Source organism: Sciurus vulgaris, assembly GCF_902686455.1.
Source record: "Sciurus vulgaris genome assembly, chromosome: 11".
In the NCBI taxonomy this organism is placed as follows: domain Eukaryota; kingdom Metazoa; phylum Chordata; class Mammalia; order Rodentia; family Sciuridae; genus Sciurus; species Sciurus vulgaris.
The window spans coordinates 103,043,869-103,188,047 of NC_136472.1; the positions used below are offsets into that span (position 1 = coordinate 103,043,869).

Consider the following 144,179-nt stretch of genomic DNA (forward strand, 5'->3'; position numbering starts at 1 on the left):
GCCTGTAGTTTTCTTATACCTATTTATTATCTTTCCTCAGATTTGGGAAGTTTTAGTCATTTTTTAAAAATAATCTTTCCATCCTTTTTCTCCTCTTATTCTTTTCTTTAACCCTTACAATGAAAACGTTAGTTTACCGATGCCATCCCATTAATGCATAGACAATTTTCAGTCCTTTTCATTCCTTTTCCTTTTTCTCATCCAGCTCTATATTTTCAAATAATTCATCTTCACATTCATATATTCTTTCTCCTGGGAAATTCTTCTTATTGTGCTCTTTACTGTATTTTCATTTCATTTGTTAAATTCTCCAGTTCAAAATTCCTTTTTTAATGATTTCAGTCTATTATTTTCATTCTATTCATGTATGTTACTGATTTTGTTGAATTAATTCTGTTCTTTCTTGACGTTCACTAAGCTTCCTTAAAATTATATTTTAAGTTTTTAAAAATGTAATTTGTTGATTTCCATTTCATCGAGTTCAGCTACCAGGAATTATGTTTTTTTAGAGGTGATAGTTTCCTTGGACTGTCAGGTTTCTTTTGGGTTTTGTGTTGATGACTGTGCACTTGATGGTTTACTCATTTTTTTCAAATTTACAGATTGGATCCGGCAGGAAAGAATACCTTCTAGTGGGAAGTTACTGGGGCTCTGGCTGAGTTGGGCAAAATGGTTTTGCACTAGTGGGGGCAGAGCAGCATAGTCTCTGAGTATCTGTCAGTTGTCAGTGTTGACAAAAATTACCGGAATGCTCAGAAGTCAATGTTGTGGATGTTCACAGGGCTGCTGAATTCTTTGGTTATGGCTGCTATGCCCTGTTGCTTCTTCTGTCACTGTAAGTTATGACTGAGGGAATTCTTAGCATTAGGGTCAACTGTGGGCTTGCTCATGGTGGCAGTGGTACAGTTATCCGAAGAGTGGTGCCTATGGAGTGGCTTTAGAGCCAAGCCATGAAACAAGGACACAGGTGGAGGGACTACAACTGAGTCCTGGATGCCAATGGCACCAATGCAGGAACACAGACAGGTATCCCTATTTTTAGTTGGTAATAGTGTGAAAGGCATGGTTGTTGGCAAAACAGCCAGAGAGCTGGGGAGCCTGTGACAGGAGCATAGATATGCCCAGAGCTACAGGTGCTTCTATGTTCAAGGTACAGGCTAGTATTCTATAGCAGCTAAGCAGTTATCCAGAACATGGGTATGAACAGAAAGTCCTTGACTCCAGGATCCTGCAGTGATCTAGCTTGGTGGGGCAATGACCCTGGTGTAGCAAGTGTATGCACACTCTCACAAGAATCAGTCTGCAGTATGAGCATTTGTAGAGCATCCACAAATTGCTCAGGAGCATGTGTAGGTTTAGGACTCCAGTACTGGAGCCATCAGTACAGGAATTACACACAGTAGCTGATTCTTCAGGAGGAGAAGCATGCAGCTGCATAAGGAGGGCTACTGATTTCATGACAGGCAAAAGATAGTGTCTTCAATGGATCAGGACCCTAGGGATCATCATGATTCCCACCATATTGCTGATACCAGTACCCTCTGCAATTTTTCATTATTCTTAGCTGTCTTCTAGCATATCTGTATGCCAGTTTCACCAGGTCTTCTTGTGTGGATATTCTTCCCTTTTTGTTGTTGCTTAACTGCATTTCTGTGAATTCTTAAGTGGATCCTTGAACTTTGCCAGGGATATTTTGGTTTGTGAGTGGATGTATTTGCTTTTTTGCTAAGTGATTAAGGCTATTCATACTCAGTCATCTTGAGACATCACTTACATAAATACCAGTGGAGAGACTCTTAAGGTGGTTTCCATTATGTTCTGATCTTGGTCTTCACTACTTTATGTGATCCCATTCTACTCAGAGTAGGGAGGACCTGTGACTTTCTTCTAACTAATATGTGACAATGGAGACAGGCCACATGAGATTTTGTTCAAGTCATCATATGATTACCTTACATAAGATTTCAGTGGACATCTTGTGAGAATCTCCCTCTATCTTGTTAGTGGGAAAGAAGCAAGTGGCCATGTTGGAAAATACCATGAAGTAAGGAACTTCCAATAATCTATGGGAAATAAGGACAGTCTCTGCCCAACAGCCTGGAAAAACTGAAATTTCAGTTCTGATTACAAGAATCTAAATGTTGGAAACATATCTCATGTGGGGAAGTAGATCTTTCCCCAGTTCAGCCTCTTGCTCTGCCCAAAAGATTACAGCCTTGAGAGACCCTAAGTAGAGGACTCAACTAAACTGTTCCTGAAATCCTGACCCACAGATGCTGTGAGATCATAAATACATGTTATTTTAAAGCTACTAAATTTATAGTGATATGTTATACAGCAATATTAAATTATTATCGGTATGTATAGGTCTTCAGAGTAAGTGGAAAATCACCCGAGTTATCTCCATCAGGACTTAGATGAAACCTGAACCTCAAGAGTAAGATGAAGCCCTACTGAGATGGGACTTTCTTATAAGGATTTGAATATGCTTTTTGTTTGGGAAAATCTATCCTTTTGCTATCTGTTTTGTATTTGTTACATCTGTACTTTATTTCCTCTTTCTCTTATTCTGCCGTTATTTGGACTGAGTTTTTTTTTATCCCATTTTACCTTATTTGTTGGTCTATGAACTATAAATCTTTATATTTTTATCTCAGGGTCTTTTTTAGAGTTTATATCTATACATGCTTAATTTATCAATGTTCGTATTTAAACTATATCATCCTACTTCAAGTATAGCATAACAATCTAAAAAAGTACACTTTGATTTCGCTCCTTCCCACCTTTATGCGATTGTGATTTATTTTACTTTTATATATTATAAACTCCACACTAGTCATTTTTAAACAGTAAAATGTTTTTTAAAATAAATTAAAGAAAAAAAATCTTGTTACCCATAGTAGAAACTATTTCAATGCTTCTTTGCGTGCCTGAAAACTTCTGATTACATGCCAAGACATTTCAACACGTTCTGACTACTGAATATATTTGATATATTTTTATTCCTATAAATATTTTTGAGCTTTGTTTTGGGATGTAATTATGTTACTTAGAAACAGTTTGATTCCTTCTGCCTTTTACTTTAAACATTTGTTTGTCAAGACCAGATCAGTGTTCAGCCTTGGCATAATTATCCTATACTACTGAGGCAATTATTCTATGCTACACACTACCATTTGTGTACTCTACTCAATTCCCAATCAATCATAAACTTTTAAATTCTAGCTGGTCCTCAAATATGACCCTCCACAGAGCTCTGGAGTTCTCTCTCTGTTCAGCAATCCTTCCTATGGTGATCTTGTAATCTAGGTCTCTCTAGACTCAAAGCTGTATTTACTCAACTTGGATAGGTACATTTGGGATTCTCCAGGATTCCTCTATCTTACACTCTACCTTGGGATTCCTCTACCTTGGAAACTCTCTCAAGATAGTAAGATGGGGCCCATCTCATTTATTTCCCACCTCTTACAGATCACTGTACTTTGTCGTGTGTTCTCCATGTCTTTAAATCACTGTGTAATATATGTGGTCTGTTTGTTGGATGTTTCAGGCAGGAGGGTAATGTAGTCACTACCTAGTCTAGAAGTATATAACTCTCAAGCTAATCTCTATAAAAAAGAAAGACTGATGCAGGGCTAAACCAGGAGGATAGAGGGCAGAAGAAAGAGCCACAGAATATTTCTTCTCAAGAAGCAGGCCTGAGGCCCTAAATCAAGAAATTGGCAGCATGTGTTCAACTTAATTTTAGAATTACTAGTGAACAATGACTGCTATTTTCCTCCTACTCTCATTCTTTTTTCAATGACCATGCCTACTGCAGTTAAACATATAGCTTCTCCTGTTATTTTATGTTGGTTTGTGGGGTGAGTAGGGGGTACGTGTAGTTTGTCTCTTAAGTTCACTGGTCTTCAGGCTGAGTAGAAAAACATCTGAGTACATTCACCTCCATATGAACTTGATTTAAGAGAACCTGAACGTCGAGAGACAGCCTAAAGCCCTATTAAGATGAGACTTTCTTGGGAGGATCTGAATACATTTTTGATGTGGGAGGAATGTAAATTTGTGACCAGAGGGTGGACAGAAATGAATTAAAGATGGTCACAAATTATTTCACACTTCTACCATCAAAAAGTAAGATTGTGATCCCTCTTCTTGAATACAGGAGGACTCAGACAACATTGACAAAATATAGCAAAAATAAATTACACCAATATTTGGTCCCTGGCCATTTGAGACTGGTATGTGACACATCTATGTCTGGGAATTGTTCTTTGGAATGGTTGCTCTGGGAAGCCATACCATACAAGTCATAACTACCTTGAAATTGCCATACACAGAGTGAGTGATACTAGCAAGTCCCTTACTGTTCCAGTCATTCCAGTCCAGGTACTACACATGTGAAAGAGTGATTTTGTATACTCCAGGCCCAGCACACACCATATCAAGAATAGAAACCCTCAACATACAGCTTCAGTCATCTCCAGAGGTTTGACCCATGTTAGCAGAGTCCTCAGACAGACATTCTGAAGAAGCACAGACAAATCATCCAGCTTAGCCCTGATCAAATACCTCACCTATTAAGCCATGAGATCAAGGAAAGAGCTGATATTACAACCACTAAGTTTTAGAGAAATTTGTTATGTAAGAATAAATAAATGGAACAGAGAGAAAATCAGAAGTTCAGTTTGGGTATGCCTGTTACAGACACAAATACAATCAAGATGTCAAATTTGTTCCAGAGTGAAAATATAAAGTTGTGGTGATATTTTCCCAGGGTCTGTTCTCCTTTGCCTTTTTTTCCATAGTATTTTATCAACTTTGACATTTTCTGGATAGTTTATCTCTTTCGTCTAATATTTATTGTCTGTCTTTTCCCGAGACAATGTTAACTCCCCAAAGAGAAGGACTTTTGTTTTATTCATTAATACATCTCCTGCTTGAAGACTGGCCTCTTGAAAAATCAAATACTTGTTGAACACACAAAAGAATTTTTAAAAGGTACCCAATACCATTTTAATGAGATTATCTTTAAAGTATAGTAAAAATTTAAAAGTGTAGGGGGTGGGGGTTTTAAATGGGCATTTTAACATTAAGAGGTTGAGCAGATAAAGAAGAACCCAGCAAAAGAGACTGGGAGAATGCAGTTAAGAAAAAGGATAAATAAAAGACTAGAGACACTGTAAAGAAAGTGTTTAAAGAAGGGGAAGTGATCAAGATGCCATCAGTGTGCTGACATGTTTAGTAAGATGAGCACCGAGCATCCATTGCTAGATTTGCTAATGAGGAAGGTCATTGATGACTCCACCTGAAGTTTGGTAGCATAAATGAAGATGAAGTCTGTGATGAAAACAAGAAAAGGATAAAGGAGAGAAAAACAGATTTCTTAGAAATGCATTTGGTTATCAACTATAGAAATAGCTAGAGGGCATATGATGCCAGGGTTTGTTGTTGATATAGAAAAGAAAGTTCTTGTATGCCAATAATTCTATAAAGAGTGGGAGAAAAAAACCCTAAAAATATAAAGAATAGGGGCAGTTGAGAAGGTGAAAAGAGATGAAATTCAGTTCATAAACAAATGGACTGGCTGAAGAACAACAAAATATTTTCCAGTCACCAAGAAGAAAAGTAAGAGTACACAGGTATAAATGCAGGTCTGCTCTTTGCTTCTATTTCTCTCAAAGAGCAAGGTCCTCAGCTGAAAATGAAGAGCAGGAAGATAAAAAGAAGTACTTTAGCACTATATTCAAATATATTTGGCATATATCTCATTTTAGAAATTATCATACTGTGCTATGATTACTTATAAGTCTTTCTCCCCTAAAATGTAAAATAGTTTTAAGGTGGAGAAAGTACTTTTAATTTTTACAAAACGAGACATGAAACAGTGCTCTACAACCAAGTGTTTGGTCACTCACTGACTAAATAACTGAATGTTAATAGATTTCTTTAAGACTTCAGGACAAAGTCAAATTAGAAAACAGCAATAATACGATACTGTTAAGCATATATTTGATACCCACACACATACACTCAAATGCAGTTTACAAATATTGAAGAACTAAAACCATTAAACTTTAACTCATTTGTGAAATAAAAAAAGAACAAAATGTTTTCCTTTTTTAACATATAAACAAAATAATTAGATGCTGATATTAAAAATAAATGTGATTTACTCTGAAGAATGCTTTGCACTGATTCAACATTTCATGACAAAAAATGTCAAGGTTCAGTTTCCAAAAACCAACATGTTTGAAAAAGAGTTACTACACAACAGTATCATCCATATAGATATATAAAAGTAGATACACTCACACCAAAGCCCCACATTTTGTAAGTACAGGTTTTTTTCTTGATACCAAGTGTTTAGAACAATAAAAATTAAGTGAATTCGGTCATGTAAGATACAACAAAATGTGCTCCTGGAATTTTAGAATACTCTCACTATTTAAGATTTTGTAATAATCAGTATAACCCCAAACAATGATTTGGCTAAAAATATTAACTTCTATACAAACACCAAACAACTATAAATTATGTTATTTGAAACCATTACCTTTAAAATCACCAAAATTCAAAAACTATTTAAAAATCCAGAAACATCTGAATTGTGAATATTATTCTTTCATTATCATTTAATCTTTAACACCTGGAGATATTCTTCCTTTAGAGAATAGTAGCAATACTATTTGCTACTGGTAGAAAATTAAGAGTTCTTCTATAAAACTCTATGAAAATAAATTGATTATTACTGAATACATCAAGTCTTATTCTCAAAAATACAAAATAAGCCAACCAACAGATTTAACTGCCTTAACGCACACTCACTTCCCTCTGAAGCAAGGATTTGCTATATTTCCTACCTAGCTTTTCAAAAAAAGCCCTTCTATATATAACTGAATAATTCAGAACACCAAGGAATGGCTACAGAACAGAAATGTGAGCAGATGATCCAATACATCAGTTCTTACTCCATGGTCACTACAATGAATTCCCCAAAAGCAAATATGGAAGAAAACAACACAATCCAACAGCACACAGTTGCCACAGACCCAGAGCAGTCTGCTTCTTCTGCTTTTTCCTTATGACCTGAAACTCAGTTGTTCAGTTAGATGCAATGGAAATAAAAAGTAAATGGAATCTGAAGAAGAAATTTTAAAAGTGAGGTACACTTCAGCATGTTTTACTTTTGGTGAAGTCATATGGTTTCCACCACTGAGCAAACTGCAATGCTTTCTTCCTCTGGTCTTCAAAGTTTTCTCGAATCCCTTTCCTCCAAAGTCTTGGATCTAGATCCAGCATTCCACCAATGATTTCCTTTTAAAGTATGAGAAAAACAAAAAAACACATTTATGTACAAATAATAATGAAATCAGGAATAAAACTGTTTGGTCTGTTATTAAATATAACATTAAGTAGTTATCCATGCCAATGTTCAAATATTGTAAATATTAACTTTGAGTAAAAAATCTGTTCTCAATTAATTCTAATTATACAAACTCTGTGATTCTCAGAGTTCTAGGTATGTCTCCTATCAAGTAATTTGTCCATTTTGTTCCTTGTTAGCACATCTTCCAGATAATAGCAAAGGGGAGGAGGAAATAGTGAAATTTAATACATTTTGGTCAATATTAGTTGCTCTGATAAACAGTATAGAGAAAGTTAAATGAACTTGCATCAATTAACTTTGCTGCTCAATTGCAGTTGAATTGTAGGTTAATGTTTTTGTTACACAGTATATTTACGAGCCACTTTCTCCCACTACTAGCTAGATTTTTTCCAGTAAAATTAATATTTTAATACTAATTTAAGTAAACCTAGAATTAAAAATTATAAATCACTTTCATTTAAGATGTTACATTCACACACTCTGAAAGGAATAGCTTTTGGTTCTGTGCTTATTATTCTACAGTATCTTCTTCATGATCTTCCTTCCTGCGCTACAAAAATTAATCAAATTTATGCATATGGAATTTGTGTACAGAAAGATAAGGGGGAGACTTATAGTGCTTAGAAGGCAAGCAGTACGGTAAATGGTTAATTATGGAATGAAACACTAGATGAAGGGTCAAATTTCGCATATTCAGTCTAGCTCTGCTGGACTGTGCAGTGACATATTAGACAAATAGCATGATCTAAGTCATAGGTTCTTCATCTTAATAAGTATACTATGAGGACCTACTATGCACATGCAACACCATATGTTACATGGGATACAAAAATAACTCATATACAGCTGTCTTCAAAGAGCTTATAAAAGTATGGAACTGTGGAGGGATCCAAAATAAGAAGTTACTGAACTATATACATAGGACTATCTTTTAAAGCAGATTAAAGTAATGGCAAAGCAGACCATTTGGAGACTCAAAAAGAAGAAAAAAATTCTTTGTTGGATAAATCAGGAAAAGCTTCAAGGAAAAGGGAACCTCCAATCATTAGAAGAGGGAAATAAAAAGGCTAAAAGAGATAGTAGTTTATACAAGACATCAAGGGAAATGGGGCAAATTTAGATTTAGTACAAGAGTTTCCTGGCCTCAATTTAACTAAGCACATCAGTTAAGAAATCCTAGCTTATGGGTTTACATAAAAAATGCAAGTATATCTAATGTGTACTACCAGGACTGATTCTTGTTCTATTACTGATGCATATGTTAATGGAAAGAGGTCATCCCAATGATCTCTGAACAACTGCTTGAGTAGCAGACTGAAGTTCTTGGAAGTTCAAGGCTATTTCTTGAAAAAATAATTCGGAGGAAAACTGCTCAAGTGATACCATGCAACTGGGAAACTTTTAATTGTAAAACAGTTCACATCAATAATAATACATAAAAGTGTAATGTCTGAATGGAGGTGGTAATGTCCAAAATAAATTTAAAAAGCAAAAAAATGAAAAATCTACTTCCTTTCAACTAGAATCAAGTTTAAAAGAAAAACCCAGACTTAAGGAACCTTTAGTTATAAAGTTCTATGGAGTAATAAGAGAATTGTTCAAAACAGTGAAAACTATTGTTTTAGTTAACTGAAAAAATTCTTAAAACTTCTCAAACAAGTTTCTGTAATATGTTGCAACAGCTCAAAGATACATGTTATTTTGAACTCCGGTTAACCCATTAAGGACAACAGCATAAGTTCTTAATCCAAACCTCTGTAGTTCAGACTCCTAACACATCCCTATTCATTGTAGAAGATGGACTTATGCAGGAGATGAAAGTGGGGACAAAGGGGAAGAGAGAACCTTAAGAGTTCATCAAAGCCCTTCGGAGTTTGGAGGCCCTGGTACATAGAGATAATGCAAAAAGAAAGGTCTTTACTGCACTAGATTAAAAGGACACTCCTACAGTTGTTGGTGTCTGAGTTATCACCTGGACTTTTCAGTTTCAGCTGCTGCATTAATTTTATTCCAGTTCCTCACACTAACTCATACTTCCTAGAGACTCCTTCATTTAAGGAGTATACATCTAGAAAGCAATCCTTTTCTCAAAGAAAGTACTGGCAACCAAAAGATCTGAATTCTAATATCTTCTCAGAAACTATCTGTGAAATGAGCCATATCTTCTTCTGGGACTATACTGTGCTTAACTATCAATGAAGAGGTGAGATGATTTGTTCTCTAGGTCTACCATGACCATATGTACCCTCGATTCTGTCACTTATCAGTGTATAACCCAGGGAAAGTCACACAATCTCTCTGTAGCTCAATTTCTTCATCTGTAAGATAAGAGTTATAACAGTATCTACACAAAATTCATTGTGAGCATTAAATAAGTGCTTAGAACAGTACTTGGCACATTGTAAGCCTTTAATCATTGTTAGCAATTATCATTATTCTCAGGACAAGACTGGCTGACTCCCAAGGAAAATATTACAGTCACTGTTGACATTGTCAAGAGGTATTTGGTTCCAAAGAAATATTCCTGCCTCTGTTACAAATATTCTGAGACATATGTGTGTATATATATATTTTTTAAATATTTTTAATTGTAGACATATGTAATAAATAAATAAATAAAGATTTATTTATTTTTATGTGGTGCTGAGGATCAGATCCAGTGCCTCATACCACTAAGTCACAACCCCAACCCTCTGGGATATTTTTATTAATAGCTTCTGAGTTCTAAAACTTGAGTGAAGCAGTACTCAACAACTTCATTCTATATCATGCCCAAAAAGTTTTGATTTCCCTAAGAAAGAAAAGCGTTAACCAAATTGCTAACCTCTGGAATAAATCAAGTTTGTTAGTATACCTTTCCAAAGTAATGAGGGAATTTGTGTTGATCTTCAATGACATGGGCAAACCCTCCTTGGAGGCCAAAGTCCACAGAGAAGTAAGGTAAGCCTCTGGGTACCTAAATAACAGACAAATCACACATGAAATACAGGACAAAATCAGAAAGTTACCCTTAATTATTTTTCTTGCTCACTGGTATGAGAGTAATTAAACATCCTTCAAGACAAATGTATACAATAAATTTCCAATTCTATAGATATGTAAGTAATGAATTAACTTTCAAAGAAAAAGACTACATTTTGGTAGCTTTTAGCCAGATTACTCTTCCTCATAGCTGACAATTATAATCAAAAACCAATTATTTTCCTGTTCTTGGGGAAAACAGGAAAAAAATAAGGCACTTAAAATATTTTTTATAACCAGAGAACAGTTTTCCTACACACACAAAAAAAGCACATTTTCTATTTTTCTCGAATTTTACTTCTATGAAGACCAAATAGGACAATTATGTAAAGTGCTAGCCCAGTTCTTTGCACATAGAGAGTTATTACTTTCATTTCTATCTCCTATACAAGGTTGCTCTGTGCAAACTTGTTCAATGAAAAAAGAATGGAAAGCACCGTTAGAATATTCCATTAGAATATTTTTGCCATCTAAAGTAGATCACCACATATGAAATGAATCTGAATAACTAAAAAGATGTTATGGAACTATACTGACCAAAGGACAGTACTTGACAGTGGGAAATAACTTCAGGAAGATATCTGTAATGACAATACCTTTTTCTTCTATTTGTATCATACTATTGTAGGTAGAATAATGCCCCTTCTCCCACGGAATATTACGTCAATCTCATAGTCTCGTCTTTGCCATGAATATGTTACCTTACATGCCAAAAGGGACTTTATATATGTGAATAAGCTAAGGATCTTGAAGTAAGAAATTACCCTGGGTTATCCAGATGGGGTCAATCTTATCATAAAGATTTTTTTTTTCTTTTGTGGTATGTTGGGGATGGAACCAGGGGTATTCTTCCATCGGGCTACAACCTGAGCTCTTTTTATTTTTATTTTTATTTTTACTTTGAGACAGTGTTTTGCCAAATTGCTCAGGCTGCTCTTAAACCTGTGATCCCCCTGTCTGGGACTCCCAAGCAGCTAAGATGACAGGCATGTGCCACTGTGCCCAGCAGGAGGACCAGAATCAGAGAAAGAATGAATAACACTACACTCTTCACTTTGAAGATGAAGGAAGGAGCCACAAGTTGTGAAATGCAAATCGATTCAAGCACCTGGAGAAGGTGAGGTAGAATGCTTCCTGAAGCCTTTAGAACAAATGTGGGCATGCTGACACCTTGATGTTGACCCAGGGAAACCCATTTCATACTTGTGATCTCCCGAGTTATATTTTAGGTGACTAGATTTGTGGAAATTTTTTCCAGTGGCAATAGGAAACTAGAGTGTGTGTATCTCAAGGCTCAATAACCTATGACACAATGAATATGCAACTACTTGTGTACCAACAACGGTTTCTGTCTCAAGCTTCACCTTTATTGTTTCTCCCAAGCAACAAACAGTAGAGTCTGCAGTCTTGCTAGCAGGGATGTTAGCACACACAGCAAAGGCTCTCTAATATCAAAAAGTTGTGCACATTCTAGCACTTTCTTTTCACTGCCTTGACCATCAAAGGAAAGAGTATTTTGGAATACTGGCACTACTCTTTAAAGGTACAGTCAAAAATGTTATTTGTGGTAGGAAAAACAGCAGTATATGAATTTCCCTCTTTTATTCCTGTACGTATCCCTTGACTTATAAGGTCTCTGGTAAACCCAAATTTTCCTTGAGAAATACTTTCCTTAATTTAAAACTTTCAGTATATGTTAGATTTTTTAAATTGCTATAGTCTCCACAAAATTAACCTTAAAACAACATTTTTCTCATGAAATCTCAATAGCCATGAAAAAAATGACCATTTTTCTTGATAGATTATTTATTATCATGCAATTCCTCTGCATTCAACATTCAGATCTGTTTCCCTTACCTGCCACATACCGCAGGCTTCACACCACACCACAAAAAATCGAAAGACCCAGAGAAAGTAAACAAAATTGGCAGAAAATAAAAAGCTTATATTTGCATAGCAAAGAAAAACATAAATTCAAACAAACTCAGAATTAGAAACATACAAGTATCTATTATACAACAAGTTTACTCTGAAAAAAAATCTCCCTACTTCCAATGAAGTAAGCAAAAAAAAAAAAAAACTACAAAATTACTAAGGACATAAAGCTTTTAAAAGAAGGATAATGAGGCTTTTTCAAGACACAAAGTATGTTAAAATAACTCAAGATTGTTCACTTCATGTTCAGAAACACTTATTTTAAAAGACACTGGAAAGCCTGTTAAACTAAAGAAGTGACCTCCTTTGGAATTATTCTCACATGAAGTCTTCACAATTTCATCCAGTAACTATAGAAGCCTACAGCTAAGAAGCACTTCACAAGGTCATCTGGCTACTTGCCTACCTACTGTGACTCCCCAAGAGTCTCATATAGAACTATATGATTCCTTAGTAAAAGCAGTGGTTTCTATCTTTGAAATGCTTTAATGATGTTTCTTTTCTTTGTGACACTGGGGAGTGAACCCAAGGGTTATTTCACTTAGCATGATTTTCTCCAGTTCCAGGGGTACTTCACCACTGAGCTTCATCTCCAGCCCTTCTGGACTTTTATTCTGAGACATAAGTTGTTCAGGTTGGCTTCAAACTTGTGATTACGGTGTGAGTCACCACACCAGGTTCAACTGCCATTCTTATAAGAATCTGTGTTTGTTTCTTATTTTTTATACTGGTTAAATTAATGAGACCTCTTGGCTACGTAATTCAGGCGTTGGTTTTTAAAAATGAACAATAAATACCAGATGGTTTACCAGTAAGAAAACTGTAAATACAGTGTAGCAAGTGGGGAACAATACATTTCTTTTAAAATTTCAGCTTTGAAGTATGGAGATGCCTCAGAAGACTGGGAATGAACCCCAGTATATGATCCAGATAAACTACATTTTGGTATTTAACCAAAAGAACTAAAATCAATATACTGTGGTGATATGTGCATACCAATGTTTATAGCAGTGCAATTCACAACAGCCAACCTCTGGAACCTCCTGAGGTACCCATGAACAGATGAATGGATACAGAAGGTGATATATATATACACACACACACACAATGAAGTTCTACTCAATCATAAAGAATAATGAAATTATGTCATTGCTGGTAAATGGAGAGAACTGGAGAAAACCATGCTAAGTGAAATAACCCAGACTCAGAAAGTCAAGGGTTCAATGTTTTCTGTCATGGGGTGGCAGCAGTGGGGGGGGGGGGGGGGGTTGTGAAAAGGGGATCTCATAAAAACAGAAAGGAGACCAACAGAGTAGAGAAGGGGATTGAGAGGAAGGGGATTGAGAGGGAGGGAGGAGGGAAAGCATGAAGTACTGGGTAATAAAATCTACCAAATTATGCTATGTCCACATATAAATATGCCACAATGTATCCTGCATATATATACACATTTATAAATACACTAATTAAAATAATGATCATAACAATAATAACAGTAAAAGGGAGATTAATAGAGTAGAGCAAGTGGATGAAGGGAGGATAGGGAAAGGAAGGCCCTAGGGAATGAGACTGATCAAATGGTGGTATGTGTATGGACAAATGTGGCACAATGAACCCCCTATTATGTATAATTATAAAGTGCCAATAAAAACAGATAAAAGAACCATGAAAATTTTCTGATTTAAAATGTTTTCAGTTCCCATTAAAACAGTTTTCTAAAAGAATATTTAATGGCATGTGAAATTATAATTTAAGAAGTGAAAAGAGCACAAAAATGTACATAAATTACACTTTTTTTCTGTAGATTAATAAGGAAGAAAAGTAAATAGGACACAGATTTATTTTGTTTTGTTTGCTTTGTTTTGTTTTTTAAATATATTATCTGGCTTAATTCATCAACAAGGGAAGAGAAAAAGATTGTAGAATTATTTTAACTCTGCATTAAAACTATGTATCTTCAATAATGCAATGAAATTTGAAGCTTTGGATCAAGATAAAATAAGTGTAATGAGAAATACTATTGGTCTACATGTCATGTTTCAGGAGTTTGATTTTCAAAAGAAAAAATGGGGAAGAAATATTCCAATGACATCTACTAGAACAGGAGTTCACAAACATTATTATTTTTTTTGAAGGGCCACATAATAAATTATTTTAGGTTTTGTGGATCATACTGTCTCTGTTAGGACTATTTAACTCTGCACTTGTAGCATGAAAGCAGTAATAAATAATACATTTTTTAAAAAATGGGTAAGGTTATATTCCAATAAAACTTCATTTACATAAACAGAAGAAAGTTTAGAACAAAGGCTTGAATTACCAACCCCTGCACCAGAATATAAGCTCCGTAAAGGCAAGGATCTTCTGTTTTTATTCTACTATGTACAAACAAACATGGATTAGTGCTTGATAAATAGCAGGCATTCAATAAATATTTGTGGAGTAAGTTATTCTTTGGATGGAAATCAAAAAGGAATCTATACTTCATTAAATCTGTACTCCATTTTAGTTATAGTTCTAGAAAAAAAGAAAAGTCATTATGTAAGTCAACCTATATGTAACTTGTATCTAAAAGTTGACCTGCAAGTTAAGATCAAACTATAAAACATGATTAGGCAAGTCCCCAAAAGAGTAATAAACCATAACCTAACTCAACTATTATTTTACAGGAACATAACAGGGAACTTTTGTATAAAAATAGAAAAGAAAATATGTTCCAAGTTCAAAATAGAGTCAGCAGGAGATTTTTTTCTCATTACAAATTCAGTAACAATAAAGCCCTTCTCACTTGACTCTCACAGGGCTGATGGCTTCATGGTAGATTCTGATCAGTGCCATAATCAATTATGGGGAATACAACAACAGGAATAACAGTCAGGAAGAAACATTCATTTGAACAAATAACTCCCCCATTAACAAATAAACATTTTGTAGGTGACACAGAATGTAAATAATGTCACAAATAAAATGTGGAATTAATTATTTCACTTTTAGTCACTTAGCCAAATGGTCTATTCAACAAATAGGATTTGGAAATGAATGAAGATCCTAAACACTAATTTCTTACATTAAAAAAAAGAATACTTACAGACTTTCTGATATCTTTTGAAGAAAGATCAATCAACTTCTTGTTCATGGACCACTCTTCATCAGATTCCAATATAGCTTTCTAATAAACAGCCATTTGTTAAATGAGCAATATAATTGCAAATGCAAAGAGACCATTTAAAATAAAACAATGTGTTGTATAGTTTATACTATACAGAGTATAGTATACATGATAGGTCATTTTTCTGAATAGGTTAAGTCTTTAATTAGAATAATTTAAAACCAGAAGTTTAATGTTATACTGGAAGTAAAAAAATCTCTTTCTTAACTAAAACAGAACAAGCATGTGTCTGTAGGATTATCTGGCTTATTCTATACTTTAAGAGCCTGTCTTTAAATCAAATAATCAGTGTTTTTAAAAATTCCTAAAGAGAAAGTCAATTTTAACCAGCTCATTAACAAATTTTGTAATCCTTTTAATTATAATTTAGTTTATATTAAAAAATTTTACTTTTCAAGTTTCTAATCATTTCATGTGCAATCATATTAGTCCAACTCACAGAACATTACCTTCCTTTTCTTTGCACATTTAATATTTCACATATAGTTTGACATTTTTGCATCTGCATTAGTCTAAAAAAACATCAGGTCAGCATCAAGTATACCATTTAGTAAAAGCTGCATGAATGCTGCAGTGACAACTGGTTACAAACTCTAGTTATTTAGTATATGTTCAAATTGTACATCAAGATGAGAATTTTCCTTTTTATAAGCAGCATGATGAGACATTAAGTCCTAATATTTACATCAATAACTTGTCACAGCAATTATAATTTGTACTATTTGTATGTTAGCTTTGTTTCAGTTTTTCAAAGGTAAGTTTTCTAGAGTTATGACAACAAATTTTGGCTTGAAAGTACTTCTTAGTAAAACATGGATTTCACTATAGAAATGAAATTATAAGTTACTAGTGGATAGCATCTTCATAGTTCTAGGTAAATATCCTTTGAAAAAGTAAAAAGTCCAAATTTCTTTCACTAGAAATTTGTTCAGCAGAACATTTTATGCTTTGCCTCTTTTGTTTGTATGTTAGATGTTTTGGTTTGGATCTGCAATGTCCCCCAAAAGCTCATGTGTTGAAGGCCTTTCCCAATGCAGCGGTGTTCAGAGGAAGGGCCTTTGCAAAGGTAATTAAATCATGAGGTCTCTGGTTTCATGAATGGTAAATTCACTGACGAATTCATAATCTGATGGCATTATTGGGAGGTGGTAGAAACCAGATGAAGGAAGTAAGACTCTCTCTCTTTCCCAGTTGCCATGAACTAAGCAGCTTTGCTCTACCATGATGTTCTGACACAGTAATGGAGCTGGCAAACAACAAAATGAAACCTCTGAAAACATGAGCCAAAATAAATCTTTTCTTTAATAAGTTATTTTCTCAGTATTTGTCACAGTGAAAAGCTAATACAATATAAAATCTGATATACATATATGAGAATAAAATGACTAAAGACACTGTATCTATAATAGTACTGTAGCAAAAATAATTATTATGCAAAAATTGCCAACGAATACCTTAAAATAAATGGGAGCCATATCACCCACTTCCTTGGGGAGAGGAATACATTCATAAACCATGTGATACTGTTTCTTCATGTTCACATTTGTTTCTAAAAAGATGCAGTCCAATTCTTTACATTCAAACATCTTTACCAAGGATTTCCTAAACATCTAAAGGAAGGAAGAAAACAAAGACAAACATATATTTAAGTATTTCTTCTCCCCTACATATGGTAAAAACTTAAATAAAAAACGTGTTTAATGGAATAATTTGAGGTGATCAATTTCATTAAAAGCAAGACATTCTCCAAGTTCAACATAAAAATATACTATATGTAGTTCAATAATAATCATTTTAGTTATATAACAATGAAACAGGAAAGTTTTTGTAGTTATCGTAAGATATATCAAAACTAATTTTTTTGTTCTTTTTAGATATACATGACAGTAGAGTGTATTTTGACATATTATACCCAAACCTATTTTATGCTTCAGAAAAATACAGATTCCAAAACAGGGGAACGATATGAAATTCCTACATTCCTGGTAGAATACACTTCATTTTACTGGGAAAACAGGAAATTCTTCTCATTTTCCACATTTTAAACTGTCATTACTCATGTAATTGCCCATTCTTATTAATCAATACACGTGGATTGAAAATCCTTATTATCTACTTAAATAAATATACTGCAGATTGTTGCAGTCACAATTTATATCATCACATTATAAAATCAAGTAAATATGACTAAATAATTTTGAAGTTAAAATTAGTTTTCTTAAAAATAATCTACATAGAGTTAATTATGCAGCATTAATGCTATAATATTTTGAGGGTTTTTTTAAATAGAATGTGTCTAAATACAAAGTTATCAAAAGACAATTTACAAGAGAGAATAGAAGACACATTTATCTCTACTCTCTCCATGGAGTAACCCCTCAAAAATGGCATTAAAAGAAATTTTTTAAAGGCATAAATCTACTTGAACAAAAAGAATGAGAGAAGACACAGTGAAAATCAAATCATCCCATGATATATGACTTAAATGCTAGAAAGCTGGTTCATACCTTGCAGGGGAGAAGAGGAAACTGCAGGGATGGCAGGGAAGATACCCAGGATGCCCTACAGAACCCTCAAAAGCCTCAGGGATGCAGAGGTCAAGATGTGTCTAAAAACAGATGACTTAGATGAAAGTTTTTTAAAAAGCAATTTACATGCCAGATCCTCTCCCTACCAGCAAAATGCTAGATTATTCTCTGGAAAAAGTAAATCAAAATAGCTGAGCTGGGAAAAGCAGACACAATTCAGAGCATACAATTTGAAAACAGGAAAAGTTAATGTTCTTAAATACTCAACATTTTATCATCCTCTGCTTTCTAACACTCTCATCTCCCAGAATACTGACCAAGCAAGCCTAGACAGTACAAACAGAAGATTCAGAGTCTCTTCTGGAGGGTCTGAATAGTCCAAAAGAAAGAATAAAAGGCCAACACTAGCAATTTCCAAGTGAAATGGCCCCATCACATCACTCAGTGAGGCCCACCATCGACATCATGAACAACTCTCCTTCCTCACACCACCAATTTGGGATATTTAACAAATGGCCCATACAGTCTGACTATAGTACATGTTCTAGCAAAATTGACAAAGTGATAAGAATAAATTTAAGTGGGATGAAATAGCACTACACATTTAACAAAACTAACAATGTGGATCTTACTTATTTGAAATCTGTGATTATTCAAGTATGCTCTACTGAAACTTACCTTTGTATTTTCTACTAAATAGAATAAAAGTTAAACTTAAATGTTATCAGAAAATGGTTTTTAAAAACTTGAAAAACTGCCTCCTGAATTTGCAAACAATATTTTGTGTTGTCACTAATTTTAAAATACATTCAATAAAAGAGGTGAATAATTTTAAGTAATATACATTAATAGTTATTTAACTAATTTGAGTGATGCATATATGAAAGTAAAAACAAAAACCAAGCAAACTATACTTCTTCAAACATGCTAAGATTCACATATTAGTTCACTATCCTTCAATACTTTAACTGCTAGTATTTTTTTTTCTTTTACCACACAGAGTAAGCTTTAATGCCATTTGCATAAAATGATTTGGCTTTTCCTCCCTCACTCAATTTTCCATAATAAATCTGGCTTACAAAAATCTGTAAAACTATACTATAACCTGTATCAGAATATATTAAACCTTTCTGCAGAAATAATGAAATGGTTTTAAATCTGTATTTCTCATAGCAACTAAAATACCATGTTCATGTACTCAATTGATATTTGTTTAAATAAATTTCCTCTATATTCATCTCAATGTTTTTCATCAAGTAGTTTAGTTTCTTTCAAAAATATAAAGCATACACACTAGATTCTCATAACTACTTAAATACTTTTGGCACCGTATTTTATTCTGAGTCAAATCAATTTTTAAAATACATTCCAGAAAAGACCTACAATAATTAAAAACCAAATTCCCATTTTTTGTTGTGGTTGTTGTTTTATCTTTAAATTACCTACTGTTACAGGCACCCCCCACTAGGAATAAAATAAAAGCAAAACCAAAAAACTTCCACATCAAAAATACTTGACTACATTCTTACTCTTGTTTGGCCCTGTATGCAACAGAACAACTTCCCCTTTTCACTTTCACAATATCAATTTAAAAAGCACAGGGAGTAAGAGACTAAAACATGAAATGCAACCAAAATATATCCTCATTTGGCATCTTTAACAGCATTCTGAAAAATCTAGTATGTACAATAGTCCCCTCTAACTAATGCTGCCTGTCACCTCTATTCAATTGTCAGGCATTTAAAAATAAGCATTTGCTTTTTCTCGCTTCCTTTCCCTCTTCCTCCCTCCCCTCTCCCCCTCCCTCCCCCGCTTCCTCCCTCCCTTCGGCCCCCCATCATTATGAGGTCTTGAAATAATTTTGCAACAGTTTTACCCATGTTGTGCCTTTTAATCTCTTGAAGAATCAGTCACTAAAACAGATCCCTGAATCCAAAAGCTGAGCTATGTTATGAAAGGAAAGGGGCAAAAAATAAAGCTAGTAACAAAATCACCATAGCAGAGAAAAACATTTCATTACAAAATATGGCAATTGTTGACTATAAGCCTCTCATTCCCAAACTTCTTTATATTATCTGAAAAATTATTTCCTTTCAGGTGGAATTTGTTAGCTTACTATGATAAGAATGATTATCTCATGCTACACAATGTACTTTTTGAAATTTTAGATAAATTTAAGTAGAAGTAATTGTTACTTTGTCACAGTTTATTTAATAAATAAGTTTTCAAAACATTTGAGTATACAGGAAGCAATATTAAAAAGTAGGGTGTGCTAGAAACATTATATCCATAGATACATGCAACTATGAAAATACAAATTTTGAAAGTAACTAAAATCATTGAGCAAAGTATAAAACCTTTTAGAACTTATCACCAAAGTTTGCAAAATTTGCTCATGAGCTATACAATGATCAATGAGCATTATCATGCTGACCTGAATTTCTTCCCAGATGTCCTCATCCAATAAGGTAGCTGCTCGATGATGCTGCAAAGGGACTATCAGGCAGTGTCCCTCAGTAAGAGACTGGAAGTTGGGTAAACATAAATAAACCTATGGGGGAAAATTCCAAAGGAGAAATGTTGTTGTTATTTATTCTTAGCTGTTATAGATGAGTCCCTGATAGGGAAAAAATTGAAATTTATACAAAGTATCCTTGCTTATAAGACATATTTTTATTTTAATATTTTAAAAGATTTTTTTAAAATATTTTAAAAGTCACAAAAATGACTTTTTGCAGGGAGAGGGGTAGGTACACCAAGGGGATTAAACCCAGGACCACTCATATGCTAGGCATAACCACTACCACTGAACTATACTCCCCAGCTCTTTTCATTATTTTATTTTCAGACGATCTCACTGAGTTTCCTCAAATGTGTGATCCTCCTGCCTCAGTCTCTTGAGTAGCTGGAATTACAGGTGTACAATGCCCTTGCCCAGTGAAAACAGCTTTTTAAAAAGGTGGATATTTAGAATACAAATTTCGGTTTTCATTACTATATATCAGACAGTAACTAAGACTTCCCAAGGCAGGGCAAGAACGAATGACTTTATCCTTGATTCAAGGGAGCTATACACTTCCAAAGCCCTTGAAACAACACAATTTTTTCAAGAATAAAAAGATACATGGCATGGCCATGGTAGAATAGTCTAACTGATGCCTGTTAATCAGGCCGTCCATCTCTCATTAGCTAAGAAAACATAATTAACCTAGCTAAGAGGGTGAGGAAATGACCTTAGGATGGCTTCACTGCTCTGGTTAAGCTCTATTTATAGATGTGTATCACCTAATATCTGATACGATTTTCCATCATATACAAATTATCTTTTTTTAAAAAAGATCAATTAAAACAGATATAAAAAGGTCAATTAGTATGATACAGTGAACAAAAGGTTTCATGAGAAACATAATATTCTGCAAAAGGGTTTGATCTTATTTTCTATTATTTTTTGTTACATTTTAATGCCTTCGCTCGTGCTATCCTGTCTCCTATATTCTACCATCAAACTATCACAAAACCTATCACTTCCAGAAGCCTTCCTTGTACTCTAGAGTAACTTAAATCTTAAATATTCACTTTCATTCCCATAACATTCCTGTACACATGCGTTAAAACTGATCTACTTATGTGATATCCTCTCCCCCATAAAATTTAAAGCAACTAGAGGGAATTTAGCCATCTTTATATGTCTAGGACCTAACCAAAGGCCTGACATACACTACATGCTCAATAAATATGCTTGATAAACAAATAAATTATTAAAGTTTTGTTTCTTTTTCCCAATCAAAATAAAAGTACGTGAGTAGAATCATGGAAGAATATTAAAGAATAAGCACAAATATTATTTAGTAATATAATATTTGACTCATTCTAAAAAATAACCACTTGTTTAGGCAAAAAAAAAAAAAGATCCCATAGTTTGCTGAAAATACTAAAAAACATATCATAAAAGTACAAAATTTACATATGACATGATAGTCTATGTAGGAAATCATAAAAAAATCAAAAATTTTCCAGAACTAGTGAATGATTATAATAAAATCACAAGATATGAGGTTAATATGCTAAAGTCAACTGCTTTCCTATGTAACATACCAACAATGAACAATAGGAATTTGAAATTGAAAACAAATAAAATTTAAATTGACAACCTCAAAATGTAATAGTTAGGAGAAGTGATCTTTGGCAAAGAAACTTAGAACATTCAATGCAAAAGGCACTCTTTTCCAACAATTGGTACTAGAACAAATGGAAAGCCACACGAAAAGAAAAAAGGAACCTCCAGCAAAATCTTATACCTTTCACAAAAATTAAATTCAAAATATAAAATGCAAAACCACAAAACTTCTAGAATAAATTATAGGAGAAAATCTAGGTAGCCTTGAGTTTGATCAGTTTGTAGATACAACACCAAAAGCACAATCCATGAAAGAAAAAAATGGTAACTTGAACTTTATTAAATACTTTTGTTCCTGCAAAACACACTGTCTAAAGAATGAGTTAGAGAAAATATTTGCAAAGCAGATAATAAAGGACTTGGGTCCAAAATATATGAAACAAAAACACACAAAACAACAATAACCACAACAAAAAGTCTCTTAAAGTTCAACAAGAAAACAATTTAAAATGGGCAAAGTTGCCAGGCAAAGTGACATACACCTATAGTCCCAGACGCTCAAGAGGTTGAGGCAGGAAGAATACTTGAGCCCAGGAGTTCGAGGTCAACCTTGGGAAAAATAGTGAGACTCTATCTCAAAGGGGGGAAAGAAAACAGGCAAACATTGAACAGTCACCTGTTCAAAGAAGACACAGGGATAGCAAATAAGCATATGAAAAGTTGGTCAACAATCTTGTTATTAAAAATTGCAAATAAAATAACAGTGAAGCTGAGCAGTGGCACACACCTGTAATCCCAACTCAGGGAATCTCAGGCAGGAGGATCACAAGTTCAAGGCCAGCCTGGGCAAGTTAGCAAGACCATGGCTAAAAATAAAACAGAAAAAGGGAGGGGAGGGAGCTCAGTGGTAGATTATTTGCCTAGCATGTGTGAGGCCCTACGTTCAATCCTCAGTACCACAAAAACAAAACAATACAAAAACAACAAAATACTACTATAAAACTGGTGAAACTTTGGGGGATAATGGATATATTCATTATTTTAATAATGGTGATGGTTTCAAAGGTATATACAGACATCAAAAACTGTACACTTTCAATATGTTTGGTTTACACACTTTAATATGTGTGGTTTACTTATATCAATTATACCTCAATAAAGGTGGAAAAAGAAAAAAAAATTTCTCAAATTCAAAAAACTATCAATATCAAATGCTGGCAAAGATGTAGCATAACAGGAACTTTTGTTCACTGCTATATGTAATTCAAAATTGGTAGACACTTTGGAAGATAGTTTGGCAGTTTCTTACAAAGCTGAATAAAGTTGCATACAATACAGCTTATATTTACCCAACTGATCTGAAGACTTCTATGCACACAAAAAACTGCATGCAAATGTTTATTAACAACTATGCATAACTGTCAAAAACTGAAAGCAAATAGAATGCTATAGGTGAAAGGACAAACTAATACACCACAGAATGAAGAAATGTTCAGCAATAAAAAGAAATATTTATGGAATAGCACCATAAATGCATATTATAAAGTGAAATAAGTCAGTCTGAAAAGACTGCATCAACTATGATTTAAATTATGTGGCATTTTAAAATGGGTAGGAGAGACATCAAAAAGATTAATGGATGTCAGAGTTCAGGGGAAACTGATGTCTGAACAAATGTAGCACCAGTGACTTTTGGGGCAATAAAAATATCATTTCGATACTGATGGATATATGACATTATGTATTTGTTAAAACCCACTGAATTTTAAAGCACAAAGAGTGAACATCTATGAGATTAAAAAAAATAATTAAGTAATTCTAGTAAGGAATGTAGACTATTACAAGAGAATCTAATTGTTTTATAAATGTACAAAATAACTTCAATAAAAAGAGTAGAAAGCCAAAGGTCTGTGCCTAAGTAAATCTGGAAATAAGTGGAGTCTTTTGGATATAACTGGTTATAACCCACTACACTCTACTATAAAAAGTTGTTTCCCACAGGACTACAACCTAGCAATTCTAATAGAATTAAAGTGGAATGGAACAATTAAGTAAATTGATGATGGATAGTTGGAGCCAGGACACTCACTGTTGGGGTGGGAATTTGCAGACAAAGCATGGAGCGGAAACTAGAATAATTCATGTGGTACTGTATTAAGAGTTGAAGATATCATCAATATGAATTCATGTTTAGCTTGATATACATACAGATGATACAGATGGTTACAAAGAGCAACCGTAATAGATACATGTATCTAATAGCTTACACACATATGTATTTTTTTACTCTCTCCTCTGAGAGGGACTAAAAGAACACTATCACAGTAGTAATGAGCACATACCTAAGTATACTGATCCTGACCATTCTGAACATTTTATAGTGCCAAAAAGTAAGAAAAGGCTAAAAGATTTTTTTTAATGCAAAAACCCAATTGATGGGGGTATGTCAAAGGGATACTAAAAGAACTTTCAATAGTCAACATGGAACAATAAAATAAAGCAGTACTGGATTATAAGACAAAACACTAAATAAGTATCAATGAGTCCATACATAAATAATTGAATGAACAAATAAATGAGGGAAAAGAGATAAAACGACCATGCAGAAAAATTCCACATAACTAATGTAGAAAGAAGACATCTCTCTACTGCTTGAGTGTGGGCTGTTCATGGTGACTTCCTTCCAAGGGGCACACAGGAAGTGGGGGGGGACATGAGGGGCCACAAATAATAACTTTATCATACGGAAACCTGAAAAACACTAACTTGACCAGCTGATCAATGTCAACACCAACAGTGACATGTCATGTGACAACACGTACCACTGATAAAAATGGCATTTTAGCTTTGTGGAATTCCTTCCAAATACTAAATTCCCAGTCTTACCAGACAAATTCCAATAGAGGAAAGAATGCCTAACCAGTCACAACTACCAAGATTATCAAAAATAAGGAAAGCCTGAGGAACTGTCCATGCCAAGAGAAGCCTAAGAAGACACGACTCCTAAATGTAATTCGAAACCCTGGACGGATCCTGGAAGAGAAAGAGGACATAAGGTAGAAATGTGAAAAAACTATCCAGTAACAATGTAAGTAATGGTTAATCAACTATTTAAAAAAGTACTGTACTAGTATAAAATGTTAAAAATAGAGGAAACTGGCCATGGGGAATATGAAACTCTATGTACCAACTTCTCAATTTTTCTGTAAATATAAACTGTTCTAATAAATAATATACATTTTAAAATGTAAAGCATAGGGTTAAGACAAGAAGGAAAACAGAAAACTTATTAATAATAAAAGAGGATGGAGATGTTCAGAAAGTTATTAACAGATTCTAAGGAGTACTAATATAATTTCATTAATGTATTTGGATTTAAGATATTACTTTAAATATTACAAATTCAAGCTGAGTGGAAACTACTAAATTGCTTTGAAACACTGTTTGCTATTTCAGCTTAGGCTCAAAGCAATTCCTTAAAAACTCACCATCATATGTGATTTACTAAGGGACTACTCTGATTTATTCAGATGAAGACAATGATCTATTACATAATGGGATTATATGGGATTCAGGCATTCAGATACTATAGGAAATAGATGAAATTCTTTGTAATCAATATTTAAAATATTTCTATATTGAAATATTCATAGATATAAGATGATAGTTTTTAGGGCAAAGATAGCAGAATAAAACACAGGTGGGGAAGATTCAAATAATTTCAGACTTCAGAATAAAAAGCCAACTCTGAAAAGGAAGAAACCAATTAGACAATTCTTAGAAAACTGACAGCAAAGGGAATAATTTTGGAAAATGTGGATTATTTCATAGTAGAAGAAGAAAACTGAGAAGAAAGGGAAAGGGGATGTATGAGATAATACAGTAGAAAGAGGTGAAGAAATAGAAATGTCTATTTACTGGCTGACCATTTCCATTGGGCAGTGAAATAACAAATGCCTTCCTTAAACACAGCCTGTGATGGTTTAGATATGGAAAGTTCCCCACCAAAACTCAGGTTGAAATTTAATTTCCAATGTAACTATGTTGACCTTTAGGAGGTAAACAGGGTGCAAACTCAATCACTAGCTCTGTATGATGTGGCAGTAGCTAAGGAAACCAGATTTGCTAAAGTAATTGTGATGACAGGATTGTATTAGCCTCAGAAGCTACTGAGGTAGCCCACTCTGTCCCAATACAGAATAAGAAAAAATTTTTAAAGAGATAACTGGGTCATGGGGGTTCCACCCTTTTAAATTTTATAACACGAAACTGCAATCTTATAAAGTGAATTTGGCTTAGCTTTCTCTTGCTTCCACTCTTGCCAAGTGATCTCTTCTACCCTCCAGGTTCTCTCTACAGTTTTCCAACATGCATGGAGTAGCATAAAGCCATCAGTAGAAGCCAAGCAAGTGTTGACACCATGATCTTAAACTTCCCTCATGTCTCAGTCGGTTTTTTGTTGCAGGGACAAAATACCTGGTAAAAACAACTTGAAGGAGGAAATATTTATTTGGGGTCACAATTTCAAAGGTTTCAGTCCATGATCAACCAGCTCATTGCTCTGGGCCTGAGGTAAGGCAAAATATCACAGTGAAAGAGCATGGCAGAGCAAAGCTGCTCAGCATATGGTAGGCAGGGAGCAGATAGAAGGGTTGTGTGGGTGAGGAACCAGGGACAAGATTTAATCTTAAAAGGCACACCCCACTACTTTCCCCAACTGGGGCCCCCTTCTAAAGTTTCTACCACCTCCCAATAATGCCATCAGCTTTGAACCCATCAATGGATTAATCCATTAATACTATCAGAATCTTCAGGATCCAGTCACTTCCCAAAAGCCCTACCTCTGAACACTGCTGCATTGGGGACCCTTCAATACATGAGCCTTTGAGGGATATTCCAGATTCAAACCCTAACACTTGTTTCCAGAACTGTGAGCTAAATAAACCTCTTTTCTTTACAACTTACTCAGCTTCAGGAATTCCCTTATAGCAACACAAAAGAGACAAAGATACAACCTATAAAACAGGAGGCTTTCAACTCGTTTGCACTCATAATACCTCTGTCTCCCTAGACACAGACTATCTTCAGTACACTAGAGAAAATGAAGTCATTAATTCAGTGTAATTCAAATGATGTTCCTGTTACAGAAGCCTGGGAAATAACAGGTATATCTGGCTGCAGTTGAGAGCCAAATTAATAGTGGATTGAACCAGTTAGGAGTTTAATTCTCGTTTGTTAAGTCCAGAGGCAGTACAGGGCTTGAATATTGGTTTTGTTCCACCTTCCTCAGGAACCCCAGCTCCCTTCTCCCTTAGTATATGGTCCTCATTTCATACAGACCAAGTGCTAGAGCTCCAGTTATCATATCATTTCTTAATGTGTATTTTTATGGGGGAAAAAAAAAACACTGAATAAAGGCAGCCAGAAAACTCACATACAAAAAAAAAAAATCTCCAAACTTCTCCTAAGGCATTGTAGAAACATTTAAGTGTTACTTGATGTTTAATTTATTCCTATATTTTTAAAGGTATGAATGACACTAAAGGGGAATAAATATTTATACATAAGGTGATGAGTATAAAAATTTAATTATGTGAAAACCTGGAAAGGAACTTCAAAAAGATAATAATTACTTAAGGTGGAGGTTTTATTTTTTTCTTAAATTGGTTAAATTTTAAATAGAATTTTTCTGTGTGTCATTTTGATAAAGTATTGAGGAAAAGGGAAAAAAAGTGAGAAAATATAGTAAAAGAAGTTAAAGTTCAAATTGACTATTCAAATGATCTAAAAATATTAAAGACTGGGGATGGGGGACACGCACACATACATACACAAGAGTACATAAAAAACAAATAAATAAATATTTGTATCTATTCCCTAAACTACCAGTTCCTGAAACTAGCATTCATTCTTTCAGCTTCTTAAACTATCACTTTTTCCCACTTATTCCACTTCAGCCTTCTTTCTGTTCCATGAACTCCAAGCTTATTTCCTCACGACTTTTCACTCACTGATGTCCCTTCCTGAAACATGTTCATTCATGTCTTCATATCTCTTGCTCCTTCCCATCTTACACAACTTACTAAAATACCTCAGAGAAGTATTGCAAATCTACTTTTTCAAAAATTATACTCTTCCACCATTTTATCCCATTTCCCATTTATCTGCTCTATAAAAATGAACTTTCTTAAATTAGGACAATTATTACTCCATTTACTCTCTGTTCTATTTCCCTAGATCACAATCTCCAAAAGTCTATCTGATTCTCCACTTTTCTCATAAGTAATTAGAATTCGGCATGTAACAGATAGATTATTTACTTAATGTAAAAATAAATGTTTATTGAAATAAAGCCCTGTTATATACTATGAACAGGACCAGATGATTGATATATGATGGTGAGCAAAAGTTACATCTGTTTTCATGAAGCTTGACAACTAGAGTAGAGGTCTAATAATTATGTAAAACAAAAAAAAAAAAAAAGAAAATGTAAGAAAAATTTTCAAATTGTCAGATGTTTTATGAGGAAACAAACAGGTTTTATGGGAAATTATAGAAAGAAGGTGAAGCTACTTCAGACTGAACCCCTCTAAGGGGACTTCAATGCTAAGAATCATGTGTTACAATGTTACAAGGCTGATAAATGCTTGCAAGGTCCCCAGCCTTAATCACTTCCAAATAGCACCTCTCAATAAAACAGAATCACCCAAGATGTGGCCTTCATGTCATTTAACTATTTGTACTTGCTGTGGAGGAATTGTGGATGGAAAAATACTAAAACACAGAATAAACAAAGACATTCTTCAGGAATCTTATACACATATGAAGGAAGAGGCAAATCTATATATATTATCAAATCTTCTCCTTATATCAATAAATGTTATGTTTCTTACCTTAACACCTATTGCAACAATAAGGTGCTTAGGAAATTGAGAGCTGTCAAAACAATATAGACATTTTTCCATTTGTGCAGCAAGACTCTGATGCTCAGCAATAGCTTTTTTCCTCTGATTCTCTTCCTCTTTACCGAGATCTGGTCTCTCAGCTGCTTTGGAAACAAACATGTCATCCAGAGTATAATAGTCTCCATCAGTTTTTCCCATAAACTGAAAAATCAATAATAGGTGGGAGAAAGAAGGCAATGGTTAATATTTTGTTGTACCATAATATCCCAAAGTCATAGCTATGAGTTTTATGATAAAACTCATGTATTAAGAAAAAAGAAAAGATAATTAAAATTTAAGCTTGTGGGTTGGAGAAGCTGCTCAATGATAGTGCACTTGCCAGGCCCTGGGTTTGACCCAACACTAAAAATAAGTTTGAACTAGATCGTCAAGGGTCAATCATTATCATTATCACCAACAATATCATGACAGCTAAAGTTTATTGAACACTATGTGCAATTCTATGCAATTGTATTATATTTTATACTCCAATGGGGGTATTATTATTTTCTCTTAAGAAATAAGGAAACTGAAGCACAGAGAGGTTAAATAATTACTTTAATTTCAAAAATAAGCCCACACACTATATAGACATGAAACTCTGCCTTAGCTCTAGGCACCTTTGCCACACCTTCCCCAACATAAATTATGGAAAGAGTAATGCTTTTAAAACACAAATTTTATTTATGACCTTGTTTAAAACCCTTTTAAAAAGCTCTACATTACATGGATGGTCAAGTTAACTCCTTAGTGTAGGCTATAAAATCATAGACACAGAAAGACATAATGAGTAAAAAGATTTGGAAATTTCTTCATTCAAAACAATTATGGTAAAATCAATCTCCTATCCATATACCCTTGAGCATAATTTACTCTCTGCACTCTCTCTTTGCTTTGGATCCTCACTTCACAATGATTATAACAATAATATCTACCTCTTGAGGTTATCCTTACAACACATGTCTGGAACACCGTAAGGACTCATAAACCTGAGCCTCCACTTATTACAAATCTCTTCATGAGCTGCATTAATGACCTCTACAGATACATCTGATCACACACATCTTCAAACTATGCTCTAGCCACCCTAGCCCCTAAAAGCACTGTTATCTTCAAACTTAGCACATACTGCTCTCTAACAATTTTTTCCTTCTACTTCTATTAACTATTAAATTCTAGGCTTAGGTTTAGGTGTTATCTCCACGTAAGAAATTTCTTCAGTCTTCTGAGCCCCACTAAGATATAAGTGTACTACCAGAGTACATCCAGAGTACATCCAGCGTCTCAAGATGACGACAACATGTACGTGCTCATTAACTTGTCTTTCTCTTTCAATACACTATGTTCCACTTAGTCTACTAAGTAACCCCCCACCAAACCTACCTTTTTAAAAATTTGTCAAATGTAAAACAATATCAAGATACTTGGATCTTGAGGGACCAAGAGTGATGCTGCTTGCGAGAAGGAAAAAGGGTCTACCCAGAGCCACAAGATTAAATGCCTAAGTAACATCAGTGAGTTCCTGCGCACCTGAGGGGCCTCCCTGCACCTGGTGGGTAGATTTCTTGATAGGACACTGCAGGGTCAAAAGTGGAAACTATTGGGAGGTTGGGGTGGCGGGGATCCAAGATGGTGGACTAGAGGGAGTGTGCATTTCTTGTCACTCTATAACTCGGGATTCAAGCAGAGGAAATACTGTTTCTCTGCAAGGCAGTCATCACTGCCCACATATCCCCTGCTGTTTATCCCACTCATCCTCCTCCATCACCCGCCGTCTGTCAGCGTATCGCCTGCCCTTTGAGTACAGACTGCTCACTGACCTCCACCTACCATCCACCATTTGCCTTCCTCTTGCCTGCCCATCACCCGCCTTTCACCTACCCATTGCTTACTGCCCGACGTCCACCCACCAGTCGTCCACCTGTAGCCAGCAGAACACTCACAGACCACCAGGAAAGGGTCGACTGTCCACTGCTGCCTGGAAGTTCTTTGTCACAGTACCCACAGTTTTGGTTACAAGTGGTGCCACCATCTTAGGACACCAGCCAGGGCCTAAAGGTATGTGGCCACGGCCACTGCCATTTCAGGGTATGGCCACCTTGGTCCGGGAACCCAGGCCAGGGTCTGGAGATATACTGGGGTACCTGCAGGTCTGGTTGCACCTGAGGCCTTTCAGCTTGGTGTGAGGTGACTGTCATCTGGCTGCTCTTTGCAGGGTTACTCCTTCGTGTGAGTACATCCCTGGTGGTCTCTCTGCAAGTTGAAAGGGCACTGAGATCTTGGGACTGCAGCAAGACAGGGCCTGGGAAGCTGATTAGATTGCCATTAGATTGCAGCTGGACTTGTGTGGGCCAGTCTGAGTCTGGAAAGTCTATGGAAAGCAGGAGACTAGGGCAATTCCCTGCAGGGAGCACAGGTTGAAGAAACTGGAGAAAACTGGGATCTCCCCAAGTCGGTGAGTCCTGAAGTGTGCAGGGACAAGAGGACAGCTACAACAGACAACTAGAAGAGGGTGTGAAGGCATATTCTATCAGCTCACCCACTCAATGGGTCTGGCACTGCCCGGACTGGCGCTAACATCAAATTTCAGACAAACCCACTTATCAGCAGAGAAGGGAAGCTAAGAAAATTTGTGAAAGCCAACAGAAGCAATCATTCAATTTTCCATTAAGACTTTCCCCCTTTTCTTTCTTTTTTCGCCCTCTCTCATACCTCCACCATCTTTAAATCCAAATACTATTCATGTATCAATTTATTGAGGAATGGAATGTCTCAATAGTATTTGACAGTCCTGTTGCATATTCTTAATATTTTTACTTTTTAAAAAAATCTGTACATTTTTTTTTCTCTCACCCACCTGTCTCCCTGAATTCTCTTTCTTACTTCTTTCATACTAACAGTCAACCTCTATTAATTCCTCCCTCACTCTTACTATAAATTTTTGCCTCTATTTTCTCTCCCTCTTCCTCATAAACATCACATCTTACACTACTTCTATTCCCTCATTGTCCATAATTTGAAACAGTAAACCCTTTGAGCACACTGTACTGTAGACAATAATTGAACACTTCATTTCTGTCTATTGTGACAAAACTGTAAGCACCTTAATAGGAGCCATTTGGTTTAAGGTTTAATATCATTTGCATTGGGTGCTATTAATATTGGTCTCCCCCTTAAGGGTGAGGTACTGGAAGCCTTCAGGGACATTATAAGACTACAGGGTAGGTAGAATCTGTACCGCCTCAGCTCCATACTGCTAGATGAGAAGACATATGCACGCACGTGCACACACACAAAAATAACAAAAACAAGGGAACAAAGTACCTCAAACAAACCAAGATGTTCCACCAATACAATCCATAGACAACACACAAGAATATCAGAAGAGTTTAGAAAATACATAGATTGATCTTTGAAATAAAGGATGACATTGGACAGAAAATACAGGAAGCGAAAGATCACTTCATAAAGAGAGATCATAAAAGGGAATGGAGCAGAAATCTTCAATATGAAGGAAACAATAAACCAAATTAAAAATTCAATGATCACTTGGAAGACAGAACCTCAGACAATGAAGACAAAATATATACTAAGTTAAAAAACAAAAATAAACCAAAATGACCAGGAATACAAATCATATCTCAATAATAACCCTGAATGTTAATGGCCTAAATAATCGAAATGGCCTCATCCATCAAAAGACATATATTGGCAGATTGGATTTTAAAAAAAGACGCAACAATATGCTGTCTTCAAGAAACTCACCTCCTAGGAAAAGACGTCCACAGACTGAAGGTAAAAGGTTGGGGGGAAAAAAAATGTGTCATTCACACAGACTGCATAAACAAGCAGGGATTTCCATCCTCATATCAGACAAAGTGGACTTCAAACCAAAGTTAGTTGGAAGGTTTTGAAAAAGAAAGATATTTCATACTGCGTAAGAGAATCATACACCAAGACAAAACATTTGTAAATACATATGCCACAAACAATGGAGCATCTACATACACTGAACAAACCCTTCTCAATTTCAAGAATCAAATAGACCACAACAAAATAATACTGGGTGACTTTAACACACCTCTCTCACACTGGACAGATCTTCCAAACAGTAACTAAACAAAGAAACTATAGAATTAAATGATACAATGATTTAGACTTAACGGACATATATAGAGTATTTCATAGATCATCAAGCAAATACACTTTGTTCTCAGCAGCACATGGATCCTCCTCTAAAATAGACCACATTGCTGGTTAAGATTGTAGATTGGTGCAACCATTTTGGAAAGCAGTATGGAGATTCCTCAGAAAACTTGGAATGGAACCACCATTTGATTCAGCTATCCCACTCCTCTGTTTATACACAAAGGACTTAAAGTCACCATACTACAGTGACGCAGCCACATCAATGTTTATAGCAGCTCAATTCACAGTAGCTAAACTATAGAACCAACCTGATGCCCATCAACAGATGAATGGATAAAGAAAATGTGGTACATATACATGATGGAATATTACCCTTAAAGAAGAATAAAATTATGGCATTTGTGGGTAAATGGATGGAACTTGAGAATATCATACTAAGTGAAATAAGTCAATTCCAAAAAACCAAAGGCCATATGTTTCCTCTGATAAGCTGATGCTGATCCAGAGTGGGGGTTGGGTAGGGAAGAATGAAGGAACTTTGGATTATGCAGAGGGGAATAAGGAGAAGGATGGGATGGTGGGGATGGGAAGGATGGTAGAATAAGACAGACATTACTACCTATATACGTGTATGAAAAAGTTTTTTTTTTAATATCACTGTCAAAAAAATATAATGAAAAAAATTTCAATTAAAAAAAGATACTTGGATCTTAGCAGACGTTTAAAAGGAATCATTTCTGTACCTTACAGAAATAGAGCAAGCAATTATGAAATTCATCTGGAAGAATAAGAAACCCAGAATAGCTAAAGCAATTCTCAGTAGAAAGAGCGAAGCAGGGGGTATCGCAATACCAGATCTTCAACTCTATTACAAAGCAATAGTAACAAAAACGGCATGGTATTGGTACCAAAATAGAAAGATAGATCAATGGTACAGAATAGAGGACATGGACACAAACCCAAATAAATACAATTTTCTCATACTAGACAAAGGTTCCAGAAATATGCAATGGAGAACAGATAGCCTCTTCAACAAATGGTGCTGGGAAAACTGGAAATCCATATGCAAAAGAATGAAACTAAACCCCTATCTCTCACCCTGCACAAAAATCAACTCAACATGGATCAAGGACCTGGGAATCAGACCAGAGACCCTGCATCTTATAGAAGAAAAAGTAGGTCCAAACCTTCAACTTGTTGGCTTAGGAGCAGACTTCCTTAACAGGACTCCCATAGCACAAGAAATAAAAACTAGAATCAACCACTGGGATAGATTCAAACTAAAAAGCTTTCTCTCAGCAAAGGAAATTATCAGTAATGTGAAGAGAGAGCCTACAGAGTGGGAGAATATCTTTGCCACACATACTTCAGATAGAGCGCTAATTTCCAGAATCTATAAAGAACTCAAAAAACTCTACACCAAGATACAAATCATCCAATCAACAAATGGGCTAAGGAAATGAACAGACACTTCACAGAAGAAGATGTACAAGCACTCAACAGATATATGAAAAAATGTTCAACATCTCTAGTAATCAGAGAAATGCAAATCAAAACTACCCTAAGATTTCATCTCACCCCAATTAGAATGGCGATTATCAAGAACACAAGCAACAATAGGTGTTGGCGAGGATGTGGGGAAAAAGGTACACTCATACATTGCTGGTGGGGTTGCAAATTAGTGCAGCCACTCTGGAAAGCAGTATGGAGATTCCTCAGAAAGCTTGGAATGGAACCACCATTTGACCCAGCTATCCCACTCCTTGGCCTATACCCAAAGGACTTAAAATCAGCATACTACAGAGACACAGCCACATCAATGTTCATAGCTGCTCAATTCACTATAGCCAGATTGTGGAACCAACCTAGATGCCCTTCAGTTGATGAATGGATAAAGAAACTGTGGCATATATATACAATGGAATATTACTCTGCCATGAAGAATGATAAAATTATGGCACTTGCAGGCAAATGGATGAAATTGGATAATATCATGCTAAGTGAGATAAGCCAATCTCAAAAAACTAAAGGACGAATGATCTCGCTGATAAGCGGATGAGGACATATAAGGGGGGGTAGGAGGGGTTACCATTAGGGTTAGGATTAGGTTTAAGGTTAGGGATAAGGAGGGTGGTAAGAATGGAGGAAGGAAGGACTGTATAGAGGGAAAAGAGGGGTTGGAGGGGTGGGGGGGAAGGGAAAAAATAACAATGAATCAAACAAGATTGCCCTATGTGAATTTATGATTTTTAATTAAAATTAAAAAAAAAGACATAGTAGCTCTACCCAACTCAATTTCAAAGCAAAGAACATTAAGATAAATAAGCTCATTTCATAATGATAAATGAGTCACATCATCAAAAGGATATAATAATCCTAAAGTTTATGCAACCAATAACAGAACTTCAAATTACATGATATGCAAACTAACTGAACTGCAGGAAAAATAGGTAAATTCATAACTCAGAGATTTTAATATCATTTTCTCTACAAAAACCAGCATAAATAGAAAGCCAAGAGTCATATAGAAGATTTGAACATACTATCAACCTAACTGACCTAAATGACACTGGGAGAAGAAATTCTACCCAACAACTAAACACACATTCTTCTTAAGTGCACATAGAATATACACCAATAAAGATGACATTTTGAGTCATAACATAAATGTCACAATACATTTAAAAATATTCTAATAATATAAAGTATATTCTCTGAACACAATATTTAAATTAGAAATAAGTAACAAAGACCTTTGAAAAACCGCCAAGTACTTAAAGAATAAATCCAACAAGTCTAACTTTTTCTTTGTGGTTTGATAAAGTTATAAGAATTAAAAGGAAGAAGAGGGAAGATGTCAATACTCCCAAAGTGCTATACAGATTCAATGTAGATCAAAATCACAATGATAAGCATTTTTTTTTCAGAAATGGAAAAATTCATTCTAAAATTTGTATGGATTATCAAGGGACCCCAAATAACCAAAACACTCTTTAAAGAAAAGAAAAGAAAAAAGAGAACAAAGATGAAAGTTCCAAGCTTCTTGATCTTAAAACTTAAGACTATGAGCTGAGTGTAGTGGCACACACCTGTGATCTAGCAACTCAGCAAAGGGATGAGGATATTCAGTTCAAGGAGCCTCATCAACTTACTGAAGCTCTACACAACTTAGTGATTCCCTGCCTCAAAAAGAAAAATATTTTTAAAAGGGCTGAGATGTAGCTAAGTGGTAAAGTATTCTAAAAAAACTTACTGTGAAACTATAATAAAACAGTACAGTAATAGTACAAATCAATGGAAGAGAACACTGAGCTCAGAAATAACCCCATGAATACATATGGTCAAGTAATTTTGGACAAATGTGCTAATATCATTCAATGGAAAGTCAACACTTTAAAAAAATCGTGGTATCCACGTGAAGTGGATATTCACCTTACTCCATACATAAAATGAAGTTGGATGTTCACCTTACTCCATAAATAAAAATTAACTCAAATGAATTTTTAAAAAGGAGGAGTAGAAGGGGACATAGAAGAAGGGTAACATGAAGAACAGAGGAAAGGGGCCAGGGGAGGGAGGAAAGGAAGAAAAAAGGAAGATACTAGGGAATGATCTTGACTAAACATATTGTCATATTGTGTACATGTATAACTATAAAACAACAAATTTGAATATTATGTATAATTATAAACACCAATAAAAATATGGAAAAAATTAAAAATAATAATGAATCAAAAACCTAAAAGAGAGCTAAAACTTCAAAACTCTTAGAAGAAATCATAGGGAAAAGCTTTATAACATTGAATTTGGCAATAATTTCTCATTACAACATATAAAATGTCAGGCAAAAAAAAATAGGTAAGTCATGCTTCATGAAACTTCAAAACATCTATGCAAAGGACAATGTTAATAGTAAGAAAGCAACCACAGAATGAGAAAAAATATATATAAATAATATATCTGATAAGGCACTTATATCCCGAACATATAAAAACTCCTACAACTCAACAACACCCCCACAAAAAAATTGACTAAAAAATGGGCAAAGGATCTGACCATAGCTGTATCTGTACATCTGTATATCTCCAAAGAACATATACAAATGGTCAATAAGCCAATGAAAAGATACTCAAAATCAGGGGGCTGGGGAGATAGCTCAGCTGGTAGAGTGCTTGCCTCGAAAGCACAAGGCCCTGAGTTCGATCCCCAGTACCACAAGGAAAAAAAAAAAAAAAAAAAGATACTCAAAATCATAATTATTAGGAAAATGCAAATCAAAACCATAATGAGTTAACCTCTTCAGTCAGTAGGATGGCTGGAATCAAACAGATAATTGTTGCGAAGGATGTGGTGAAATCAGAACCCCAGACACTGCTGGTGGTAATGAAAAATGGTCCAGCTGTTTTGCAAAATACACTTGTAGTTCCTCAAACAAACAATAGATAAATTAATAAACAAAGATTTATGTTACCATAAAACCCAGAATTTTCCCTTCTGGTCAAGAGAGATGAAAACATATGTTCAGGTAAAAACTCATACAAAAATCTCTATAAGAGTGTTCTTCAGATAGTCAAAAGGTGAAACAACCCAAATGCTCACTGATTAGTAGATAAACTGGTATATCCACACAATAGCATATTATGCAGACTTAAAAAGGACGGAAGTACTGATGCCTGCCACAACATAGATGACCTGTAAAAACATTATGCTAAGTGAAAGAAACCCAGTCACACATACACATTTAAAAACTATTACATAATTCCATTCATATAAAATGTCCACACGAGGAAATCTACAGAGATAGAAAATAAATTAGTGGTTGCTTGGGGTCAACGACAGAAATGTTGAGATGATTAGGAAGTGATAACCAAAAGGTATCGGATTTCTTTTCGAGGTGATAAAATTGTTCTAAAATTGACTGTGGTGATACTTAAGCACGATATATGAATACACTAAACCACTGAATTGTACATTTATAAATGGGTGAATTGTATGACATATAAATTCTATCTTAACAAAGCTGTTTAAAAAGAGGCACAGTGGCACACACCTGTAATCCTAGTAGTTAGGGAGACTGAGGCAGGAAGATTAAAGCCAACCTCAGCAACCTATTAACACCCTGACTCTAAATAAAATATAAAAAGTGCAGGGGATGGGGCTCAGTGATTAAGCACACCTGGGTTCAATCCCCAGTACCGGGGAAAAAAAAAAAAAAAAAGAATTCACTTTATCCAAAGGGAAAGATATGGCCTTTGTCCTCTACGTCTCAGAAAAAATCTCTAAGCCTTCAATCAGAATGTCCTGCCTGATAAGAGTATCTGTGTTTACCTGGAAACCTTGGGCCACACTAGATAGTAAATACTAACAATGTACTTTATTAAGTGGCTTTATTATGTGGCTTTGGACCAAATACCATCTCTACCTCCAGAACACAAACTAAGGTCATCAACATGGTCAATTATTCATATCTATGTGACAAAAGTCTAAAATTCTGCAAACTAAGGCTTGAGTAAGCTCCCCTAGTTGGCAATATTTTGTGTGGATCATCACAAATCATTCATGGAAGAAGCACTGCATACAACTCCAACTGGGAAAGGACAACAGGAAATTTTACACTGGGAGCTCTCCGAGACTCTGTTCCATTTGTTTTTTCCTTTGAGTGATTGTAATCTAAATTCTTCCAGTTTAAAAAACCATAACCATGAGAACAACAGCTTTAAATAAATTCTGTGAGTTCTTCTAGCAAAATATTTAACCCAAGGGTGGTCATGGGGACTGATAAACTTACAGTTGGTGTCAGAAGTGAGGGTGGGTTTGGGCACACTCTAACATGTTTAGCTAGACGGTTAGGAACTCAAAACACAACTAGAGAATCTGTGACGAGTTCTGGGAAAGAGGTATGTGAACAGATCTCTCCAAATAGATACAGAGTAGGAAGACATTTGTGTTCTATATAAAAATACTTAAGTCACTGGCCACTCCCTCCATTGCCCCACGAGTTTATAAACAAAGTGGCCACGCAGACATAGGAAATGTGTGTAAACACAGCAACACCAACTTACAATCACCAAAGCAAATCTGGCTATATCCACTGCTGAATGCCTAATGTGCCAATGAAAGAGACCAATACTGAGAATCTGATACGGCATGCCCTAGAGGGATCACAGCTACCTGATGGCAAGGTGAACACATGAGTGCTTCCATTATGCAAAGGATGGTGCTTTGTTCTTACTGGAATAGACATCTTTTTTGGATATGGATTTGCCTTCCTTGAATACAATGCTGCTGCCAAAACTGTGGGGGAGCTTACACCATCATGGATTCCACACATCACTACTTCTGACCCAGGGATTAATTTCACAGCCAATGGAGTATGGCAATGGCTCTGCACTCATTGAATTCTCGTGTCTTACCATGTTAACCCATCGGAAGCAGCTGGCAATACAGAACAATGAAATGACTTTTTGAAGACTTCATGCCAGCTAGGTAGTGACAATATGTAAGAGTATGTAATATCCTCTGGGATGACTCTTTGCTTTCTGACCCAGTTTTACTGTGCATTAACACAGGAACCAGACACAAAAAAAGATATATACAATCATGTACAAGCTAATGAATATCTCTCAGTCTCCGTTCTTAATTATTAAATGGGATTAATACCGATATTGTCAGATATTTGTAACATTTATGTATGTAAAGAGCCTGGCATAGAGCAAGTCCTCAAAAAAATGGTAGTTGTTATTATGTTTTCCCAGATACTCCCAGGAGAGTATTCTCAAATGAGGACAGTTTTGTGACCAATCCCCTCCCCCACCTGGGGGGATATCTGGCAATGTTTGGAGACATTATTGGTTGTCACAAGTTTGGGGCAGGAGAGGATGCTACCAGTATTGACTGGCTAGAGTTGCTAAACAGTCTATACAGATAGTTCTTCCATACAGTTAGCCAGCCCAAAATGTCAAAAGTCCCAAGGTTAACACACCTTCTCCCAGAGGGATTCAGAGGACATTATTGTAGCAAGTATTCTGTATTTACTACCAATAATCATCCACATGAACTGGAGACTTACAATGAAATATTACTAATATTCTGTTTAACTGGTTTCTAAATTCAGGCCTAGAGATGGAAGAACTCGGTGAAATAAGATAAATATTAAGCATACAAAAAATATTAAATATTTTCTAACCTTGAAAAGTAATTTGTTTTCCCATTTTGATGTCTGAATTAAAAAAACCTAAAATACAACAAATTTATTTGCATCTTAGAAAAAAAAGCGAATACTAATAAGATCCTTAAAAGAAAATTGAAGACTTTTTTTTAGAATCATTATGTAGAAACAATGGTTTGATACAAACTTTGTAATTAATACAGCAGTGTTACACAGGGATTACTAACTATAGCCTAATTCTTACAAAAGCATTTTAAGCTTATGATACTGTTTTTAAATCAGGTTTTTAATCAAAACTCTGAAATTATCCTGCGAAGTCCAAATCCTTAAATTCACTGGGGGAAAAAAAAGATGAATTTGCTAATGAAATATAAATTTCATAGAATTTTTGACTACTTTTTTTCCTTAAAGAGAAAAATGAATAAATTATTAAATCAGTATACTCAATCACAAAAAAATTTGGATCAAAATCTGAGAGAAATGCCCAACAGTCCTTACAAAACACCATGATCAAGAACTGGGACATCACCACATCGATACTTCACACCCATTAGTAGTGCCATTTTTTCTTTTAATGAAGAAGGAGAAGGAGAAGAAAAGAAATACTGAGGAGAATGTAGAGAAACTGGAACCCTTGTACATTGCTGCTGAGAATGTAAAGTTATACAGCCACTGTGGAAAATTGTGCTGGTTCCTCAAAATAAAACAGAACCATTATTTGATTTAGAATTCCATGTCTAGACAAAATACCCCTCAATGCTGAAAGTAGAGATTCAGATACCTGTATAACAATGTTCACAGCATTATTCACAACACCTAAAAGGTGGAAACAACCCAAATGTATATCAATTAATAAATGAGTGAAAAAATAAAATACTACTCATTCTTAAAAATGAATGAAATTGATACATGCTACAACATGACTGAACTTAAAGATATGCTAAGAGGCAATGGTCAGGTACAAAATGACAAATATTGTATAGGATTGTACTTATATAAATTACCCAGAAGATACAAATTCATAGAAAGAGATTGAGAGGGAAGGAGAGAAGAGAAAGACTGTGAGAGGGGAGTTACTGTTAATGGGTATAGAACATCCGTTTAAGATAATGAAAAAAGTTCTGGAAATGGACAATACTGATGTTTGTACAATATTGTGAATGTATTTATATCATAGGACTGTATACTGAAAATGGTTAAAATCTTAAAGTAATATTTGTTATGATTAAAAAGAAAAAATTGACCCTGAACTGAAGAATGTTAAATAGATTAATTATCTGGCACTCCCACCTCTCTCCCACTTGCTGCACCCATAAATGGGTTTCAGAAAAATGAACTATTTTGTTAAGCAGCTTGGAATGGATTCATGCCAACATCTTTTTCAGCCCCATAAAAAAGCAAAATATCACCTTTCCCATTTTTTGACTTGCAAATTTCAAATTTCCTTTAGGAAATGGATATGATTCACATGCTTGGATTAGCCTCTCCCAAATCTAATTTTACCCTGTATCAACAAAGTCTTTGATACAGGGTAATGGAAATGTCTACCATGAAAACTAAAATGACCAAAGGATGTTACAAGAAGTTGCCAATTTCAATATCCCTTATCTTATTCTAATCAAATTTGTAATAAAGGTATATCACTTAATCTCTCAAGATTTTTATTAATGCTACAGTTTACTGAAAATAAAACAGTAAAAGATTAAGTTCTGTGTATTATTATGGAAACATGCCATTGTGTATTTTTAAGATTACTTCCATCAGAAAATATATTAAACCCTAAAAAGAAGTGTAATGCAGGAGTAATACAACTATCAATAGAAATACAAACTTCTTTTCTAATTCTTTTCTAATTACCTGCAAGGTTATTTTTCTCTCCCTTAACTAGTCTTCTCTTGTACCTTCCATTTTTCCTCCCCTCCAGCCCATTTTTAAGGCTTCGTCATACAAAAAGGATAAAATTACTGCCCACAGTGCAAACAAAATTAATGAGAAAAGATGTATATAGATCTCATGAAGATGTGGCAGAGTTTACGTTACCAAGGAAACACTGACGTCTTAAATTTTAAATGGAAGAGTTTATATTTAAACAATGTTGAAGTCAATACAATGTATTTTAAGAAAGAACAAAGCATACACAACTTATTATTCCCAATACCAATAAATGACACATGCAAATTAGACAAAGACAATTAAATCTAGGCAGTAATCAACAACTATCCATTAACATGAGTCATTTGAAAGGCAGTACTGTTTAATAAAAAAAGCTGGCCTGGGAGTTAAAAACGGAAACTTCTGGTGCTGCGTTTTGCAACTCATTAGCTCTGGGAACTAGGAAAGTCACTTGATATTGCATAAGTTCTTTGGTTCTCCTGGAGAACCAATTGTAAAATGTGGAAGGTTAAGCAAGATTAATAAGGTCCCTTCCCAGAATATTAAATTCTTGGTTCTATGATTTCAAAGGATGATAATATATATATTAATATATGTAGAAAATCATAATATATACTGGCACATATATGGTAAGAAAATAAATGAATATTCCCTTCTTTTTCTGGATATTTCTTTTTGTTCCCTTTTTCCATTGATTATGTAGAACATATTCTTAAAAACCAAGAAATATATAAAGTAATAAAAAAATATAATTCCCTATTCAAACAAGCAAAATCAAATTCACATTTTGCATTAGGTGCCTTTCTTTACCTGGTTATAAGTAAGAGACATTATTAAAGTTGTAAAAATACAACTGGAAAGACAGTGAATAGAACCTGAACTTTACAGTTCCAAGAAAAAGATGGTTAGTAGAAATTAAATGAATCAATATAATAAGATATCAATAAAAAGTTAAATATATGCCAACAGCAAAAGACAACTGGGCATGTCTGAATATTTACCAGAGTATCAAACTTGTTGTCTAACAATGAACCCTTTCCTGTCTCTCTAGTTTTTAAATTAGATCTCTGGTGTGGCTCTCAAAAGACTTTGTCCTTATCTTTCACAGTAATTAAACATTCATAATTACTGAATTAATTTTTAATAATTATCTATTGAATTTTTCTTTTCCCTCACAAGCCTACAAGCTCCATAAGCAAGGGGCATGTTTCCTCATGTGCCAGTGACATCGGCAGAAAGAGAACATCACACACATTGAATGAGATCAATTAATATTTATTAAAGATGACAGAATAGAGCAGGTCGCTTTTCTTGTTCTGTGGCATGAAACAAAGAAAGGAGACAGGCAGGTTCTCAACAAAGCAGGTGAATGAAAAAAAAAAAAGAATAGGGGTAAGGGGACTTTACTAGAATTTCATACCTGATACTCAAAGCAGATCACAGACTCAGAAGGTCAGTTATAATAAAATAAGGAAGAAATGTCCAGCGCCACAGCCGCTGCTACAGTGGGAGGGATCAGCCAGAGCAGTGCCTCCACAAGGGATAGGGAATAAAAAGAACTCGCTTTTTTAGGAGGACTGAAGCATACAGTGGTATGGAGAGTTCAGAAATCAAAGACACTGCACGACTAAATTGAAAGGCAGGCTGCGCAATAGACTTGTACGGAAAAAGAAACCACATGTCTCCCAGCGGTGTGGGGAGGTCAGAGGAAGGAACCGTTTTGCAACCACGATGCAGGGACCAGCAGGTGAAGGAGCTGATTCCTGGCATACCGGATGAAGTCTGGAAAAAACTACAGGCCTACCAAACCCACACTTCAAAACACAGAGTGTGCCTAATGACCAGGAGAAAAACAAATATGGAGAGAGGTATACACAGAGGACAACCGGTCACGGAAACCCAAGCAGCTCTCCCCCTCTGCCTCCTATCTGGCTGCTTGCAGGACTGGGTGGGAGAGATGCTCCTGGCCAGGAATTTGAAAAGGTGGGTACAGGAGAGATTGAGGAGTTCCACCTAGGGGATTACCTCTCTCACTAGGGCAACCCCACTCTTAGGGTGGAAGAAGCATCATACTCCAGACAACTCTACCTAACCACTGAGAAGGAGAGTTAAGAAACTTCTGGACTCTAACAGAAACAATTCTTTAACTTTTCATCAGGATTTTTTTTTTCCTTTTTTCTTTTCCCTGCTTAATTGTAACATTAATTGTTCATGGACATATATAAATATTCATATTTTTTCTTTTCTCATTTCTAGCATTTTTGAAACCAGTTAATTTTCATGGATCAGTTTTTTGAGGACTAAGTTTGATTAGCATATTTCAGTTTTGGGGTTTTTTTTATTTTGACTTTATATATTTTTTCCCTCACTTATCTGTTTCCTTGAATCTCTGTTTTCGTCTCCTAACAGTCAATCACTATCATTCTCTTTCCTTCTTCCTCTAAATTTTTACTTCTATCCTCTCTCCTCTTCCCTCATAATCATCACATCCTACAACACTTCTGTTCTCTCCTTGTCCAAATTGTAAATCGTCAACTGTTCTGCAGTTGTTTTTTATTATTGGGAAATAATTGATCATGTCATTTCTCTTTATTGTCAAACACTGCAGACATCATAGGTAGGAACTATTTGGTTTAAAGTTATATATTGTTTGCAACGGTTGTAGTTATTATTTGTCTCCCTTTAAATGGTGAGGTACTGGAAACCTTCAAAACACTATAAGTCTACAGGGTAGAAACTCTACTGCTTCACATCCATACTGTTAGATAGGTAGGCACAAACAACATGAAAAAACAAGGGAACAGGTGCCAAAACTATGCAATGGACAAAGGATAGCCTCTTCAACAAATGGTGCTGGGAAAACTGGAAATCCATATGCAGCAGAATGAAACTAAACCCCTATCTCTCACCCTGCACAAAACTCAACTCAAAATGGATCAAGGACCTTGGAATCAGACCAGAGACCCTGCATCTTATAGAAGAAAAAGTAGGTCCAAATCTTCAACTTGTTGGCTTAGGAGCAGACTTCCTTAACAGGACTCCCACAGCACAAGAAATAAAAGCAAGGATCAACAACTGGGATAGATTCAAACTAAAAAGCTTTCTCTCAGCAAAGGAAACTATCAGTAATGTGAAGAGAGAACCTACAGAGTGGGAGAATATCTTTGCCACACATACTTCAGATAGAGCACTAATATCCAGAATCTATAAAGAACTCAAAAAACTCTACACCAAGAATACAAATAATCCAATCAACAAATGATCTAAGGATATGAACAGACGCTTCACAGAAGATCTACAAGCAATCAACAGATATATGAAAAAATGTTCAACATCTCTAGTAATAAGAGAAATGCAAATCAAAACTACCCTAAGGTTCCATCTCACCCCAATTAGAATGGCGATTATCAAGAACACAAGCAACAACAGGTGTTGGAGAGGATGTAGGGAAAAAGGTACACTCATACATTGCTGGTGGGGTTGCAAATTAGTGCAGCCACTCTGGAAAGCAGTGTGGAGATTCCTCAGAAAGCTTGGAATGGACCTACCATTTGACCCAGCTATCCCACTCCTTGACCTATATACCCAAAGGACTTACAATCAGCATACTACAGAGATACAGCCACATCAATGTTCATAGCTGCTCAATTCACAATAGCCAGATTGTGGAACCAACCTAGATGCCCTTCAGTTGATGAATGGATAAAGAAACTGTGGTAATATGGAATATTACTCAGCCATAAAGAATGATAAAATTATGGCATTTGCAGGCAAATGGATGAAACTGGAGAATATCATGCTAAGTGAGATAAGCCAATCTCAAAAAACCAAAGGATGAATGATCTCGCTGACAAGCAGATGATGACACATAATGGGGGGTGGGAGGGGGGCAAGAATGGAGGAAGGAGGGACTGTATAGAGGGAAAAGGAGTGGGAGAGGTGGGGGGGAGGAAAAAATAACAGAATGAATCAAACACCATTACCCTATGTAAATGTATGATTACACAAATGGTATGCCTTTACTTCATGTACAAACAAAAACAACATGTATCCCCATTGTTTACAATAAAAATTAAAAAAAAAAAAAAACAAGGGAACAAATTGCCCCAAAGAAACCATGATACTTCAATAACAATATCCATCACCACCACAGTGGAAGAAATGTCAGAGAAGAGGTTTAGAACAGACATAGTTAAACTAATCTGTGAGGTAATGGATAATGTAAGGAATGATATCAGAGAAAAAAGACAAATAAAAGATCACTTCAATAAAGAGATAAGAGATTCTGAAAAAAATTCAAGGAGAAATCCTCAAAACGAAGGAATCAATAAACCAAATTTTAAAAATTCAACAGAAAGCATCACCAACAGACTAGACCATGTGAAAGACCAAGTTTCAGGCTATGAAAATGAAATATATAATCTTGAAAATAAAGTTGGCAATGAAGAAAAGATATTAAAAGACCATGAAGACAACTTCCAAGAATTATGGGATAACTTGAAAGGACTAAATTTAAGATTTATTGGAATAGACAAAGGCTCAGAGATACAAACCAAAGGAATGCACAATCTTTTCAGTGAAATAATATCATACAATTTCCCAAAACTAAAGAATGAAATGGGAAATCAGATGTAGGAGGCTTATAGGATCCCAAATATACAAAATTATAACAGACCCACACCAAGGCACATTATGAAGAAAATGTCTAACACAGAGAAGAAAGATAAATTTTAAAGGCTGCTAGAGAAAAATGATAGGTCACATTTAAAGGGAAACTAATCTGGATATCAGCTGATTTCACAACCCAGACAGATACTCAATGCTAATTGGTTTCTGAATAATATATATCAGGCTCTGAAAGAAAATAGATGCCAAGGGCCTGGGGATATAGCTCAGTTGGTAGAAGGTAAAAGGATGGGACATATCATTCACATGGATCTCATAAACAAGCAGGGGTTTCTATCACATCTGATAAAGGGGACTTCAAGTCAAAATTAACAGAAGTAATAAGAAAGGACATTTCATACTGCTGGCAATTAGATATCAATAAGACATAACAACTGTAAATATCTATGCCCTCAACAATGAGCATCTATGTACATCAAACGAACCCTTCTCAACTTCAAGAAAGAAATACACCACAACACAGTAATAGTGGGTGACTTTAATATACTGCTTTTACCACTGCATACATCCTCCAGACAAAAACTAAAAAAAAAAAAAAAAAAAAAAAAAAGCTATAGAAGTAAAAATTACAATTAGTAATTTAACAGATATATATAGAATATTTCATCCATCAATGACTGAATACACTTTCTTCTTCACAGCATGCAGATCCTTCTAAAATAGACCATACCTTAGGCTACAAAGCCAATTCTTAGCAAATACAAAAAAAAAAAAAAAAAATTGATAATACCTTGCATTCCATCAGAGCATAACAGAATGAAACTAGAAATAAATGATAAAATAAAAATAAAAGCCATCGGGGACAAAATAATATGCCACTGAATGATAAGTGGACAGCAGAAGAAATCAGGAATGAAATAAAAACACACTTAGAGGAAATGAGAACAGCGATATAACATATCAAACTCTCTGGGAAACTATGAAGGCAGTGCTAAGAGGAGAGTTCACTGCACCGAGTTCATTCATTAAAAGAATAGAAAGTCAACAAACAAATAACGTAACCCTACATCTTAAAGTCCTAGAAAACAAGAACAAATCAACACCAAAAGCAGAAGACAGGAAAGAATTAAAATCAGAGCTGCAATCAGTGAAATTGAAACAAAAGAAATAATGTAAAAAAACTGACAAAACACTGGTTTTTTGAAAAAATAAATAAAACTGATGAGCCCCTAGCTAAGCTAACAAAGGGAAAGAAAAAACTCAAATTACTAAAATTTGTATTGAAAAAGGAACTATTACAACAGACACTACTGAAATGTAGATGATAATCAGAAACTATTTTGAAAATTTATATTCTAATGAAACAGAAAATCTTGAAAACATCAACAAATTTCTAGATACATATGACCCACCCAAACTGAATCAGAAGGACACAGAAAATTTATACACATCAACTTCAAGCAATGAAATTGAAGATGCCATTAAAAGCCTATCAACAAAGAAAAGCCCAGATGAATTCTCAGTCAAGTTCTACCATACCACCAAAGAAGAATTAACACCAATGCTCCTTAAATTATTCCATGAAAACAAACCAAAAAAAATGAATAGAAAGTGCAAAAAAAGATTTAATGAATACCTAATGTCTATCATAGAATTCCACTGTACATTACCTTCTCAAAAGAATATTAGAAAAATATGATCAAAATATAATAAACCAGATCATGCCATTATCCACTAAAAACCTTTAACGAGCTTCCCATCATTCAAAATAAAAGCAGAAGTTCTCACCATATGGTCTGTGAGAACTTGGTATCTCACTTCCTCCATGTCTCCCAACTCATCTTGCCTTTCCCTTTCTCCCTTTGCTCCCAGTCACATCTGTCTTCTTACTATCTCTTCATGTTCTTCAACCTTCTCTGCTTCAGATCCTTTTCATTTGCTGTTTCTTATATTTTTGAATACTCTCCTCTCTGATTGTTTTAGTCAGTTATTTTGCTGCTGTGACTAAATGATCTGACCAGCACACTTTTTAAGGAGGAAAGGTTTATTTGAGGGCTCATGGTTTCAGAGGTCTTAGTCCATAGAAGGCCAGCTCCATTCCTGGAGGCCCAAGGTGAGGCAGAACTTCATAGCAAAAGAGTGTGGCAGAGAGAAGCAGCTTGCATGGTGACCAGGAAGTGGAGAGACTCGACTCTACAGATACAAACTATATAACCCCACAGCCATGCCCCATTTCCCACCTCCTTTCAGCCACACCCTATCACTTCAATTAATCCCATAAGGGATTAATTCACTGATTGGGTTAAGACTCTTACAACCCACACATTTCTTCTCTGAAACTTCCTGCACTCTTTCACACGTGAGTTTTTGGTGACACCTCACATCCAAACCATAACACATATATTCACACGAACCATCCCCTAACTTTGTTCAGAGTCTGCTGAAACACCACCTTCACAAAGAAGCCTTGCTCCCAACTCTCTATTGAAATATCACCCATCATCGCCTTGTGGTTTGCTTTATTACACAGAAAAAAAAAATTTTTCTATTATGTACTGTATTACTCATGTTTTACAATATTTTATATTATGTATTTGTTCTCTTTCTGTTTCATCCATGAGAAATATAAGCCCTCTGATGGCACAAACTTTGACTTGATTTCTTCTCAGTACCCAGCACCTAAAATGGTATTGCCACAAATAAGAGGTCCTGTGACGGGCTGACAGATCTGGCTCCATGAGAATGTTATAGGCCAGACTCTAAGGGAAATGACTAAACAGACTCCATTTTGCTCTGAGACTCCATGTTATGTAGGAAATAAGCTTCTCCCATGGGAATGCCCGGCCTCTGTGCCCATCATCAGTTACTTAGTGTGACAGGTTTAACAATACAGAATGATAATTCCTATGTAAAGAAACACTGCTCTCTTTTGATCCCTATTGCTCCTAAACAATGTACCATGTGAACAGTGATTGTGTGGATGTTAATAACCACTCTTTAGTTTGTACCTAGGTAAGGGTCATTTTGACCCACTTCAACCCCTGTGTCGATGATCTCATGATGTTAGTGTGTAATTTTGAATCATAGCAACAGACACTTATGATTAATGTGATTTTTGGTATAAGAACACCTACAACCCTGTGGACAGGGCTATTCTCCCAATAGCCATTTTTTGGGGCATTGTGTGAGACAGTCAGCCGGCCAGCTTAATAAAGACTCTCAGTGGTGATCGATCTGTTCTTAAGTTGCGCCCCATAACAGTCCACCAAAAACTGCTGGATTAATAAATGACTATTACAGGGTTAAAAAAAAAAGTTTATGTGTAAACTTGAATGGACTATGTTGAGACTACTAAAATTGTGTTTCATTCAGACTACCATAAAAAGTGACATCACTTCTGAGAGGGAACTCAGAAATATGTATGACCATCTTTCCTGCAGTAAATTTCTAGATCCTAGGAAATTTATGGCAATTTCTCCAAATAAACAGAGGTAAAATTATGCTAATAAGCTGAATTTAAGATCCCATATAATTTCTGGAGCTGGATACAACGACCACTCCTATTTAAACCTAAGTTTAAGTTATTCCCCATACTCATGTTCCTGGCACATTCAGATACCTTGGTTTATCTTTATTTTAGCTTTTAATAAGTTAATTTTTGACCAAGTAATATATTCACATAATACCAAAAAAAAAAAAAAAAAAAAACTACAACTCTGTCTCTCAGATACCCTCTTTAAATTCTCAATTGTAAAACATAACTATTAGTATTAGAGGGCAAGGGCTGACTGACATACTTTTTCTGAAAAGGTCTAGATAGTAAATATTTGCAGCTTTGTGTGCTACAGAGTCTGTGTCATACTATTCAATTAAGTCATAACAGAGCAAATATAGCCTTAGACAATGTGTAAATACATTTGAATATCTGTGTTTCAACAAAACTTTATTTGTAAATATAGTGAAATTTCCCCTGGATAGTTTGCCAACTGCTATCACAGAGCAAAGTTTAAATACAATGTCTCTTTTATGGAAATGGCAGTGTCTGAAGAAATTACAAAGGAAGAGACTGTCACAAAGAATGCTATTTAAAACAAATATTCATTCTACTACTCATACTAATCTGTTATCTTTCAAAGATGTCTTCTCTATAATCCCTAATATATTACTCCAAATATTTTCTTTTACCTCTTGGCATCATTACAAAGGACCAGAGAAACATTAAAACAAGACAGACTGGTAATTTAACAAGCAGTACATTAACAATCATTAAATTCTGACCCCCAATTTTCCCTTAAATGATAGATCAAATATACAATTAACATCTTCATAGAATGCATTAAAAGTATAGTATAGTATAGAAAAGTATAGTAGAGTCTATATTTAAAACCAAACCCAAATATGTATTTATTCTAATATTTCCTATTATGTCTTACAAAATATTTAACTTAATAAAATAAACCAAGATTGGATCAGACCTCTAAAAAGTACATCGTTATTACACTGAAGAACCAGCTTCTCAAAATTCAAAGCATCCTAGGAATATATATTTCTGCTAGTCAGATTTGCATCACTGTAACAAAATCCCTGAAAAGAACAACTTAGAATAGGAAAGTTTATTTTGGCCTCATGGTTTCAGAGGTTCAGACCACAGTCAGCAGACTCCATTGGTCTGGGCCTGAGTGAAGGGAGACTACCGTGTTGGAAGGGTGTGGAAGGGGAAAGCTACTCAGCTCATAGACAGATTGATCCACTGATGAGGTTACACCTCTCATAATCTAACCGTTTCATCTCTGAACATTCCTGCATTGTCAAATCAATAAGCTTTTTAAAGGACACGAAAGATCCAAACCATAATTCTTACCTTAGATGCCATTCTCATAAAAAGTTTGTTCTGATTTTCCATTGTTCCCATCTTTTCATTTTTGACTAAATCATTTAGACTAAGATGATCATCATCGGGAAAGTATCGAACCCTTTCTTTTTGATCATGGGTTGAAACCTATAACAAGAACACCATTAATTTGGTAAAATCATAAGTCTGAAGAATTTTTTAATACATTATCAATAAATCTGATAATATATGTAAAAATCCCAATTTGTATCACAACCATTCCTTCCAGTTTTGCCCTACATTACTTGCTTCCATGTGAAAAAAGGTCCACTAGAATTACAATCCCTCCTTTGCCCTTTACTTGTCCACTTCTCCAGGGATAGAAGAAAGACATTATATGATTTCTGATTTCGAGTGATTAAGTCAACTTGACCTACCCTCCTTCTCTCTTCTCTGCTCTTCTCCTTGTAGTTAAAATTTCTTAACAATGTGGAAGGAAGACTACAGTTATCCCAAGATCAAATATCAAAAACAAAGGTAAAGTATTAGCAAACCCATGACTATGGACTTAATTTTTGTATTCTTCCCAAATTCACAAGTATAAATCTCAATGTGATGCTATTAAGAGATGGAGCCTTTTGAGGAGGTAATTAGGTCATGAATGGGATTAGTACCCCTATAAATAGACATTAGAATTTTCTCTCTCTACCTAGCCCCCTCTGATATATGAGGATAAAATGAGAAAATCACAAGCTACAAACCAGAAAGCATGGCCTCAACCAGACATTAAACCTGCCAGAGTTCTGATTTGGAGTTCCCAATCTCCAGAACTTGTGAGAAATAAATTTCCATTGTGTAAGCCACCAGTCTACAGTATTCGGTTATAGCAAACAGAATTGATAAGACATTCACTTCTCTTAAAACCTTGATCTATAAACAGCTTTATTAGAAATAATGCTAACAGTCTGATTTCACTTAATTTAATCTTGGGTTTTCCTCTCAGTTGGTTTCATTTCTAGGTAAGGAACAGTTAAGTGATATTTATTTCCTCCCAAACCAAATCTGCTGAATGCTACTCTTCCATTTCCTTATCCAAATAAAACTGGGCCTTCAACTCTTTTGAGACCTTCACAACCAGGGTCCCATTGTTTTTTCCAGTATTGCTAATTCTTCTCTTCACTAGTTTAAATCTCATATGCTATGACTTCAATCACTCCCTGGCTCCAGATTCTTAATCTCTCTTAATATCTAGTCCTCTTGCCCTTTCGTTATACTCAGAGCAAATCCCAGTCCTGAATGAGTATGTGTGCCTTCCTTTTGCTTGGTATTATGCCTCTCAAAAAAAGAAAAAAAAAAAAAAAAAAAAGGTACTCAGTGCCCGCTTGCAATGTGTTTATGGATCCCCAATCAGTTCTGACACTTCATATATTCAAACCTTCAAACCTTTACTATTCTCTTGCACATCTCCTTTGTAATTCCCTAATTCCTCTCATTACTTTCGAAGAGGTATCTCCCCCACTTCTGTTCATGGAAAAAAATAATTAGTATCTCTGGTAGCAACAGGGACTCAGTGGGCAAATACAAACACTTAATGGGAAAATTCCCAATGAACAAGTCTTTTGTGTTCTCAATTATCATTTGCACTATCTTGCTTCCATGTGAAAGAACTTCCACTAGAATTATAATACCTACTTCTGACCCTTTACTTCTCTTTACTTGTCCTTTTCCCCAAGGACAGAAGAATGACATTATCTTTAAACCAAAAACACACACTTTGGAAAACTAAACATGCTGTTTTTGCCCTCTTAATAGCCTCAAGTTGGTGCTAAAAACTTACTGCTCAAGCTGAAAGATGGAATAGAAAATTAGGTGTATATGGGCTCATAGCACCTACATAATTAAGACATTATTGTGTATGGATACCCCATTAGCAGGTCTCAAATAGAAATCTAAAAAAGTAACAGGTCTGGGAGATCAAGCTTTTCCCTAAGAGATATGGTAAGTGTGCAGAAAAAAAACTAAGTACAAGATCAAAGAAATGTAGACTAAAATTAAAATTGCCTTAAACACTCCATATTCATAATTATTTGAAAAACACAGCTTATTTGGATTCTATTTTGTAAAAGGCAAAGGAATACACCTAAGACTAAAATAACAATTTACTATTTTTGAATGTTTGTATTAGAAAGCCACATTTCAGAAGATATTCTGTAGTCTAAAACACAGAAAAATCCCAAAGGGAAAGAAGAAAGGAATTCTGAATTAATAAACAAGAAAATGTTAAGAATACCTTCTGTCCCTTCCTTCTTCCTGCTTTTGCTTCCAGAGGTTCTCCTGGTGTGTTCACAGGCCACACTCTTCCAGAATCATCTGTTCTAACAAGGATCACTTCTTGCTGCTCTTCATCCTACAAAAAGATTCAGGGATACCTTTTGAAATAACTGTAAAGAATGTTGAATGCTTACATTTAGTAACAACTTCAAAAACAACAACAACAAAACGAAGATTCCAGTTTTCAAATAATATTATGTATTACCTTAACTCTTCAGGATTTTCATTATGACTATACTGTAAAATAATCATAATCTTTTCAGGAAAAATGCCAAGAGTTTATTATTTTATGGAAAAAAATCACAGAAAAAACTGCAAAACGGTTTCTATTCAGACACCAATAAAGATAACAAAGATGTTGGGTGTGATGGCACATGCCTGTAATGCCAACAGCTCAGGAGGCGGAGGAAGGAGACTTCTGAGTTCAAAGGCAGGCTCAGCAACTTTAGCAAGGTCCTGAGCAACTAAGCAAGACCCTATCTCAAAAGAAGATATAAAAAAAGGGCTAGGGATGTTTCTCAGTGGTTAAGCACCACTGGCTTCAATCCCTGGTAACCCCTACCCCCCAAAATAAGATGAGAAAGTACTAATAATTCACCAGACACTGTTTGAGAGTACCCACACTTATACAGCAAATATCATGCTTGATGAATGTTTCTTAAATTTAAAGATTATACTAAAACTTTATTATAATAAAGCAGCTACATGACAAAACAATCCTGCTAAATTAGCTACTATGATACCCTACATTTCTTTCTATTAACAGTCTATTTTTTTTATTCTGAATACCTTTATCTTCGACAAAAATAAATTTCTAACATTTGTCATGCTAATTAACAAGCCATCAATTGTATCTATTAAAACCCATTTCTGACTTTCACTTTGTTAATTAGTGTTTGATGAATCCCTTATGATATTATATTTGGATGTGGCTTTTCTGATATAAAGCCAGATGACTAGCTGGAGAGAGAAATTTTCATGAGGGCAAACAATTGCCCCTGAAATTGGAGTTTCAACTAACAAAGCACGATGATATCACATTGTTCAGGTTTAAGTTCTTCAAATATGAAGTGCACATTTTACCAAGTACTGTTTATTCTAGGCACCACTGGCAATCAATGGCCTTGCTGTCCAGTGGTTTGTAGGCAGGGAGACAAAGAATAAACAGATGATGCAGTATACACGGCGTGTGTTGATGAGGCTGGCTAGCTCGGGCTGGGCATTTTATTGTTTTTGTTGTTTTGCTTAGTTATACATGAGAGTAGAGTCTATTTTAACATATTTACACAAACATAGAGTATCTCTCATTCTAATTAGGATCACAGGCTTACTGCTTTCTGCTTCTGGCTCTTTAGAAGTTATATCCCACATATGGCCAACCCAGGATTCTTCCTATAAAATTTTAGCTAAATACATGCCTGGCACAGTATAGAATAAACTTTATTTTATGATGAAAATGGAATGTTATTGGTAAATTTCTAATAAAGAATCAGGAATATTAGGAAATAAAATCATTAAAAATCAACTGAAAATAAGATCAAGAAAATTATTCACATTTCAATTTTCTTCTCAAATCAGAATCAAATATAAAAAATCAATTTTAATTCCACTTAATAGAGATTTAGATGTCCTGCAGAAATGGGAGATAAAAATACACTCCTATTATTAATCTTGTAGGAATATATTTTTCCACACAATACTAAATGGACAATAAAGATTATTTATCACTACTTTTCTCCTCAATAAATTAAAATTAGTTAGTGAAATGTTACATTTTAAAGAATCTATTATTTTTCTTAGCAGATAACAGAGATGGGGAAGACATTATAATCTGGCTTTTAACTTCATCACTCTGCTAAAGATGATCACCAAAGGATTTTAAAATTACTAAATCAAGTATATAATTATTAAATTATTATCTTTCTCAATGTGAAAACATTTCATTCTGGTTATTAAGTCCTCCTGCCTGAAATACTTTCTCTGCATTTGCCCCCCTGGCTCATTCAGTCATTTATTCATTCATTCAATAATTTTTTTAAAACACCTACCTTATGCAATAGTAGTCAAAGGAAATACAGCCCTGCCTTAAGAAGGTTATAGCCCGGTAGGAGAACTGCTCCCTAAATGAACTACTAATAAAAAAAAATAATCACCTTTACTTTCTCCTCTGTTTAGGCTATCCCTCAAACGCTGAGAGATAATTCCAAGATTCCTTAGTTTCCAATCTTACATACTGACATCTAATTATCATTCATATTTGCCAAAAACTTCACTGTGTTAAATATAACTATAATCATGCTATTCTTTGCTTAAATACCTTCAGGGATCACTTATTACCTAGATTAATACCACACCAAATATGGCCCACAAACCAGTGCAAGCCTGAGACTACCAGCCATGAAATATTTGTTACTAATCCATGATGAGGTAAATACAGAAGCTGAGTATTCAGAAATTTTCGTATCAATTATACAGAAGAACAATTTTATATGATTCAATCTAAATAAAAACTTGACATATATTTCATTGCGGGGAGCCCCCCACAGCTTATACGAGAACCAAGCTATCAGACAGAAGGATCTGGTCTCAAGAACTGCCTGATCATGTAGTTGTCCTGCATTGGTTCACCGCTGAAGTTCAAATACAAGCCCTGGATGTGGGACTGACCCGCTAGAGTCAAATGGCTTGCTTACCTTCACCCCCCATCCTGTTTTTCTCAAAGAAGCTCCTACAGGTCTCCTTTTGATCTGTACTGCTATAAATAAAGCAAGCACAGGATCCTTCCTTTGTTAGAACCAGACCCCTATGGACATCTCAATTGGTCATGACCCTGCTATAAAGATAATTCTGCCTTCTGTCGTTATTTCTGGTAAATAAATTTCGTAGCTTTTATTTCGCAACCAGCCCATTCTTCCTATAGGAACCCTTTTCTTCACCCACATGGGACATGCAGCGAGATTTCATATACCTTTATTTCATTTTTCTACACAACATTTTTATTGAATTTTCTAAAGCTATTAGTCCATGATGAACTGGAAAACTTTAAACATATGGGTGTGTTCTTATGTATGTGTTATATTCATGTGTTTTACATATATTTGTATATAACATATATTACATATATAAAATAACCCTAATTCTATATCATGGTCTAGGAAGCACTGTAATAAATAATGGAATTAAACCCAAACACTAACACAGTGTACAAACTTTTAAATTTCTGGCCCACAAATGCTTTTCTCATAATTCCTCATAATTTCTGTAAATTTACTATACATTTTACTTCCTCTGCATGGAACAAATCCCTTCTTGCTCAACTAGGAAACCAAGGATATAATCACAGTCAATGCTCTGTTACCAATAATTTCAGGCACATTTATACTGCCAGAGCATAATCTTCATAGTTACTGTCTCTCTACTTATAATTTTCTGTCTTTGTCAAAGGCCAAAGTATACTACTTGATATCTATAGGACCTGGCACAATGTGAACTGTTGCGGATACTCAAGAACGGTTGACAAATGTAATTATCAAATTGGTGCCTCGGCACCAATATACTCCCAAAGTTAATCCCCTTTTCCCCTTAGCTGTCTCTCCCACTGTCTGCCCCTCTTTATCTACCTTCCTTTCTGTAGTCTGCCAATACAAAAGACATGAAGTTGTACTACTTGGGGTACTTATGACAGAGTGCATTCTAACCATCTACTTGGTTTAAAACCATAGAAATAGTATGTTCCAATAGGAAGGACAGTAGAACAATCAGACATTCATTCTACAACTGGTAGGATTCTACATCACGTATAACCAGAAGAATGAGAACGACTGGTGGGATTTTACATCATGTATAACCAGAAGAATGAGAAATTATACTCCATTGTATATGATGTACCAAAGTGCATTCTACTATCATGTATAACTAATTAAAACAAATTAAAAATTTTTAAATTAAAAAAAAGAAATGTTTCTTCTACACAAAAAATAGGCACAAACATCTTCATCATCTGTGTGATTTGTTAATTTCTCTCCAAAGATAACAGAAATACTTTTTGAAACAAGAAAGCATTTATAAATTAAGAATACCTAATGCTCCAGATTTTTAAATTATCCCCAACTACTGCAGTTTGCTCTGTAGGACTTTTACTTTGAAAACACCAAAAATGATTGCTTTATTATAAATATCTTATATGGACACTTTTATTACAAAACCTCAAAATGTTCAGGGACCATTCATTCGTTATCCACAGACTATTATCTATCCTGCTGGCTGATGGAAATCATGAATTCTTATTTCAAGGAAAAAAGGAGAAAACAAATCACTTTACATGAAGTTATAAAATCAATTTACTAACATGACCAACAATGAACTTTCCTTATTGGTATTTACAATAATTATGGAAGAGTAAATAATAATCTCCTACAAAGTACATTATTCATTTTATAGTAACTCAACAGATATTTAAAACTCAACTGTCCTTCCCCCTTTTCAGGACAAAGGCCAAGCTACATACTACTTTGTATCTAAGGACCTATGTCAAACAGTGGGCACTCAATAAATCCTTGATAAATGGAATTAACAAACCAGTACCTCATACAGATTAATGATACTCCCAAGGTTAGCCCACTTTCCCTGATAACCTTCCTCTTCTACCCACTGTCCTACTTTCTGTTCCTTGAGCCAGCCAATACAAATTACACTACATTTTCCCAATTTGCTACCCAAAACAGAAATATTGAGACCAGAAATACTGAGGAAGTTTCCAATTTGCTACCACATTAATATGGAAAATGAGGTTTAAGAATTTCTATCAGAAAGGAAATTATGGCCTGCAGTCAAATGCAACCTGTTACCTGTTTTCATTCAACCTATAAGCTTAGAATGGTTTTCACATTTTTTATACGATTAGGGTGAAATTGAAAGAATAGTATTTTGTGACAAATAAAAATTATATGCAATTCTAATATTAGAGTCTTATTAAAGTACAGCCACTGCCCATTCACTTACATATTGTACATTTACCCTACAACAGCAGTTGAATAGTTGTGACTTATTCATTTAATACAGGCCTTTCAGCACCACTTATATGTAACACTGATTAAAAAGTGAAAAAGTGTACATGGCTTTGAGTCAAAGATGGTATCAAAAATTCTAAATGTTTAAAAGTCTTTTCTACCATTTTGTAAACAATACCATATTCTTCCAATAGATCAGATTTTCCCACCAGTGGTCCCTGATCTCCCATGGGTTGATGATGATCTTCCCCAAGTCTGCCACCACTGAAGCCTATGGCAACTGTTTCAACTTTAATCTTTTAAAATTTCAATAAATAGGCAGTTGCTATTATTCTACTTTTTTCATGACTTTTGAACAATCTCTACTATATCTCTAATTACAACCACAGTCAGTACAAGAGAACAGGTTGTTCACCACACAACAGAGAAAAACGGAGAAACACTTCAGAGCATGGGAATCCAAGAATGGAATGTTTGGACAACAAAGTGGAAACAGTCATCAAAGTGAGGAGACAACCTATGGAATAGGAGAAAATTCCTGCAAACTACACATCTGACAAAAGATTAATATACAGACTATAAAAGGAACTCCAAACCTCAATAGTGAGAAAAAAAAAATTAAAACATAGGCAAAACATCTAAATAGACATTTCTCAAAAGAAGAAACACAAATTACCAACAGGGTGTATGAAAAACTGCTCAATATTACTAAACATTGGGAAAATGAAAAAACTACAGTGTTACCTCACCCCAGTAAGAATGGTTATTGACAAAAAGACTAAAAATAACAAGAACTGGCAAGGATGTGAAAAAAAAAAAAAGGAACCCTTTTACACACTGTTGATGATCATATAAATTAGTATATTCGTTATGGAAAACAGTTTGGAGATTCCTCAAAAACATTAAAAAGAGAACTAACATATGACCCATATGACCCACCAATCTCACTGCTGGGTAGATATCCAAAGGATATATTTTCAAGGCAATATCTGCATTCCCATGTTTATTGCATCAATATTCATAACAGCCTAGAAAGGGACACAATCGAAGTGTCCAACTGATCAATGGATAAAGGAAGTATGGTACATATACACAATGGAATAATATTCAACTATAAAAAGAATGAAACCCTGTAATTTGCAATAATATGATGGAAATGGAGGTTATTATGTAACGTGAAATAAGCCAAACACAGAAAGACAAGCACTACATGACCTCAGGCATATGTGCAGCAATATCAAAAGTCAGTCACATAGAAGCTGAAAATAGAATGAAGTGAGAATTCTGGTGGGGTGCTGCAAAGGTGAGCTGTTACACACTAGGGTGACTATAAATAACAATTATATACTATCTATCTCAAAAAGCTAGGAGAAAGAATTTTGAATGTTTCATAATAAAAAAATGAAGACGACACAGATATATTTAACCTAATTTAAACACTACACAATGTATACATGTACTGAAACATCACATGGCACTCCAATAAGTACAATTTTGAGTTTGTATACACTAGGTAAAAATAAGTTTAAATTGAACTTCTTTAAATGAGAGATTTTATGTTATTCCTATAACTTAACATTTCCAAGAAATAAAGAATTCCTTCCTGTTCAAATGTTCTAATAAATGGGGTTTTCTTTTCCTTGAAAGGGTAAAATTTCCAACAGAAGTATTTCTGGATTTTCCTCCAGAAAGACTTCAAATTTCTGTGTAGTATAAACAACTTCATATTCTACTCTCATTTCTTAACAAAACAATTTTGAAAGTTAGGTAAGTCAAGGTCCTGATTCTGACAGAAAAACTTATTTTACTAGCAGTGAAGAATTACGTTAGAACTGTTAGAAGTTTGTTTTACATACATACCCCAGAAAAGTTTGAAACAGATATACAAGTATCCCATCTTTGCACAGAAGATGAAAATATTTTTTTCTGGTGAAAGTATCCTTAGAATAAAACTCTTTTTATTTGAAGCTTCAAAGGCCTATACAGTTTCCAAAACAGCTGACCAATAGGAATTCTGCTTGATATACTATTTTGAATACTACTCCATTGAGTTACCAGATATGTCATTTGACAGACTATATGCTTCAATTCTTTCCCTTGTGTTCCAAGCCACAATATAGCTCAACCATTTCCAGACTATATCGATTCATTAGTATTTCTCCACATAATTCCTTTTGCTAGTCTAAGATACTTCAAAATCTGATTTCACATTAAGCAACTACAAAGGATTATGGAAAAAAGTTTTTCTTTTCACTTCAGATGTAAGAAATGAAATCTTATGGAATAGGGCAGATTTCAGTCAAAAGATGAGAAAAGGTCAGTTCATTTGATAAGACCAGTGAGCTTGACCACAAGAAATGACACATAATAAAAATCTCAAGCTCAGGTTCAATCTTTATTGTCTAGGGTCCCACATAGTAATCTTAAATCTCTCATCAATTGTTACAAACTTGTTAAGTGTATCAAGTTTTAAATTTTTCTATGGAGGGATCTTAGGCAACCTACAACAGTGTATTCCCCTCAGTTTGGTTAAGTAGTTTTGCAAACCCGAGACTTAAGAAATAAATTTAACCTTTTGTATTGGGTTTAGGTAAAGTACCATCATAGTTCTGAAAACTTTTTTAAAAATGTGTTTATGTTTTATTTTTGTCAGAAGGTGTTTGAAATCCTTAAGTGAATAAGGTATATAAAAGTAATAGTGGTGCACACCTGTAATCCAGCAGCTTGAGAGGCTGATAGGAGGATCATGAGGCCAGCTCTAGCAACTTAGTGAAACCCTCAGCAATTTATTGAGACCCTGTCTCAAAATAAAAAATGAAGAGTCAGGGACCCCTGGGTTCAATCCCTAGTACCAAAAAATAATTAATAAATAAATACGTAAAGTAACAAGGATTTAAAAATATAAGGGAATTTAATTAGTTAACCATGGAATTGGTATTGAAAAAATTTATTCTGTCATATTTCATAAGTTAGTTGAATGATTTTACTAACTTTATCAATAATATTTAATGGTTAAGGAAGAACAGGTTCTATAATTAATAAAATATATGTATTAAAATACAAATAACTAAGTATTCCTTATTATATACACACATTAAATGCCCCTTCAGACATTAAAAAAATCTATTCTCAAAATACATTTTTTATTCTATTGCATATGAGTAAAGTAAAATGAAAAAATAATTATGAATGATCAATGCTTTCTTTTCTTTAATATACTTAATATTCAAAAAGAGAGGCCAAGGCAGACATGGAGTGTACAAAAAGAAACAACATTTTATTAGTCCCACCAACTGGAAGTCACTTAGGAGGCCACAGCACTGCTCCTTTGAAGTCTGTACTACCTTGCAAATTAAAACTTCCCTGAGATTCCATTCACTCCAGTCAGAATGGCAATTATCAAGGCTACAAGCAACAACAGATATTTGCAAGAATGTAGGGAAAAGGGTATGCTCATATACTGCTAGTCAAACTGTAAATTGTTGCAACCACTCTGGAAAGCAGTATGAAGATTCCTTAGAAAACCTGAAATGGAACCATCATTGACCCAGTTATCCCACTCCTTGGTTTATACTCAAAGGACTTAAAATCAGCATATACAGTGATGCTGTCACATCAACGTTTATAGCAGCTCGATTCACAATAGCCAAGCTATGGAACCAACTTCAGTGCCTTTCAACAGATAAATGGACAAAAGTCTTTTCTTCTACCTACTGTAAAATAGTCATATCCCCTACCACTGTTTGGAATAACAAACAAGTTATAAATCAAGAAGATATCAAGTAATATCATTTCATTGTAATATCATTACAATGACAATTGTTCCAACAATCAAATCAAAATGGGAAATATATGCCTGATTCAGAAATTCCCTGAAGCCCAGTCACGGTTTTAAAATCCTTTAACAAAAAGTGACGAGAGTCTGGAAAGAGATAGGTATAGACTAGAAGGTGGTAACAAGTATTTAAATATAAACTTAAAAGAATAAATGCCATAGTAAATATTTCAAAAACCTTTGAGTTGTCTTACAAAACTAAACACACTCCTACCATATGATCCAGCAACTACACTTCTTGGAATTTACCCAAAGAAACAGAAAGCTTACATCCAAGCAAAAATTTGCAGAGATATTCCTAGCAGCTTTATTCATAATTGGACTCAACCAAGATGCCCAACAACAGGTAAATGGATAAAAAGAAAAGTGGTACCCACCAATCATAAAATATTACTTACCACTAAAAAGAAGTGAGTTATCAAACCATGAAAAGACATGAACCTTATATGCATTATTATTAAGTGAAAGAAGCCAGTCTGAAAAGGATACACACTGCATTGTTTCAAGCATATGACGTTTTGGGAAAGGTAAAACTATAGACAGTAAAATGATCAGTGGTTGCCAGGAGTTTTGGGATAGGGAGGGATAAATAGGGCACAAAAGATTTCAAGGAAGTAAAAATAATTATATAATATTATAAAAATGGATACATGTCATTATACATTTGTCCAATCCTATAGAATATATAATAACAAGAGAGGATCCTAATGTAAACTAAAGACTGGGTGATTATGATGTATCAATGTACGTTCATCAGTCTTACCAAATGTACCAGTATGGCAGGGGATGTTGATAGCAGGGTACACTATGCACACATAGGAGTTGGGGGATATGAGAAACCTCTAAACCTTCAGCTCTACTTTGCTGTGAACCTAAAACTGTACTTAAAAAAAAAAATTAACTTCCTTAGTCTTCAAGATTTCAAAAGAGGAAAAAGCTGCAATCTTTGAGGATTAGAAAAAAAGGCATCATGCAAAAGGTAGACAAACACTGAGAAGTCAATAAGCTTCAAGAGAATGATACCAGAGACAAATAATATGCTACATATCTAAATGGCCAAAAGCCAAGTCAGCTGTGTGTAAGCAGACTCCAAGGTAGGACTAGAAATTGGAGCTATACTGTGAAAGACATAGTATTTAATTTGCTTGACTCTAAGAAACCAATGAACGCTTCATAGTACAAAACTATTACAACCACTGGATTGATGACAAAATTAACTAGGCAAAAGTATATAAGACAGCCTGACCAATATATTCAATTTTAGTTATCCTCCATTATTCCCTATTTTAAATCCTACCTGTAACTTCTCATCCTCAATGTTTACATCTGTACAATTTTTAATTATCTACTTCAAAAAATATTAGCTATTACAACCTAATGAAAATGGCGAATTGCATAAACATACTTGAACTATTATCTAAGTCATTAATAATCAGCCTGAAGAAAACTCTATGGAACTCAACATTCTAATCTCCTCTCATTTGATAGTAAATTATATAAATTAATCTTTGAGAACAGTTCTTTAAATTCACTGTAAGCTTCATTCTGTCTTAAAACTGACTCTCCAGCTACAGACTTTATCTTTCAGCATCAAAGAAACATCATGGACATATAAATGCTTTTATTGATTTAAATCTTTTCTCCATTTACTGGTTTTATGTCTGAGCGAGTGTGCCTGCCTCAGTTTTTCAATTTACAAAGCTGTGCTGATGACATAAAGTACCTAAAGGAATATTGTGAGAACTAAGTGAGTTAATTCATCTAATCTCTCAACACTATACTGCATCAATCTCAGTCCTTCAACTTCTATATACATGATTACTGCACATAGCATTGTGAATTTATATACCATCTATTATGCTAATAACTCCCAATTTCTATATGCATTTTAGGCTTCTCCCAGTTACATCCAACTGCCTACTCAATAATCTCTACTTTTTCCTCATCTAAAAGGTATCCAAACTCAATATATATCTGAAACAGACATCTATCTTCACCCCAAAACCTACTGTTCCTTTCTTCAACAACTCAAATAATAGCTACCCTATTCTTTCAGCTGCTCAAGCTAAAGACCTTGGAGTCCTCTTTGCCTCCCTCTTTTTTTCTGTACCCACCTTCTACCTCCCAATCTAAACCATCATAAAAATCCTTTTAGCTCTCCTTTCAAGATACAGAGAAAATATTTATATATATACCAAAGTATTATCACTTCTAACCATCTCCTTAGCTATTATCTAGAGTCTACCTGAACTCCACCTTCTGCCTTATTCTTATTTGATTTATTAACACAGAAGCAGGATGGTGCTATCAAAAAACATTTTTTTGCTCAAAAACCCTTAATAGCTTCTCATCTCAATCAGTATAAAACCTCCTTCTTACTATATTTTTTCCAAGTCTAACATGATCTGGCTTCCCAAAGTCTCCAACCTGGATCCCCTAATCTTTCCCTCTCTCTCATCCCACTTCAGCAATACTGATCTCCTTGCTGTTCTTCCTACACGTCATACAAATTATATCTTAGGGTCTTCAAATTCTCTATTACCTATGCCTAGAGTACTCTTCACTCAGATACACAGACAAACTCCTTCACTTATTTTAAGTCTTTGCATCAATGTCTTATTCAAGATTAGAATTAACCCATGTACCCCAACCTGCTCAAAATCTCCACTACATGCCACAGAATGTATAATTTTCTAATATGTTGTATCATTTATTTAGCTATTATTTTATCATTTTATTGTCTCTCCACCCCTAACCAAATGAAAACGCCAGGCAGATAAGTGTTTTTATCTGTTCTGTATTGTAGATGAAGAATGAGAACAAAATAATTTGCCTTGTCTGGATATATAATTAAAATCTCTCACTCTGCAGGAAAGAATTTATGGATCAGTTTGACTTGCATAAGGTCAATCAACAGAGTCTAGAATAAAAGTAGCTCTCCTTGGTCCCAGACCTAGGCTTTATTCTAAAAGGGAAACACTGGTGAAATGGAAGAAAAAGGATATGAAAATAAAAACAAGCAAACAAGTATACACATATAAATACACAGACACAGATATTAACATATCTCAAATTAAAATATGGCCACTGCAAAGTAATAATATTACATAAGGTAATTATACGCTGGCAAACAAATTTTATTACTTACCTCCAGCCCAGATTTTTTTGATGATATCTGTGTTTCAGTTTTGAATTTATTTGCCTTTTCAAGCTGTGCTTTTAGTTGTTCAGCTAATTCCTTCAAAAAGAAAAAATAAGCAAAATAGGTATGATACATCATTTAATTCTTCATTACAGAATATTTCAATTTTATATAACAGAAAATAGTATAATAAAAACCCATGTAGGCATCACTTAATTTCAATTACCAATTCACAGCCTAGTACATACCATTTAAATGAACTTATTTCATTACAAACTTCTCAAGTACCTGTGTCATTTGTTTACAATTTGAAGGTACATCATTTCAAAGACATACATTTTGAGAGACAGGATAACAGAAGGAATATGTAACCTTGAGAATGACATTTTTATAATTCCTAAGATATCAAAGCTTTCAATACTTAAATCTTCAGATATTTGCTACAAGGAAGTCATCACAAGATTTAAAATACTATTTTCTTCATAGTTACAAATAATATAATAAAAATTCTGAATATACTTTATTTTAACCCTAGAAAACCTATAGAAATTTATATAAAGCAATAAACCATAAAGTAGCAAATTAAATAACAGATTTATGTGACACAGAATAACCTGTTTTGCTGCAAGGGTTCCATAACCAAAGGAATACTTATTTTTTAACATAAGTTAATCTCCCTAGGTAAACTTTCTTTCACTATTTTAATTAATTCTTCTGTGCTTTAAAACTCACACTTCGTTGTCTTTGTATTGTTACTGTTGTTGCTTATCAATTTCTAGACTGAGTTGAAGTTCAGTGTTACCAAGGACCAAACTCAAAGAGAGAAAATAGCACAAGTAAGGTATGCCCTTTACTAGTACAAACTAATAAAAATGGAAATATCTTGTTTTCTACCTTTGGTTCTACTAAAGAACACTGTATTGATAGTATAATGACACATAAGATCAATTAAAGATCACTTAAGTATTTGAGTTTGAGATGAGTACACACATATGACCAAAAGTGAATCTGCTTGTGTCAGAATGTGGAAAGCTTTGCTATCCTGCCACATGCAATAACACAAATTAGTACAACATTCATAAAGAATGAATGAATGAATGAATGAATGTAAGCAATTCTTACCAAATCATCACTATTTTTATTCATTTATTTATTTATTGAGGTAAATCAATCTTAAATAATATTATAGAAATTAAATGAGTTAATCTATTCAAAGCATCTAACAGTATCAAATACACATTGCCTTAAATTCTGAATCAATGAATTAAACATCTATTTAAAAATTCACTTTTTATGTTCTTAAGTAAAATAGTTTTATGTTATGAGAATTTTTAATAATAACTAAAAATGGGAAATAAAAGTCATACCTCTAACTTCTCCAAATACATTCCATAATTATAAGAATAAAGCAAATAGAAAAATAAATTAAAATTTCAGAAATCTGATAGAGAAAGTAGATAATTTATTTAGATGATAGATAGTACTATTTCTAGAAAGGTTTAAGAATTTCTTTAAGAAATAAATAAGCAGCAATTATTTTCAAAGTGTGCCACATCCACATTACTGAGGAACTACCAGAATTACTTACAAGAAGTTAAATATTTAATCACCATTCACCAAAAAAAAAAGTGTGTGTGGGTGTATGTGTGTATATATATACATATATGTATGTGTGTGTATATATATATACAAATATATAGATATTTAAGAGTCTTACCATGTTCCCCATCATCTCTGCCTTGATAATTCTGGCACTCAACTTGTTCTTCTCATCGATACTCAGAATGTGGATGGACTCATCCTTTGGACTGCCATTTGAATAGAACAGATTAAGAGTGAATGAAATATAGGTGCAACTCCAATATTATTTTAATTGACTTCAATAAAGCATTCAGCACCTACAGGAGATCATGATGTCCAACATTTAAAAATTAGATTCAATGTGCTACCATAAATCAATATTTAAACCTTTAAATCAATATTTAAATCAGTATTTAAAGGTTCTCTGTCACTGCTTATAGCAGTTATAACAACAGACAAAAGTTCCAGTAACATTGAGGTAAACAACATAAAAATCAACCATTTTTCATTATCTAATATTTCCATACTCATTCTAAAAAAGGAAAATAATAAGTAAACAAATACTAGAGTCAGGCCACAATTCTACACATCTTGGCAAACTCCTCTTATTCAATGAAAGTTATTAATACTTTAAGATACTATAATCTGGAGATGATACTTTAACTGTCAAAGAATAAAAACAGCTGGGTGCAGTGGCACACACCTGCAATTCCAGCCGCTCAGGAGGCTGAGGCAGGAGGATCACAGGTTCAAAGCCAGCCTCAGCAAAATCAAGGCACTAAGTGACTCAATGAGACCCTGTCTCTAAATAAAATACAAAACAGGGCTGTGGATGTGGCTCAGTAGTTGTGTTCAATCCTTGATATTCAAAATTAAATAAATAAAAAGAATAAAAATAATAATCACATGTTCTTTTTCAAAGTCACCAGAATTAGACACATAAACTAAAAACTGAGGTCATATGCCAAGCCAATACTATAAAAGCTTCACACAAAAAAAAGAGAAAGTTCTAATCAAGGTCAGATTCCCCCGGTTTACTGCCTTAAGAAAGATTCAAGGCTACAGGACAGAGAAGGTGAACACAGGCAGAACCTGAAGGATTACCAACTGAAAGAGAAACAGCTAAAATCCAAGAATTGTAAAGCAGTCACAGTTATTGAACAGAGTACCAGAGGGGATAAAGTTGCAGAGTGAAAAGAATCTCGGCAGGTTCTCCTGAGTATTTAGGAAGAAAATACCTATAGTCGGGGAAAGAACTATCCCAAAGGAATGGAGGGGCAGTACGTGGCACTCCTGGGAAGTGTCTGGTCACACTAGCCAGAATAGGAAACCTCATAATACTGAAAGTATTAGGTAGAGTATTATGGGTCTAGGTTCATCCATGGGAAATAATAAGCCCTAGACTAAAGGCTGCTTTGGGCCCACCTAACAAATGTGAAAATCAAGAACCCAAAGAATCAAAAGGTTTTCAAATAACCATGACCCAGAACAGAGTACAAAAATATTTATAGAAATTCAAAAATATCCAACACTCAACAAGACTTTGTAATACCTAGTATTCAAATATTATGACATACAAATAAGTAAAAAAAAAAAAACCTATAATTAGAAGCAAATGCTATCAATCAAAAACAATCCAGAACTGACACAGACATAAGAAACAGCAGACACGGATATTTATAATTATTTTTAAAAAGTTACAGATAATAAGGATATTAAAAATACACAAATTGAACTTCTACAAATAAAAACTATATGTGTGAAGTAAAGACACACTGGATAAGATTAATGAGGATTAGACTGCAAAAGATAGTAAACTTGAAGGAATGAAAACAATACAAAACGAAACACACATGAAAAAAAAGAATTTAAAAAAATGAAAAGAGCCTATCATACATGAAATTGGAGTCCCTAAAAGAAATGAAGATATAAAAAATTTTCCCAAATGTTCCAAATTTGTTGAAAACTAAGAAGCCCAATGATTTTTTAAGAAAAAAGAAAATGACACCAAGGAACATCATAATCAAACTGCTCAAAAGTAGTGATAAAAAGAACATTTCAAAGCACTATAGAAAAAGATATCATTTGTCCCCATAGAAACAAGATTGCTTTGACAGCTTTCTCTTTAAAAACAATGCCATCAAGGAAAGGATCAAGATCTTTAAAGTACTTTAAAACTGTCAACCCAGAATTCTATACCCAGAGAAAATACACTATGTATAGAACAAAGGGGAAACAAAGACTATTTGGACATAAAAAGCTGAAACAATGTTAAAGAAAAACCTTCAGGAAGAAGAAAAAATAGAGGACTGAAGTATGGATTAACCCAAAGCAAAAAAGAACACCAGAAATGACTACAGAATAAATATATATCTAAATCTCTTTATAAGAGAGCTATTTATAAACAAAAATAATTTATTTGGGCATTACAAGTTCAAAAATGTATGGTAACACAGAAAAGACAGGAGAGAAATCTACATAAACTATAGTAAAGTTCATATACCATACAGGAGTAGACATATTTATATATACATATATATAGCAACAAAAGAAATTAAATAGAATTAAAAACACTCAATCAATAAAATTAACAGGAAAAAAACACAGATGGACAAATAGCAAATTTACAGGTTTGAACCTAAGTACAGGTTGCAAATCCCTAATCAGAAAATCTGAAATCCCAAATATTCCAAAATATAAAAATTCTTGAGCACCAACATGTGGAAAATTCCACACCTAACCTCTTATGACAAGGCTGCATTCAAAATGTAGGCATACTAAAAATATTACAGAAAATTACCATCAGGATATATATATAAAACACAAATGAATATTATATTTAAAATTGGGTCCCATCCCCAAGTAATTTTATTATATATATGTAAGTACTCCACAATAAAGAATAATTCAAAATCAAAAACATTCCTGGTCCCAAGCATTTCAGATAAGGGATACTCAACTCATACATCAATAGTAACACTATATATACATCAATGGTCTAAACAACTAAATTAAAAGGTAGAAATTTTGGATAGATAAAAAGGCAAAACTCAACTATAAAAAAAGTTCTGCAAATATAAAAGCATAAATATGTTTAAACACAAAAGAATGGAAAAAGATATACCATGTTTTTAGCCGAAACAAAACTGAGCCACGTGTGATGATGCACACCTGTAATTCCAGCAGCTCAGGAGGCTGAAGCAGAAGGATCATGAATTCAAAGCCAGTCTCAGCACCTTAGTGAGACCCTAAATAACTCAGCAAGACTCTGTCTCTAAATAAAAATATTTTTTAAAAGGGTTGGAGATGTGGCTCAGTGTTAAGCATCCCTGGGTTTAACACCTGGTACCAAAACCAAAACAAAACAAAACAAACAAAAAAAAAAAAAAACACAAAGTTGAAGTGTCTATCTTAATATAAGAAAAATGAGAGTATGTACTGAAAAATAAAATAAAATAAAATAGTGCCACAGACAAAAAGGATGCCTTCAAAGCACAAAGAGTACATATGAATCCCTAAATGTTCATGTACCTAATGACAGAGCTTCAAAATATATGAAGCAAAAACCAATAGAACTGTAATGAGAAACAGATACACAATTAAAGTTGTACATTCAACATCTCTCCCAATACTTCATAGAATAAATAAACAAAATCAGCAAGAACATGGAAGACTTGACTAACACTACCAACTAAATGATCTGATGGACATTTGTAAAAATGTAGATATTTTATTTATGTCTGGAATATGCCCCAAAGGCTCATTTGTTGAAGGCTTGGTCCCCAATGCAGCAATGTTCACAGGTGGGGCTTTTGGGAATTGATTGGATTATAAGGGCTCTGATCTCATCAATGGATTATTCCCTTGAGGGTTTATAATTTGATGGCATTATTAGGAAGTGGTGAAAACTGTACGAAACATGACCTAGTTGAAGGGAGTTTGTACTTGAGGATTTATCTTTAACATTGTCCCTTTAACATGGCCCCTTGCACACACACCCCCTACTTGGTTTCCCAGTTGCTGTGAGGTGAACAGCTTTACTCCAGCACACCCTTATCCCATGAGGTTCTACCTCACTTCAGGCCCAAAGCAATGGAGCTAGCTGACCATGAACTGAACCCTCTGAAATTGTAAGCCAAAATCCATCTTTCTTCCTTTAAGTTGTTATTCTGATATTCTGTCACAGCAATTTAAAAAAAAAAAACAGAATACACATTCTTTCCAAGTACACAGAAAGTATCTATCAAGATAACCATATTCTAAGTCATAAAACCAGTCTCAATAAATCCAAAAGAATTAGGTCATATAATATGTTTTCTGATCACAATGAAATTAAATTAGAAATCATTAATAAGTATCTCTGGAAATCCTCAATTGAAAACCAAATAGCAAATAACTAATAGTCAAGAAAGAAATCAAAGGGAAATACAAAGTATTATGAACTGAACAAAAGTACAAATACAACATATCAGAATATGTAGAATACTGATAAAGCATTATTCCAAGGAAATTTTACAGCACTAAATACTTTTATCAGAAAAATATATTTAAGCCTACATCTTAAGTAGAAATGGAAGAACAAATTAAAGTCAAAGTAAACAATATAAGAAATAATAAAAAACCAGGGTGGAAGTAAATAGAAAACAGAAAAACAATAAAGAAACTCAAGCCAGAAGTTGCTTTCTTAAGACAATCAATAAAACTAATAAACCTCTCATCTCTGACTGATTAGGAAAACAAAGATACCAAATTTCAATAGAAAAATGAGAGGTAATGTCTAACCACTTTGCAAAAAGATAGACAGATGGTAAAAAAGCATTTGAAGAGATATTCCACATCAATAGTCCTTAGGGGGATGCAAATTAAAACCACAATGAGATACCATTACACAACCAGTAAAAATCAGAAAGACTGACCATTCTAAGTTCTTATAAGAATATAGAGGAACGAGAATTCTCATATCCCTCATACTGTAGGTAGTAATGTCAACTGTTAAAACCACTCTGGAACACGATAAACCATATTCTAAGTCTAAGTTTTGGTACCAGATATTCGTACTTTCTTAATATTTAAACATACAAGGACTATGTGGTCTAACTGTTACTTTCCTAAGTAATTACCCAAAAGAATAGCATATGTACATGAAAGTTCAGAGGAGCCTTGTTTGTAATAGTCAAAAACTAGAAACAGTCTAAATATCTATCAACAGGAGAATGGATAAACAAATTGTAGTATATACAACAATGGTGTAGTACCCATCAACCAAAAAAAAAAAAAATTAACTCTTAATACATGTACTACTATGGATAAAGTGCTACTGAGAAAAAGTCAGACTCCCCTACTTCCACAAAAGAATTCATAATGTATGATATCATTTACATAATACTTCAGAAAATGGAAATGTGTTGATAATTAAAGAGAGCAGATGGATGGCAGCCCAGCAGAAGGTGGGATGTGGGGAGAGGCAAGAGGGGAAAAATTATAAAGGGCACCAGAAAATGTTTAAGGGTGATGGTTTCATGAGAACACAAACATTTCAAAACTTACTGAATTATGTACTTATACATATGCAGTCTATCAAATGTCAGTTACACCTCAGTAAAGTTATTTTTAAAATTTCTCAAAGCAGAGAAAGAGTTAAAAGCAGAATATAGCATAACGAATGTCATGTTCTCAAATATAAAAGATATACCTATACTACCAATTCAGTTTTCTTAACCTATTTTATTGAAATTAACCCAGTCTTGTTCTAAATATACCCTCTCAGTAAGGAGTAGCAAAATTTATATTTTAAAACACTGATTCAAAAATTGACCTAATAACTCTATGTGGAATTTTTTTTAAGTAGTGAATTTCTTGTCATAAAAAAGAAATCTTCTAACATGTAGCATTTGAGTTTTTTTTAAAAGATAATATCTTTGCTATAGAAACAGTTTTTGTAACATATGATCCTTCCCATCATGTTCTTTCAGTCTATATTTTAAAAAACAATTAAAACAAACAGTAGGGGCACTGTATTCACATAATCAGAAGAACATTAAAACTTTTTATATGCCTCTATGGGTTGAGTTATTGCTTGTATAATTAGTTGTACTTTTATATGGAAAATACTTTTCAGTACCTTTATTCAAATTAAATTGAGGTACATACAATTTTCATTGTATTATAAATATAATTTATTGAATTTCGGGCAACCCAATCATATTTCTGTAAATTTTTACTTCCTAAGCAACACAACTTTTCTCAACTTGCAGTCTTTCCTATTAAACTAATTTTCAAAAATTATCTGAAAATGTACTGTTCCTTTCTATTAGGAGGAAATTATAGATATTAGTGATTTTTTGTATGAATAATGCAAAATAAAATAAATAACCACAGTTCACATTCTTTCAAAAGAGAATTATTTCAATTTATGTCCCCTACGAAGTTGGCTTGCTCCAGGATCTGCCCTTCCAACTCTCCTGTTTCCTAAGTAACAAATCTCCTGGATGCTTTTCCTTCTACCTTTTCTGCTTTTCTTCATTTTCCAAATACTCAAGTACCTAACCAGATTTTCCTTTTCAACAAAGCTATCTATTCATCCATTTTTCATCTCACACCAGTCAGTTGGGAAAATGAAATAAGCGAAGGTAAAATGGGTAAGGTGGTTTTCCCATTACTTCTCCAAACCCTTCCCCATTATTCCAAAAGATGCTTATTAAAATCCAGGTATAGGACAATTTTACACAAGATCTCCTAACTCAGCTCAGTCATTCAAAAAGTAAGCAATCTTGCACGCAAACTTAATTTTGAGAGGATCAGAAGAAGGAAGATCAAAATTCACCCATCAAGTCATCTCCTTCTTTTGAAAAGCAAAGTTTTAGGAGTATTATCACAAACTACTATCTCATATGTCAATAAGGAAACAGATTCATTCCTGCTAATACAGTTGAGTAAAAATGAAAGTGAAAGACGAATCAAATTCTAACTTCCTAATGCAAAATCTCACAAAGCACTAAAAAGTGCTTTATGCTAGTTGGTTCTTTCTCACTTGTAAGAATGGGAAAACCTTCTTAGTACTGTGAGAAAAGTAGTTTTGGAGTCAAATTCATACTCTGCCATTTACCAGCTTTATGAGATTAGGCAAGTGTCATAACCTCTCTATTACTATAAAATCAAGAAAATGACAAATACCTATTCTCACATTATCACAGTTAAATGTAGAAATGTATAAAATTACAGTAATCACAATAATGTAAAATTCCAAACAGTACCTACCTTGGTGCTCAATAATCATTAGTTCCCTTTGCCACTGACAGCCAATTACTGAATCACAGGAGGATCCTCCTACCAGTCCTACATTTGCCATGCTTAAAATTCGATGGCGAAATCTCTTCAAGAAAAGATTAATAAATAGAATGTCTAGAACTATGCACAGGTAAGAAGTAATCGAATCCTTTCAAGAGACCATACAATTAAAAGCTTCATCACTGGGTCATGGACGGCAACTCAAGCTCTTCCTCTCCTCTACATCATTGTTTTGATTCAGAATTTCTTGTCTCTCAATTACAATTACACTGACCAGTGCATTTACCTCAAATCTGTTCTAATTCTCAATCTAACGTTCACACTGCTTCTGAAATCTTTTAAAAATCCAAGTCTTATCTCCTTAAAATCCTTGTGATACTTCTTTATCACATAAAATGATGTCCAACTTGTAAGCATGACCTCTGGAACCATTTACAAGGCACCTTCCTTGTATACTTCCTCCTTGTGCTATACTTCCTCCGGTATGTCTTCCACTCAAGTTCTACAAACCATGGGGAAGCTACCATATGCTCTATACCAGGATCTAGAGATATAGGTTAGAAAGAAATATACCCTGATGTCTGAACTACTCCATCAAAAATTCTAAAACGGTATTTGCAAATACTAAACTACACTATGCTGTCTCATATTTCCAACTTCTTCCTCCAAGTTGATTGCCCTTTCCTACTTACTGCTAGAAAGGTTCATCCTTCACAAAGACCTTACAACTTTGCCTGCACAACTTTACCAGGTCCTGCTGCTCCTAATATTATCCTGCCCCTGTATCTACACTTACACCTGTAACTTCAAGTATGTTGTTTTATGTACCATATTTGTTTACATACCTATATGACCACCTCTCCAACAAGGTGAGTTCCTTGAAGGGAGATAAAAAGTCATAATTATTTTTATACCATCAGATCTAGGAAATAAAAGTATTCAGTAAATACAAGATAAATGGCAGAATAAATGCATGAAAGTGATCCAACTTAAGCTTCAAGGCATATTTTTAAAGGCAAAAATAAACACTCCTTGTCACACAATTCGGATAGACTTTTGCAAATTGGAATGAAAGAAAGTCTATTCTCAATCTTTCAGTATCTAAGGATACCTTAAGGGAAATATAACATGCATGTGGATCAATAATTTTTAGATTGTGTTCCAAAAGTTCATCAAAATTTGGAGGTAAAAATAGGCTAAAATTAATAAGAGTCATAACAATGCGAGTACATTTCAATTGTGTGAGTTGTATGTGAAACAAATTGTCACAATGTCTTTTTTTCCCTGCCTGAAGCTTCCAAACTCCTTTTGTTCCTTATAAAGACCTAGAGAATCACTAACATTCTGGGGATCACATGTTGAAAAACACTGACATAGGTCACCAAGAAAAAATCCTCTCTGCCTAACCAGTCACACTTTCCCTTTCTTTTAAACAATTCTACCCATGGTTAATCCTCCTACTTGGATGAATAAACAGGACCCATATTAATAAACTCAAGGATCGTGTTCAATTATCAAGTGAACTGATTCTTTTCCACTAAAATATAAATATGTTTAAGTATCTAAACCTGAAAGAAAAAAGGGGGTGATAGAGGTACTAAATTTAACTTCTATCACTCACATATACTTTCTCTGCCAACTTAAAACCTGTAGATAATTTAGTCTACTGAAATCTGGCTTCTATATACTTTCATAGTGAAAACATTCTTAAGTTGTCAAAAACCTCTTATTATTCATCCAAAGGACAGCATGTGTTATTTTACTTTACTCTTCCCTTTGTTGAAAAACTTTCCTCCCCCCATTCTCAGGTTGGGAGCTTACAAGATTCAAAGGAAGGCACTAAAGACATACTGAAGTCCATCCAAAGTGAAAAGTTTCAAGAAAATAAAGACTAAATTCTTTCCTATGTTCTCTAAGCATTTATAGTGATAAGCAGATTCTTTAAAAGAAACATAACCAAAATACCTGCAATTAGTCTAAACACAAAAGCCCAAGCTCTATCATTTTCCTGGATTACACCTATACACAGCATACATTCCCATTACAAATTATTTCCAAAAAGTAAATTCTATTTCCTCATTAAAATATACTCCTTAAAACATACATACACACACATTAACACTTGCTAAAAACTTTTCAGGAAGCAGTAATTGAAAGAATTCCAGCCCAATGATATTTCAGAAACCTTGACTATATTGCAATGATTCTTCTCCTCCTGTTAGTGTTCACAGATCTCTTTAATTATTCTTTTCCTTACCACTTATTTTCATATTTTCCCTCCTGCCCAAGGATCTTATCACTATACTCAAAGACTTCACAACATGGTATCTTTCTCTTGCCCTTCTGGGCTACAAAAGCAAACTCTGCCAAGAATGACATCTAAAGATTAAGGTACTAAATTATATGGGTTAGTTTCTTATCAAACTTATAAAATCTAAATTAAGAACATCTAGTTAGTTTTTTTTCCCTACTATATATTACTCTAGGTTTCAAGCCCCTAAAAGTATTTAGCTAATACATTTTCCAACAAAAGAAAAATATATATGTAAACATATTTTAATACCAACAATAATAAAATTCTTAACTACCTGGGCAACTATTGGAGGATGTTTTCCAGTCATTTAAAGTAATCATAGGGACACGCACTGTGGCACATGCCTGTAATTCCAGTAGCTTGGGAAGCGGAGGCAGGAGGATCTTGATTTCAAAGCCAGCCTCAGCGACTTAGCAAGAAATATAACCTAATCAACTAATTTCTCCAATCACTGCAAGTCAGTGAGAACCTCTCTCAAAATAAAATATAAAAAAGTGGGGAATGTGGTTTAGGGGTTAAGCGCCCCTGGGTTCAATCCCTGGTACCAAAAATAAAATAAAATAATCACAGGGTGTATAAAGAACAAAGGGAAAAAAAGACAACAATAACCACATTAAAAAGAGTAAAAGAATGGGTGAAAAAAGAAAAAGAAAGAAAACTACATAAGATGAAAAAAATTGCATAACCAATTTCTAGAGTTCTTGCAAACAAAAAACAAGTAGGTAAAACATAACTAGTTGACCGAAAAAAAAAAAAGGAAAAACAAACACATTAAAAGTCTGGCTGACTTCACCTATACTTAAAAGAAATGAAAAACAAGGAAAAATTATTGTTTCAACTATATAAGGCAAAGAAAATAAAGTTCAATAATAATCTTGCCATATAAGTAGGAGGGGAAGTCTTTCTCAGGCGTAACACTTAGAGTATAAATTGGCTAATATAACACACCATACAAAAAGTAAAATGCATATTCTCTTTGACCTGATAATTCTACTCCTTGGAAGTGACTTTACAGCTGTATTTAAACAGTGTACAAAGATAACAAATACAAAGTTCACTGCAGAATTGTTTGTAAGAGCAACAAACTGGAAACAGCCTAAAAGTGATTTTTAAAAACTATGGTGAAAAATAACAGATTATAACTAAGTTTTGTGACAGAATATTCTAAAAGTCTCCTAAAAGAAAAAGTAACGTGGTTATTGTGAAACTACCTTTAAGAGATCAACTGGAAAAAAACAAGGTTCAGAACAGTATATGCACTGTGAAGCTATTTCACTTAATATACATAATAAGTTCTTATGCATAGGTATATGCTATCTATATACAATCTTATGTCTATTAAACTAAATACATATTCAAATGCACTAAATGTTTTGGAAAAAAACAACATTGTTAATTTTGAAAATGTGATAGGGTTAGAGGTGACAAAAAAGAAGACCTTTCATTTACATTCTTCAGTTTAAATTTTATACTCTTCTGCTTAATATTCTTCTGTTTATACTGTTTAAGCTTTATAAACATTTATTTATTATTTACATGATTAAAAATGGCTTAATGTTTTTAAAATATTAAATAAAAAGCAAGAAAGGTAAACATATATGAATGACATATATAAAGAAATATAACCAACTCAACTAATTTCTCCAATCACTGCCATTCATATTAGACCAAAATAACTATTAGTTGTTTATATTAGTTTGTTTTAAGGAAAGGAAACTAGCACAAGAAAGTCAGGCATCAATCCCTTATAAAAGGTCACAGATCCGGGAGATGGTTGTTACTTATAGAATTGACAGATAAAATACATGACACCCAATTAGATTTGAATTTCAAATAAACAACAAAAATGTTTCTTCTCATAAGTTCAAATACTGCAAGAGAATTACTATTTTTTTATTTACTAAATCTGGCAACCTCAGTTACATAATATTGTGCAAGTCATAATCTCAATTCCCTCAATTTCTATATCTGCAAATGCAAGGCTCAAGATATGATTTCTTCCAGTTTCAAAACCAGTTCTTTAATTTTTCCTAATTCTAAACTTCATTGATTCTAAAACTCCCTAGAATTCTATCATTTTCTAAGTAACTCAACATATTTCCAAGTAATATTCATATAAATTAAGAGCCACTAACAATCCTTCACTCAATCTTTCTTTATTTGGGTGGATGGGGGTACCGGGGATTGAACTCAGAGGTATGCAACCACTGAGACACATCCCCAGCCCTAGTTTGTATTTTATTTACAGACAGGGTCTCACTGAGCTGCTTAATGACTCCCTTGCTGAGGCTGGCTTTGAACTCGTGATCCTCCTGCCTCAGCTTCCGGAGCTGCTGAGATTAAGGCATGCACCACTGCACCCAGCTCCTTCACTCAATCCAGGCATTCTTCAGGGTCCTACCTTGGTATCTTAATATTACTCTACAAGTTCAAATTGTATTTCCTTTCACATAGATGTGGAAAATTTATACTTTTTTCTTTTCCAGTCAATCGTGGAATTCACAGAACACCTCAAATCCTTCTAACATCAAAATTAACAAAGCTAACAAAGAATACTGCTTTCAGACCTCACCCTTAAATTGCTATGTTATATCTATCAAAAGCTAATAATTTAAAGAACACATACAAATATGAGGCAATGAGACAACTAGATAGAGTTACTAATAATAAGACTGCACTACATAGTTTGCTTAGCTGTAGTCACAAAAATCAAGAACCACAGGTTGCCCAAATACTAAACCAACTCAAATGGTGTCAGTAAATAAAAGTCTCATCCCACTGGCAACTGTGGAGTAGAAACAGTCTACCACTCAAGGCACAGGGAAAGAAGCCTGGACAATTGTATATGAATACACCGACAGACATTCTCTAATCTTTGCCATATATATGCAGTCAATACAACTGGATTTCTCCTTCAGTTTCCAGGAGGGAAAGCCCTGATCTGAACTAGAGCCCATTTCACTGGGCTCCATCACTTGACCCAGACTTTGCCACAGCCCTCCTACTGAAAGTCAACAATGTGCTTAGAATTCACTACTTCGGGTGGAGTCAGACTCACCACAGCAAGTCTCAATTATACCCATTACTACCAATGGTTTTTATTACTTCCTAAAACCTATTCCCTAGTGTCTCACTCTGATAGTATTTTAACATATTTTAATGACCAATAAAATATGTAACTTTATTGTCTAAGTCTGTCATTATCCTTTGGATATATTTTTAAATTTTATCTCCAGTGGGGCCAGTTCCATGTCTAAATCAATTCTTTCTAGGTCTGATATCACTCAATATGTGCCTCCTCATCTTCTGATGCAGTCCTACACAAAGGCAACAAGATACAAGAAAAATAAAACCAGTAGGTGCTATTTTCTTAATCACTATGGACACCACTACTAGCCTATCTTATGTTTCATTTTTAAAACTCTAACATCGTCTTTAAAATCTATCAGTTGCCCAAAGCAAATTATTGTATTCTCTGCAAAATAACCCTATAATTCACATTTCTCACTGCAGGATCTTTGGTATATCTTCGTAACTTCTCATTTGGGCCATGGCGGCAAATTTTCCTTCAGTCTCCTACTCCTCCTTGACTCATGTAGTATTGATGATTATTAACTTAACAATGCAGCAATTTCCTCAGGAAGCAACATGGCACTGGTAACAAAATCTACCAAAATGTTTCCTACAGCACATTTACTTAAAAGAATAACTTATTCATATTTTTAAATCATAAAAAAGCAATAAATTTTGAGCAAATTATGGCTACTGAATTATTTTAGATCTGTTAAATAAAACTGTGAAATTAAATGCAATCCATAAAACAAAACAACTATATTGTTAAATCTATGTATTTTAAAATTTTAAGAGGACACATTACTCATGTCTAAGTTCGCAAATGATATTCTAAGGAATGGTTTACTTCTTTGGATCCCTAAGGTCTTAATATTCATATCATTTTAAAAAACAAATGATAAAATACCCAGCAAATGTAGTCTTTGTATCCTGCAAATGTTTTCTCTTCGGAGGGTCATCACCCGAGCTCTCAGTCTGTAATTTTTCTCTCATGTCTCCTGAAATGTGTTGATAGTCAGTGCTGCTACTAGTTTCCAATGGCTTTTGATTTGAATGTTTCTTGTCTTCTTTTCTCCCATAAGATGAAGTCCATGATGTTAAACTTTCTTCACTGTTCTCTGTAGGTTTTCGAAAATCACAAGGCAAAGAACGCTGAGTTACTAATGCTAAAGATGAACCAGATGGTTCAAAATTTCGTCCCTTGCTGTGAAATGACAGTTCTTCATCATCAATGGGTCTTAAGAATTTAGGTCTCAAATTTCCAGAAGAGATGTCCTGGTTTTGCCTTGGGTTGTATTCTGTTCTACATGTTTCTAAAGACTCAGACCTCTGATCTTTTTCATTACCACTAAACTTATCTTTACTGCTATTGTTTGTGACCTCTACTGTACCATATCTATCCCTTAAACTTTTATTGTATTTTACTAAGTCTAATTTTCTACTTTCTTGACTATTTTGTGCTTTATCTGAATATGTGGGCTTCCTCCACCGTTCTCGTCTAGAATCTTCTTTTTTGGAGGCAGTTTTTTCAGCTTCTTCTAATTTTGACTGAAACATTTCCATTGACTACGAAAGAAAAAAATAACAGCAAAAGTTATGAAATGCTCACTAATGTTTTACCCATGTCATTGGTCCTGAACTATTGCCAGGTGGCACAATGAAAGAAAAATCCACCAAGGTAAGGGTAGACCCATATAATTATCCTACACTAAAATAAATACTTAAAAGAATGAGATAATAATGAAAAATTACCAAATAACAAAAAAGAATCTCAAAAGGGAAGACTCTTAGAACAAATGCTCTGCACTAACAGGTTTAATATACAATACAGAAGACATAACTGGTATTCAAGATTTAAGAGGTTACTGTACTGCTAAAACATAATAAACTCTCACACAAAAAGAACAGTGCAAGAACAAGAACTGAAAAACTACACATCAAAAAAAAAAAAAAAAAAAGCCCTGAGATAACAAAAAAGAAAGTGATAAAAACCAAATTAGCCTGGGAATACTCTACAGTTCAGGAAATGATAGTAAGTAAATGTTATAAGAAAAAAGAAACATGGGCAATTGATTCTAGAGAATGTAATGTGTGTACACTGTTATTTTCAGAAAGGAGAAAGATGATGGAAGCATTAGTGAAAAAAAAAAAAAAAAAGTATATAAGAAAATTTCCCAGTTGATTTTCTGGATCAGAAGGATCATCTAATAGCTTTGCACAAAAAGGAAGGAGAAAAAAACTTGTATGTTCAAAATCCTTAATTTGTGAATCTATAAATTCAAAAATAAAACATCCTTCACAAAGACAATATCTGGGGGAAAAAGTGTATACGTGTGAGTATGTACACAGATGGGGGTGTATAGATAACACATTACCTACAAAGGAAAGAAAATAAGTTGGTTCTAAAATATCACACACTGATGCATGGGCATGGTTACATCGTTCTGAGAGTATATACACATTCTAAGAGTCTCTAGTTTCTCTTTTTGAGTACTGACAATTGAACCCCAAGGTATTTTTTACCATTGAGATGCATCCCCAACCCTTTTTATTTTTCATTTCAGAGTATATACACGTTCTAAAAAATAAAAGTAAAAAACTCTGGAAAGTGCCAAAAGTCTACAAAATACCAAAGTCTGGAATATACCAAAATCTCAAAAGTGGTTATCTTCAGAGGTATAGGCTCTTCAGCATTACTTAATTTTCTCACAATGATAAAATATTATTTTTACATTAAATACACACAGATTTAAGTCTTGCATTATGTCAGCAAAGATAGTCTACATAAGTATACAGAACGATAAAAAAGCAGAAGTTACTTCAGCAGTATAAAGATAAGAAATTTAATATCAATTCAATTCAAAAGTGTGCCATGGTATAAAACAAAAACCATGTAATCTTTTATATAGTTATGAAAATAGTACACATCTCCTTAATTCAGATACTGACCCCATATCTTTCAGCTACAATGTCCTCAAATTTTTTATTTTCTTTCTCAGCTTGTTCCTTCATTCTTTGATAAGACTTCTTGAGCCAGCTTAATCCACCATCCTCTACTCCTGAAGCTAAATTCCAGAAGAAAATTTAAAAATGTTCATTATACTTTTATAAGGTTATCATCAAATTAATTCTCTTATAAACTAGAAAATTAATATTTTCCCTTCAATACATAAAAATTATAAACACACAATTCACCATATATTTGAGTATGTACACATCAAGCTACAGAGTTTTGCCAGTAGGAGGGAAAAGATAAATAAAACTATCCTCAGGAAAATTACAATTTAAGAGAATGAATTAAAAAGGATATAATTACAATAAAGATAGATATCTTTTCAACTATTATGAAAAGATATGAAGGGTTATAGAAAATGATAATAATTAAGGATTATTTTAAAGTAGGCAGTCAAGAAAAATTCCAAAAACTACAGTCAAGAAATTGGTTTAATTTCTGTTAAAAAAAAAAAAATTAAGCGAATAAAGGGCTTTCCCAGAAATAAATAAGGACTAAAGATACAAATAGAAGAGAAAAAACAACCTCGAAGTCACAAAAAAACGAAGTTTTAGAAAATGGTAAAATGTATATTAAAACAAATTATCCTTTCATCACGATTACTATGAACATCTGAATGCCCTCAATGAACTTCGTTAAGCTGTTTATAGTTCCTACTATATACATCACACTTTTGATCTGTGTCAAGAGAAAATCAAATCAATTATATAAATCAAATTCTGGTCCTGATTTTCCTTGCCCCCAAGTAGGAATGCTTTAACATCATTTCAGGTCTATAATAATTAAAATCAAAAAAAGAAAAAAAGAAAAAGATCTGGGGGTAGAGTACTTGCCTAGCACACGTGAGGCACTGGGTTCAATCCCCAGCACCACATTAAATATAAATAAATAAACAAAATAAAGGTATTGGGTTCATCTATAAATAAAAATATTTTTAAATGCATACTCACAGACTTTATAACACATGTACAAGATTGTTCACAACAAAACAATCTGCAAAAACTCCAACATGGAAACAACCCAGGAAATGTCTACCATCATTAAAAGGAACACAGATTATGATACATCCCTAAGACACATACACAGCAAGGAGAATGAACGAACTATACTCATAACATTATGGATGAATCTCAAACTGTGGATAAAATAACATAGAAACAAAAATATATGTAATTGATTTTTGGTGCTGGTATCCAGGATAGTGATTATTACCCTTATGGTAACAAAGTACTGACTTTGTAGATGGGCCACAGATGGGTTTTGAAAGATGATAATAATGTTTCTTGAACTGTGTGCTGATGACATAGATGTTTTCATTTTGTGAAAAGGATCAGTCTGCTGTACACTTAGGGTTTTAGACTAACTTTCCTATGTGTTAGACTTTAAGGAAAAAACATAAGAGAAAAAACGATTTTTCAATCCTCTAATTAAATCCATTTAAATTACTTCTATCATTCAAATCTCAAAAGTTTATTTTTATTAAGCAATCTCCTCTAAGAAAATAATGTAGTCCTTTTTTTGGTATAGGGGATTAAGCCCAAGGGCGCTTAACTACTGACTCACATCCCCAGCACTTTTTTTTTTTTTTTTCCCCAGCACTTTTTATTTTTTATTTTGAGACAGGATCTTGCCATGTTGGGGCCTCACTAAGTTGCTGAGACTTGAGGCTGGCTTTGAACTTGCCATCCTCCTGATTCAGCCTCCCAAGTCACTGGGATCACAGGTGTGCACCATCATGACCGGCAATCTTTCTTTAAAGGTCTAAAATACTTTGTAATCTAAAACCCACAACACTAGTTAAGTCAATGATTTCTCTTTTCATTCAAAAGCTTATTTTACTCTTGCTCTTCTTTCTTATGTATATTGTCTATAAATTCAAAATTAATGGGGCAACCATTCAAGGAACTTATTCTAAAAATGCAATCTATACAGTGATAAGAAAAAGAAACTCAGAGTAATTAATACTTTTATTACTATTCCAGTCATATAATTAGTTTATTCCACAGAATCATCTGTGAAACCAATAAAATATTGATGGGCACAGTGAAAATAGCACCAAGATACTAATAAAGCTCAGAGAAAACCATCTGAGCTAAAGAAAGACTGATTTTATTCCTCTGTGTTGTTACAAAGAAAATCTAATAGAAATAAACACCCTCAGCTAATTTGATCATGAGTTGATCATGAGTTAAATTTTAGAAATATCTATCATCACCTTCAGTTGATGTATATTCAATTTCAATAATCCTATTAATCTTATGATTAGAATGGCAACAATGAAGTACTTTTAATAAAAGAAAAGACCAAATTTACTGTCTACAAAGCAAACAAAATTACCAATTTGCAGCACCTTTCTCAAATCAATCAACAAATATTTAACAAATATTTACCATTAATATGAAAACTTGCTAAACACATTAGGATATAAAAATATGCATAAGGCCTGGTCCCCATCCTCTAGGCTGAGATGAAGACATATCAAATAATTATAATATATTCACTGGTGTACTGCACTTAATATTTATCTATCAAATCTGTTTTCTAAAGTAAGTAAAAAATTATGTTTCCATCATAACTCTAAGTTATATTATTATAAACAGAACACTACTCAAGTGAATCTAAGCTATGTTCCCCATTTCTCTTAGAAGACAGGCTAATATAGATATAACAATAAACAAATTATGAGAAGACCTACATTTTAGTCTGCTGGTACTACTAAACTGTTCTAAAATCAACAGCAAGTCATTAACTTCTTTGGACCTTTGCTTCGTGATCTGTTAAAAAAAGCAGCTGATTCATGCCATCTTTAAAAATTCTTCCAATTCAAAGATTTTTTAAAAAGTCAAAAGCTGGAGAGGGTGGAAAAAAAATCAATGGGAAGAGCAAAATCACAATGGAAGAGTCTACAAACAAGAATGTCTACTAACTACATTTTAAGAAATATAGTCTTCGAAAGAATGTAGAGTAACTAACCCAGGACTAGAATCAGAAACCTGGGTTCTCATGTAATGATATGGAAATTATCTATCCACTCTTAGTTTCCTGAGCTATAAAATTAAGACAACAGCAACCCTGCTTTCCTTACATGGTTACCATGAAAATAAACTGACAGATAAGTGTGCCATGTAAACTCTAAAGTTGAACAGAATTCTCATTACTAAAATACTTCGTATGAACTTTGACTTTACCACTTAATTTACTCTAAATATTAATGAATTAATTATTGAAAATCTGGCATACCAAACATTACCAAGACTCTTGATATAATCTTCCCAAGACAATCAGAGAATAAGTAGTTGACATCATCATCCATCAATTCCTCTATTCTAGGTACTGCACTGTTTCTAATTTTAACTTCCCCAAAACTACATAAAATAGTTACTATCATTGTTCCTTTTACAGATAAATAAATTGGGCTCAGAAAGATAAGTAAACTTTCCCACAATCCCAAAGCTAGTACATGGAAATGCCAAAATTCTAATTCCAAGTAGAATGATTTCAAAATCTGAGTCCATAATAACAACACTGAGTCACCTCTACCTCCCTAACACCAATACCTCCTTACTACTAATGTTCTAACACTTTCAGGTGCCTTATAGTTTCAGCCCTGCCACTAATCTAAAGAGAATGATAAAACTCTCATGTGCAGTAAAATTTGCAGATTGTTTTTTCCTTATTTTTATCATAATTATTCAACTGCAGATCAATTTTAAAACTAAATTTCCATGAGAACTAAGCCTCTGACAGAGCTTTCTGATGTTTTTCTCCTTTTAAATAAATATAAAGTAGAAAAGGAAAGTAATGAAAGCATGATTTGAAAAGGAAGGGAGAAAGGCTCTCTAAAAGCTTTATATAAGGTCACTTTCCTCTTACTATCTTTAATTTGGCTGTTTCCACCAGCTAAAAGATACTACCTAAAGCAGAACTCCAGATCTTCTATACCCAGTGAAGGTAAGAACCTACTGACTAAAAACACCAAAGACTGAGTTTGCCAATTCTAGGTTTTCCCCAAATATGAATTTATTGACTGTCTTCTTGACACTAGTGATGGTAAAAGTAAAGATCATAAAATTAGGCTGAGTTAACTTATTGCTCCCCAAACTATTCAGTTTCTATAAAACAGTATTTCAAAGAAAACCTTGTATGACTATAGTTACTATTACATGACCCAACATACAAACGACTAAAAAGAAATTTATAATTTAACTTAATTATAACTTAATTTAACTTAATTTAACTTAATTTAAATTTATAATTTAGTTGAGTTGCCAAATAAAAATAATTATAAAGAAGCCTATAAGGAGGCTCTAATGATAAACACATAAAATATAATTTTAACAAGTAACCAAAATGAAAATGAGTTATGTATAAAAAGGAAGAAAATTTCCTACTGCTGAATTACTAAAAGGAAAAGGTAATTTACAATGCTAATACTATTGTATGCCAGGTTAACTGTAATCAAATAAACTTTTCATTGAGTTGTCAATACAACACTTGATAGCCATGTAAATATTTTTTTAATTATATTACAAAGTATGCTTATGTGACACAAATATTTTGTCTCCATCTGCTGGAAAATAACAGCACTCTCAACATTATTACAAATTTTGTGAATGCTGGCAAAATAGAAATTTCTAAAGATAATGAAACCAGATCTTTGTTTATGTACTATTTTGGTGAAATTGCAGACATAATACTTTCTACAAAACAAATGAATTATTATATTATTACATCCTCACAGAATCATACTTAGCATTAGCCCATTTGAAATAAATTCATATATGAAAGCATTATAAAAACAAGTATAAAACTATATATTTCATCAACTTACTCCCAGGTACTAATGATTTAAATAAAAGATTTTAAAAGACTGCAAATATTTTATCAGTGCTTTGTTGTAATGTAAACTGAAGTCATTCCATTAGGAATACCAACTAATAGACACATAGGAAATGCCTATGTGTCTGCAACCACAATATAGAGATACCTTTAGTAACTGATGACACATTACAGTCTTCTGATGGAAGACCCGTCCCACCATCTTTCCAATATGGATTCAGTTCTCTTTCCAGCAGTTTGGACTAGATAAAAACATTTTCAGAAATTAGAATTTCAAAACAAATCCACCACAAAAGAGTTAATAATAAATTTGAGACCTAGTTAATAATTGTAACTCTGGACAAATCATTTAAAGCACTCTTAAGACACTGTTCTGTAATTTGCAGGTAATAATGTTTACATTCACATTCTTTCAATGTTTTTATTGAATACCTATCATGTTTCAGAACTGCATTACATATAGAAGATATAACATTCGATAATACTGATTCAGCCCTGGCTAATTTATGATATAGTGAGGAATATGGACAATAAATAACAGATGCATGCTTTAAAGACAGAAATACAGAGTACAAAGAATTCAAACCTCTCGCACATTAAAGGATCAAAGACTTCCTAGAGGAAGCATTATGTGCAATTTTAGACCTAAGGACAAGCAGAAATGAGCTAAGTTTTCTTTTTGAGGAAATGAGAGAAAGAGTGCAAACATGCCCCAGCATATTCATGCTCATAAAACCTTACAGAAAGAAAAAGCACATTACTTTCAGGGAACTGAAGTAATTCAGACAAGCTAAAACTCAGAAGTGTGAACAAACTATGAAAAGAAATTAGACTGGAGGATCAGAGACTACAACACATAAGGTATTTTGAAATGCTGTTTAAGTTTTATGCTGGGGGGCAATGGTGACATGAAAATGATCAGCTTTGTAATACACAAAGAACAAACTGATCTTGGCATGGAGGAAAAATGAGAAGAGCAAGATTACCAACCCAGTCAGAAAATTTTGGCAATGATCAAGCAAGAGATGATGGGAGCCTAATCACAAAGCAAGTGCCTCCTGTGTTTCAAGCACTATACCAGACCCTAAGGCTATAATGAATAAGGCTGGCTTGGTCCTTGTCAAAGAAATGATAGTCTATGGAAAGGGAAAAGACAATTAAGCAAGATCGTAAATGCTATGAAAGCAAAGGGAGCTACAGAACTACATACTGAACTTGACATCAGGAAATCAGAAAATGCTTCCTACAAGAGTGGCTGGGGTTGTGACTCAGTGGTAGAGCACTTGCCTAGCATGTGTGAGGCACTGGGTTCAATCCTCAGCACCACATAAAAATAAATAAAACAAAGGTCCATCAACAACTAAATAAAATGTTTTAAAAAACTAATAATGGCAATAGGATGGAGAGAAATGGAAAGTGTTAAATGTTAGGGATTTCAGTTTCCCAGAATATGAACCAAAAAGACTGCAGCAAAAACAAAAATGTTGGATAGCTTTTTAATTGTATCTGTGAGCTGACAAAAAAGTAAACAATCTTGAAAGGACAAAATTTAAGTTAAAGATTAACTCTTAGGAATTAACAAAACCAGATTTGATTTCTTAGACTGTCTGTAGCAAATATAAGGTCATTTCCCTGTTACTGTCTATAAAATCTTTCAATATCTATCATCAAGGAACTTCTTCCAATGTTCTTATCTAGACACTCAAAGAGATAAAATCAGATACTCAACTGGATTTTTAAAAGACTGAATTACACACTGAAAAGGACAACTGACAAAGAGTCTAGACAAATTATGAGTTTCTATCTGGAAATGTATACATGATAAAAAGCTGAATATATAAGGAACTTCCACAAATTAGTAAGAAAAAGAGACACCCTAGTAGAAAAGTAAGCAAAGAAAAAACAGTTCACACTGTGAGAAATATGAATAAACAAAAAAAGGAAAGAGTTCTCTTACAGTAAGATATAAAATATGTAAAAATACATAAAATAATATATAAATAAATGTTTTAGTCAGCTTTTTTGCTGCTGTGACTAAAGAACTCTACTAGAACAATTTTAGGGAAGGAAAAGTTTATTTAGAGGTTCATGGTTTCAGAGTCTCAATCACAGACAGTAGACTGCATTCCTTGGGGCTGAAGGTGAGGCTGAATGAACATCATGGAAGAAGTGTGTGGCAGAAGGAAGCAGCTCCCATGATGATCAGAAAGTACAGAGAGACTCCACTCTCCAGAAACAAAATATATACTCCACTGCCATGCCCCCAATGAACCACTCCCTCCAGTCACACCCCACCTCCTCCTTCCAGTTACCACTCAGTTAATCCCATCAGGGATTAATTCACTGATTAGGTTAAGGCTATTACCCAATCATTTCTACTCCAAACTTTCTTGCATTGTCTCACACATGAGCCTTTGGGGAACACCTCATATCCAAACCAGAACAATAAGCACACAAAAACAATGAGACACTACTTCTTACCCATTAATTAATCTCAAAAAAATTTTTTGACTATTAGAGATAATAAATATTGGAAAAGAAGTATATAATGCCAAAGCTGTATAAATTGTTATAATTGCTTTGCAAGTATCTGTAAAAAGAACACAGAGGCATACTGTACTTGAGCCATTCCACTCACAGTACATACAAATATGTACTGTGGAGAAATTCATACATATATGCATGCATGAGAAAATACACACAATGTCTTTTGTCATAGCACTGTTTAGTGAAAAGCAGTATAAAATTGTCCATAAGTAGAGGAATGGACATTTACAGAATGGCACAGTTAGATAATGAAGGACTATATAAGAAATTAAAATGAATGAAATAAAAATAAAATATGTCAACATGAATTGATCTCTCTATACTACATTCTGGGCCTTCTAGCCAAAATGGCTTATTAAGGTTCCAATTCCTCACAATCTCTCTGCTCAGCATAAATAGAAAAGAAACATAATATGAAATTTACTATAGTTCTACACAAGATAAATATTTCTGTGGACCATAAACAGAACAGAAATGCAAAGCACTACACAGGACTGAAGCCGTAGGCTTACTGGGCTCTATGTGCAAGCCAATGTGATTGTTCTGAGTTCAAACTGTATATGATAATGAATACCAAGTGTTCCAGCTAATACAAAGAAATACAGCCAGTCTACACAAAGTCAAGAACTTCATAGGGTGGGAAGATTTCCTTTTAGCAAAAGAATACTAAAGATTGGTAAAAGGTACAGACTTGGTCTATAGGTAAATGCTAGATAAATATAAATTCCCAATATAAAGATCCAAAATCAACAAGCTTCACACCAAACCATTAAGGACCTTCATTTTTCCCATTACTTTCTTTTTATCTTCATTTCCATTACAAGAATTAACATTTGACTGGGCATGGTGGCTCACACCTGTAATGCCAGTGGCTCAGGAGGTTGAGGCAGGAGGATCACAAGTTCAAAGCCAGCCTCAGCAACCAAGTGAGACCTTGTCTCTAAATAAAATACTAACAGAGCTGTGAATGTGGCACAGTGGTTAAGCACCCTGGGTTCAATCCCTACTACCAAAAAAAAAAAAAAAAAAAAAAAAAAAATCAACATTTGGTTTTAAGGCAAGAGCCATGTTGTTCCTAAACACACACACACACACACAAAAGCCCAAACATTCAAAATTTTAAGATTGTGAAGAAAACAACACATCCAAATGTGCATGCAAATTCCCAAATTACTACAGATTACCAAACTTTAGAACTAAATTTAGGATTCACAGAGAAACAAGGTAAACTAGAATTCATGGAGAGAAAAAGACTGAATCTACAATTTCATATTGTAGATTTTGTAGGCAAAAAGCATGTATTATGTGCAACTATAATAGCTGCAAAGGAAAATACAAATATAAATAAAACGCTTTCTCAAAAAGTTTATTACTGTTAAAGAGGATACAACCACTAAATCACTTTACAAAAAATTGTAAATACCTCATAGCAAAGAAACAAAGTGCTAAAGAAACATGAAAGATAACTTATTTCAGTCATGGAAAATAAACAGCAAAACTCTTACAGGATGTACGAAATAGGGTTTGAAGGATAAAGGAAATGTAGACAAAAGAGATGAAGGGAATTCATTTAGAAAACAGGGCTGGAGTCCTGGCTCAGTACTTGCCTAGCATGTGTGAGGTACTGGGTTCAATGCTCAGCACCACATATAAATAAGTAAAATAAAATCCATTGACAACTAAAAAAAAAAAAAAAAAAAATTAAAATTAAAAAGAAGAACTACATGAACAATTCAGAGGCAGGGATCTGTAGAAAAGTAAGTGTAACTAACTAAATCAGTTTAGCTGAGATATAAATTACCTGAGAGAAAGAAATTTGCCTTAAACATAATTCTAATGAGTTTGGGCTATACTTGTAGGCAGCTTTAGGGGTCTGTGAAGAAAAGCAGTAACAGTAACTTTTCTTCAGTTTACGTTCGAACAAGTTGAGAAATAAGGGCATAGAAGATAAAATACAAAAATTACCTGTATTACTAATAAAGGCTAAATTGAAAGAAAATCTTTCAGTGAAAGCCAAATGGGCCTAATAACTAAATTCCACAATGAGAAAGACTTTACCAACTACAGAAAGTACCAAGCCAAACCCTGCATCTATCCTGTTCCCCACATGGTCTCCACAGGTAGCCTGTTTCATAAGCTGGAAAGTCGGAGCTAAGGAAATGTGACCAGTTTATTCTTTCCAGTATTTTCCAGTAGAAAATTTACTTGATGTCTTTAGGGACACAATGAGAAAAAAAGGTGGCATAAAATATCGCTGGTGGAGCTTCCTTCACCAGACAGAAAACATCAAAAATGGCAAAGGATCATTCTTCCAATTCGAATCAAAGACAATTTCTAAGTGGAATAATACCATGATCAAAGGTACACACTGAAAAAAATTAATCCAATATACTTAATTGTGGGATGTAATGGGTGAAATCAACTTCCAGACTTCATTTCATACAACACCTCTTTCTTACTCTACTATTAACTGGTTATCCCTTATTGCTAGATGTACCCTCTTTTCTCTGTTAATAGAATGAGTTCCTACTTCTTCAGGTTTAATTCAGAGAATAAGAAATTTTATAGAATTTAGTCAAGATGTTCCCCAAATTTATAGATTCCAGTAGTATAAGGATAGTGGATTCATATAAACCAACAAAATTTACTACACCAACATTTTCAGAATAAAAATTAGACCATTAAAAAAAAATGGAAAACAACACTGACCATGATCAGTAATCACTTTTTTGTATTTTTTATTTATTTGTCCCTCATTGCTGCACTCAAGCTAACTTCTTAAAGACTTTTTGTTTACTCTCTTCAGCAATATTCAAACTCTTAACCAATCTACTGAGCTCCTAACTTCAATTCTTACATTTTTCATGGGTAGAAATTCTTGTTGGTTCTTTCTCAAATCTACCTTCTTAATAATCTTTTAGTCTTTACTCATATTTTATACCATTATTTTTATAAAGTTATTAAATAGTCTAACATATAAAAGTTTTGTGAGTCTGATTCTGCCATTTATCATTTCAGATGACTCTTATGGACTAACTCTATTTTCATGTATTTTATTATTTTCAGATTGTGAGCTTACATTCCACAGAACTTTGTTTCAAGAAAATTGTGAGGCCTATATTGACAGTGTGGTTTTCTAGAAAGGACGAGTGGTTACGTCTGAAAAGTAATTCAAAGCACTATCAACTCAAGAACACTTTAAAATAAATTTCAATGTTCAGACCATACAGGCATGAATTTAAGTCATAACCCTTATGAATCAAGTTATAAACCACCATAGTTGCAATTTGTGGTTAGATGTCCCCTTGGGAGATCTCCCTCCACTATACAAACTGCCTGACAAGACAGAAGACAGGCATGTTGTCAGCTGCAGATGTAGCTCAGTGGTGGAGTGCTTACCTGGCAAATATAAATTTGGGTCTAATCCCCAGCACCAACCAGTTTCTTGCCTTTGACTGTATTTTTTTTCCAAGTACATCTTTTCATCAGGAATAAATCCCAGCAGGTTCCAGATTTATAAGGGTTTATCAATCAGACCTTCCTATCTCATGCAGGCACTTGCCTTACTTGCTATCTCTAAGAATTCATTCAAAATTCTAGATTACCAGAATTGTGTGATATTACCAGGAAGGCCTCCAGCTTCAGTCATTCCTTACTTTCTGGATTCATGCTTTTGCCTAATCTTTTGACCTCTAAAGATTTCCCACTGCTTTCTTACCAACAATAACAACAATAAATCCAGAAATTTTAGGTGTCTTGAAATGGAAGCATGTTTATGACATCTAATTCAGAATGTACACTGAAGGTTCAGCTTTAATTTAATGATAGTAATATAAATTCAATGACTCAAATAAATATGCCCTAGGTTTATAAATCTAGTATTCCTTTAAACTGACTCCTTATACAAGAAATTTACTTTAAATAAAATTTATATCACATTTCACAGTTGTTCACACTAATTTTTATTAAACACACAAAAGATAAAATATTTTAAAAAGTAAAATTATATTTATATAAGTGTCTTATCAGTTTATTAAAGGTGAATTAGAAAGTTAACACATTGTAAATATTCTCTTACCTGTTCAAGTGCTTGGGTTTTTGCTTGCTCTATTTTCCTTATAGTTTCCTTTTCGGCTTTGAGGGACGATGATGACACAGTTTTAACAGACATAAAATCAAAGGTCATCCACTCATCCCTCTGTTAAAAAGAAAAAAATGGAAGCTTTTTCAATCTGACCTTTTTTGAACTTAATAACAGCAGGGATTTTGGAGGCACTCAAGCTGTATCAAATCTTACATGGTGGTATCATATTAAGCAAGCTTCTTAATCGCTCTATACTTCAATCTCTCCCCTATAAAATCCAATAAAATGCCAACCTTTCAGGATTGTTTACTGTTCAAAATAATAGATACAAGGCATCTAACACGGTGCTTGGCAAACAACAAGCAATCAAACATTAATTTCTGTTTACCTTTTTCCCTCTTTTTTGGCTATCAGTGGAGAAATTACATTCTTTCTTAGACATATGAACTATAAACCAAAATTTGTAAACTATCCAACTGTTATTATTGTCAAGAAAATTATGACATAAGGAAAAGAGGAATAAAACCTGCAATGGCACTCTACATCATGGAAAGGTCAGACAGAGGTAAGAGTACAAGGCTGCACACACGAGGGGGAAAGTGCCACTTCTCTATCAAAAACCCAAAGTAGGATAATCTCTAAAGAACTAGAATAAAATTATTTTTCAAAAAGTATATTGCTCTCAAAGTCTAATTTTTCTCCTGAAAAATTCTATTCTTAGAAGCTGGCACTCCTTTCTTTAAAATCATGTGGCTTGCTCACCTGAACAACTTGGCTATCGTCTTCCTTTCCCGAGTTCTCATCTTTCATTTTCCAGGCCTTTTCCTTGCCAGAAGTCTGAGATGGAACAGCCTCAACCCACTCATCTTCAGAGCTCTAAGAATGTTTAGCACATAAGTAAAACTCACAATTTGCATTTATACATATAAAATTTCCGAGCAGTTGTTAAATGGTAATAATTCAGCCTTCTAGATAAAATTCGTATATTATATGCCTTAAAAATGGCATTGAAAACTAGAGGAAAAAAACATATAAACCCACTATTTGGAATTAAGCCCACAAAACACAACCAAATTATTTTTGTTTTATTATCAATTACATTATGGAGTTAAAGAAAAGCAAAAAACAGAGCGGTAGAGTGCTCGCCTAGCACACGTGAGGCACTGGGTTTGATCCTCAGCACCGAATAAACACAAATAAATAAAAATAAAGGTGTCCACCTATAACTAAAAAATAAAAATAAAAAAAGCAAAAAACAAAAATGAGAACTTCTAAGTAGAAAACTTACTTCAGAATAGAGCTTCAGTTCATACCAACATCAAGTAGTACTCACACATTTATGTCACCAAAACGGGAAATGATGCTCAAGTAAATGAGTTTGCTTTATAAGCAAAGTAAATTTTATTCATTCATTCATTTAGGCCTTCATTTAGATTTACAAAAACTCAAAAACTCATCTCTATAGTTAAAATTTTTTTAAGGTAACCGCTATAAATGCATTTCTGGTCTACTCATGTTTAGATCATCAATTCAGTTTAGCGAAATCTAGTTCCTAACTTTTTTTTTTTTTTTTTTCTGTGTACTGGGGATTGAACTCAGGAGTACTCAACCACCGAGTCACATTCCCAGCCCTATTTTGTATTCTATTTAGAGACAGGGTCTCACTGAATTGCTTAGCACCTCACTTCAGCTGAGGATGGCTTTGAACTCACAATCTTCTTGCCTCAGCCTCTGAGCCACTGGTATTATAGGTGTGTACCACCAGGACCAGCTGGATCCTAATTCTTGATATCATCCATTAAAATAAAATTGTATAGTCTAAAATAATTAACACTTTCTTTAGGAGAGTGCCAATTTGCTAAAATCAAACTTACATAATTTAAAAGTTGGTACTCTATAAGATTCTGTCATAGGCTGTCTTCTATAATTATGGATTTTCTCTATCTTATCAGATGTTATGGTTTGAATATGAAGTGTTCCCCAGAGATTCATGTGGTAAAGGTTTTGTCCCCAGTGCAGTGATGGTCAGACATGGGACTTTGGGGAATAACTAGATCAGAAGGACACTAACTGAATGGGCTATCAGGAGGTAGAGCCCTGTCAGAGGAAGTAAGTCACTGGGGGATGCCTTTGAAGCGCACATCTTATTCCTGGCCCCTTGCGTGCTCTTTCTCACTCCTTAACAGCCAGATATGGTGAGCAGTTTTGCTCTTCCACACCCTTCTGCCATAATATACTGCCTGGCCTCTGGATCAGAAACAATGGACCCAGCCCATCATGAACTGAAACCTCTGAAACCACAAGCCAAAATAAATCTTTCCTCTTTAAGTTGTTTTTCTCAGGTATTTTATCACAGCAATGAAAGGCTGACTAACACATCAGATGTTGACTATAACCACTTTGAAATTCTGATTGGAGCCACCAGCAGCTTCATCACCTCAGTTGCAACTAATTTCCTACTCTGGATAAATCCAATCAGCAGGATCTGTAACTTCAATTGAACTACACTTTCAACCCAAACTAGAATTCCCCTTACTGGCTTTGGTCAGTTCTGTCTTCTACTCCCTTACTTCTCCTTTGAAGCATTTATCATTTTACATTTACTTGTAAGATTATGTGTTTAATGCCCCATCATGCAGTAATTTTTTTGAGGAAGGGAACCACATCTGCTTTTTGTATCCCCTTGAACATGGCTTAACAACTAGGCAGCTACATTTACCTTCTTCAACAATCTCAAGACTTCTACCAACTCCCATTCTCCAGACTCTCAGCAAAATGATCTCTCCTTCTACCTAATCAAGAAAAAATATGCCACTTCACCTTCTGATTTACCCTACACAAAAATTATTTATAGCTGTGCCTATCCTAAGCCTCTGTTAACTTTTACTGTTCAAGACAAGTCCTCTTCCAAAGATTCTGATTCCAACCATTTCTGTTCCTCCAGGATCTTGCTCCATTAAATCTCTCTTTCTCTTATGCTTCAACCAAAGGTCTCTAAAGGCCTAGAAATATGTGAAGTGTTTTACTAATTTTTTTTGGAAGAAAGGAAGGCCTTCCCTGACCCTTTGGATCCCTGTAGTAGCAATTCATTTTCCAAATTCCATTTTAAGACTATCTTATTGAAAGAGTAGTCTAAATGCATTGCATTCAAACCCTCACTTTCAAAGATTCCTCCAACTTCTACTTTCCCCATTAATCTAGTGAAACCTCTTCAAAACTCAATAGCTTCCATTTTGCCAAACTTCACAAAATGTTTCAGTCTTTATCTCCTTAAACCTCTCTGCTGAATATGAGCCAGATAATGACTCACTTTCTTAACTTCTAGTATACTTCTCAGTTCTCCCACTCTTTATTTCTTCTCCATTTCCTTCCTATACTCTTCCTTCTGTGTTCAGTCCTTAAATATTCATGTTTCATCTTTGCCCACTATATTTTGTATGCTCTAAACACTTCTTATGAACCATTAAATCCATTCTCACAGTTTCAACTACCATCAATTATCTGATTTCTTGCAAATTTGCCTAATGTAAGTTTCAGTGACTCAATCAACTATCTGCTATACTTGAATGTCATGTTGAACTCAAAGACAAAAATAAACTCATCATCTTCTTCCACAACACTTGCTTTTCCTACTCTATTACTGAACTGAGTTACCTAGCACCATCAACCATCTACCTCCCCAAGTCAGAAATCTCAAGATCATCTTAACTCATCTATCCAAATTCACCATTTTCAACTCCTTTTCAAAAAATAAATAAATAAATAACTGATAAAATGTACAAACCTCAGGAGATTCAAAATTTACTTTTACATAATCTATGAAGAAAAAGAAGTAAATTTTAAGGTATTTTTAATAAGATCAATGAAAATATAACATCAAAATGAGGTAGGCAAAGTTACAACAGTGATAAGACGGGCACTAACAGATTAAGTACTTATTAGAAAAGAAAAAAGAGAATCAATGATCGAGGCACTCAGGAAGGTGGGAAAAGAATAGTAAACACAAAATACGTAAATAAGAATGAATGAAACAGAAAATAAAACAAAAATCAACAAAATTAAAATACAATTTTTTGAAAAGATTAGCAAAATTGATAAACCTCAAGTTAGACTGACTGAGAAGACTAAATAGAAATTACCAAATTCAGGAATAAAAAAGGAGAAATTATTGGCAGGTTCTAAAGACATTAAAAGGACAAAAGGAATATTTATTTGGATGAAATAAATTCCTTTAAAAACTCAACTTACTGGGCTGGGGAGATAGCTCAGTCGGTAGAGTGCTTGCCTTGCAAACACAAGGCCCTGGGTTCGATCCCCAGCACCGCAAAAAAAAAAAAAAAAACTCAACTTACTATAAAAAACTCAAGAATAAATAGAAAATATTTAATATACTACTAAAGAACTGCATTTGTGACTAAAAACCATTCTACAAGAAAGCAGCAGAACTAAATAACTTCATTGGTGAATTTTAATAAAGATTAAAGGTGGCAATTGCACCAATCTTGCACAAACTGACAAAACAGAGGAGGAAGAATACTTTTTAATTCATGTACGAGAACAGTATCACCCTTATACCAAGATCCCAGTATCCCTCAAGAACACAGACAAAACATCTTCAACTAACTTTTGGTAAATAACACCTAGAAACAAAACTATTAAGTTTTATAACCATTCATTGCTTAAAGATAGGAACACAATCTGAGAAATAGTCATTAGATAATCAACCCACTGTGTGAACATCATAGAGTAAACTAACACACATTAAGAAGGCTATGCTGTCACTAGGCAACATAATCTAATGGAACTACCATTATATATGTGGTCCATCACTGATCAAAACATCCTTATGTGGCATATAACTGTACATATAAATACACACACACACACAAAAACAAACACGATTTCTCCCAAGAACTCAGGTTAATGTAATTCTTCACAGTAACAGAAAAAAGGAGAAAAATCTTATGATCGATAGATGCAGAAAAAAAAAATTTAATAGACTTCAATATTCACTCAAGATACAAACTTCAAAGAAAATTAAAAATGAAAGGCAGTTTCCTAAATTTGAAAGGGTATATGTGAAAATTCCACAGCTGGGCAGTTACATGCATGTATAAGCTCAAATTAAAGCATTTGCCTAGCATATACAAGGCCCTGGGTTGGATCCCCAGCACCACAGGAAAAAAAAAAAAAAACAAAGAAGGAGGCAGGGAAGGAAAGAGGGAAAAAAAGTCCACAACATTATGATTAAAGGTAAAAAAAACTAAATGTTGTCCACCTAAGACAAGATGAAGGCAATTATGTCCATCCACTCTCAGCACTTCCAGTCAACACTATTTCAAAGACCTATCTTCTTATACAAGGCAACAAAAATAAATGAAATGGAAAGCAGAGACTAAAACATTATCATGTACCTACAAATTCTAAGAAATCTACCTAAAAACCAAATGAAGACACTGGTATATGTGAATTTAGCAAATTGATAAGACAAAAGTTAAATACCAAATGGCAATTGTATATTTTATATGTTAAATACAAACACATGGAAAAATGAGATTTTCAAAAAATCCATTTGCAATAATATTCCAAGAATAAAATAGGAAAAAAATATAGCAAAAGATATAAAAGACCTCTACTTTGAAAATTTCAGAACATTGCTGTAAAATGAAAGATGACTTAAATATGATGGAGAGATGCCCATAAGCATGATGGACTGGAAAAAGATGTCAATTTACCTTGACTAACCCTTTATAATTTTTCACTTTTCTGACTCTACTCTCCAGCTTTTCCTTCTCCCCTTTTCTTCCTTTAAAACACCAAATCATCTCACAAATTGGAATGGAGCTCAGCAATTTTCCCTACTTTCAGTAATTACCAAGTAAAATCTCTTTTCACCACTTTAACTGATATCCAGCTGCATTTATCTTTGACAGTATACTGCCAAAAATTTAGTTTCTGACTACAGGTGGGCCATACTTTCAACTCTGGTTACTCAATTGAGAGGATAACTTCATGAAGATCATACTTAAAAGACCAATTATCCCTAAACATCTCTACTTCATCACTTTCTAAACATAACTCTTTCTTCCTGAAAACAAGGAAGAAAGATTCAGCCTGTTTTAATTTTCTTTGTGAGTCCTTGCGACCTAGAACTGCAGTCTAGAGATACAGCTGACCCAGCACTCTTTCTTTTGTCCTGAAAGGTTAAGTAAATAAACAAATTCTACTTGGAAAATGTAAATGCTAATTTCTATGAAAATACAATAGGTGTAACAGACTTGTAAATATCTTGAAACTCTTTTCCCTTATTTTTGCAATACTGCTCTTCCCTGCTTCTCCTTCCAATTTTCCACTTTCACTTAGCATCCTTGACCTCCTGTGTTTCTTCAGTGATGGTGTTCCTCTTTCTTTTCAGTTTCCCTAGGCATTCATCCATTTAAATGGTTCTAATTAGCAATGATTTCCAAATCGTATCCCCATGTTCTCGTCCTTCTCTGGAACCCAAAGACCTACATTTCCATTATTTCCTGGACATCCCCAAGTAGAGGTTTCTCAGACATTTTCATATCATAACTAGTAATTTTTTTTAAGTTCTTGTATGTTTTAGGTTCCCACACAGTATTCCTTTAAATAAAACTTTCTCAGATAGCTGCTTTGGTTGGTTTTAGTACATACTTACTGATGAACTATCAGATGGCTCATTGTTTTTCTCATATTTTTGTCTCTTACTCTTTTTTTTCTTCTCTCTCTTTGCTTTTTTGGAATGCTTGTCTTTTTTCTTCTTTTTCTTCACAGAATGTTCCTATAAATAATCATTTTAAACACATAAGAAAGGAATTTACTTTTATTATACTTTATAAGAAAGTATTTTAAGGAGGAAAAAAATCTACATTCCAAAAAACTTAAAATCTTTCATGAAAAGAGACAAGTATGTTTAAAAGATTATGACTAAATAAATAAAATCTTCCAAGAAACCTTAACATGCCATCTATAATACAGATATTCTTATCATACAGCTTTATTTTTTACTGGAAAAAATTTTTTCTGGTTTTATTTGTAGATTTATGTGATTCCCACATATAATCAAGTAAATACATATATACGTACACAAACATAAGTGGGTGTACTTACATACCTATACTAAGAGACAAAGACACACAAGTCATGTATGATCCCAACTTATATACAATTATTAGGCCATAAATACATAAGATAATATGAATTAAGCTGTAGGAAGAGGCTAGAAGGGAGGGGAGGAGCAGGAAGTTATAGAGGAAGAAAGATACTAATCAAAGGATACAAAGTTTCAGTGGGACTGGAAGAATAAGTTTTAGTGATCTAATGCCCTGCATGGTGACCACAGTTAATAATAATGCATATTTCAAAACTGCTAAAAGAATAGATTTTTAATGTTCTCATTACAAAAATAAAATTAGGTTGGAAAGGTGATAGAAATGTTAATTTAACTTCTATGTTGTATACATAGAATAAAACATCACATTGTATTCCATAAATATACACGATTATTATTAATCAATTAAAAATGAATTTTTAAAAAATCTTAAGAAGAGAAAACAAGGTCTTAGTCTTGAAAAAGAGAGACTTAAAATGCATATTTTTGATCCATAAGTTTGTAATAGGTGGGTCAGAAATCTGAAGCTAAGTTTTCTATCACCCAACTCAAGTAATAAAATCTTTCAATGTCATGATGTCCAAATAATTACAATGTTACTTTTGCCACAGAGATAAAGTTATGCAATAATGCCAACTATGTTGTATTCATTCTGTAACTTGTGAAGACAGTGTTTTAAACTGTTTTCTCAATATAAACTGAAAGAGTGCAAAAATAGATAGATATCCTTCTCGCAAGTAAAACTGTTAATAATCACCTGTGAGAACTGTTCAATTCGCTCATTCACATCAGGTAGCATCCATGTATCCTCACCCCGAAGACGCTTAACTTCTTTTTGCCTTTCTTCTTTTTCAAAGGTGGCTTTGGCCTACCAGAACATGAAAATATAAACTGACAATTGTTCTGACTATTTTTTTAAGTAAAATAAAAACTGGAACCACTTTTATATAAAGGTAACTGCTCATGAATAAATGGTCTGTTCCTGCCAGGAATTTGTTTCTACCGGTCTAGAAAATATTTTTTGAAAACAAAACAAAATCTTTAATTCCCACATTATCAATCCCTAGTAAATCAATCCACTATACACAGGCAGCATTCGGGAATCTATTCTAGGCCTTCTCCTTTTCTAGTCTCAACTATGACTTGGGACTCTTGGAAAACATTCACCATTTCTGTGGCTACTGCCTTAGACTTCTGCAACAGGTAGGAGACTGACCTCCATACCTTCAATATGCAATGTCTGTACACCAAAAGACCTCAGGAAAAACCAATATCCTAAAAGAAAAAGTGTATTGCTAATTTCTATTCATTTTTCAACAACAATCAAATAAAGCAAATTTTACCCAGGAAGTTGTTCCTGCCCTCTCTTTATTCCTCCCAAACTTCAAATCTGGATTTGGTCCTTCTCAAACTCTATGCATATCTTTACTACAAAATTTATCACAGCTTACAAACCCTTCTTCCTCAAAAAAATGCTTAAAATACCAGAGACAAAAATAAATAATATTTATTACACATATGCTGAAATAAGGAAACAATTCCAACCTTTCACTCCTATAAGACTAATCACCTGCTCTTCCCCCTTTAAAAATTTGGCTGTAGTCATTATCCTCCTAACGACTCCTCTTCCTCTTCTTTACTAACTCCTCACCAGCATTCGAACTCTTTTAAAATTCTTCCATCTTAAAACAAAAAACAAATCTCAACTGTACTCTACATTGCTTTCCGACTACTACTTTGCTCTTTGTCACACTTTTTACATTTTGAATTGCTTGTCAGATAAACCAATAGTTTACTTCTTCCATTCCATTATACTTCTATGTATCTCAATCTTAAAAAAATACAGTGTTTCACAATCTTTTGTAAGAGGCTAAATTTTCTGAGTCTCTTGGGCTAATTCTTTTTTAGATAAGTAAAAGCTGACAATAAGTCTGGAATCGAAACTAATAGGGGAATGAAACGGCAAACAAGTGTCCTACTAGTGTTCCTGAAAAAGAAATTTCATTTCAGACACAGCAGGAGCAATGGCTGAGGATCGAAATAAGCTGGCAGAGTCATTGCAAGTACCCTTAAAACCAACAAAGGATGGTTTAAAAAGTAAGAAGACTTGGAAAATAAGAAATATCTCTCTGAAAGGAGAATGAGCAAATGGAACCTGCAGAGCATTTAGGAGACAAGAGACGCACAGAGTACCGGCAATGCGAAGGGAGATTAGACGATTTGAGATATTGAAATGGTGAAAGAAGAGGTGGGTGGGCTTGCTTCTGGGAGCCCTCAGTTCCCACAACTCTCAAGAACCACAAAAGCCCCAAAGTGGAGGTACCTGACGCAAGACCTCGGCCCTCGCTATTCGCGTCTGTTCTTTACGCTCTTTGATACTCTTCTCGCTTTCAAATCTACCACTGAACGCCGCCATAGGTATTGTCGTCGTAAAGCTAGGAAGCCGTCAGGAAATCCAGTTTACGACGGTCGCAATTTAATAAACAAACCGGCACTTCCGACTAAGGGGAGGAGGGGCGATGGTCTGCCAACAGAGCATGCGCAGATCTGAGTATCGCTGGAGTTTCCGGTGCTCACTCCACCATTTCAAAGGAAACTTGAAAAGCTGCTGGGGAGTTGGTTTCATTCATGTATTGGGTTTGCTGTGAGCAGGATTAATACTAATATACCTTTGTTGGGCGCGTTGCACTTCGCCACTTCCTCTCGGGTTAAATACCTCCTAAACTCTCCAGTATAAGTCAGAAGCTTCTATGCGTTAAACGCGAACCTCCAAGTTTTACACTGAAGTACTTGGTTCTCATCGGGCATTTGAAAGTCAGTGGTAACTGGAAAGGCAAAGCTGCTTTGAAGATTGTACTTTGATGAATTTTTTTAAATATGTGCAGTAGCGATTTTGCATTGTACTACATGATTTATCCGTTTTTATTTAAATTGTTACAAGTTAGCATTTTTAGCAAGAATAAATGGAATAGATTGAAACTAAAAAGTTTTTTTTTTTTTTTCAGCAAAGGAAACAATAATGTGAAAAGAGAGCCTACAAAGTGGGAGAAAATTTTTTCCAGGCACACCTCAGACAGAGCACTCATCTCCAAAGTTTATAAAGAACTTAAAAAACTTTACACCCAAAATTCAAAGAACCTAATCAATAAATGGGCTAAGGAACTGGGCAGACACTTCACAGAAGATATGCAGGTGATCAACAAACATGTGAAAAAGTGCTCATCATCTCTAGTTATCAGAGAAATGCAAATTAAAACCACCCTAAGATTTCATCTAACTCCAATTAGAATGGCTATTATCAAGAACATAAGTAATAAGGATGTGTGGGGTCGGGGGAGGCACACTTGTACATTGCTGGTGGAGTTGCAAATTGGTGCAGCCACTCTGGAAAGCAGTATGGAGATTCCTCAGAAAACTTGGAATGGACCCACCATTTGCCCCAGCTATCCCACTCCTTGGCCTACACCCAAAGGACTTAGAATCAGCATACTACAGTGATGCAAACTCATCAATGTTCATAGCAGCTCAATTTACAATAGCTAGATTGTGGAACCAAGCTAGATGTCCTTCAATTGACGAATGGATAAAGAAACGGTGGTATATATACACAATGGAATATTACTCATCCATAAAGAAGAATAAGATTATGGCATTTCTTGGTAAATGGATGAACTTGGAAAATATGCTAAGTGAAGTAGGCCAAGCCCAAAAAACCAAAGGCCAATATGTTTTCTTTGATAAGTGGATGATGACATATAACAAGGGGGGGGGGGGGAGAAGAATGAAGGAATTTCAGATGGTGTAGAGGAAAATGGTGTGGGAGCAGATGGGGGACAAAAAGAATGAAACACAGGATTACCCTATGTATATGTATGATTACATGAATGGTGTGAATCTACATTCAGTACAACCATAGAAATGAAAAGTTGTACCCCATTTGTGTACAATGAATCAAAATGCTGTCTGTAAAAATTTTTTTAATTTAATTAAAAAAAATTTTAAGTCAAAAAATAAAGTTAGCATTTTTTTTTCTGTGACCTCATTTGCTCATGGTTAAATCCATCCAGCATTTTTCATTACAGTGGTCAATTAATTTGTGTGGGGTTTTATCATTGTAACTCCCAAAGTTAAGTTCAATGAACATTAAAACATTCTAAAGTAATTATTATGTTTTGAGAGTATAAAACACTAAACTTATATTTACAATCATGAAGATAAAGAAGGCTGAAGAGAATTGCAAAATAGGTATCTTTATAACACTAAGAATAGCATAAGCCAGGTTGAAGTAAATATTCTTTTCAGGTTTCATAAAATTAGATATGCATGTGCAAGAAAGCATCTTTCCCAGGAGTTTCTACTTTACCATGCAATGAAAGCCTTAATCTTCAGCATGTTATATTTACTTGTTTATATTCAATAGAATTTACTCATTTGTTATAGAAAGTTGGATTTTAATTTATAATTGATACTGTACTATTTGATATTGTCAAAATTAACTACCATTAATCTTCAGATTCAGGATTCAAAAAAAACATGCACAACTACTTTGCAAAAACAACAGGACAGATGAAAATAATGATTGTAGCAGAATGTTTAAGTCAGCTTGGACTGCTGAAAAAAATATCATAAAATGGATTAATTATAAACATTCCCACACTTCTAGAAGCTGGGAAGTCCAAGATCAAGGTGCTGGCATATTTTGTGTCCAGTAAGGGCTCTTCCTAATTTGTAGATAGCAATCTTTCTGCTATGTCTCACATGTGAAAGTAGTCTCTCCTAGGACCACTTTTGTAAGCATAATAATCTCCTTCATGAGGGTACTGCCCTTGTGACCTAATCACCTCTCAAAGGTCCCACCTCCAGAAACTCCCATATTGGGGATTAGGTTTAAATAACAATGTGTGCAGAACACAGTGATTCTGTCTACAACAGGTGCAAAGTTATGTAAAGAAAACTTGAAAATCTTATTTGTACCTCAGAAGACTAGAACAAATGAAGAGGTATACCATGTGTTTAAAGAAGACTCAACATCATAAAAAATTAATTCCTCATAAATTAATTTGTAATATAATGCAATTCAAATAAAATTGCCAACCAGAAAAAAATGTTGAAATCAAAGAGGAGGACTAGACCTGTTGAAATATAATGAAAAACAGGAAAAACAAGTTATTTGGCTAGGGTTGTAGTTTGGTGAAGTATCCCTAAAGACTCCTATGGTTAAAGACTTGCTCTCCAGTGCAGCAATGTACAGATATGAAGCTTTAAAAAAAAAATAAATAAGATCATGAGGGATCAGATCTAATCAGTGTATTAACTGGACTACTGGGAGGTGGGACCTAGTTGGAGGAAGTGAGTCACTGGATACATGCCCTGGGAAGATTTATCTTCTTCCTGGCCACTTCCTCTGTTTTCCCCTCCCTTTTTCCCCCCTCCACCCCCACCTTGCTTCCCAGCTGCCAAGAGCTAAGCAACTTTCTTCTTCCTCACCCTTCCACCATGATGACTCAGAGCAAAGGAGCCATCTGACCATGGAATAAATCTGTGAGCCAAAATGAAAATTTAGTTCTCCAAATTGTTTGTGTCAGGTATTTTGGCCACAGTTACAAAAATATGACTAACAGCCAAGTTTACATTTGTCCACACCTAATAGAAATCCAATCACATGGTTTAATCAAATACAGGGCAATGTGATAGGGAGCCTACAGATTGCTGGTTCAGGTTGGATGCAGATGCTGATGGAATCAGCTTATTCCTCCCTCTTGTTAAAGTCTGACTTTTTGTAATCAAAAGTAGAGGACCACATTGCTTCGCATCTGTTAATGGCCTCTATTGAACACAAGACTAATAGGAAAGAATTAAGAGAAAGGTATATACTAGCTAAGTCAACCCCATTTTTTATTAGAAAAAGGATGACTTTTTCTAATGTCTAATCTGAATTCTTACTTTTAAATCCTGTGAGCCAGGTGTAGATCACAAGGCCACAACTAACTACAAAAGAGTTATGAAGATTCCAGGACAGTTCTGCTATAGAATATCAGCTTGAGTTTATATGAGATTTCTTTGTGATTAGACTCACATTAGGCATCTCAATTTGGACTATTCACAAAAGTGATCTTCCTGCTTTCCCATAAGTTGGTTAGCACATGATTTCCTTTGTTCCATCACCAGTGGTGTTCACTGTGATCATTTAAAGTTCTGTATGTTAGACTTCGCCACTGTAAATCTAATAACTACTGTGGGATGTGGTTTTTTGAAACTATGTAAATTCTGTATTAAATTTTCAAAAGATTTACTTATTTTTATATTATATGGAGTCATTTCTCTTAGGTTCCTATTGTTTGAGATAAGTTATTACCAGTGTTTACTTTTGTCCCTGGTTTGGCCCGTGAGAGCCCTTTAAGCTGATTCCTGTGTCTTATATTCATACATCCATATTCCTTAAACATTTCCTCACTTTCTGGTACAAGATGATTTAAGTTCATCTTGTACTTTCTCTTCCTAATGCAAGAATCAGCCTTCTCCCCCATCTCAGAATCCCTAGTCTATTTTAGTTTAAAATGGTAGTTAGAAGCTGCCAAGTCCAAAACAAATTCAGATTTAAGTAAAGAAAGACTATTCAAAGGGACTATTGTGATATGGAGAAGAAGGTCATTGTAAAGGAATATTCTGAAAGTAATATCTATTAAATTCTCAAAAGTCAGGCAGAAAAGGTGTTTGTTTTATATGGGAAAGTAAAAAAAGGTGATTGTAATGGTTTTGGTCCAGAATGTCCTCCAAGGCTCATGTGTTAAAGGTCTGTTCCCAGATGCAGCAATGTTTGGGGGTGGGGGGAGGCTGAGGGGGTTGCATCATGAGGGTGCTAACCTCATCAGTGGATTGATGAGTTCATAGCTGAATGGGCTATTATGAGGTGGGCATAGTTGCAGAGAGAGGATCCTTGGGGGTATACCCTTTCCCCCAGCCCATTTTTCCCTTTCTGTTTATGGGATGCTGAGAAATGAGTAACTTTTCTCCCTCCCCCCCCCCCTTCTCCTCCTCCTCCTCCTCCTCCTCCTCCTCCTCCTCCTCCTCCTCCTCCTCCTCCTTCTCCTCCTTGTAAGGAATTTCCACAGAACCACGCCAGACACAGGAAATCACATAAGGGAATTTATTAAGCAAACAGTGTCTCCCTGCAGGGTAAGAGAAAATGAGAGGAAAAGAGAAAGGAAAAGAAAAGGGTGCACACTAAAGGGAGTGGAAAGCCAGGAGGATAGAGAAAAGTGTGTAGGACAGACAGAAGAAAGGAAAAAGATGGAGGGGAGCTACAGTAAAACAGTTGAATTCTGCCAGGCTAACAGGGGACCAATATCGGAGAAGGATACTTGCAAGCTGACTGATGAGCTAGCTAGGATGTTCACAGATTGACAAGTGGTTGGGAGGTGGGCAAAATGGCTGTACCTGATGTGCGGGGGAGCAGCTTTATACATTACCCTCCTCCTCCTCCTCCTCCTCCTCCTCCTCCTTCTTCTTCTCTCTCTCTCTCTCTCTCTCTCTCTCTCACACACACACACACACACACACACACACACACGTGCACACACACCACCCTTCATGCTGCTCTGCCTCACCATAGACAAACAGTGAAACCAAGTGATTATGGACTCAACCTCTAAAACCATGAGCCAAAATAAATCTTCCCTCCTTTTAGGTTGTTTATGTCAGGTATATTATCACAACAATGGAAAGCTAACAGCTAGAAAGACCAGATTTGAGGGAGTGGGATGAACAGGCAGTGAAACACTGTGGAGGTTCTCTCTGCCATACCCCACATGGAGGAGAAAAGGGTTAACTGCCAGAGAAGGATGTTGACAGTTTTTCTATCTATTACCCAAAAAACTTATCAACTCAATAAACACACAAGGGCCAATACTTTTTTCAAATGAGAGGGGATGTGACGGGTCTGGCCATACCGGGTCTGGCCTCTTACAACAACATGGAGTCACCCACTCTCCTTTATTTATAATATACAGGAAAATGGGGCAAGGGCTGGGAGGAGCTTCTTCTGTGATGGACAGGATAGGGTGGAGTTAGGGAAGCCATTCTCTTAGGGGAAAATTCCAGAAGGAACCACTCCCATGCAGCACCACATACTTCCAGGCAGTCCTAGAAGCCAGGCCTCTGCATCCCATGGCTCTACCTAGTCTGATTCTGCTAAATAAGGACAGCTTCCCACAAGACACTTTCCTCGAACATAGTGACAACAGCTCATTCCTGGACAACCAAAGGGTAGGGAAAGTTTTTGATGGTCATTGTTGTCTGGGAGCCCAGGTTGTATCAGTGGACAGAGCTGAGGAAACAAATACATATAAAGATATAGATACACATAACTCTATTATTTCTATATCTACATATCTATATTAAAACCCATGCATTCATATAGATACCTCTAAGTCTAAATACCTCACAGTTCATTCTAGTTTTCTTCATTTCCATACTTACGAATACATTCTCCGACAGTGATAGACCTAATTCCTATTATACTTACTATATTCACTAATTTGATCAGTTATCCAATATGTAACCAACTTCCTGTTGCCATAACCACCCCTTCCCTTGCATGGATGTCCTCCCTACCCAATTGAGGCATTGACATTCTGTCCTAGGATACCCATTCACATTCCAAAACCCTGAACTGAATCATTCTCCCAAACATTCATTTCTCACCCTGCTTGGGCTCTAACACCCATGTTCCAGCCGCCCCTCACCACCTGGGTGTCCTCCTCACCCCATCTGTGGTCTGAACCTCTTCTCCCCACTCACCCACATGGATGCATACTTTGTTCATCCAACCAAATGACTTTGACACTGAATGAAAGGAAACAGAAGAGGAAGATAGACTTAAATTTCTTTTATCCATAACAATTTTCACTTACCCACTATTATTTTCATACCATTTATGTACTAAAGAAACTGGGTCTCTTTTCTTTTAGATACCCCATATTCTGGTTTAGCTTATTGCATCTTTTTAAAAATTTTATTTTAACACATTTCTTTATCTCCTGTTTGCTATAAATTGGTAGATTTTGAGATTTGACAGGATTCAGTTCAATATTATTTCAAACAGACTTCTATTCCCTATTACTTCATGTCTTGCACATTTACAGTGGTTCCACTTTTCCTAATGTTAAGACTGATCAGTGGACTTAGGCATTGTTAGCCTGAATGGATCCATTATCAGGGCCTCCATCAGTCTATTAGTTTTACCCTATTGATAATGATTGTCAAGATCCCTCATTTTTCAAGGACTTATGCAACAGTGGGTTTTTAAATTCTACCACTCACTCTGCATTCATTAGATGGGGTTATTCTATTAAATAAAAAAAAACTTCTCTCGACTGGTTGGTACCCTAAAATAAAAACCATACAGGACAAATAGGATAAATGTTTTATTATTTCTCCTAATCAAGTTTCAGAATAATAAATTATTTCCCTAGTAGTCTCCAACAGGAATCAGTGATGTGTAGGAGGGTTATTATCATTATGATCTCATGTCATGTTTTATATAGAATTATTTCAGCCCATTAAAGTCATCACTCCTTTGATTTTCAAAAGTAGCCATCTGCAGTTAGTGGGAGCTCTTTCAGGTTGGCCTTCTCTATCCTTTGCACATGACCCAAGTAGCATTGTAGTTTCCTTGCTTTCTGGCATTAAAATGAGTCACTTTTTTTTCTTACATGTGCTACCCTATATTTACAATCAGTTGTTTTTATAAGGATCCCCAGTTCCTTTCAATGAAAACTGATACTTATAAAACACAATTTTGGCATGAGTGGTATTCATTGCTACAAGTTAGTTATTATTCCTAGGATTTTACAGTGTATAAAACTAGGAAATATATATATTTCAAAGGGTAAAATAAGCTATTTATTCATACAGACATTTCCAAATTGAATTAGAGATTCCAAGGTTTTTATTTCTCTTTGATCTATTTCTGTGTCCTATTCACACAAATTTTGGTTCTTGATACTAACCTATTTTGTTTTATCATTATATATATATATATATATATATATATATGTATAGAGAGAGAGAGAGAGAGAGAGAGAGAGAGGGAGAGAGAGAGAGATTTAAAATAATGTTTCTTGGATGAATTGATAAAGAAAATGTGGAATATATACACAATGGAGTTCTATTCAGTTAGCCATTAAGAAAAATGAAATTATGTCATTTGCAGGAAAATGGATGAAACTAAAGACCATCATTTTAAGCAAAATAAGTCACTCAGAAGGTCAGGGCTTTATGGTTTCTCTCACATGAAGAATCTAGAAAGGAAAAAGGAAAAGAAAGGTGGAGGAAAATATCATGGAAATCAAAGGGAGATCAGTAAAGCAAAGGGACCAAGGAATGAGAGACAGGGAGGGGGAAAGTGCTGGGAAGTGATATTGACCAAATTATATAGTTGTATTTTGTGTATGTACAAATATGTAACAACAAATTTCATCATTATGTACAACTATAATGCACCAACAAAATATGTGTTAAAAAATTAAAAATAGCTATTTAAAAAAAAATCCTGTCTGAATTTCTAATAAAAAGTTTATGTCTATTCACAAAAAAATTGCTAACAAAAATGCATCTAAAAGTGGTATAATATTAAGTTGTGATTATTTTTGTAATAAATATTCTACCAGTAATGTGTATATTTAACCACATTCTACATTCCTTCTCAATGACAAATGAGAAACTTTAGCCTTTACTGAGTCTTTTCTTGCTTGTCAGTTAGTTAAAATGGTTTAATAATAATTTTTAACAAAATAAAGCATTTGTTTGCTTATTCTTTAACATCTGAGGAGTTTACCATGTACCAGTCATTTCCCAGGTTTTTTCTCTTCTTTAACAGGTACAGAAATGAGTTAATCAGTCTTAATCATACCAATGAGTTTCACTTGGAAGGTGTACATAATTCAAAAATAAAATCATAAGCCACAAAAAAAGCACATACAACTTGGGTTCTGCTCAAAATTACAATGATTAAGTGGTATTTTACATTTATTTCATTTTATATGACTACACTCAGATGATTATATCTAATCCATGTTTCCCTAAGATAATTACAAATAACACATTTTACAACCAGACACTGGGAGAGGAATGAAGGCTCAATTATCAAGGGCAAAACTAAATCTTCTTCTCATGTTATTCCTTTATTATGTTTCCTTGGTGAAGGTTCATTGGTGATGACATTTATCACAACAAAGAATTACAACAGCAAAATGACCACAATGACACTTTTTTCCTCTTGAAGACTCCTATGAAATGCTGCTCTCTTGACACCAGAGAGCTCATTTATATAAAATGCAATTTATATAAAATTCAAAACTTAGACATGTATTTTTAAATTTCCTTTTAAGCATTCACAACTAGAAAAAAAGCTGTTTTATTGATGTTGTTCTTACTTATGATCACTGACTCAGTCCATACCTTTCAAGGTTCATCTAAAACCAACTTCTTCAAGCAAGTATTGCTCACCCTATGGGGTTGGAATATTTCCTCCCATACCACTTTTCCATTCCTCTGTCATCTCACTGTATTTAGTAGGCTATTAGGCAAAGCTTCTTTAACAAAGGAACCAAAAAAATGCAGCAGCTCAAAACGAGACAAAGACAGGGTATATAGATGGGTGGATAGAGATACCATTCAGGGAAATAGATTCCTTGTAGGTTGGCCAGCCTATGGAGTATTATCCTTATCTGTAAGGTCAAATCTGGTCCAACACCACCACGTGTATTTCAGCCACAAGAAGTATGATCTGAATAAACAGATGTTAGATAAGGAGTTTCTTTATAAGGATATAATTCCAAAGTTGTTCCTGTTTTATTCACATTCCATTGGCTGGGAATTAATGTCAAAGTATATTGTTCTCTGATGGAAGAATCTATGGGGTGGTTAGAACTGCAAGATAGTGGAGGGGGTAAGGCATACTATTAGGGTTAAAAATTCTTGAAAGAGTTCCAATAGGTAGTAATCCTAAACTGAATCTTGAAAAATATGTAGAGTTAGCAAGATAAAGGCATAGGAGATGGAAGGGAGGGTGCCTCTGGGCAGAGAGCACAATGTGACCAAATGTACAGGGCACAAAAGAACTTGGTACATTGGGGTGGGGAAATGGGTGGATTAATTGCCCTCACTTTCTAACAAATTAGCTAAGGGGTTAAATCAAATGATTCCTTCAGATGTAGCAGCCTTGTAAGAATCCCACTTTTTTGAATGACACTTTTATACCTGACTCTATTCCTGAGATTCTTTCTTTTAAAAAATCTGCAGAGGTTAAGGTCTAGTACTGCTCAAGGTTGGATACAAGAGTTTTCATCACCCTGAGGAAAGGCAATCCAGTTATCAGACATGTTTCACCAAGAGACCAAAGGACTTCCTTCTTTGTGTTCTTTACATTTCTAATAAATAGGTATCTATGTTAAGAAACTGGGTATTATCTATACATCATTAAATTGACCCAAATAGGTGGGTAAAGGAAGACTGGAATAAGTCATTGCCCTCTCATTTTGTCTCCAGCTAACTCAGGTATATCTGGAACATTTATATCCAAGGGGAGATATCTAACTTAGGTAGTGCATTTATGTGTCTAGGATAAGAATTTTCAAGAAGCCTTATGTTTTGTACTTCTCAGGACTCTGAACTCCATTTTTTAAACTCTAGAGTAAGTTATAACCAAAAAGAAGTGCCTGTCTCTTAGATATTGTCTGATTTGATCCATTGTATTAGGGAAGTTATACAGTGCACAGCTGGTACATCCCAGGCCAGCCAGGGCAGAGTTGAATTGGAAGGGCTACTGCACCTGCTTACCCAATGTCAAAGTCATTCAAGAGAGCATGCCATAAAATATTGTCTAGCCTCTCTGGTTTGCAGAGTAACATTGCATCTCTATCAGTCAGAAGAGTCTTGAAAGTTCATTTTATTTAACACCTATAAGAAACACCTATAAGCTCTCCCACTGAGCAGATTCACAGGATATGGATATATTAGGAAACTAAAGACTAGATTCTGATACCTCTTCCCTTACCTTCCCTGCCCCTGAACCCAATCACAATGTATAGGAAAGACCAATGATTACAAGTAAGGTCAGAACTCCCAGCCATGCCCTGGCTTACAACGACAAGCTGCCTGTGTCTGTATTCATCTCACAAGGTCTGCTCTGCCATGTCCTTCCTACCATATAATTCTGTTTGCAGATTGGTAAGATCTGTGCCCTCCAACCCCTGAATGGTTCAGTCCCACTTCTCCCTGGACCGTCAAGTCTCAAGAAACAAAAAAATGTTGAAAACTGCCTTCTGGTTCATCAGAGAGATGAGTCATACAGAGGAACTGCACTGCTTCTATGCCTTCACCAACCCTCTGATCTGACCTTCCTTCCCACCTTCCAGCCACTGGGACTCAGTCACGCAGGACTCCTTTCTGCTTTTATTCCCACCCAAGGTCTTGAAATTGCTGTTCTCTCTGCCAGGAACTCTAACATGACTGACAATTTTTTTTAATTATCCAAGTCTCAGATCAAACAAATATCTGTCTCTTTGTTGAGGAAGGCTTCCCTGACCCCACATTCTAATTTGCCTCCCTGAACCCTACTCCCCATTTACTCTATCACCTCACTCTATTTTCACCATAGCACTTATCTCTACCTACAATTGTTTTGACTGTTTATCTGCTTACTTATTTCTTTCCTTCTGTATCTCCAGCATCTAGCAAAGTGCCTGGGAGCTTAACTTATCCATTAATTTGGTTAAAAGATAAATTTATCTAAAGAAATTGTATTCACTTATTTAGTTTTAAAACACTCCTTTCTAAATCTCCTTTGTTTAAAAATCATGCTAATTCTTGCAGAAGACAAAAATTACCAAAGCATACAGAATCTCTCTCTCTCTCTCTCTCTCTCAAAAAAAAAAAAAAAAAAAAAAAGTCCTTCACATATGAACAAACCTAACTAGATAAAAAACTTGTTTAGAAGTGCTTATCTGTATAGGAGGGCACATTTTGTAGATGTTAAATTTTATCATCAATGTGTAAGGCAAATATCAAGCATAGTCAAGATCATCCTTGAAAGATCCATCAAATTGCCCATAAAATACAGATATATGGGCTGGAGAAAACAACCATATGGAGTAACATATATGAATATGTAATGTTTACAGTAACTTGCAACTTCACCAGTGGTCTGCATGTCTTTAAGGTTGAAACAGATCTTATAAGTAGGATAACCATGTGACCCAGTTAACATGAGATGATCTTAATTTACATCTGTTGTCCTGATTGTTATCCATAGCACCCCTTTTATTTTTGAAAGTTTCCCAGTTTGAATGATAAATCATGAGACCTCTCTAATATTACACCAATCTTAACTCTTGTGCAACTAAGACTTCCTATCTTTAGGTGAAGGTAGAGTTCAAGGTAAGGCCAAGAGCCTTCTCTGTGTGCTAAAGCCAGTAACACAGATTTGAAAGTCCCTGTCTCCCAACTGCTAGTGTAACAACTAGAAAGGTGTGTTAAGTATGTTTTAAGTGGATTTTTTAATAATAACTTTATTTTATTTAGTTTTGTACGTGTCACTGAGGATCAAACCTAGTGCCTCACACGTGTTAGGCAAGCGCTCCACCACTGGGCCACAATCTCAGCCCAGGTGTTAGGTATTAAATGCACAGTTTCTAAAGTCAGATCTCCCAGGTTAAAAACTAACTCTGCCATGTACAAGCCATGTCAGTTTATATAATCTGCTTCATGCTTTGGTTCTTTTTTTGTAAAACAGAAATAATGATAGTGTGTGCCCCCTAGAACTTCTGTGAGAATTAAATGAGTTAAAACATACAGTTCAAACCATTGCACCAAAACTGTAAATGCTCAGTGTATGTCAGCAACAATTATTTTCAGATTTCAATAAAGGCTTATCACCTTAGTGTAACCTGATGTTACACTAAATCACTCTTTTCTCCCTAATCATCATGGCATGAATGCTAGTTATATTCATTCACTGAAACAAGTTATGTAGAAAGAAAATCATTTCTCAGTAAGTCCTTTAGACTAGTGTTTGTCCAGTTTTGGAACAAATTGTTCTTTCTCTGGATGAGAACCAAAGTAGCTAGTTCATATTCAGAGGCCATCTTGCCCATAAACCATCTTTATCTCATCTGATCCACATTAGTTACACACTAATGCATTTTTCTGAGTTCTAAGTGTAATTGATTTTTAAGGTAAGGGATATTACCATAATGAATGTTTTCATTATTGTCTATTGTCTTAGTAAAATCACTTCAAAAATATTTCCTCTCCTATCTGATTACTATGAATATTAACATTCTGGTCCCTAACAAGTTCATCGCCATTCAATATCTAAACCAAAGTCTAAAGTAACAGTATATTTAGAGTACTTCATATACTATGAAATTAGTTGACTACTCCTTAATCTAGTACCTGGTGTTCCTGGAGGTAAATCTGACTCACAGGATGCTTTTAATTCCCCACTCCACGTGGTTCATCTGCCCAATGACTCCTCCTCCGTTTCTGGTTTTCCCACCATTGGGGTAAAACTGGGCCTGGATTCTGAGACTGGAACCTGTTCCTAAGCCTCAGCTCAGTTGGAAGAGGATTCTGGAATCATCCTTTCCTCTTTCTGAAGCTACCTAGATACTCCTTTCATTATCTCTTGCACTATTTTGAATGGCTCTCCCAACCTCTATAATTCTGCTCTCTACCAGTTAACTTATAATGCCCTTGGCCTAACCCCTTGGCTACTGATACCTGTCCTATCAGAACAGAATTAAACTTCCTTGATCTTGGTGACTTACCTGTATTGTTTCTTGATTGAGGTGGTACTGACCTGTTCTTCCCACTCCATAGAAACATTGGTGTGCTGTGTGGCTTGAATCCAAGTGATTCTACACAACTCAGTGGTTTGAAACTCCCATTCTTTGGTCAGGTAAAGCTTCTACTCATCCACGACCTGGGTTGGCTGAGCCTCCAACCTGAAGATTTGTAATCCTCTTGGCAAGAGAGGAAGAGAATGACAAATTGTGAATTTCTATTTTCTCACACATAAAGTTCATTGTATTTTAAATACCAATCAACTCTTAATTATTCATAGTGATGGAGAGGGTAATGATATGTGCCTATACAGCATTGTCCTGAATACATATGCTTTGGTGCACAGTGATTTTTTTCCAGCAGCATATTTACTATGCTACTTATGCTGTGCTTGTAATTTTATTAAAATGAATCTGTTTTCCCTGAGCACTGTGTTTTATTATTATAAGAGGAGATATCACAGCAGACTTTTTGGTTGCAGACAGTCTTGGATTAGATATATTAGAGGCTTACTGTAGAAAAATTGCATGCATCTGTTGAAAATCCAGTCATTGTGACTACTTTAGGCATCATATAATAAGATCCTTGGTAGGATTAGGGGGTGGAAGTGGGGTATAATTTGGAATGAGGTGTTGGGGGCTATGCCATGCGGACCACGCCAAGATGGTACCTGGCAGCCAGCCAGAGGTTGTTTTGATCACATCGGTGGTGAGGAGGTTGATTAACATAAGCACACCCAGGTGATTTATCATTGGCCATATTCAATTAAGTCCATGCACACAACGCGTTTACAGGTGTTCCCGAGTGCTCCTGATCGTGCCTGCTCGTTTTTGACCTTTACCGTGATTGGACAGCTAGCTCCTCACCTAATCTTCGCATAATTGGTGTCAGCCCTACCCTTCACCTCCTGGAGGGGATATAAGGTGGCTCTCCTCGAGCGCTGGTGTTCCCGGGTTTCCTGAATCATCAATAAACCGTTCCGAATTCAAGAGCCTCGCTACTCGTTTGTCTCCCGTGCCAAATTGACTCCACTGGATGGCGTCAAATGGTGGCCAATATGGGGAACTCTGTGTACGGAACCTCTGCGTTTGTCTCCCCACCCCGAGAACTCAAACAGTGAGTAGCGAGGTAAGCTGCAGCCCCTGTCTCTAGGGCAGTTAGGTGCTCAGGTAAGCTGAGGCCCTGTCTCTAGGGCAGTTAGGTGCTCAGGTAAGCTGAGCCCCTGTCTCTAGGACAGTTAGGTACTCAGGTAAGCTGAGGCCCTGTCTCTCTCTAAGGCAGTTAGGCACTCAGGATAGCTGGCCAGGTGATGAAAATACAAAGAGGATGATAAAGGAGCTCCAGAGTGCTTGTATTTTGTGTTGTTTGTGTGTTTGTACTACTGTTAGTGTGGTCTTTGTTTGTCCTGTATCAAATTTATTTAGTAGTAAAAGATGGGTTCGGAAATATCACAAAATCAGTATGAAAGGATGATTCAAAAAGGAGACATAAAAAATATATTACAAGAAGGAGGTTCTGAGGAGGAGGGAGATACTGGGGAGGAACTAGAAAATAAACGCGTTAACATTGAAAAGTTGCTAAAAGGCAGGGAAGACCATGAGATAATTACCCCCTCACCTCCCCCTTATGATAAAAGGTGGGAGGACCTGACATTTTGTGGGCACTCTTGTTGGCCATGTTGTGGTGGAGTCCTAAGTGATACTGGGGATCTCTGGGACCCTATGGAAGGCCCATTAAGACTGTCCTGCCCAGTCATGGCAGATGGTCAGGGGTAGCGATTTCATCAGGCCTTAGAATTTAAAACAGTAAAAAATCTTAAAGAAGCAGTCGCTACTTATAGGCCGCAAGCTCCGTTTACCATGAGTATGGTGGAATCCATCGCAACACTTAATCTGACTCCTAGTAATTGGGTGAGTATGTGTTGAGAAGTTTTGCATGGTGGACAATATTTAATGTGGAAAGTAACCAATCAAGAGCTCTATGCAGAGACGGCTTGTAGAAACGCAGCCACAGGTATCCATCAACGAAACCTAGATATGTTGCTGGGACAAGGACTATACGCTGAACAACAGCAACAAATTACATATGATCCAGCGGTCTATCTTCAGATAGCTACCGCCGCTGTTAGAGCTTGGAAAACAGTACAAGGTTATGGGGATTTGCAAGGGCAATTATCCAAAGTTATACAGGGCTCAAATGAACCATATGCAGAGTTTGTAGACCGTCTGTTACAAAGAGCAGGCAGAGTGTTTGGGGATTCAGAACAAGCGATGCCTTTAATAAAACAGTTAGCATATGAACAAGCTAATAAATGGTGCAGGGAAGCAATTAGGCCATGGAAAAATAAGGATATCAATACCTATTTAAAAATATGCAGAGATATTAATGAGTCAGCTATACAGGGTCAAGTACTAGGAGCTGCTGTCACTCAAGGAGCAGCTCAAGCTATGGGGGCCAAACCCAAAAGTTGTTTTTCATGTGGACATCCAGGACATTTTAAAAGGGACTGTCCAAACCCAAGTCATAGTACATACAAAAAAATGCCCGGAATATGTCCAAAATGTAAAAAAGGAAAACATTGGGAAAGTGAATGTAAATTTGTTATTGACATTGAGGGAAAACCACTCCCAAAAAACGAGATGAGGGGCCCTCGGGCTAGGGCCCCACAGATATTCGGAGCCCTGAAGGAAGGACAGCCAGCAGCAGATCCCATCAGAGTGATTCCTCGAACCCATTATCCATTAATTCCCTCATCAGACATACAACAGGAAGCGCAGGACTGGACCTCTATGCCACTGCCAGAGTAGTACTAACTCCAGAAATGGGGCTTCAATTAATACCTACGGGTATCTATGGACCTCTTAAATCAGGGACAGTAGGTTCTGCTGCCCTAAAAGGACTCCATATAACACCGGGAGTGATTGATCCAGATTATGAAGGAGAGATAAAAATAATGGTCAGTTCCCCAAAAGGTATTTCTGTTATAAATCAGGGGGATAAAATAGCACAAATACTGGTGATACCCAGTGAACATGACAACTATTTAGCAAAAAAGAATAAAAGAAATAAATCAGGGTTTGGATCCACAGGGGAACCTATGACCATGCTTGCCTTATATCTAAACACTCACCCCATGTATACTATAAGATGGAGTCCATGGGGTGAGTGTTTAGATCTAAGATGGAGTCCATGGGGTGAGTGTTTAGATCTAAGATGGAGTCCATGGGGTGATCCAAGATGGCGGACTAGAAGGTGATTGCATCTCAGTCACTCCAGAACCCAGGATTCAAGAAGGGGAGGCACTGAGAGACTCAGACTAAAATCGAGCCACGGGGTGAGTCTCCCCCACCTGGTGAAGCACTGCCCAGGCAGCAGGCCCGGATTCGGGTGGCTTATTAGAGTAGGGCAGAGCAGCTAGAGTCCTCCCCAGGCAGCCCTTTCTGCACAGAACCAAGCTTCAAGTCCCTGAACCAGGGCGGCGAGTTCTGGCCCCTCTGGCGGGAAGTGCCTTTCCAGGCTAGCTTCTTGGAGCAGACAGCCCAGTGAGAGCCTTTCCACGCAGAGCCAGCCACAAGTCCCCAAGCCAGCGGAGACCTCCGCCTCGGAAAAATTAACAAAATAAATAGTTGGTTCTTTGAAAAAATAAACGAAATTGATAAACCCTTAGCCACACTAACAAAGAGAAAGAGGGAGAAAACTCAAATTACTAAAATTCGGAATGAACAAGGAAATATCACAACAGACACGAGTGAAATACAAAACATAATTAGAAGCTATTTTGAAAATCTATACTCCAACAAAACAGAAAACCTCGAAGACATCAAGTTTCTAGAGACATATGAATTACCTAAACTGAACGAGGAGGACATACACAACATAAATAAATCAATTTCAAGCAATGAAATAGAAGAGGTCATCAAAAGCCTACCAACAAAGAAAAGTCCGGGACCAGATGGGTTCTCAGCTGAGTTCCACACAACCTTTAAAGAAGAGCTCATTCCAATACTTCTCAAAGTATTCCATAAAATAGAAGAGGAGGGAACCCTCCCAAACTCATTCTATGAAGCCAATACCACACTGATACCTAAACCAAACTCATCAAGGAAAGAAAATTTCAGACCAATATCCTTAATGAACATCGATGCAAAAATTCTCAACAAAATTTTAGCAAATAGCATACAAAAATATATTTAAAAGATAGTGCACCATGATCAAGTGGGTTTTATCCCAGGGATGCAAGGTTGGTTCAATATCCGGAAATCAATAAATGTCATTCACCATATCAACAGACTAAAAGTTAAGAATCACATGATTATTTCAATAGACGCAGAAAAAGCATTTGATAAAATACAGCACCCCTTCATGCTCAAAACACTAGAAAAAATAGGGATAGTGGGAACATTCCTTAACATTGTAAAGGCCATTTATGCTAAGCCCATAGCTAATATCAGTCTAAATGGTGAAAAACTGAAAGCATTCCCCCTAAAAACTGGAACAAGGCAGGGATGCCCTCTTTCACCACTTCTATTCAACATCGTTCTTGAGACTCTAGCCAGAGCAATTAGACAAACCAAAGAAATTAAAGGGATACAAATTGGAAAAGAAGAACTCAAACTATCCCTGTTCGCTGATGACATGATTATATATTTAGAGAAACCTGGAAATTCCACCAGAAAACTCTCAGAACTCATAAGTGAATTCAGTAAAGTAGCAGGTTACAAGATCAATACTCATAAATCCAATGCATTTTTATACATAAGTGATGAATCTTCAGAAAGAGAAATTAGGAAAACTACCCCATTCACAATAGCATCGAAATAAATAAAATACTTGGGAATTAATCTCACAAAAGAGGTGAAAGACCTCTACAATGAGAACTACAGAACACTACAGAAAGAATTAAAGAACACCTTAGAAGATGGAAAGATCTCCCATGTTCTTGGATAGGCAGAATTAATATTGTCAAAATGGCCATACTATCAAAAGTGCTATACAGATTCAATGCAATTCCAATTAAAATCCCAATGGTGTACCTTACAGAAATAGAGCAAGCAATTATGAAATTCATCTGGAAGAATAAGAAACTCAATAGCTAAAGCAATCCTCAGTAGAAAGAGCGAAGCAGGGGGTATCGCAGTACCAGATCTTCAACTCTATTACAAAGCAATAGTAACAAAAACAGCATGGTATTGGTACCAAAATAGACAGGTAGATCAATGGTACAGAATAGAGGACATGGACACAAACCCAAATAAATACAATTTTCTCATACTAGACAAAGGGTCCAAAAATATGCAATGGAGAAAAGATAGCCTCTTCAACAAATGGTGCTGGGAAAACTGGAAATTCATATGCAACAGAATGAAACTAAATCCCTATCTCTCACCCTGCACAAAACTCAACTCACAATGGATCAAGGACCTCGGAATCAGACCAGAGACCCTGCATCTTATAGAAGAAAAAGTAGGTCCAAACCTTCAGCTTGTTGGCTTAGGATCAGACTTCCTTAACAGGACTCCCATAGCACAAGAAATAAAAACTAGAATCAACCACTGCGATAGATTCAAACTAAAAAGCTTTCTCTCAGCAAAGGAAACTATCAGTAATGTGAAGAGAGAGCCTACAGAGTGGGAGAATATCTTTGCCACACATACTTCAGATAGAGCGCTAATTTCCAGAATCTATAAAGAACTCAAAAAACTCTACACCAAGATACAAATCATCCAATCAACAAATGGGCTAAGTAAATGAACAGACACTTCAAGGAGAAGATGTACAAGTACTCAACAGATATATGAAAAAATGTTCAACATCTCTAGTAATAAGAGAAATGCAAATCAAAACTACCCTAAGATTTCATCTCACCCCAATTAGAATGGCGATTATCAAGAACACAAGCAACAATAGGTGTTGACGAGGATGTAGGGAAAAAGGTACACTCATACATTGCTGGTGGGGTTGCAAATTAGTGCAGCCACTCTGGAAAGCAGTGTGGAGATTCCTCAGAAAACTTGGAATGGAACCACCATTTGACCCAGCTATCCCACTCCTTGGCCTATACTCAAAGGACTTAAAATCAGCATACTACAGAGATACAGCCACATCAATGTTCATAGCTGCTCAATTCACTATAGCCAGATTGTGGAACCAACCTAGATGCCCTTCAGTTGGTGAATGGATAAAGAAACTGTGGCATATATATACAATGGAATATTACTCCACCATGAAGAATGATAAAATTATGGCATTTTCAGGCAAATGGATGAAATTGGAGAATATCATGCTAAGTGAGATAAGCCAATCTCAAAAACTAAAGGACGAATGATCTCGCTGATAAGCGGATGAGGACATATAATGGGGGGTAGGAGGGGTTAGCGTTAGGGTTAGTTAGGTTTAGGGTTAGGGATAAGGAGGGTGGTAAGAATGGAGGAAGGAAGGACTGTATAGAGGGAAAAGAGGGGTGGGACAAAAATAACAGAATGAATCAAACAATATTGCCCTATGTAAATTTATGATTTTTAATTAAAATAAATAATTAAAAAAGAATAAATGACAAGGAATTTAATGGGTTATTAGGTACTGGAGCTGATCTTAGTATCATAACATTGACCCAATGGCCAAAAGATTAGCCTCTTCAAAAGGCTGACCAGACCTTATGAGGTTTGGGGGTTGCCTCAAACCCACCCCGGAGTGCACAGTTATTGAAATGGACAATTACAGAAGGAAATTATGGTACTTTCCAACCCTATGTCTTAAGAGATTTACCTGCTAATTTATGGGGGAGAGACATATTAAGACAATTACAGATCAAGTTGACTAATGAACATACGCATATTAACCCGATAGTTTGTAATATCACAGTGAACCAGGGATCTATACCTGGAAAAACTGGGAGCACATTCACAGGGAATAACTGAACCCATCCAAGCTATGAGGAGAAATAATAAAGAGGGACTGGGTTTTCGGAGGGAGCCACTGAGCCAATAAAAATTACATGGAAATCACAAAAGGCTGTTTGGATACCTCAGTGGCCCCTCAATACTCAAAAGTTACAAGCAGCCAGAGAGTTAGTAAGACAACAACTGGCCTTAGGCCATCTACAACCTTCTACGTCTCCTTTCACTACACCTATCTTTATAATTAAAAAGATATCAGGAAAGTGGTGACTCCTCCAAGATCTTAGAGCAATTAATAATCAAATGGTAATAATGGGAGCAGCTAAATCCGGACTCCCTCAATTGTCTGCTATTCCGAAGGATTGGAGAATTATAGTTTTAGACATAAAAGATTGCTTCTTTTCTATACCACTTCATAAGAAAGATACCTGTAGATTTGCTTTTACTATACCAGCTACTAACCATGAAGGACCTGATCAAAGATATGAATGGACAGTATTGCCGCAAGGCATGGCCAACAGCCCCACTATGTGTCAGGTCTGTGTAGACAAAGCTTTACAGCCTATTAGAAAATCTGATAAAGACCTAAAGATCTATCATTATATGGATGATGTCTTATTAGCTCATCCTGATCAAGACAAACTTTTCAGAGTATAAGATGGGCTGGTCAAAAATCTTCTTCGGGGGGTTTTCAAGATGGCGGCCTAGAGGGTGGCTGCATTTCATGTTGCTCCAGGACTCAGGATTCAAGAGAGGAGATATTGGGACGCTTGGGACCAACTCAAAGTAGCCGGGTGACTCTCACCCCCTGGGGGGGCATCCCGGATGGGACGGGGGTCCCGGAACGCAGGAAACTTTGTGAAGTAGAACTGCCGGCGAGACGCCCCTCCCCCCGCTGGAGCAGTGAACGAGGACAGCTGGGAGCGCCGTAGAGGAGGCCGCTCGGCACAGCGCTGGGACTCGGAGCAGCCACTGGGGCTCCGGCGGCTGCCCGGGGGAGGAGTGGCGGGGAGAACTGTGTGGACTCAGGACACCGGGGCCTGCCCTGAGGAGGAGGAGAGGAGCATGGCCACTTGGATTCGGAGAGACTGCACCAGAGCTGCAGGCGGTTGCCAGAGGAGAAGCTGTGCGGCGAGCTGTTTGGAATCAGAACGACGCTTCTGAACACCGGGGCCTGCCCTGAGGACGAGGAGGAAGAGGAGCGGCCGCTTGGATTCGGGTGACCACACGGGAGCTACAGGCGGTTGCCAGAGAAGGGGCTGCGTGGCGAGCTGTTTGGACTCTGACCACTTCTGAACCCTGGGGCCTGCCCGGAGGAGTAGGAGAAGGAGGAGGAGGAGCGCGGCGGGTCCTTTGGACTCGCAGTGACTGCATTAGCGCTCCAGGCGGCTGCTCAGAGGAGAAGGCGAGTGGTGAGTTGTTTGGTCTTAAAGTGACAGCTCCTGAACACAGGGGGGCTGCCTGGAGGAGAAGCGTGGTGGGACGCTTGGTCTTGAGTGGCCGCACCAGAGCTCCGGGCGGTGCCCAGAGGACCCGTGCAGCGGGTCACGTGGATTCAGAGCCACTCAGAGGGACTGCTCCTGAACACCCGGGGGGTTATCTGGAGAAGGAGGAGGAACGGGCAGGGTCACTTCGACTCGGAGTGATTGATTGCCCCGGGCTACGGGTGGTTGGTGGGAGGAGGAGGCACGAAGTGAGTTTCTTGGACTCCTAGTGACCGCACCGGCATACTGGGCGGCTGTCTGGAGGAAGAGGCCTGTGGCGGGTCTCTGGGACTCAGAGCGATTGTTCGGGGCCACAGGTGGCTGCTCAGAGGAGGGGCCACGCAGCCAGGCGATTAGGTGCAGAACAGGGTCCCAGGATCTAGGAGGCTTCTGGGTGGAAGAGCCGCACAGAGACAGGCTTAGGGCGGAGCGAAGGTTCCAGGCCTATGGGCAAATTCTCTGAGGAGGGGCAGCCTAAGGAGATTCATCTGCGAAGGGTGAGGCTCCCAGGCCCAGGAGGTAGGGCCGGGCCCCTGGAAACTTTGCAGAGGAAGGCAGCCCAGCCCAGGCAGTAGTGTAAATTGAGGGGAACCTGTAGGAGGAAACTGACCAGCGAGACCTCCCCACTGGGTGAGTCTTCCCTGCCTGGTGAGGTTTCCCCACAAGGACGGTAAAACCAGAGACACAGGCCCAAACAGGCCTTGCCTCAGCCCACAGCCTAGGTCCCCTTTGGATGACCATTGGTCAACAAGTGGAGGCACCTCTGCCCACTAGCAGGGAATATACCCCACCTGAAGGCCACCACTCCTAGAGAGGCAGCTTCCTTGTGGAGCACCGCATTATCAACTTCCTCCAAGACTTCAGCCTACTGAAGGCTAAGGGGGGATATATATAGAAATCTTCAGGGACATTGTAAATCAACAGAGGAAATCTGCAATATCTCAGCGGTCCACTGATATCTGAACAATATGAGAAAACAAGGAAAGAAAATGCTGCAAACAAATCTAGATGTTACATCAATAAAACCCAATGACAGCATGGCAGAAGAAATGACAGAAAAGGAGTTCAGAATGTACATAATTAAAATGATCAGAGAAGCAAACGATGAGATGAAAGAGCAAATGCAAGCATTGAATGATCGCACCAATCGACAGTTAAAAGAGCAAATACAGGAAGCAAAAGATCATTTCAATAAAGAGTTAGAGATATTGAAAAAAAACCAAACAGAAATTCTTGACATGAAGGAAACAATAAACCAAATTAAGAACTCCATAGAAAGCATATCCAATAGGATAGAACACCTGGAAGACAGAACCTCAGACATTGAAGACAAAATATTTAACCTTGAAAACAAAGTTGAACAAACAGAGAAGATGGTAAGAAATCATGAACAGAATCTACAAGAACTATGGGATATCATGAAAAGGCCAAATTTAAGAATTATTGGGATTGAGGAAGGCCTAGAGAAACAAGCCAAAGGAATGAACAACCTATTCAATGAAATAATATCAGAAAATTTCCCAAATCTGAAGAATGAAATGGAAAATCAAGTTCAAGAGGCTTATAGGACTCCAAATACACAAAATTACAACAGACCCACACCAAGGCACATTATAATGAAAATACCTAACATACAAAATAAAGACAGAATTTTAAAGGCTGTGAGAGAAAAGAACCAAATTACATTCAGGGGGAAACCAATACGCATATCAGCAGATTTTTCAATCCAGACCCTAAAAGCTAGAAGGGCCTGGAACAACATTTTTCAAGCCCTGAAAGACAATGGATGCCAACCAAGAATCTTATACCCAGCAAAACTTACCTTCAAATTTGACGATGAAATAAAATCCTTCCATGATAAACAAAAGCTAAAAGAATTTACAAAAAGAAAGCCAGCATTACAGAACATTCTCAACAAAATATTCCATGAGGAAGAGATGAAAAACAAAGAAGCAAATCAGCAAAGGGAGGAATTATCCTAAAGGAATTGTCAAATAAAGGAGGAAACAAGTTGTGTCAAACAAATAAATAAACAAAATTTTAAAAATGAACCAAATGACCAGGAAACCAAATCATTTCTCTATAATAACCCTGAATGTTAATGGCCTGAATTCATCAATCAAAAGACATAGACTGGCAGACTGGATTAAAAAGAAAGATCCAACAATATGTTGCCTGCAAGAGACTCACCTCATAGAAAAAGATACCCATAGATTAAAGGTGAAAGGATGGGGAAAAACATACCATGCACATGGACTCAGCAAAAAAGCTGGAGTATCCATCCTCATTTCCGATAATGTGGACTTCAAGCCAAAGTTAGTCAGAAGGGATAAAGAAGGTCATTTCATACTGCTTAAGGGAAGCATAAATCAGCAAGATATAACAATCATAAACATCTATGCCCCAAACAGTGGCTCATCCATGTATGTCAAACAAATCCTTCTCAATTTCAGAAACCAAATAGACCACAACACAATAATACTAGGTGATTTTAACACGCCGCTCTCACCACTGGACAGATCTTCCAGACAAAAATTGAACAAAGAAACCATAGATCTCAACAACACAATCAATAATTTAGACTTAACGGACATTTATAGAATATTCCATCCAACCAAGAGTGAATACACTTTCTTCTCAGCAGCACATGGATCCTTCTCTAAAATAGACCATATATTATGCCACAAAGCTAATGTTAGCAAATACAAGAAGATAGAGACACTAGCATGTATTCTATCAGATCATAATGGATTGAAGTTAGAAATAAATGAAAGAGTAAAACACAGAAACTATTTCAACATCTGGAGATTAAACAATATGCTATTAGATGATGAATGGATAACAGAAGATATTAGGAAGGAAATTAAAAAATTCTTAGAGGTAAATGAGAACAAAGAAACATCATATCAAAATCTCTGGGACACTATGAAAGCAGTACTTAGAGGGAAATTTATTTCATGGAGCGCATTTAATAAAAGAAGTAAAACTCAACAAATAAACAACCTAACACTACAGCTCAAAGCCTTAGAAAAAGAAGAACAGAACAGCACCAAAAGTAGTAGAAGACAGGAAATAGTTAAACTCAGAGCTGAAATCAATGAAATTGAAACAAAAGAAACAATACAAAAAATTGACAAAATAAATAGTTGGTTCTTCGAAAAAATAAACAAAATTGATAAACCTTTAGCCACACTAACAAAGAGAAGACGAGAGAAAACCCAAATCACTAAAATTCGGAATGAACAAGGAAATATCACAACAGACAGGATGGAAATACAAAACATAATTAGAAGCTATTTTGAAAATCTATACTCCAACAAAATAGAAAATTTCGAAGACATCAACAGGTTTCTAGAGACACATGAATTGCCTAAACTGAATGAGGAGGACATAAACAATTTAAATAGACCAATTTCAAGTACTGAAATAGAAGAAGTCATCAAAAGCCTACCAACAAAGAAAAGTCCGGGACCAGATGGGTTCTCAGCCGAGTTCTACAAAACTTTTAAGGAAGAGCTCATTCCAATACTTCTCAAAGTATTCCATAAAATAGAAGAGGAGGGAACCCTCCCAAACTCATTCTATGAAGCCAATATCACACTGATACCTAAACCAGACAGAGACTCATCAAGGAAAGAAAATTTCAGACCAATATCCTTAATGAACATCGACGCAAAAATTCTCAACAAAATTTTAGCAAATCGCATACAAAAACATATTAAAAAGATAGTGCACCATGATCAAGTGGGTTTCATCCCAGGGATGCAAGGTTGGTTCAACATCAGGAAATCAATAAACGTAATTCACCATATTAATAGACTTAAAGTCAAGAATCACATGATTATTTCAATAGACGCAGAAAAAGCATTTGATAAAATACAGCACCCCTTCATGCTCAAAACACTAGAAAAAACAGGGATAGTGGGAACATTCCTTAATATTGTAAAGGCCATTTATGCTAAGCCCATGGCTAATATCATTCTAAATGGTGAAAAACTGAAAGCATTCCCCCTAAAAACTGGAACAAGGCAGGGATGCCCTCTTTCACCACTTCTATTCAACATCGTTCTTGAGACTCTGGCCAGAGCAATTAGACAAACCAAAGAAATTAAAGGGATACGAATTGGAAAAGAAGAACTCAAACTATCCCTGTTCGCTGATGACATGATTATATATTTAGAGGAACCTGGAAATTCCACCAGAAAACTCTTAGAACTCATAAGTGATTTCAGTAAAGTAGCAGGTTACAAGATCAATGCCCATAAATCCAACGCATTTTTATACATAAGTGATGAATCTTCAGAAAGAGAAATTAGGAAAACTACCCCATTCACAATAGCCTCGAAAAAAATAAAATACTTGGGAATCAATCTCACAAAAGAGGTGAAAGACCTCTACAATGAGAACTATACAACACTAAAGAAAGAAATTAAAGAACACCTTAGAAGATGGAAAGATCTTCCATGTTCTTGGATAGGAAGAATTAATATTGTCAAAATGGCCATACTACCTAAAGTGCTATACAAATTCAATGCAATTCCAATTAAAATCCCAATGACGTACCTTACAGAAATAGAGCAAGCAATTATGAAATTCATCTGGAAGAATAAGAAACCCAGAATAGCTAAAGCAATCCTTAGCAGGAAGAGTGAAACAGGGGGTATTGCAATACCAGATCTTCAACTCTACTACAAAGCAATAGTAACAAAAACGGCATGGTATTGGTACCAAAATAGAAAGGTAGATCAATGGTACAGAATAGAGGACACGGACACAAACCCAAATAAATACAATTTTCTCATACTAGACAAAGGGGCCAAAAATATGCAATGGAGAAAAGATAGCCTCTTCAACAAATGGTGCTGGGAGAATTGGAAATCCATATGCAACAGAATGAAACTAAACCCATATCTCTCACCATGCACGAAACTAAACTCAAAATGGATTAAGGACCTCGGAATCAGACCAGAGACCCTGCATCTTATAGAAGAAAAAGTAGGTCCAAATCTTCACCTTGTTGGTCTAGGACCAGACTTCCTTAACAGGACTCCCATAGCACAAGAAATAAAAGCTAGAATCAACCACTGGGATAGATTCAAACTAAAAAGCTTTCTCTCAGCAAAGGAAACTATCAGCAATGCGAAGAAAGAGCCTACAGAGTGGGAGAATATCTTTGCCAATCATACTTCAGATAGAGCACTAATCTCCAGAATCTATAAAGAACTCAAAAAACTCTACACGAAGAATACAAATAACCCAATCAACAAATGGGCTAAGGAAATGAATAGACACTTCACAGAAGAAGATCTACAGGCAATCAACAAACATATGGAAAAATGTTCAACATCTCTAGTAATAAGAGAAATGCAAATCAAAACTACCCTAAGATTCCATCTCACCCCAATTAGAATGGCGATTATCAAGAATACGAGCAACAACAGGTGTTGGCGAGGATGTGGGGAGAAAGGTACACTCATACACTGCTGGTGGGGCTGCAAATTAGTGCAGCCACTATGGAAAGCAGTGTGGAGATTCCTTAGAAAACTTGGAATGGAACCACCATTTGACCCAGCTATCCCACTCCTTGGCCTATACCCAAAGGACTTAAAATCTGCATACTACAGAAATACAGCCACATCAATGTTCATAGCTGCTCAATTCACAATAGCCAGACTGTGGAACCAACCTAGATGCCCTTCAATTGATGAGTGGATAAAGAAACTGTGGTATATATATATATACTATGGAATATTACTCAGCCACAAAGAATGATAAAATTATGACATTTGCAGGCAAATGGATGAAATTGGAGAATATCATGCTAAGTGAGATAAGCCAATCTCAAAAAGCCAAAGGACGAATGATATCGCTAATAAGTGGAGGATGACACATAATGGGGGGGAGGGAAGGGTTAGAGTTAGGGTTAGGGAGGGGGGCAAGTATGGAGGAAGGAACTACTGTATAGAGGGTAAAGAGGGGTGGGAGGGGTGAGGGGAAGGGAAAAAATAACAGAATGAATCAAACAACATTGCTCTATGTAAATTTATGATTACACAAATGGTATGCCTTTACGCCATGTACAAACAGAGAAACAACATGTATCTCATTTGTTTACAATAAAAAAAAAAAATCTTCTTCGATTTGGATTAGAGATAGCAGAGAATAAATTACAGAGTTCTTGCCCCGTTGCCTACCTTGGTGCCACTATTGACAAAACCTTAATACGACCCCAAAAGGTTACCTTTAGGATGGATAGATTAAAAACATTAAATGATTTCCAGAAACTTTTGGGAGATATAAACTGGATAAGACCATATTTAAAATTAACAACCGAAGACCTTGGACCATTATTTGATATTCTTAAGGGAAGTGGTATCCTGCCTCACCCCGGGAAATTACCACAGAAGCTAGAAAAGCATTGTGTAAGGTAGAAGATGCCATTACTGAGGCACATTTAGATCGAGTAGATATAACTAAGCTTATATTACTGATAATCATAGCCACCATAGGAAGTCCTACAGGAGTGTTCTGGCAACAAGGACTTATTTACTGGGTCCATCTTCACTATAGCCAAAAGATAACTCTAGCAAGTTATCCAGAATTAGTGGGAAAGTTAATAGAAAAGGCAATAAGTAATGCTATAGGAATTTTTGGCATTATTCCAAAAAAAATTATCACTCCTTATAAACCAGAAACTATAATTGAACTCGCACAAGAATCAGAAGTATGGGTTACCATTATATGTAATTATAATCCAAATTTTAATAACCACTACCCCGGGGACCCAATGATCCAAATGTTCATCAGACATTCATATTTCCTAAAGTCACCAGAAAAGATCCCATACCAAATGTTATAATGTGCTTTTCTGATGGGTCCAGTAATGGAACAGCTGCTATAGTCACGCCAACACAGACATTTACTTTTCTTTATCCTCCACAGTCTGCCCAGAAGATAAAGCTTCTAGCTATTTGTCAAATTGTCCAAATGTTCCCAAATCAGCCATTTAATCTGTTCTCTGACAGCAAACATATAGTCAATGCTCTAAATATCATAGAAATTGTACCAAAAATATCCTCAGCATCTACCACCCATTCCTCATTATCTACAATTCAAAAGTAATTTGGGACCATAAGGAACCATTTTTTGTTGGACATATTAGGGCTCATACCGGGTTACCAGGACCTCTCAGTATGGGTAACACTTTAACAGACTTAGCTACTAGAGACCTACATATTTTTTCCATGTTCTTAGAAGCAGAAAATTTTCATAAAAACTTCCATGTTAACACTAACACTCTTCAAAAACGTTTTAAATTGACTAAAGAACAAGCTAGAACTATTGTCAAAAATTGTCAACATTGTGTCACTCACAATGACATGACTGGGACACTCACTGTGTCCCAGTACCTCAAAATGGTGTTAACCCTAGAGGATTACAAGCCAACCATATATGGCAAGTGGATGTTACTCATATCCCAGAATTTGGAAAGATTAGATACATGCATGTGTCCATAGATACTTATTCAGGATTTATTATGGCCTCCTTACAGTCAGGTGAAAAGACAAAAGGTATTATAAATCACTGCCTATATACCTTTTCCATTCTGGGCATTCCAAAAACAATAAAAACAGACAATGGTCCAGGTTACATCCTTAACCTTTAAACAGTTTTGTTCTACATTTAGTATATATCATGTCACAGGTATTCCTTATAACCCCCAGGGACAAGGAATTATAGAAAGAGCTCGACTAACCATTAAGACCTTATTTAAAAAAAAACGGGGGAATAGGGGAGTCATATCCACCTAAGAACAGATTATCCATAGCCCTTTTTACCTTAAATTTTTTGAACTTGGATAAATCAGGAAAATCAGCAGTGGATCAACATGCTGCAGTTGATACTGACATAAAGCCACAAGCTTTCTGGAAAGATGTTGTAACAAGAGAATGGAAAGGACCTTCCCCAGTCTTGATTTGGGGAAGAGGGCATGTGTGTGTATTTCCACAGGAAGAAAAAATGCCAATTTGGATTCCAGAAAGTCTAGTCCGAGCAGTTAAGACGGTTCGTCAAAATGCAGCCAAGCCCTCTGGGTATCCTGCTGCTACTGATGATAGTGGTGAGTTTCGTTGAGGGTGAACAGTTCTGGACAATAGTCAGAGTATTGCCTTGACTGGTTCCAGTCTCTCAAGGTGGTGCAGTCTTTCCTCAGTTCTTTTCCACTAATGAATCTACTGAGCAAGCTACCCTTAGGTGCGCACCACCATTGGACTCCAAATTTGCCCTGAATTTATCACTAAAGAATACATTATGCCTCGCCTTTGGCAGTGGCACATGTTGTGTACAGTTGATTAATCGTACTTTGGTAGATATTACCTTAAATAAAGAAAACAACTCCAATACAAATGTCACTGGTTACATGCCCAAAGCTATTAGTAATAAGACTGATTTTCATATCCATTAGTATGGCCATTGACAGTCCTTCAAAAAGCCTATTACTTGGGCTCCTTTATGGGAAGCTTGTCAGCACCTAGGACCTGATAAAGAGATCTCCAGTAATCTGGCTTTTGGACTTTGGTATTTACCTAATCAGATATATATCACATCTCAAAGCACAGAAGATTTTATAGAAAATTTGGAATATAAAGGTAATTTCAACCCCTTATTCCTTTGGTCCTTAGGCAGGCCTAAGGCATATACGGATATAAGCGCCCTGGCTTTTGTAAAGGGAGGGTCTATAAGTAAAGGAAAGTGCACTGATCAAAAGGTTAATGGAGTTAATACTGAAATATGTAGAGAGAGTGAAACGATTGTTTTTTCATGTACTCCTGTGTGCCTAGCTCTCCCTTTCCTTTTCGTGACTTTTAATGAGAACTTCTCTAGACAGTTATTTTCACAGATCGCACAACAATGGATGGATGGATTCAACGAGCTGGTAACAAGGCTTCAACGGCAGATCCTCGCCATGAACGCCACTAAGGTGGAAGTCAAACTGGGAGGGCTTATCATGAAAGCATTAGATAAACTAACACAATTTGGCACCAAATTTGGGGGACTCTTAAGTCCCACACTAATAAGCTTGGGTATGCTTGTGTTAATTCTATTCTACATTTACAAATGCCTCAAAGCCAGTCAACAGGCTCATAATGTGATCATAAAACAGGCCATGGCCGCCCTTGAAGCAGAACAATCTCCCAATATATGGCTTAGTATGCTGGGTCGGTAGTCAAAGACGGGTATCCATGGGAAAACACTGTACCAACCTAAGACAGAAGGGCCAACTCTGCTTTGGTATCCTTTGATGACAGGTAAGGACAGGATGTTGATTCCCGAGACCTAAGACAGACACGATCCCTGCCAGCTTCTTTTTTATTTCATATAAGGAAGGGGGAGATGTTGGGGGCTATGCCATGCGGACCACGCCAAGATGGCACCTGGCAGCCAGCCAGAGGTTGTTTTGATCACATCGGTGGTGAGGAGGTTGATTAACATAAGCACACCCAGGTGATTTATCATTGGCCATATTCAATTAAGTCCAGCGAGCACAGGTGTTCCCGCTTGCTCCTGATCGTGCCTGCTCGTTTTTGACCTTTACCGTGATTGGACAGCTAGCTCCTCACCTAATCTTTAATCTTCACATAATTGGTGTCAGCCCTACCCTTCACCTCCTGGAGGGGATATAAGGTGGCTCTCCTCGAGCGCTGGTGTTCCCGGGTTTCCTAAATCATCAATAAACCGAATTCAAGAGCCTCGATACTCATTTGTCTCCCGCGCCAAATTGACTCCGCTGGACGGCGTCAATGAGGTATTAAACATGCCAACAGATTCAACAAACACTAAAAGGTGAAACGTAATAGGTAGAAATTGAAAAATAAGGATACATTTATTCAATGGCAACTCATTGCATTGTGTTACTGAGGGACCATGGTTGTTTACTTCATAGTGAAAATTGTTTTGTGTTAAATATTTAAAAGTTAGTAGAGGAGAAAGAAAGAGGACACTGATGAAAGGACGAGGAAAGAGAAAAGTTCATGTTTACTAAGTATGTTATTCACATCAAGAAATTCATGTACATTAGTTCATTTATTTTTTGCCACAACCCCAGAAGGAAGGCACTATTATCCTCATTTTACAGACAGGCAAGAGTGGCTCAAAGAGAGTCATTTAACAATTCAAGATCATCTCATTTCAACATCAATATTACTACCCTCTTTTTTTTACTGAGACATAATATTTGTGTATCTTATGGGTACAGTAAGGCAATTCAATATATGTACTCAATGTGTAGTGATCAAATCAGGGTAATAAGCACTTCCTTCTCCTCAAATGTTCACCACTTTTATGTGTTGTAAATTTTGTACCTTCTTTCCTAGCTATTTTAATAGTTGTTTTCCTAGTTATCATGGATTGTTGTGCCAGAGATAACCTCTTTTGTTTTGTGCCCGTAGGGCATGCCCAAGATGGCTATAGTTAAGCTCCCTCATCAATACTTCCAGCAAGCTAAGTTTCGGTATGTAGCCAAGGTCATGAACACCCTGATTCTTTTTTTTTTTTTTTTTTTTTTTTTTTTTTTTTTTTGCAGGGCCTTGTGCTTGCAAGGTAAGCACTCTACCAACTGAGCTATATCCCCAGCCCCCCTGATTCAGTATATGTACTCAAGATCACAAATAACTGCTTGTGTGCATGCACCCACTTATGTAACCTGTTAGCAGTGTTCCTTCTTTGTTTAGTCTGTAAATAAAAAAGGTCTATGGAAAGACTTGGGGTTCTGAGGGTTGATGCTGCCTCCAAATAAAGCCCAATTAGTATCCTAAATGCACCTTGCATTTCCTTCCACCTGCTGAGATCCTGATTCTGTTTCCCAAGGTCTGAACCCCTGCAGGACAGTACCATACCTCTCTCCCCTGCTCTTCCCAGTCTCTAGTGATCATTATTCCACCCCATTTTTTATGAGATCAATTTTTCAGTTTCCACAAATTAGTGTGAATATCTGGTATCCTTCTAAACTTGGGTAAGAGATGCTTTGAGTGCTAAATGGAAACTAGAGGTAGAAACAAGAGAATGTATTTATATTTCATCTCCATGTTTCAATCTCCATGTTAGTCCAATATTGATAACTTACATCAACAAGTCAAAGCAGACTGTTTTTAAAGAAGTGTCTCCTTATGGGGCTGAGTGAAACATAACAAAGGGAAAATCATGTGATGCAAAGGAGAAAGTCTTTGGGAGCCTAGAAAAGGAAAATGTATGAGCCACTATACAAGAAGGAAAAGCAGAGAAGCCTTTGACATGCCAAAGAGATATGATCTGATGATGTTTTGCTGATTCTTTTCATGGCATAAGATAAATGTCCCTCAAAACTCTTTATTCATGCTACAATTTTTGTTGCTTTTGCATTGCACAAATCTAGGGGATGCCATTCCTATCTTATTTTATGGATATTATGTGCATCTTTTGATTATTAACTCAACCTCATAGGAATCTTAATATTAATAAGGGAGTGCCTAAAACCACAAGTTGGAGCATATATATATAACAATGTTATTGACTGAGGTCTAGTGTCTATAAACAAGTGTCTTCCATTACACAAAAGGGACTTAATCACACCCCAATGACCTTGCAAACCAAGACACAGTTCTCTACTCCAGATTATCTGACTGCTTGGTCAAAACTGATTTTCTGGACCTGCAATCCTGAGGTCAAAACCTGAACTACGATATCACCAAGAACCTTCCAACTAGGAAGCCCTGTCTGAGTGGCAGCAAGTTTCCACATTGCTCTATCAATGCAAATACTTTTATACTCCATAACTCATATTAGTTTATATTAATTGAGTGCCATCAATGACCAGGTGCTATGCACATCACAAGTAAATATGTTTCTCCAAGGGACAGGATATCAGTGGTGCACATATACTCAGATACTAAAAGGCTTGTAAGGCAACAAAAAGTTTGAGCTCTACCATTTCTGTATGATTTCCTAAAACCATGGCTTATTGCTTTTTTCCTCATGACAAATCTTTTTTATTTGTTCTATTTAGTTATATATGACAGCAGAATGCATTTCAATTACTTGTTCACAAATGGAGTGCAACTTTTCATTTTTCTGGTCGTATACAATATACAGTCATACCATTCATACAATCATATATATACATAGGGTAATGATGTTCATTTCATTCCACCATTTTTCCTACCCGCTTCCCCTCATTCCCATCTGCCCAATCCAAAGTTTCTCCAATCTTCCCTAACACCGCTCACCATTATGTATCAGCATCCACGTATCAGAGAAAATATTTGACCTTTGGTTTTTTTTGAGATTGGTTTTTCTCACTTAGCATGATGTTCTCCAACTCCACCCACTTTACCTGCAAATGCCATAATTTTATTCTTCTTTAAGGCTAAGTAATACTCCATTGTGTATATATACCACAGTTTCTTTATCCATTCATCTATTGAAGGACATCTAGGTTGGTTCCACAATCTAGCTATTGTGAATTGAGTTACTATAAACATTGATGTGGCTGTGTCACTGATTTTAAGTCCTTTGGGTATAGGCCAAGGAATTGGATAGCTGGGTCAAATGGTGGTTCAATTCCAAGTTTTCTGATGAATCTCTGTACTGCTTTCCAGATTGATGACCAATCTTCTTAAAGTAAAATGTAAAGGTCTGAATTATTTTTTTCTTTTTCTTTTATATAATTTCTTAAAAGACTATTTCCCACAGGCCACAAAAACCTATATGATTAATAATGTCACTGAATCCCTACAAAATAAGTAGAATGGATTTAATAAGAACAATTTTATCCATTACTGAAATCTCTCATCCTGTTTGCTAGGATATAGCAAAGTTTCCATTCAAAGTGCTTCAGCTCACATGTAGCAAAATACACATGAAAAGCTCATGTTTGCAGTCAGGATTTTTCTGGTAATATCCACTTGCTTTCATGAACAAGTTTTACCATAAAAGATAACATATGCCAAAGTGAGGAAAACATGAAAAGTAAAAAACATGGCCTGGTATAGATAATGATGTCTTTAAATTTTTATTCTCAAATTCACATTTTCAGAACAGCACTCCTGGGATTATGGTAGGTTGATTTTTTTTTTTTTTTTTTTGACATTTTCCCCTGTGATTGAAGTTTCCTTTTTTTTTAATTTATTTTTTATTGTTTATTTTTACAGACTGCATTTTTATTTACACAAATGGGGTACATCTTTTCATTTCTATGGTTGTGCATGATGTAGATTCAAACCATTCATGTAATCGTTCATGTACATAGGGTAATGATGTCTGTCTCATTCCACAATTTTCATATCCCCCCTCATTTCCCTGTATGTAATCTAAAGTACCTCCATTCTTCTCTCACCCCCAACCCCCACCCCCATTATATAAAACAACTCTAAGATCTCATCTTACTGCAATTAGAATGGCTATTATCAAAAACACAAACAATAATAGATGTTGGCATGGATGTGGGGAAAAAGCACACTTTTACATTGCTGGCAGAGTTGCAAATTGGTGCAGTCACTCCAGATAGCAGTGTGGAGAATCCTCAGAAAACTTGGAATGGACCCATCTTTTGACCCAATTATCCCACTCCTTGGTTTATACCCAAAGGACTTAAAATCAGCATACTACAGTAATGCAGCCACATCAATGTTTATAGCAGCTCAACTCACAATAGCTAGATTGTGGAGCCAATCTAGATGCCCTTTAATAGATGAATGGATAAAGAAACTGTGATATATATACACAATGGAATATTATTCAGCCATAAAGAAGAATAATATTATGGCATTTGCAGAGAAATGGATGGAATTGGAGAGTATCATGCTAAGTGAGATAAGCCAATCCCCCGAAACCAAAGGTCAAATGTTTTCCCTGATAAGTGGATGATGAAATTTCCTCTAATAGTGCTGTCTAATAGAACTTTATGTGATGATGAAATATCATCTGTCTGCACTATTTAGTTTGGTAGCTATTAGTCATATGTGGCCATTGAGCATTTGCAATGTGACTAGTCAAAGTGAGTAAATTTTAAATTTTTCATTTAATATCAATTAATTTAAATTCAAATAGCTCTATGTGGCTTGAGAATACCACATTGGGTGGACAGAGTTTAAGAAACTGTCTGTAGCAGGGAACTATTAAAAAGTCCTCACCCTGATTCCACAGTACTCACTATTGAAGGCCAATGATATTGTCACTCATGGTAACTAGGACCAGAGAACAATATTTTGTAATTTCTTTAAAAACACAAACAGCTGCTAAAGGTATGTTGTAGGTGTATTTATAACCCAAGTGATGCATATCTCCTGGCCAAATGGTGTCCCATCAGATCTCAAAAGGGAAACTATTTTTGTCCCCAGATCATAAACTAACAGTGCTGGAACCCACTGCCACATCCTTTCAAGGCTGGGGGACAAAAGGACAGTGTAGGTAATAAATGATTGGGTCAGAAAGATGGGGCTGAGTCACAGGAAATGAAATGTTAATACCGTCAGGACACTTCCCCCTCCTCCACCAATTGCCAAGGTGACCTGCCTCCAGGGAATTGTTCCTCCCTGCCAAGAGCTGTAAGAGTTGTTAATTAATGCCTCCTGGGCTGCTCCCTTCCTGCCTGGATCACTCTATCTTTGGTCCACCTTCTGGTCACCAGTCACAAATGCAGGAAGATAGAGGGAGGAGAGAGCATGAGAACAGAGGAGCTCTAAAATGTATAAAAGGGGCAGGACACCCCCACTTCCTCAGACACCCAGCTCTGGCGCCCTTCTCTGTGGAGAAGTCTGTCTCTGTTCTATTCTTTAAATAAAACTTGCTTTCTACACTTGCCTCCACATTTCTCAGGAGTTCAATCTTCACAACTAGGGAAACAGAATCCGACCCTGATTGAGTCTCATCACCAGTATCACTGGGGCCGCAACCTCCAAAAAAGGGGGAAAAGGGGCTAAAAGGCAGGGCAAAGGCCATGTTCTCTTGCCCATTTTTCTACATCCCAGGCGGCTTTTCTGGGACTTTTTTTTCAACTTAGGGTTGGTGTCCTTGACCCACATATTGAGATAATCTGCGGCTGCCTGGGGCCAAGCTGAGAAATAGTACAAGGTGTGCCAGCACCAGGTTTAAAAGATTTAAAATTTTTAATCCTTTCTTCTGGTGCCCTGCTATCCTTGCACACCAGAGGCAGTGACTTTTGGCACCTTCAACTTACTTCCTGACTCTTCAGACTCCTTATCATGCAATTGCATAAATGTCTGTACATACAGAATCTCTTTCATATACTTTACCCCTGGCAGACCAACTTCGACTTCAACATTGTATAATAAACGGAGCAGATTGGGTTACAGTAAACCATCTTTCTCTTAGACAGGCTTATGTCTATAACTGACCCATTCAGCCAAGATCTCTTTACTCAAGAAACTACTGGTAAGATCAAACAGCATGATCCATGTCTTAAAGGTCCAGTAACAGATACAAAACACACAGACAGACAAGAAAGGATCACTGAAACCAGGGCTGACAGACAGGAACCTTTAAAACAGACAGACCTGCATGTAAGATTTCTTCCACTTCCTTCACTTTTGACAGACCAACTTCAACTCTAAGATCGTATAATAATTCAGAAAGCTATTCAAAAGCCATATCATTAAAGTAAAACATTATCTTAGAGAGACTTATACCTATAGATGGCCCTTTACCTCTGAGATACCAACTCCAATTGCAAGATTGTACACAAAAAGAGAGAATCAAAGAGGAGCCCCAAAACTATGGCCAACAGATGGGAACCTTTAAATTGACCAGCCAAGATCTTTCCCCAAATGACTACCTATAGGATTAATGCAGTTTGGGCCATGTCTTAAAAGAGGCAGTAACAAATACCAACAAAGCAAAAACAGACAACCACAGGAAATTCCCAAACCTAAGACCAACAAATAGATGAGAACCTAGAACAGACCAGAAAGGAGTAAATATTCCTAGGTTCTTGAATACCACTTAACCCTGACTCCTACATTAGCGGCACCACAGATGTCCCCACAAAGAGGGACCAGATGTTCCCACTAAGAGGAACCAGATATGGAATCAAGGGTCTCAGCATGCACACCAGGAGACTTAACAAATGGCCAAGGATGTCGGGACTTTATTGAGTTCAGTTTCCTTTTTCTCAAAGTAGACCATGATGGAGCAACCTGTACCTTTCAGGGAGAGAAGGAAGGAATTCCCCAAAGCAAAAGGAGATTCATTAGCTGCTGGTACAGTCCCTCAGTCCCTCTCTTTACCCAGAGGAATAGCTCCTCTGGTTCAACCTGAGGCAAACTCACCTGTCTCCTAAGTCTCCTGAATTTGGCTCTCGACAGGTTCACCAGCCACCTTGCATCCTCATCATGGAGATGGGGTTCTTTGGAGACCCAGGCCTGCCCAAGAAAGTTGGAACAGGGCTGCTCTTGGGTCACCTCTGGGGTGCCAAATTTGTTACTGAAAGCTTGATCCTTGTTCCCAATGCCAATCCAATGACGAGGACACAGTTTTGAGAAAAAGGAAAAAGAAGTTTTTATAGCTTTGCTAGCAAAGGAGAAACACAGGGAACTTCTGTCTCAGAGGCCGTGATTCTAGTTTAGCAAGATTTTACATTTTTTAATCAACTAATGCAATTTTTAAATCACTTTTAATTTTCACATTAACTATTTTTTTCTGAAGTAGAATTACTTGAACATTAACAAAGCACTTGAAACTATTAAAAGGCACTCCAGAGTTCTTTAATCTGTTGGATGGAAAGAAGAAAAAAAGTAAATTTCTGAGACTAGAAGAATTATCTTCTTTTCTTTTGAAGTTCAGGTTATATATCTATTATTAGAATGTAAAGGAACTACGAATACTTTCACACTGACAACTTTCTTTAACCTTCAATCTAGCTGTCAAACACTATAGAGTTTTGAAGACGTACATCTTCATTAAAGAAGTTCCTTTTTTTCTCATCTTGTTTTTTTCTAAAGTAAGGTGTATATGTTTTTCTTTTAGATAATTCATGGTGTATTAGTGAAAGAATGGACATTTTTTTAAGCTGTCTGTTTTATCTCAACTCCCTAAGGTCTCCCTCCCAATGATGGGAACAAAGCCCTTAAAGCTGTTCCAGGAATCAGCCCCAAACAGGGAGTAAAAGGGTAAATTGAGCCAGATAGCCAGATAGTGCTCAAACAGTAGGATTACCAGAAACTATTGACCAGAATCTACGCCCTGTTGTAAAACATTGTGAAACATGTTGTATGTTATCAGCAAACCCAGACCCCCTTTGAAATTTCCCGGCAGCTTTGTTCCCCTTTTCCCTTTCATGTGCGACCCCTCCCGATGTGTGGTCTCTGCCTTTATAAACCTGCAAGATTTTCTGCTAGGGACTCGACTCCTGGACTCCTGCGTGAGCCATGAGTCGGGTCCCAGAGCGCTGGAATAAACACCGCTTGCGGTTTGCATCAAGTGACGCCTCCTGCGGTTGATTGGGGTTGCCGTCGATCCATGGGACAGAGTTGGGGTTTCCTTTTTGGGGGCCTTACATTAGCATGTTTTCTGTTACAATTGAATATTACAGACTAGGTAATTTATAAGGAATAGAGGTTTATTTAGTTCACAGTTCCGGAGGCAGAGAAGACCAAAGGCAAGAGGAGGGACTTTTTGTTTCATGGAACATGGTGGAGGACATCATATGGCAGACAGAACAAGTGTGCTAGTGAGGCTGGGGGCAAAGGGACAGTGTAGGTAATGAATGATTGGATCAGAAAGATGGGGCTGATTCAAGAAGAAATAAAATGTGAATACCTCCAGAACACTTTCCCCTCCTTCACCTGTTGCCAAGGTGACCTGCCACCCGGGAATTGTTCTTCCCTGCAGGGAGTTGTGGGAGTTGTGAATTAAGCCTCCTAGGCAACTCCCTTCCTGCCTGAATCACTCCACCTTTGGCCCACCTCCTGGTTACCAGTCAAGTGCACAGGATGGAGGAGGAGATGGCA

General features: G+C 35.6%; 1 protein-coding gene across 2 annotated transcripts; it reads right to left on the minus strand.

Moving 5' to 3' along the window:
* Positions 1 to 5,987: 5,987 nt before the first annotated feature.
* On the minus strand, positions 5,988 to 104,430 carry CWF19L2 (CWF19 like cell cycle control factor 2). 2 transcript variants are annotated; one of them, XM_079101595.1, is made up of 18 exons: positions 104,278 to 104,430; positions 102,712 to 102,822; positions 101,502 to 101,624; positions 95,585 to 95,698; positions 94,817 to 94,936; positions 88,340 to 88,433; positions 83,289 to 83,404; positions 81,247 to 81,905; positions 67,803 to 67,893; positions 66,092 to 66,181; positions 54,059 to 54,175; positions 51,799 to 51,936; positions 29,051 to 29,263; positions 20,475 to 20,591; positions 16,967 to 17,122; positions 15,432 to 15,512; positions 10,242 to 10,343; positions 5,988 to 7,314 (listed from the first exon to the last, which is right to left on the minus strand). In XM_079101595.1, the coding sequence occupies exons 1-18, from the start codon at positions 104,368 to 104,370 to the stop codon at positions 7,171 to 7,173; spliced, it is 2,679 nt and encodes an 892-aa protein (XP_078957721.1). In that variant the 5' UTR covers positions 104,371 to 104,430; the 3' UTR covers positions 5,988 to 7,170. The 2 variants fall into 2 exon arrangements, with proteins under 2 accessions (XP_078957721.1, XP_078957722.1); XM_079101596.1 differs by lacking the exons at positions 83,289 to 83,404; positions 88,340 to 88,433.
* Positions 104,431 to 144,179: the final 39,749 nt, after the last annotated feature.

Excerpts from the sequence above, each read along its gene's own strand:
- CWF19L2 (XM_079101595.1), bottom strand. The coding sequence starts at position 104,370 with ATGGCGGCGTTCAGTGGTAGATTTGAAAGCGAGAAGAGTATCAAAGAG. Across the intron at positions 101,625-102,711 it reads GAATTGAACAGTTCTCACAG|GAACATTCTGTGAAGAAAAA; the intron begins GTGATTATTAAC and ends GATTATTTATAG. Across the intron at positions 88,434-94,816 it reads AAACCCAAGCACTTGAACAG|TCCAAACTGCTGGAAAGAGA; the intron begins GTAAGAGAATAT and ends GTTTTTATCTAG.